Raw genomic sequence first — 138,608 nt, forward strand, 5'->3', positions numbered from 1 at the left:
TTTGGATTTTCAACTGATTTTCATTTTTATTTTTTGCGGTGTGCTTATTTTCTAAACATAAACAGAGCATCTATTTCCAATAGGTATAAGATTCTACCAAGAAAATCTCACTAGTCACTTAGTCACTTACCATAAGTCCACACCCATGCATAACGTATAATCACTACTGGAACTGTATTTTGCCTGGTAAAAAAATAAAAAATAATAATAATACACTCACTCTGTCTCCTACTCTCCTCTTTCAAGGGACAGTCCATCCAATAAACAATCAAAAGTAGCAACTTTTAAAAGCAAAAGCTGCTCTCTCTTTCTCTCTCCCTCCCTCTCTGTTAAATAAAAATGAATATGTACTGTGCGGGTCCCACGTATCTGCTGACGTAACAGGTAATGCCCAACATGATGAAGATCAACGGTCCTGGCCTTACTTACTGGCGAACAGAGTTTACGTGTGCCTGTAATGCACCAAAATCAAAGAGGGGTCCCACAGCTACAGGTATTGCCCATACATGTTGTACATGTAGGTGCACGTGGAATGTAGACCCCATGATGGCGTTGACTTGATGTTCAAACGTTTCCTTGGACCAATTGCCTATTGCTTTCATGATTATCAATCTCAGATTCTATAGTAAAGTTGATCTCATGGTTATCATTTGTATTCGAACATAAAGGTAATTAAGATGGGAATAGCACCTAAATAAAGCAATTTAAAGGGGATTTTTCAAATAATCCCACGCATATTTTTAATTGTGGTGTGTTGATTTCTTTCATATGGAGAGTGCAATTTGAATTTGAGATATTTTTTAATAATGAAGAGAAATACTAGAACATTTTTTGGTTATAAAGGAGGTCAAAGAATAATAGGAAATTCAAACACTGACCTTGACCATAAGAGTAAATATTATCTACCACTAAAGCTACAAGCTCCACACAAATATCATAACATTAATAATTAATTAGTGTGGTACATTGATTTAAAGTTTAAACATTTCATAATTACATTGATCATATGATAAAATTAACACGGCCAACAATGTTAAACTACATCTTCTATTATTATTGTATTTATGGCATGGTTAGGTAACGAATGATCTAATGGTAAAGAGTCTAGACATCTTAGATTTGATTTTTGAAAAATCCAAAAATATATTTGAGTTTATCTATATTGTTTGTTTTTTCAAGTAATTGCCTATATGCAAGATTTTGAAGTGATTGATAAATATTTATGGCGCTAGAATTTCTGTAATGAAAAATGCATATATGCCAATCATGAATGAGGAATGAAGCTGTTTTTTTGTGAAGTATTTAGGATTCCAAACAGGGACTGCAATTGTGTAGTGTGTGGCCCTTTCATGTTCACTGACAGACGCACTTATCTCCCTCGTGATTGGAACACGCAGGCCACTGTGTCAAACTAAGCTTCACTCATGGCTGATGAGAGATACTGATCGATGAGCATTGAGCTCTCTCATCTCCTTGGCCCTTGTACATAAATAAACAGCACCAACTAGAAAGCAAATGGATCAAGAGCCAAGGGACTTGGGAGTAAGTAATTGTGAATATCTATGACCAAAAAAAAAAATTGTGAATATCTTGTCCTTGTTTCACACAACCATTAAGTGCCAGTTCACAGTGCTCAGTTGCTGGAGCCTTGAGTCCTTGACAAAGATATGGTGTTTGTTGGACTGTTCCTGTCAAAGTGTCAACTGTCATCTCGGATCTTCCTTTGGCTCCATATCCAGTTCATTTCATGCCTTTAATCACCTCAATCACTCCCTACCCTTTTCATCTTTTTACTATTCCTTCCCTCATTAGCAGAATTAATGAAATTGAAATTTCCCAGCAAGGTCTTGGAGGCCAAAAGGGAGTCAAACAAGTGGGCTTGAGGGTTTATTAAAGAGAAAGTTGACTGTCCATGTACAATCCTAATCAAGATCATATGCACTATGCCACTATTAGAAGGGCCACATGCTCAAATGAGTAGGAAATTATTGTTCTCTTTTACCACTTGGCTTGGCTTGTTTGAGTGAATAGATCAGTAGTCACTAATACTTTGAACAATTTGTACCAACCCACATGCATGATTTTGTTCTTGGTTCTTTTCCTTAAAAGAAGAGGACATTATAAATTAGCAGACACTCCCTTAACCCCCACCTTGTCCCCTCCCTTCTCTTTAAAACCTAAATACAAGGTTCAGTCTTACTCAATATTTCTGTATGTATTCCCCACCCAGTCACCCACTATAGTTTTGTACTTGATACAGAGGACTCGATCAGTCATGATATCACTGTCCATCTTGTTCCAGTTCCACCACATATATGATTCTCTCACATGGTCACATAGGTATGTACCTTCATTACCCTTGCCTTTACAACAATTCAAAGGGACATGAACCTTCTTCAGCTCACTTATAATGGGTAATTTCACACCTCTGGCCCAACACTGAAACTCAGTTAGGTTCTTACTTATATTGTTCAATTGAGATCTGTAAAACCCAGAACATGAAACACAATATAGCAAATTACACGTACACATTATCAAATTCCTGTTTTAGTTAATTTAGATATAAAAGGGTTTAATTGTCAATTTAAAATTTTTATTAATCCCATCGTTGTGAATCTTGTGATGGCCAACAAAGAATAAATTCCGCTTTCAAATGGTGCCATCTAAAGCTTAGGATACCTCACAAGCAACACTCTTTTCTTTCCTTTTGTAGTGCACACATGACTTTACAATTCTCTCTCATTCCCATTAGCCAAAAAAACAATCTCTGCATTCCTTACACCTCCCAAAAAAAGGAGTGGAAAGTAACTATCCTTCTAACTCTACATTTCTCACAGCTTGTTAGTTTGTGACTGGTGGGTGACCAAAGGTAGAATCTTTCCCCTTAAAATGAAGATTACAAAGTTAAGCCTCTTCCTCTCTTTGTTGACCATTAGAGCTATCTGAGTGTCTGGTTCACACAACCAAAGGTCCAAAGCTAATGCGTAAGACCCGCTTCTTCTCAATAATTTGATTTAACAAGTTCTACAAGAAAACAAAAGAGGGAGCATCTACTATAAGACAAATAATGTCATTAAAGATAAAGTAAGAAAATTAGACAACACCAAAATCAAACCTAACAAAGATTTTTTCCCCTGAGAGATAATCAAAAAGCTAATCACTTTTTGCAAAGGGATAGATGCAACCACCTACCTGGCATCCATACATGATACATCACAGGGCAATATTAACACAGAGGCCTCACAAGCCAAAAGCTCTAAAAGCACAGTACGTCATGATATGACACGTACAACAATATGTAGTAGAGCATGAGGAGCTCAACAAACCAAAATATTTAGAGACTGACACTGACTTATACAACCATATTCATTTTAGGCCAACCCATCTGCTTGTGCTATTGCTATTGCTAAACCTCTTCTGCTATTTACCAATAATTGATGCAAACATCGTAACATATTCACATTCACAGAATTATGCATAACTTATAATATACAAGTTTTTAACAGTCTCCTTTATCTATATGGACTGACCCCATAAGAGAGTTATGAATTATCTCTCCCTCCCTCGGTCCCTTGTGTTTGAATTGCTTTTGAGCAGACAGGTTACTGATTAAAGCCGGTGAAAAATGTTATCAAGGATTTGAAAAGCCATGAAAACAGCTGAACTAGTGCTTTCTTCCATGTCTATATAGAATCATAGATATATGCATAAAGCAGCTGTGTTCCCTAAGCTGCTGGGTCCCCCTCTTTCTGAGGCTCGCGAGCAGATAAAAATACAATGACACATTGTGTTATGTACAAGTATAGTAACCAAGCATTATAATGGGCTTATACTATTGTATTTGATACTAGCAACTTTCATTAGCGAAGTTAGAAAAGGACCCAAGTTGTGTTTGTCTTTCAGAATTGCAGAGAGGGATGCGAGTTCAGAGTTCAGACACATTGGATACTAGTTTCCAACCCTTTTGGTAATGGTGGTTCTAGAAGAACTAAGCAAGATTAAGGTCCAAAAGAAAGCCAATAAGAGTTAACCTTCCAATATGAGTTACATGATTTATTTGTGCACAGAAAAATAGAAATCTTCAATGGTTCAAATAAAATCCAGGCATCAGTTAAGCTAATAGGCCAACTATGATAGTGGATTCTCACATGTATAGAGAAAAAAAAAAAAGGATTAGAACTGATTCCCATCAAAATAAGATTACTAAGGAATAAAGGGGAAGTGTTTAATGTTATTCTTCCATTTCCTTTATGAAGTAATATAATATTAGCATTATGGACCTCAAATAAAGTGATGAACTTCATGGAAGCCCCTCCTTGGTTTCTATTATTGGAGAAATTATTCTATACATCTGATATAGCACGTGGCAATGTGGCATATCGTATATCTGACCAATAAAATTAAGTCATTTAGACTATTTTTTTCTGAGCTGGAAATGATGCATAATTAAGAAGTAATATAAATTTTGTTATATTTTCCTCTGTTCAGTCTTCATCCTCAAAAAACGGCACCACCGCACAATCAACTTGCTACGCCACCGTCTCAAGCCCAGAAAAGTACTCCTTTCTTCTCTTCTCCTTCGTCGACCCCTATGATCTAAATGATGGTAGATTGATAGTTGTTGTGTCTTGATTCTGAATCACCACACCACTCTATCAGCCATCACCCACCCAATAAATCCAACTCATCCTTCCACATCACCGACGAGAGGGGTGAACCGGATAGAGGGGAAGGGTGCTTTCTTGCGCTTGTGACGGTGTCGACATAGATTCATTGTGGATTCATAATGCTTAGTTTGTAATTGAAATCTATAAGACAAGACTAATAGAATTTTACTATAGATCTAAACAAACTGTATTTTTTTTTTTTTTTTAAAAATAAAATAAAATTACAGAAGCTGTATTGGCTTCTAGTCGGCACTTGTCAATGAGAAAATTGCTTGGACTTAAGACCATGGGAAAGTTGCTTTATTAATTGGGTGATGGCTGTAGTCGGCACTTGTCAAATAGTTAGGTTTCTACCACCATTCAGAACATAGGAGTGAAGGGTACTTTCTTGGGTTCGATATGGTGGCGAAATGATAATCGATGGTGGGTGGTGCTGCTAGTTGTTTTTCCATCGTCGAGGATTGTGGCCTTGTGGGTGCTGCAATGGTGCTGACAGTTGAGAAAGAAAACTTAACAGGGGAAGATAAAAAAAATATACAATTTTTTCTTCTTTATTAGTTTATTATATCAATGGCAGCCTTTGTAAAAATATTGTCCAAATGGCTTAATACTATTGGTCCGATATACCACTAGGATATACACGTGGGATATCAGATATTTGGCCAGGTGCCATAATAATATTTTGTCATTTCCTACCAAAAAATAAAACATAAGTTCGAAAGAAGGATTAAAGATAATAATTTCTTCCCATTCTTTTTTTATCTCAAAACAATTTAAGTTTTGGACCTGAAATAGTTCCCTTCTTTTTCTTTTTGGTTGATCTGTCCCTTTCTTCTTCTTGAACAACAAACGTTGGCTACACACGTGAATTTTTTTGCGAGTTAGAAGCGTGAGATTTCCCAAATTTCAGAAGGTAAAGATTGTGTGGTCAATATTAGATTATTAGGTCAAAAGTTAAGGCCGGCTGCTATATATATTGTTTTTAACGCTTTTCCACAGAATGTATATGGACAGTGAACAGCTTCTTTCATCGTGTTCAATTTTGTTAGTCGAAAGTTAGGCAGCTTGTCCCCCTCTTATTCTCAACCATGTTGACTTCTGCTGGCTTGTACACCACGCAAACCCAAGTTTGTTCATTTATCAGGAGAAGATATACATATCTGGCCCAAAAGCCTCAATGAAAAATAATAATATCCATTCCATTCCCTTAGGCCGTAAGCTTATGTACAAAACTCTCAACATCCATATAAAAAGGAGCAAGCAGAGAAACCAAGGAAATTTCAAAATCAAGGATTTCAAAGGGCGTGGAACAGTGACAGCCTGAATTTTCCATTCATACTAGATTTCAAATTAGGCTATCCCCCAAAATCTCAAAGAGACACAAACACCTTCGATTGCATGTACATAAATAAGACACACAGAAACGCAAAGGAACAGATAAATGAAATGTATGCACCATCATAAATTCGTACTCAAAAGAATAAATAGCCAAACAAAGATAATATAACCCAACCATGGATGGAGACTGAAATAATAGGTCTGGATACAAGATCTAAGTACTGAAAGGCAACACAAGGCACCTTGCAGCCAACATAGGCCTGTTGTGAATGTAGCTCAACATGAATAAAAACACTTCATGAAACACTAAAAATAATTGGACAAACAAACGCATTACCATTACCATTACCGAACAACGCCCGGCAGGCAATTATTTATTCATAACCTGAAAATGCCAACTAAAATCAAATTAACCACTGTAATATCCTTCTTCCTCTTCTTCCTCTTTCCAGCAGCCTTTAAGAGTTGATCTGGGAGAACCACAGCCCTCGTTCCTAAGGAACTTATAGTAGACAATGGAGCCACCCATCCCAAGCTCTTCTTGGCTGCTCTCTTCACGACTGTATCCCTTCAAATACACTGAAGTGTTCTGCTGGAGTTGGAGTGACTTGCTTGCAACATCAGCATGCACAGCTATAGAGAACTCACTCGGCTGGAAACAAGCCAATACCCTCTCAACCAACTGGTTGAGATTCACATCTTTCAGATTATATCCCGCTGCTTCAAAACTTGCATAACTGAAACCATCTTCTGGAGTAACATGAATGGTTGAAATTGCAGCTCCTTCAATTGCATTCATGGAATAACCACAGGGATCAAACTCGAAATCGCAAATCTCAGAATCCGGAAGGATCTTGCTGATACCAGAATCAACAGTCATTGCAGCTGCTGAGCTCGATTGGGATTTGTAGAATACAGAAGCCTTTTCCCTGTCCAAACCAGTCATGCACATTTCTAGGGTGTAAACAGGGTCGACCATGCTTGCTGATTCAGCAGACGCAGAATACACGTGCCATTTCTGAGGTCCATCAGACCTGCCCATCACATAAGCCCTGCTGCCTGACCCAAGCTTCCCAAAGTAGCTGTCAAGGACAGAAACTTCTTCTGAGAAGTTGCGATGAGGGTACGACTGTGCACCTGGAAAGATGAAACTCCCACGAGTGTACTTCACAGATTTCACAGCAAGAGAAATGGTTTCAGCCAACTTCAAGAGAGGTGGGATCACAAGGAGCAACTTCGTTGTCCCACAAGTTTTGATGATCATCTTGTAAGGATAAATAAAGAGGCTCGACTCAGAAAGAACATAAGAGTCAACATGGTCGTTCGACAGCGAAGAGACAATAGTGCACTCAGCTTGGTCCAGAATCTCATCTATCTGAGCCTTGGACAGAGATCGAAGACCCTTTCCTTCAGGATCATGAAAAATGCTTGGTTCAAAAAATGATATTTCCAGCCTCTTTTCGAAACCCTCAAATCCAATTGCAGAGACCTCCATTGCCATTTTGGCAAACAGAATCGATTATAGCCGAAAGTAGATCACAGAAGCAGGCAGCTCAATGTTGCAGAGATTACAGTCGCAAAGAGAGAAAGAGAGGAAGATGTTGATTGAAGAAAACAGTGTAGATCGAAGAAAACAAGGGAAAAAAAACAGCAAAAGAAAGCAATAACAGTTAATGAACCACGTCAAGTGGTCAGGTTGGAAACTTGAGAATATCAGGATGGTTTGCGAGCGCACTGCACAAGATCAAAGCAGTAAGTTAGCATTTTTTATGTACAATGATTACATTCAAAATTTAATCAGTTCATAAAAATGGGATGCATAACTTTCTTATTAAACAAACACTTACGTTGGAGTAAGCAGCAGATCTGAACTTCTTGATGCCACCGTTGGGTCGAAGGTCTTCAATGCTGTATCCAAGAGGTGCTTCGTAGAATAAGGATTTACTACTACTAGACTTTTTACCACCTTTAGACTCCATTAGATCATTCAGTCATGCCTGTTCATAACCATACAATAAAATGATCAGTAATCATGAGCGAATAGTTAAAAAGAGAAACCAATGCGAAAAACCCAGTAAAGCATTATCGCAACAGCAAAAACCTGGTGAATCAATACGTTATAGTTCATAATCCAAATTATTCTTGCAATAAATTGAAACAAGTATGACATAATCCACATTTTTAACTCATTTTTATACCAAAAAAAAAAATTTGAAACAAGTTGCATATGACTTAATAGCTGATGCTTTAAAAAATAAAACTCATTAGATAAGGCACAAGAAAGCCCAGAATTTTATTGAAAATCGATTATATGTTGGACTAATCAATCAACCTAGATGGATTTTAATGGCATATATGATCCAAATTTGGATTGAATGTACCGCTAAATTAAAAATTTATAGAAATAAGAATATAACTAAACATTGAGAAACTTTTTTTTTTCCACTAATCATTGAGAAACTTAATCACCCTATTTTGATACAGAAAATTTCTAATACAAATTTGGATCCGAACCCACAAAACCACACCCAATAACCCAACCAGATCCACCCTAATAAACGAAATTCAGACAAAAATGCAAATACCTTCTTTAAAAACAGAAAGATAGCCATCAGATTATCAAAGATTACTCATTTTCCGCTCAAAACACACATACAAAACATCAAATAATAATTTAAAAAAAAAAACATTATGAAAAAAGAACCATAATCATACTTACAAATATGAATAATTGTTCGGTACTCTCTTGAAGCGAAAAGACAACGGCGTTCGATCTCAACAAAAACACCTAAATGAGAATTGATAACAAAATTGAAAAAGAAGCCAGCGGACGGCGAGAAGATTGAGATGTCAATACGACGGCGGATCGATATGAAAACCCTATAAATTTTTAGGAGTTTTGTTGTTTTGGCTTTCTGTTAACGGGAGGGGAATGAGTGTTATTTATAAGGTGACGTGAGAGTGCTTTACCCAATTTACCCCTGCTCCGTTGTTTCCTGGAAGCTGCTGGGCCTTGAATGAGATGGGTAACTTCTTAGTATTCTTCCATTTATGCGGATTAATCTTCCATGGGGTATGCCCCATGGAAGACCCTCTCATTTGTTTCTAATTTTTAACTCTTCCATCTAATTTTCAATAATTTTAATTGTAGTTTAATAGTTTTAGTCTTTTAGAGTTTATTATGTTTGGTAATCAAAGGTGTCCTGAGTTAGTTTTCGCACATTAAACTAATTTTTTGGGCCGATCAAAGGTAAAAATTTATGTTGGGTCTAGAGGATTCACAATATTTTACCTTTCTTACTATCTGGCTCTAAGAGTCGAATTAAAAACTCGAACTCGGGTGCCTCGATTTACAGTTACACCTTCAAACTAACTCCTCCAACACTTTTAAGTTTTTAAATTTTATTATTGACTTTGTTTGGGAAACTCTTTATTTTCTAAATATTGAATAAAGATGACTTGTTATTTTAGCAAACGTTTTAAGTTTGAATTTCTTCTCTTTACATTGAAAAAAAAATAGTTTAGATTTACATATACACTCTTAACTTAAGTAAGCAAATTTTTACTAGGTTGATATATATCACCTTTATATGTAATGTATCCACACCCACTATCCAAAATATATTTTGTTTGTACTTATATTTTTACAAATGAGTGTATACAGTGAGTTTGTATTATCTGTTCATATTTTTGGGATACTGTTGCACTTATGATGTTTTAGACTTTTATTTGAGTAAATTTGAGTATAAATCCTAAAATACTACACAGTTTTAGTCTTTATATAAAAAACACAACCTATACTAAAAAGATAAAGAGCTCATCCTATTTTACATAGAATGGAAAAATTGGACGTGAGATTTTGAAAATTGGAGTATGAATAGAATAGAAAGGACAATCACGGGAGAGAATCAGATTCGCTGTGGACAGCAAAGGCTATCCTAGATTTAGATTTGTGTGGGCACTTTTTGACGATAAGATTGGTGTCTACTGGTGGGGGTTCTTTGTTTTCAGCAGAGCCACAAACCTTCTGACACGTGTTCGACCTATGTGCCTCTATCTTTTTGCCCTTTTTTTTTCTCTGATTTAGTAATTAGTACTTCATCTTCAGCTCTTCGCCACCACACGTTCCACTTCGTACCCTACAGTCTACTGTCCACTCTTGTCGTGCATGCCAACTTGCCGTTCATTGTTTTCCTCATTTATTTATGCTTTCCTCATTTTCCTCCCATAATTACCAGAAAGGAACACCTCATGACTCATGAGTAGTCACTAGTCAGTTATGTCCCAATAATTCAATTCAAAATTGTCATTGTGAATTGTGATCTCAACAACTTTGAAATTGAACTTTCCAAAATTATTTTTTAGGCATAAATTCAATTTAAACATATAATTATATATATGTTATTTCAACGAGGTCTACAAATTTTCAAATATTTTAAATATACACCTGATTTATTATGTAAATTAAAAAATGAAATTCCGTCCATCAATTTATTGAAAGATCAGTTAAACGTCAGCTTGGTTTTTGCTAACGGGGATTAATTGGCGACGTGACACTAACTCAACATACATTTCCCGCCAAATAAGCAACACATGTCCACTTGACACGGGCCCACACACCCATCACCTATTTCTCGCTCTTCGAACGCTCTCCTGACCATTTAGTTTCTAAAAAATATCACGTTTTCCCCCAAATTCGAATATAAATCTCTCACTTATGTTCAACGAGCGAGAAAGAGATAATGAGTTTGTGGACCCGTGTCAGGGGTTAGGTGGACCTGTGTCGCTCATTTGGCGGGAAATGAGCGACACGGGTCCACCTAACCTCTGACACGGGCCCAAAAACTCTCTCTCTCTCTCTATTATTATTATTAAATTGTGGGCCCGTGTCGCTCATTTGGCGGGAAATGTTTGCTGAGATAGCGTCAAGTCGCCAAGTAATCCCGGTCAGCAAAAGCCAAGTTGTCATTTAACTGATCTCTCAACAAATCAATGGACAGAAATTCATTTTTTCAATTTAGATAATAGATCGGGTGTATTTGAAATATTTTAAAGTTCATGGACCCCGTTGAATTAGTTTATATAGTTATGTGTTTAAATTGAATTTATGCCTTATTTTTTTGATTTCTGAAATTCAAAATGATGCCATCGCATTTTTAACAAACCTACCAAATTATACACGCACGTATATTAAATCTGACTTTTTCAAATAATACGTATAATATGTAACTGAATCAATGATAAAAGTATATTTTATGAAATACTATTTCCAGTTTTTTACAACCCAGAGGTAATAAAAGAGAATAAGCGAAATTAGAAAATAAATGAAGGGGAATAAGACAGAAATTACAAGATATGTAGATGCCACGCCAAAATTTCAACAAACTTTGCTTAGATTCTGGAACACACCATATTATATTATAATAATGTAAATTAACGATAAACCCTTTTTTTTTTTTTTGTAAAAACAAAAAGGATGATGTGAAGGGTGGAGGATTAATTAATATAAGGAGAAACTCAGAGGTGAGTCAGATTTAATAAGATTATCTTAATTATCTGGCACGGGAAATGCCCTTTGCCCCATTGAGGATTGAGATGAGTGTAAGTGCTCATATGATCCTTGATTAAGATATTCAATGCCTTGCTAGCTAATAGCTATATATAATTGTTGAAGACCGGCCTACAATATATATAATGCATGTAGATGGAACACTACTGGTATTGGGTGGGGTTAATGGGTTTCATCACCATCACTTTTGGAAATTTAAAAGTGTATTCGATACTATATCACTTTTCTGTATATGAATTATGATGGACGGGTATGGATTTGAAATTCAAATCATTTCTAACAAAGTAATGTGAAATATTATTATATTAATAACTAATTGGTCTAGTTTAGGCCGTCGTCTCAAGCCCCCTAATCACAAGGGCTTTAAAAAAAAAAAAAAAAAATTGGCCAGGACTTTCAAATTTTTTTAGACCCCTTACATAATATGTTACATTTAAATAATGTAAAAAATAATTAAAAACCCAAAAACCTCAAGACCGGCTCTTATGTAATGGACGGATATTTAAATTAATTCATGTGCTACATGGATTCGTTATAAAGTTGAAGGGACAAAAATTAGTGGGTTGGAGAATTGCTTAACGAATGAAATTAAGAATCTGAATATATATTTATATATGATCATGATCATTTGGCTTTTTGAGAGGTTTATATGTGCATGCATGTATCATGTGTGGCTTGGTCGATCTGTCCCTTAGTTGTATCGACGGCTGATTCTGCTGCCCACCCAAGGTATTGAATACGTATTGCTTACAAAAAAACAGCAATAAAGCTAACTAATTAAGGATACCTATCTATCAGTGGCAAAAAAACAAAAAAAAAAGGATGCCTATCTATCTACGTACGCAAAATTATTGTTTTTGTTGTCTATATTTTCCTTCAACTTTTTTTTTTTATTATTCTCATTTTGAAGTGTATTTTTGTAATTGCAACCATTTATTTTTTAGATCATCACTTAAAAATTATTTATATAAAAAATTAATCAAATTAAAAATTATTTAATTATGTAACTATTATCAAATAAATAGACGGTAAATCAATTATTACCAAAATTATTTGTTTATTTGATCACATTTACATAATCAAACAAATTTTCGATTTTATTCAAGTTTTGAGAGTGATCTTTAATGAATGATTTAAAAATAAACGATATCAATCATGATACTAAAATGCAGAATAAGAATAATAAAGTAAAATGTTAGAGAAAAAAATAGAAAATAGAAGATAGATAACATTTCTCTATTTTCTATACTTAGTTTCCAATACTTTTAAAAGGGCACATGGTTTGTCAAAAAGTATTAACACTACTCGTGAGCTAAATTTTAATCTGTTTTGCTGCGTAGCAATCAAATACAAATTTAATATAAATTTAAATTTGTTCAGCAATAATTATTGTAGAGTTATAACTCTACTGAAATCTCATCATGAGTTCATTTAATTAGTCATAAATACAAAATTGATACTCAAATCTATATATAGAAAATAGAAAGTGAATAAAATTCCCCAATAAAATATCATCTGCGTTGTGTTTATAGAACCATGAAGGTGCGTGTTCAAGCTGATTAACACATTTCGGCACAACAATTTGCACTTTTTCATATAAAAAAGATTTATTTTCTTCCCTTTTTTTTTCTTCTATATAAAAGATGTTAATGAGCTGTTAAGCACTTGTATTGGCCCATATCTTAACTTTTTTTTTTTTTCTCTGTAATCTCCCTACCTTTAGACCTTTCTTTATGTAATGTGTCCAATAAAAAATTTAGACTTAAATGAGGTAATTGCAACCAAACCCAATTACCTTTATCTTTATCTTTTGAGTTTAGACTTAAATGAGGTAATGTGTCCAATAAAAAATTTAGCCCAATAAATGTCTTATCTTTAAAGCTTAATGTTAAAGAATAAAGTTTTTAATATCCACACGAAAGAGGAAAAAAAAAAAGCTCATCAAACAATCTAGATTTATATTGAGATTATTGAATTTAGGTAAATGACATAGTTTTTCATTTTAACTACCAAAGTTTTATGTGATTTTAGTTTAGTTGCCAATCATTTTAATTTGCGTATTAAATATCTAGATTTTTATATTATATATAGCATAATGACTCCTATGAGTGACTAACTATGAGGAATTGTTGTATAAGAACTCTTAAATTAATCTAATGACAACATATTTTTATTAATTTAAAACCTCACCCATACCCATTTCATTACACAAAAATCTGTTTTAAATTATTAACTCTTTAAAAAAAAAAAAAATCACTCAAACCCATCTTATTCTTTGTCCCATTTTTTACCTCACCGGGTTCTCTACATACTCTTATATGGTGTAGAATGAGACGTGGAGACTGCATGTTAGGTTTTAACAATGAGATTATAGACATAGTTAAAACTTAATACAAAATCAAGAAACTAGATCTTATTTGATTAATTTAAAGACTCTTATAAAACAGTTTCTCATAAGAATAAAAATCGGACTATTGTTATATATCAAGTTGGAAGGTCTTTTGACCCAAGACTTCAATTAGCTTCAAAGTCCCATATTGGATGCGATAAAAAAAAAAAAAAACAATCTCATATTAGATAATACCAATATAAAAGTTTTAATATTATACACAGACTTTTTTTATTCAAAGTCCCACCTCCACATTGATTGGAAGGAAGAAATCAGATGAGTGGTTTCCGAGTCTTAATTAAGTAAATGTGTCGTCGGAATTATCTAATTTAAGTCCACTGTGCACATCATCTCATTTGGTTTAATTAGAATTTGATTAACTCCACTTTGCACTTGATTCTTTTGTTTTTTTTTTGCAAGAAGACAAACTTTATTCATGGATGATGAACATCCGCCAATAATACATGAGACAGCCACCGAGGCTCAGCTTTAATCCATACATGGAACTGGAAGTCACATAATCAGGCCTTGAATGAACTTATTAAAGGTTTATAAACAGAAGTTAATGTCTTCATTGTTCACGGAATGAATCCAATTAATAATGTGGCTTGTTTTGGGCCTCTCTCTGTCTGATTGTTGTTTGGGCTGTTGCCTTTGTAGATTTTGTGGTCCTATTGTGGGCTTATTGTTCCTTATTGGGCCGAGCCCTTTTCAGCAGTTCGGCCTTAATACAATGTTGCTTAATTACCAAAAAAGACACTAGATGCGTGCAAGGTTGGTTTTAAATTTTAATTAGCTAACGGAGGTTCAGCAGAGCTACCTAGGAATTTTAATAATTTTGAATTTTTTGCTTGGAGTGGCTCAAGCGTTAAAGCCGGCCCCTATCTAGCTAAATACATATTTTAGAGTCGAAGCTGGAAGGAGAATAACTTGCATATTCCTATGACAGAAAGAGAGCAGAAAGAGAGGAGAGAGAGAAAGGGAGAGAGAGAGAAAAGGAGAGAGGAGAGAGAGAAAAGGAGAGAGGGCATACCAGCTGTGGTATCCCCGTTGTTTCAGGTAAGTCATTCTCAGCTGCAAGTCCACTTGGCTTAAAAGTCTTACCTTTCATTTATTATTGATTCGTAATGTGGCCGCCAGCTAAATAGGAAAAAATATTCATTGGGGACTAAAGCGTTTGCAGCGGCATTGTAGGAGTGACTTTGTTAGTTAATTACGAGAGAATTAAATGAGAATACTCTACAAGACTTTCAATCTCTGCTACAATAACATCCAAAATTATATCAAGTGATCGATCATAATCAATCTGCAGCATAATCAAATGAGGCCACCTTTTCTTTCACTCTTTATGTTGTTCGTTTTATTATTCTTGATTACCATAGCTCCTGGTGCCGTTGTATCATCATCTAAACCACCACCAACAGGTTTTTTAGTGATTCATAATCTCAGAAATTATCTTCAACTCGACCTCTCGAATGTGACTGGCCCTGAAAGTATCGAATTTGACTGCTATGGAAGAGGACCTTATGTTGGGGTTTCAGATGGTACAATCCTCAAATGGCATGGATCTCACTTGGGTTGGAAAGAGTTTGCCTTCACCTCCCCGTACAGGCAAGAACAATTATCTTAGTGCACATACATGGATGTGTATATATATATAGCCAGCTTACATTCTTTATAAATGTTTTCAACAGATCAAGACTTAATTTGCATTACTGCTTTATATAATTAAGCACCTATTTTCCAACAATGGCTTCCACTTTGCTATACATATATATATATATGTTACAGCAATATTAATGTCAGTTACTGCTCAATCTATTTGGAGTGTACTTTTTTAATTTCTCAGAGGATTATCATATTTAAAAGTGGCTGTAGCCTGTAGGGTGCCCTTCTTTGCTAATAATGAAAAAAGACTTGATAGCTCGGGTAGAGATCGAGTGTTTATGCCGCGCCCAAACTTTAGCCAAAACTGACTGGGTTGATGTTGAGTAATATGGTCTCTAAATAAATATTGTTATCATTTAGCCTTTTAGGATTCCAAAATAAGCACTTGCACTCCTTAAAGCATCTTCAAATGGTGAAGTTCTATTTGGGATTTCATACTCTTTTTGAAAACTCCTTTGAAACTCATAAATGAGAGAGAAAATGTTAAATTTTTTCAAAGTTGCTCCAGTAAAGTGTTATTTAATGGTATCAAAAAATAGAAATGAAACCCTTAGTTTCATTTTACCATTTGAGATGCTCTCATATCAAATCTTATTTTTCAGTGCAAATAACATTTTCTTTATTTTTTTTATTTTATAATCTAATACTTAAGAAAAAATTAAATTGAATGATTGAATTTTGTAATTGATTAGGTCAAGGTATTTATGTGATGGCTCAACCAACACGACGAATGAACCAATATGTGGAAGGCCACTAGGTCTAAAGTTCCATCCTACAACTTGCGATCTCTATATTGCAGATGCCTATTTTGGACTTCTAAAGACAGGACTTAATGGTGGTATGGCCCAAAAACTTGCCGATTCTGTTGGAGGAGTGCCATTCCGTTTCCTAAATGCTTTGGACATTAATAGCCAAACAGGAATGGTTTATTTCACAGATACTAGCACCATATACCAAAGACGGTAATATTACATGGCTCAATTGGTCATTTCATCATTCATTTTCAATTTTTGTTTGTCTATCACTTATTGTTATGTGACCCTCCTTTTTCCTTTTGTTGTATATCACTTATAGTTAAGTGACCCTCCTTTTTAATTTGTTTAACATTTTTCTTGTCTTTTTTTTTTTTTTTTCTCATCAATGCTTTTAGGGAATGGCCTTTGTCTATCCGCTCTGGTGACAAAACAGGAAGGTTATTGCAATACAATCCTTATACAAAGGAGGTGATTGTGTTGCTTTATGGCTTGGGTTTTGCAAATGGTGTGGCTCTGAGTAAGGACAATTGTTTTGTGTTAGTAGCTGAAAGTGCGACATCAAAAATTCTTAGGTTTTGGCTTAAAGGACCTAAAACTTATACCTTAGAACTTTTTTCAAAACTAGAAAGACCTCCAGATAACATTAAGAGAAACTATAAAGGAGAATTTTGGGTAGCATTGAATAGTGGGAGAGGAATTAAGGACCTGCCACAAACTCCAGTCGTCCCTTGGTTAACAAACGATCCCGTAGCAATAAAGTTTGATGAACATGGAAAAGTTTTGAAGGTATTGGATGGAAATGAGGGTACAAAACTCCAGTCTATTAGCGATGTTGAAGAACACAATGGATGGTTGTGGATAGGATCGGTAGTAAATTCTTATATTGGCGTTCTCAAGTTTTAGATAACAAGAATACTTACAAATCAATCATAATTTGGCATGTGTACGTGTACTCTTTTTGTTGTTTTTTTTCTTAATGAGCATACAAGACACTAGGCAGACAGAATTTTGATTCTCTGCATTTAGAATAGGTGCAGCTCCCCATTCAGATTAATCATTCAATTAAATCTAAATGTCACAGTCCGAGCCTCCATTTCTTTTCAGTATTGTTCTAAGACTTGTAATTGAACAGCTTATAAGCTTGCTAAGTTTTTCGTTATCTATATCTGATACTATAGTTTGGATGGAGATAGCAGAAAATTTTAATTAGGATGATCAAAGGAGGAGGCTTAACGAACCTCTTGAAAATGCCTTGGATCATTAAGGATTGGGACTTGGGAGTTGGCCGGATTAGTCCAACTATTCAACACCACCACATATATATTCAAATTTCAGATAACAAAAATGTTTAATCCTTACATATAATAAGTCATTTGTCTTTACAAATCCATTATAATTTGATATGGATGTATACTTTTCTTTTACTTAATGGACAATTTTCTCTTGTTGGTGTACACATGCTTTAAAGTTCTGCCATAATGATATTGCAATGGATTTGATTAGACTTAAAACATCACAACTTTAATGCAAAGATTATTTACAAGTAGTGAATATGGAAGGAAATTCAACACCGACCTTGAAAACAGCAAAGTGTCCGAGTGATTTTTTTTTTTCAGGAAAATCTAGTTAAAATGATTAAAGAGGATTGGGAATTGGGAGTAGGATTTGTCCAACTGCTCAACACCAACACATAAATGGGTCCAAAAAGAAAAGCAACGCAGGGTGCCCACTTGGGGGGGAATATGTTGAAATTCTACATCTCAAATTTAAAAATAAAGATTAAAGTTCTCTCTTTTTGACCCATCAACCCATTCTTTGGTCACTATCTCTTTGTTTCTTAACTCAAAGGACAAGACTTAAAGAGTTAAGTGTCCAAGAATTAGGGGAAAAGCCAATCTATCAACCATAAAATATAGAGCCGTATAGTTGTTACTCACCCATTTAGTCATTTCCCATCCCACGAACAAGGGATCGAATTATTGATCTTTTATCTATTTACATAAGATTACTGATTTATGCTCATATTTAAATCATAAATACAAAATATTTAACAATAATAATTCGATTATCCTCAAAATCTCTACATGCATTTATTTTTTGGGAATATATATCTATCGAATAACACCAAATAAATATAAAATTTTCAGGTGACTAAAAAAGACCATTTGTTACATGTAGTATTCTAAAGTGGCATGTGATCTGCAACTCTGCATGTGTGCTCTGAGACTTTAAAATAATTAAGTTAATAGAAAGATTATTCAAAATAATTTTATAGGTTGGAAGAAATGTTGACCGAAGTCAAAGTTCATGGAGACACGAGTAAAACCCCACGTGTAGGTAGTCCATTTATTTTTCCAAATGTATTGAATTTTTGTTCCAAATGTCGATGCTGACGAAAATACCCCCACACACCCATCACATTTACACATTTTCAGACACGCACGCACCGCCTTATACACGCATCATCCGACTTCCGACGTCGAATAATAAAAAAAGTCACTTTCCCAAAAAGGAGTCGGCGTATTTTGTGAATGATTCTGCTTCAATCCAGAAAAATTTTCCCTTTTAGTTTTTTATTTTCCTTCCTATTTATAATATAATTATATTATATATATACTCACTTCCTGTCTGTCTTTTTTTTTTTTTTTTTGATCGAACACTTCCTGTCTGTCACTCTCTTCTGCTTTGGCATATAGGCCGGGGACGCGGGAGATTAAATAATAATAATAATAATTAAAGAAAACACTTTTTGTTTTCCCTTACTTTTGGTTTGCCCTATTGCACATTTGCACTTGCAGAACCTCTGTTTCTCTATTCCTCTTGCACGATCTCTACGACTGAAAGAGGTAATAATAATAATTATTTTTTATTTTGCTTCGTTTGTTTTCCATTCACCTAGTTCTTTTCTATGATCTGCTCTGTTTTCCATATAACGGCTGTTTTTATTTATTTATTTTTTGATTTTAGATCCATGCACGATTTCTAGCATCCCATCCACATCCATTTTGGCGAAAGAGAACAAGCTAATTTTTTGGGTACTTGCTCAAAGTTTAAAGCTTTGAAATAGATAAAAAAACATCTAATGGGTTATTATCTTTCGTTCTTTGTGCACTTTTGGCATGACCCAGATGCTTAAACATAGTAAAGCACACAAATTTGCATTCAATTCATGTTCATCCAATCACCATTAGCAAGTTTTCCAGCGTGTATTCAGTGATGGGTTTCATTCAGATGCTTGTATTGAGTTATTTCAGTTCAATTTTACTTGCAGGTTGTACCGAGACTTATTTGGATTTTCTTTGAAACGAAATATCAAATCTTGTATTAGAAGAAATGGGGTATATTGGGGCGCATGGTGTGTCTGCTTTGCATAGATACAAGTATAGTGGTGTGGATCACTCGTACGCTGCCAAATATGTCTTGCAACCCTTTTGGAGTCGCTTCGTTAAAATCTTTCCCCTTTGGATGCCGTAAGTTTCTTAATATTTTTTGTTTTTAATTATGAATGTTATTCTAACATTTACAGTTTTAGCTATATTTTGGGACTTGTTACGTCTGGCTATTATATTTTGTTTATGAATTTTACATTGCCTGTTTAGTGAGATTTTTAATGAGGTTTGCTAACATTGTCTCTTTTTGTGGTCTCTGCACGCTACTGTTCTTCAGGCCCAACATGGTAGATTTTTTACTCCCAACTATTTATGTTGCATCCTATTGAATTTGGTATCGATCAGTCTTGCCTTTTTATTGATGGGTTATGCTTTATTTTTGGCCAGATAACACTAACAGGATTCATGTTCTTACTCACATCTGCACTGCTTGGCTATGTAAGTGGAATTTCCATATCATCTTTTTAATTTTGTATTTGTTAGGTTTTCTTTTTTCTATAATGCTAATTTTTTACTTTGAACATTCACACTTTTTAAAAAAACAAATGTTGTTAAACACATTTACTCTGTTTGTGGCGTGCATGATGTAGAATAGAAATATTATTATTTAGTGAGTTCCCCATGAATTTGTGGTATGATTTTCCCCCCAGATATATTCACCACGGTTGGATTCAGCTCCTCCTAGATGGGTTAATTTTGCTCATGGGTTGCTACTTTTCTTATACCAGGTTTGCCTAAACCCTATTCAAGCTGTGTTTATGGTGTGCATTTTTATTGTATATGCATTGTTATTTTTGTATATTGACATTTTCCCATTTCATTATAACCTGCTTGTTTGATCTTTCAAAAATATGTTAGACCTTTGATGCTGTTGATGGGAAGCAAGCAAGACGGACAAACTCCTCAAGTCCGTTGGGGGAACTTTTTGACCATGGTAATTTACTGTTATCATGTATTTTTCTTCTGTCCTCTTCTTACTTTAAGAGCTGAATATTGATGAATTTCTGGGCATTCTCAATATATTGCAGGATGTGATGCCCTTGCATGTGCGGTATGTGTCTTAATATTTTCTTGTCATCTTTGACCCTGAAAAATGCATATGCTTTTGTTTCATGTTCTGTATGTATATTCATCTGTATATGATGTTGTTTAGTTTGAATCACTGGCTTTTGGGAGCACTGCAATGTGTGGAGGAACTACTTTCTGGTTCTGGGTGATTTCAGCTGTTCCATTTTATGGTGCAACTTGGGAGCAGTAAGTTGGCCAACCAAGATTAATTTATTATTAGTCATTATGTTTGACCTTTGCACTCCCCTTTCCATCCAAAAGAAAAATCCAATAATATGTATAAGGCTGTATATGAAAGTTAGATGTTTTGTTAGCAGTACTAATATATGACTTTGTTGGTCCAGTTACTTTACCAATACCCTAATCCTTCCAGCTGTTAATGGACCTACAGAGGGTCTCATGCTGATATATTTCAGTCATTTTTTCACAGCTATTGTCGGTAAACTCCTACTCTTTGCTTATCTTTACTTGCATATGTATTATTTGGAAGTTTTGTAAACCAATGCACTATAAATTCTTTTTTCCTTTGTTTGGGTCTTTTATTTTTCTCTAATTACATTCAAATTGTGACTCATTCCTTACAATTTCAGGTTCTGAGTGGTGGGCTCAACAGTTTGGAAAGTCTTTGCCTTATCTGAGCTGGGTCCCATTTATTCATGGTAAGGCTCTCACTTATATAGTTGATAACCTACAAATTATGTCAAGATTATATTTGGCATCAAACAAATGTATGGAATCCACATTGTGTGAGGTTTTACTGGATATATGCATTATGATTACCTTGGTTTTAATCAATTCTGGATCATTACTCTTTGGCTTTATGGTACTGACACTGCAATATGTCCGAAATTTAATTCCTTTATTTTTTTTTTTTAATTTCAGAAATTACGACATACAAAGCTGTGTTGTTTCTAATGATAGCTTTTGCTATTATCCCAACAGTCACATTCAAGTATGTAGTTCTTTGTTCCCTTAAATTTTGAATTTTGAGGTGACTTTCTAATGTAAATATTTTCTTAAATATCTATGAACTCTTGATGCATGCATCATGACTCTTTCAACTCAGTTTACCTTTTTTTTTTTTTTTTTTTACTGTTCTATATGGAACCTCTAAATTGTTACCCATATTATCATGGGCACAGTTGCGTCGGCTGAAGTTGATGCAGGGTTTATATTGCTGACCTTACATTTTGGATGTGAACAAGAATTATGACATTAACCACCTTCATCTTATTTCTGTTGTTTTTAGCATGTAGTTCCTGGGATTGGGTTGAATTAATATTACTTTTTTTTTATTATAGACAAAGAAACAACCTGGTGTAAATTTACGCACAATATTTTCTTTTGTATGTACCTTTATATAATTTGAATCATCCACAAACAATTCAGGTGATTTGTTAGAGCTCACTGGTTAGGCCTTATGTTGTGTCATGCTTATGTGCAGTGTGTACAATGTTTATAAGGTTGTTGAGGCAAGGAAATTAAGCATGCTATTGGCACTGGCAATGGTAATGCTATTCTCTTTCAGGTTCTTGAATATTAATTCTCAGTTACTTAATAAGCTTAACGGGTGTTTCATATTGTTTCCTTCCAGCTTTACCCTTTTGCTGTTCTTTTGGGAGGAGTTCTGATATGGTATGTCTCAATCCTTTGTGTTGGCCCCCCATGCCTTCTTTTCATAAAAAATTCAAATAAATGGAGTACTTTATTTTATTTTGTTGAAAGTAATTTTGATGCTGTAATTATTTATATGCAGGGATTATTTGTCACCATCTGACATTATCAGGAACTATCCACATTTAGTCGTAGTGGGAACTGGACTTGCTTTTGGTTACCTTGTGGTAAGATAACCATGCTTCTTTGTAACCCAATCTCTTAAAGTTGATCTTTTTATCCATATTGAATGGAATTGGTTATCATTGCTGATATAACAGTGTCCTAGATTTCTAATTATGCCATATTAAGGGGCCTGGTGGACAACCAAATTGTTCATTATACCATTATTGTTGATGGGGAGCTTGTTTTGGCAGGGAAGAATGATTCTCGCTCACTTGTGTGATGAGCCAAAGGGCCTGAAAACTGGAATGTGCATGGTATGAAACAATCCTACAACTTTAAATTCTATGTTGAGGTTTTACTTTGTTGAAACACTTCCAGTAGCAGCATGACACTTTTCTCCTGGGAAAGATGGCCTCAGTTACTAATTTGTAATTATGTTGGAGAATTGGATTTTAACGTTTTGGCCATTGATTTATTATTGATAACGTTTGTATGATTTCTTTTTATTAAAGATCAGATTAGATTGCTAATTTCAATATCTATTATTTTGTACAGTCACTGTTGTATCTCCCATTTGCCATTGCAAATGCACTCACAGCCAGACTGAATGATGGGTATGTTGTATTTCATATTACTTTCTGAGTCAGTAGAAATGTTCTGTTCTTGATTGTCCTGATCTCATATCTTGCACTTCCTTTGTTCACCTTTTGTTGCAGAGTTCCTTTGGTTGATGAGAGCTTGGTTCTTCTTGGTTACTGTGCATTTACAGGTACGACAACCTTTTTCTCAAGACAGTTCTTAAGTTCCTCTTCCATTTAGCTGCTTCCCCATTCTCAACTTATTTTCCATTTCTTGGGAAGCATTTTTTTTTTTGTAGAACGACATAGTATTTCCAGCTACTCATGTCATGTTTAATCTACTCATTTATTTGGATTTGATATTTTCTTTTCATTTTTAATCTACTCATTTCATGTTATCATGTGTTTTGGCTGATACCCTAACTTTTTCTGGACTCAGTGACACTCTATCTTCACTTTGCAACATCAGTCATTCACGAAATCACAACGGCCTTGGGAATTTATTGCTTTAGGTGAGAATGTGGTATTACATTCAAAGCATGTTAGCCACCAGGTTCAAATAATCTTCAGATTAATAGTCTAAATTCTGAATGAATGTGATATTCTATGCTCTCATTATTTCACCTGGACTACAGTTTTCTTCTCTCCACCTAATTTTCATTCCTTTGCATTGACGATGCCAATTTGCCGTACTTTGGTTCCTAAGTTTCAATTTCTTGTTGAATTGCAGGATAACTAGGAAGGAAGCTTGAACTATGCTGGTGTTTACTTCTTTTTCCAAAGCAAAAGTCGTGCTGGCTGGCAGGTTAAGAATGATGCAGCTAGAGTGAGGTTTTTCATCAATATAAATTTTGTAAAAGAAGAGTAGTGAGAGAATACGGTGACCAGGATCCCATTTAATTCATTCTCACTGTTGTATTGAATTAGATTATTTACTGACTTTCAGAATAGAGTAGACTCTTTAGGTTTGTTCTCTTCCCTTGGGGCACGTTTACTTACCCGTAATTGAAATGGGCATGAATTGGAATCAAAGTAAGGATCATAGTGAGGATTGAGGAGTAATTAGAGTCAGACATATCCATTAACGTGTTTATTAACTATCAGAAATCAGAATAAAAAACATAATTTTCATACACTTGTTTATTTATTTGCAAGAATCGGAATCAAAACCAGTTTGATTATTAAAATGCACTTAACAAAATTAAATATGTTTTATGATATTCACAATTTTTAAAATGCCTAAAAATAAAGTTTACCTCATATTTTGCCAAAAAAAAAAAATTTCATACTTTTATTTATAGTGAAGAAAAAAATTAAAATTATCTTAAATTATTCCCTCAATTTCCTTTTATTTATGGTGAAGAAAAAAAATTAAATTTATCTTAAATTTATTTTTCATATTTTTATTTATGGTGAAGAAAAGAAATAAAATTATTTATGGTTGAGGGCAATTTTGCATTTTTTTTTAAATGGCGAGGATAGTTTTGGCATGAAAAATTCTATTCATATTTCCTCTTTTCAATTCCTCCAAGATAAGGAATCCAATTCCTTATTTCATTTGGACTTCACACTCTTTCTTATTCTAATATATGTAAGTAAACAAGAAAATCGAAATGGAAATGATTCTCAAAAGTAAGTAAACACATAAATAAGAATCACTCTCATTCTTCTTATTCTGATTATAGATAAATAAACATGCCCTTATATTTACAAAAAATAGATGTTTGAGTTGAGCATAATATTATGTTAATGGTAACATGTGAAGTTTTTTTTTTTTTTTTAACACCTCCATATGTATACTATTCTTCTGGACTTGTGGATTAAAGAGACCCCACTGAGAGGGTGAGAAAAGATTCAACGATGGCCTCTTGGCTGCTTGATGTAGGTGAAGCAGAGGGAGGCCGTTTTGTGAGAGGTTGCAAGATCGAGCACAACATCTTACCTTTTTTTGTTGTTTTTTGTTTTTTTCTCTCTATGATATCCAAAAGAATATTAAAGTACTAGACAAATGGAAATCAATAACCGGCTATATTCAAATGTTGATTAAGTTATACATGGCAATAATGCAGTCATGAACGATTATGATGACTGATGATACATGGGATTAAGTTTGTTACAGAATCTTAGCCCAACACCCCTCACCCGAAATATGAGTCCACTGTTAAACTCCTTTGGACGTATAGCATATGGTATTGTATATTATTAATTATTCAATCCCTCGAATGCAATGCCCAAGAAAATCCCTCAAATGCCATTATATTGCTTTCTCCAGCCATCTTGGCATTCTTAATGATGATTTCATTCCAAGCCTTGTGAGGAACACGGAATACAATAGGTGCAGCAAGAACATGAAGGATCCACAATTAATCAAAACCTGTTAAATACAGGCAAAAAAATAAGACCTGTTAAATGTACAAAACTTCAATGCTTCCAATATGTGATACAGAGAGACAGAGAGTAGTTAGAGATACCAGGGTACCAAATATGGCATATATCACATCCATCGATGGGACCGTATTGATGCCAGATGCAGTGAACAAGAATGTTAGAGAAGCGTGAATGTTTATGGTGATCTGCAAACCCAAAAAAAATGTAACTCAAATCTTGGTACTGCAGCAAAAACAAATATCAAATAAAGGATGGTGAATTACCAAAGCAAGTATGTTTTCTCTTATCAAGAATGAAGATATCAGAACATATCCTACAGCACCCAATGCTCGAACCTGCATATACAATAGATGTTACCTTTAACCAAACTAAATAAACTAACTAGAGACAACAATTGTTTCAATCATATTTAATGAATTCAAGGCAGAAGGGAGAAAACACTACAATTGTGCACAAGAAAATGGAAAGACCCCAATTCACTCCTGACCTGAGAAGATGCAGAAACCAAAATCAGAACCAACAAGCAGCATGATGTAGACTCATCATAAAATATAGACGTCAAAAAAGGTAATCCAATCCTGAACTGTACCAGGTGTATAAGGATAAATCAATATGTTTCATTTACCTAAAAATAATAATTAAACTATTAGATATAAATTAAGTAGACATACAGATAAAGAATGAGTATGAATTAATGTTTCCACTTTGCCTAAAGAAGAATCTATTCATAAACATTGTGCCTCACATACCTCCATAAAGCACCCATTGTGAAACCAGCTAAACCATGCTTAAGCTGCACAAGAGAAATATCTACTAAGCAAGTCAGCAAGTCAATAATTCAAAAAGAAAAAGAAAAATTTACTGAACAAAATTTAGAAAGGAAGAAAAATTCTGGCAAAAGTAACACTGGTTAGTTTTATAATGAACCGGCCAGTTCACTTTAATTATTGTTTTCCGGTGAAAGCAGGCCGGCCTGGCTAGCCAGTTCTTGGTCAGCTGGAATGGACTAACCAGTCCGGTATGGTTTCAGAACTATGATAATATCTCAACTATATCTATGAGAGTAAAGTTTTTGAATAACTAAGAAACAACTGGTTTCAACATGAAGAATCAAAGAATTGCCATACATACCAATTCACAATAACAAGCAAAACAACAGGATAGATAGCACACTCACCAGATAGGTTAAAGCTTTCACTGGTCCAGACAAGACAAGTAATAGCATGGTTGTTGCCACCTATCAAGATGAAAGATCATTGCAATAACTAAAAACAAATAATGCAAACGTTCTAGCAATCTCTAAGTTCTAACATGGTGGGTCATGGATGGTTACTAACCATAGTTTTTCTTCCGGCTGGGATGCCCCATCTCATTGAGGTGATCACTATTGGCAGAGAGAAGAAGCAGCCAAAATAGTTCTGCACAAAACCAAATCCCATTGAAATTGTATACTCATACATAACATACATAAATAACCATAACAAAAGTTCCCGTATAATGAAACGAGTGCCAAAAGAACTTAGAACCCTTTGTTTTGGTTTATCTCAGAAACAAAGCAAAGTACCCTAACAGCAATTGGAGGGTCTAAAATGTCAACAAAAAAAAAAAAAATCATAAGTTCATATAAAGCCTTCTGCTTTCTTAGCATGAAACAGTAACAAAAGCACCATAGACTACAATAATAGCACATTTAAAACAGTTAATTTGAGTTGTTTGTTTAAATTGAAAAAAAACGCATATTTCAATAAACCCAACGAACCTCAATTGCGAGAGAATTGCTGAGGAAATACACCAGGCCAGTAAGAGCTGCAAACATGGAGCACTCCACCAATGCTAATGTTTTCTGATAAACGGCGCCGTTTGGTGACAAGTCATTGAGGTCCGGTGAAATTTCAGTGCTTTCTTCTTCATTTCCAAAAAATGATGTTTGAGTTACTGAGACCCTAGAAAATTTGAAGGTGGTGTTGGAAAGGAAAATTGGGGAAAACGAGAAGGGGTTGTTGGGTTTGGGGGGAAGTTTGATTCTTTGAGAGGTTGAGGAGAGGAGGTGAGGAAGAGAGAGAGAAGAGGGGAGAGGGGTAGTTTGGGAAATGAAGAAAGGTGGAGTGAGGTGGTAAATTTGCAGGGGAACCATGGAGCTCTCAGAGTGAGAGGTCCGAGAAGGTGGAATGAGAGAATTTGAGAGCGGGAGAAGATTATTAGATTGGGCTAATGGGCTGAGAAAATGTTGGGCTTGGTTTGTTCTGAGCTTGGGTTGAGCTTGTGTTTCTGTATTGGGCTGAATGTTTACTCTTTCATAGGGATTCTAAAGAAACCCCACTGTTTTCTTTCCCCCCCCTACATAAATTTTTTGTTTTTTCCCTAAGTACCCAGACTGCCCCCCAGGCCCCACCCTACTCTTGTTTTTCCTTCCTCCTGTTTTTTTCTCTTTCTCTCCGGCCTGGAGCAAAGAGAGGCCGACAACCTTACTCAAATAAATACTTACTTTTTTCGAATAGGTAAAAAAAATTCGAATGTAAAATATTCAACAAAGTAAAGAAAAATATCACAAGTTCACATACCAATACTGAAGAAATGCTTATACTTTCTTTATGCTTATACATTTCACTATTAGAAAAGCTTGGGCAAAAGCACATGGCAATGACATCCCAAAGAAAGTGCATGTCAGACAGCAAGCATGTTTATAAGTCTGCAGGTAAATTGTACTCAATCATGAGCACATATTAAAAACAAAAGCAACCATATTTTTTTGTCGATCACTTATTAATAATGTGATACAGCCATATAATTAAAGTAGTAACATAACCTTGCAATCCCCAAAACATTTTAAACTCATGAATTTGGTTGCAAGACAACAAAATAATTAGTGACGCAGGACTAGTGGAACATCATGATTACCACACTTCCAAATTCTTTTATTAAACTAAACAACCCAAAACAAAACATTCCTCAATAAATAATTGCTCGTGTCCCTACAATACACGGAGATTTGCATGCGTTGGGCGTGCGACCTTGCTATTATGCCAACCCTACTCCAACCACAAGAATCGTTTTTGCTTCCACCTATTTGCCATTTGCCGATTCATTGTTTATGGTTCGCAATAGACCACCGTGAAACCATGCCACTTTTAATTTTGATCTATTATTTATCGACTAAACTCCATAAGTTTAACATATAATTTGATCAGGCTCAATAAACATATGATAACTTAATTTCACGTAACATTTTTTATGCGAGTCAGATTGGGTCTTTATTTTCAGGCTTATATAATTTATATAGTAGTCAAAAATCCAAAATTTCAAAAAAAAGACACAATCTGACTCAAACAAAGAAAACAAGTTGCTTGTCTCTTTGCCTTTTTCTTTTTCTTGTGTGCTTGTAGTTAGGCGCACTAAAAGGGATTTGTTCCTAACCCATGTCCATTTCAAATAATTTTCTAACAGTTGATCACATGGAGAGTGAAACTTAACCAACTTTGTTGCAACTTGGTGTTTACACATAAACCCAACCTCCATCACTCAATGCTTACAATCTATGGTGTGTTAATTGCATTTAGGGTTAAAAAATTTGGTAAATTTGAAAGATGGACCAGTCGATCAAGAAGCACCACACCTTATGATCGCATGGCGTGATGCCACCTGTAAAACTTGTGATGATCGATATGTATCTACGTGTGTATGTTTTGACACACAAAGTCGACGGTCCCACGATTTTGCATGTTGTGACATATGAATGGACATGAAGGAGAATCGCTACTACTCCAAAGTCTCCACGGCACGTCAAAGGCGATCGGATTTGCTTGCTTTGGTTCGATAAATACAATGTCAATGGGACACGACATGACACGACAGATAGCAGCCATCATCATCGTCATCATCGTCATCATCCTAGTTTTGCGACTTTGAGGCCGTGATTGGCAGCCTTGGAGGTTTTTGAAATTTACGATGCCTGTGATCAGCATGCATGTTGATGCCGACTGAGATATCAGGACCGTCGATCCCCAGCTCAAGTCTCAAAAAGAGAAGCTACGTCGGGTCAACATTAATACAGAATTGTCGCTGGGACACGTGGTTAATATCCATGAGAAAACGACATCGTATGGGATTGTGTCTCGATGAATGATTCTCGAATGTCAAAAGCAAATATACAAATGCATATGCCTGCTTACTCTCATAGGTGTTGTTTAAGAATAATTGGCCCCAATTAAATTGAACATTGAATTTAGCATAGGTATCCACACACCGAAAGGCATATAAATAGTTTATAAATTTTACTCTAATATGAAAAACTAAATCCGATAAAAGTCAATAGTTAAAAAGATTTTTATATGTCATATATATTCACAACATATTCTATCTTGTAATTTCGACAAGATAATTTTGGAAGCATTTTAGGTTGTAAAGATTTTCGTTTTATATAAAATGTAGTATTTGAATTTGGTGTGAAGATAATCAGGCCCTAGTCTTCAGACTCTTCACATTGAAGATTAGAAGGTAAGAATATCTTTTGTTCACACAGCTTAACATGTATAATTTGCTTTATTGGGAGTAGTTTTCAGAAAACTTTGTTGGTAACTTTATACTGAAGTATCACTATCATTATAACTTAATACAGAATTGCGATTATATCTAACATTAATGTGATTTTGTATTAAAAGTCAAGGACAAGAGGAAAATGGAAAAGAGACAGACGATGAAAGATTAATGGATCCAAGACCAGCTGATCTAATGACTTTTCTAGTAGTGGGAAGTAAGACATAGTCTATGGCTTGGTGGGTCTGGTTATGCATTGATATTGATGGTACAAATGCACGCAATGCAAGTATTAGAATTTTACGGAGTGAGGCCTCTCTCTCTCTTCTCTGTTCATTGATTTTACTCAAGTTGCTGTAACATTCACTCTCCTTCCCTACACAATAATGCCTGCAGGTATTAGTGCTTTTCTTGCATCACTCCTTTTCTTCCTTCCACTGTTTGCTGCAAAAGCAAACGTAAAGTTGACGCCATCTGTCCTGCATCTATCAATTCAATTCCATCACTCTAAATCACTCTAAATCTCATACATTCTTGAATTCCCCAAAAACCCTCTTTCCTTTACTCCTTCATCTAATCTGTTCTTTCAAATTCAAACCCACATTGCATTTGCTTTTCATTTATAGCTCACAAGGCTTTTTGGAGCTACCCATTTGATCTTCTCAATAAAGCTCAAAACTTTGATTTCTCTGACGGACCCTTTATTCATTTGAAGCTTTATCTTCAAGATTGAAGCTGAAGAGAGGCAATGAAAGAGAGAGGCAAAGCTGTGGAAGCACACAACATTGACATGGATTTCTACTACTCTTCATCAGAAATGTCATGCAGTAAACACCCCAATTCGTCTTCGGTTGGGATATGTGCGTATTGTCTTAAGGATCGTCTTGTCAAGCTGGTCTGCTCAGACTGTGGTGAGCAGCGTCTATCTTCTTGCTCTTGCTCTGAGATTTCATCCAATTCCAACCGCAACTCATGCACTGTGGAGGTAGGCAGTGTTGGTAGAGTCTCATTTCTGATTGAGAATGAAAAGAGTGAGGCTTTACAGTCAAATTCCAAGCCCAAGACCCAAGAGAAAGAGGATGGTGTGGTACTCAGGAGAAGTAGCAGTAGCTGTGTTGAAATCAAAAGAAGTGGGTTTTGGAGATTTGGGAGGTTGTTTAGGAAGAAAAGAGACAAAGATTGTGGGAATAAAAGTGTAGGTGGGTTTGATGAGAAAAGTGAGATGTGGCTGGTTGATCATATGGGTGTATCAAGGTCCAGGTCTCTCTGCAGTTTCAGAGGGGGTGGCTTGTTGGAGTCTGAGGATGGGGGGGAACATTTAATGGTTTCTGGGGCCAGGAGTTCTATTTCAGCTGCAAGGAGTTCTAGTGTCACTGCTGGTATGGTTCTAGATTCTGGAAGGAAAAGTGGGTTCAGTGAAGGAAGGAAAAGTGGGTTCAGTGAAGGAAGAAAAAGTGGGTTCAGTGAAGGAAGAAGAAGTGGGTTCAGTGAAGGAAGAAGAAGTGGGTTCAGTGAAGCAGAGCCAAGAAAGAGTGGTTTTGATGGTGAAAAGAAAGATGATGTTTTGGGTTCTGAATTGGGTGCTGATTTTAAGGGTGTCAAGAAGGGAGGCCTTATGGAGGTTGATAAGGGGTTTAGTGGAGCAACCAGACGTGTCTTCTCACTCAAGGAGAGTGATTTTAGTGGTATGGATGAATCAGGGTTCATTGACTTGAAGCTTGATTACTCGGAACAATCCAAGCCAGAGTTCTCTGCTATGAAGATGGGAAATAAGTTAGATACAAACTCTGTTTTTGGAAGCATGAGAGGTAGTGATTTTGAGGCACATGAATGTGGTGGTGGTCCATTTGGGGGTCTAATGGGGGATGGTATTTACAGTCATGGTGGTTCTTGTAGGATAACAGTCAATGACAGAGGAATCAAGAGGGGCAGGAAAAGTTTGAAGGGTTGGAAATGGATTTTCAGGCATCATCCAAGCTGGGGAAGTAGTACTAGGAAGAAAGATGAAGCTCTTATGTTCAAAACCTGAGATACCATGTACCATAAATGACAAAGATTTGTGTTTTCTGTATCTTACAAAAATCTTTTGTCTGTGTTTTTCTGTCTTCCCATTTGTAGTTAGTCACTAGTCACATTCACAACCTGCTAATTAATCTCTCCCTCTTTGTATTTATGTTGATGCTAATAAATGTCAAAAGAAAGTAGCTCATACTTACTCTGGGATATTGTCATAACACTAAAGGAAAGGATAGGATTGAGTTAATTTAGAATTTTGATTCTTATAAATTTCACTAATTGCATAAATATTGTTTGAAATGCATACCGGGAAACTCACGAGGAAATTTACAAATGTCTCTTGATGTAAGGGCCAAAGAGACAATGTGTACATACATATGTCTGGATCGTAAACTTGGAAATTTCAAGAAAAGCCCAAAAAGAGTGTGTTCCCTTTTCTTTTTCTCCAATATCAATAAAGGGTACTGGCCCAAGATCAGATCTATAAACAGGTATAGAGTTATTTGTGAACTTTTTCATTGAAGGTCAGGAACTTGCTACTAGGAGCCTAGAAGAGGAGAGTGTTTTAAAGTGAGGCACTAGCTCCTTTTTCTTTTTGCTTAAACTAACATATTAACTTAGGCTATACTTCTATTGAACCAATCCCTCCATACAATTTGAGTCAGAATTCAATTACGAGACCTAGTTCATGGATCGACTTGGGTCTCGGGACATACATGTTCCATAAGATCCATTGTTTTGCTTTGGAAGCAAAAGTGATCGAGTCTTGTAGACGTTCAACTTTTATTGAAGGCCTTGAAACATAGTTCTATTGTTTTGTCACTGATATGCTCAACAAGTTTTGGCCTTATCCTCTTCCTGGACCCTAGCCATTACTTAGTCAAGAATTCCTCAAGTAGGAAGAACAAGTGAACAACCCACTAGAGCCCTTGGCCACTAGCTAGTGCACACGTCCTCAGTTTGCAACCACATATTGCCAAATCTTATCAAGAATGGCAGATGTATTATTGTTTAATAAAAATCAACACGTCAAAATAGTCAACTAGAGTAGCTATTGACTACTCTTCTCCCTGTAAAATATGACCATATGAGCAAGTGGCCAAAAAAAAAAAAAAAAATATTGACTATATGAGCACATGAAAGTTTGAGATCCTCAAAGCTTACAAATTAAACAAGAAAAAGCAGAGCTTCAAGAATCTGTGGCAGAATGTATGTGACAAGGCCTCTGTCGATGTACAAAGAGTCTCCTGCTGATCTCTCATTGCCTCCACCTGAGGGTCCAAATTCTGGCATTCTTGTCATCCAAGATGAAGAACCCAAATGCTGTTTCGGATTGTTCAAGAGTGAGATTATTAAAAACCTGCCTCTCCCTCAGGACAAGAAACTAGAGCTTTACTATGCACAAGGGTTTTATCCAAACAGAGATCTTCATTTTCACAAAGTTTTCTTCATCCCAGTTCTTAATCAGCCCTTGTCTTCCAATCGCTACTATGCAATATACCCTTATGGGAAGGATAGAGGGTACGTACGAATATAATCATAATAATTGATCCTGATGTTCAAAATTTACTATGAGGGTTACAATTGATTAAGCATGAGCATTTTTTTTCTTGTTTCGTTTTGCAGGGAAGCGTACACAAGCTCAAAAGAGGAGGCCGCGGACATGAACACGTGCTGCTTCACCAGCTGTGCTAACGATGTACTTCCCCAACATTTTGATCCCCAGGACATGTATCAGCAATTCGAGATTCATCTTCAAAGAAGAGTTATTAATGTTTCAGGTGGTTTTGTGGCTAAGTCTATGGCTCAAGATGGGTTTCCTCCAGAAGCTTTGTGGAGGAGAGGTTGGAAACTCAAAAGCGAAATGTCACCTGAATTCAAAATAGGTGAAGCACAAGGCCTAGACACTGCCCTCCGTGCCCATCTTCCAGATTTCAATTTCCCATTGAAGCCTGTGGTTGTAGGGAAGTGGTATTGTCCATTCATGTTTGTTAAGGAAGGGACACCAAAATCTTTGAGAAACGAGAGGAATAGATCAATGTATTATGAGATGACACTTGAGCAGAGATGGGAACAAATATTTGTGAAGGATCATAGTGACCCACATGGCCAAGGCAATGCTGTGGTTGTGGATGTTGTTGTTCAAAGTGAAGTGGTTATGGTTGCAGGGAGAGAAGCTGTGTGTGATGAGAGAGATGTGAGCTATGGGGTGATGTGGTATAGGAGTTTCAACCATGTTGGAGAAGAGACAAGTGTGGGGGTGAGCTTAGCAATTGTTGAGAGAATGAAGTGGGAGCAAGGAAGGGTTGGTTGGGTTGGAGGGGATGGAGGGAAAGTGAGAGTGGAGAGAGTAGAGGAATATGGAGGGAAGGTTGAGTGGAAGAAGTTTGGTTGGTTTGTATTAAGTGAGAGGTTTGCTTTGAAAAGTTTGGATGGGAGCTTGCTAGTTACCTTTGATTTCAAGCACACTCATCAGATTAGGAGTAAATGGGAATGAAAAAGCTCTGCAGTTTGTCATTTGGGACACCCCCCTATTGTGAAAGTTTGACCTGGTTTTGTGCATATGCTGTTTGTATAGAATTTACACCCAGACAAAATTTGACTCGGTATGCCTTTTGACGTTTGAGCAACTATTTGATTTATGGAAGTGTAAACTCTAGAATCACAGACCCTTTATAGTTATTACTAGTAAACCCATTCAAGACACTTAAGCACCCATTTGGGAATATTCTCATAATTTTGACCAATGATCTTTAAAAGTAATTGAAAAGTAAGGATTTGACCTTTCAACTAGATTGAATTTTCAAGTATGACTTGAAGTATAAAAAAATTGGACTCATTCTCAGTTCACACATTCTTATGCAATCATTGGTCTTGCACTTGGCAACAGAAAACAGACTGTTGGCGATCCCCGTCCTAACGAAAGCAGGAAGAAAGCTCATGTAACATGTCATTATTGTCAGCAGATACATCCATCTTTTCCTTGCCAAATTCTTCACATTCTTATGTTGGAAAATTGACCAATTACAAATTCATAATTGATATATGATTTTATGGGATTATGATTTGATCAGAGGATATGATTAGAATATAATTTTGTTATTAGGAGTGGTTTAAGGAATACGTTTACTTCCCCTCAGAACAAGGACCTAGAGCTTCGCTATTACAGAGTCATGGGAGATGACAGACATGTTGATCGCTCTACACTGCTTTCATTCCAGTTCTTAACCAGTCATTGGCTTCCAATCGGTACTATGCTATAAAGTCGCGCGGGAGCCATAAAGGGTATGCATGCGATCCCAAATTGAATTAGTCCTAGTGTTATTAATCAATCCATTGTTATTAAGCTGACCCTTTTTTTTAGATGAGCGAACCTAACAAATTATATTCAAATTGGCCTTGCAGGCAAGCATGCACTAGTTCATCAACACAGGAGGACTTTGAAACCTGCTGCTTTTGAACTCATGTCCGGGAGGTACCACGACAACCTTTCAATCCCAATAACATATATCAACAATTTGAATCCAGCTCAGAGGAAGACTCAATCAAAATGGTAGTTTTGTTGCCAAAGCCATAGCCTCAGACGGTGTCCCTTCAAAATTTCTTAGAAGAAAAGGGTGGAAAATCCATAACTCAAAAAAGAGTCAATGTTTCAGGTGGTTACTACTAAAGAAACTTTAGGGTATGACTTTGGAAGCTTCAAGACATGAGTTGTGATATTACTTGGTACAATTTGAAATGCATCAAGGGTATAAACAATTAAAATGCCTAGAGAAATGAATTGAAATTCTCAAGAAAACAACTTAGGATGCCCTATGAAACGACTTCAGATGTCCTAAGGCATGACTTGAGAAACTCTAGAGTATGACTTTGGAAGTGTCAAAACATGACTTGGAATGTCACTAGGTACAATTTGAAATGCATCAAGGGTATAAACATTTAAAATACATTGAGCTACGAACTAAAATTCTTAAAGAACGACTTTGAATGCCCTAAGGAACGAGTTGAGATTCTCTAAGAAACGACTTGAAATTCCCTAAGGAACGACTTGAGAAACTCTAGGGTATGACTTTGAAAGCGTCAAAACATGACTTGGATGTCACTAGGTACAATTTGGAATAGATTAAGGGTATAAACATTTAAAATACCTCGAGCTACAAAATTAAATTCTCAAGAAACGACTTGAGATGTCTTTTTGGAACGACTTGAGAAACTCTAGGATATGACTTTGTAAGCGTCAAAACATGACTTGGAATGTCACTAAGTATAATTTCAAATGCATCAAAAGGTATAAAAATTTAAAATGCCTTAAGTTATGAACTGAAATTTTCAATGAACGACTTGAGATGCTCTAAGGAACGATTTGAGATACTTTAAGGAACGACTTGAGAAATTTTGTATATGACTTTGGAAGCGTAAAACATGATTTGGGATGTCAATAGCTGCAATTTGAAATGCATCAAAAGTATAAACATTTAAAATGCCTTGAGCTACAAACTAAAATTCTCAATGAACGACTTAGGATGCCCTAAGGAACGACTTGAGAGTCCCTAATAAACGACTTGAGATTCCCTTAGAAACGACTTAAGAAACTCTAGTGTTTGACTATGGAAGCGTCAAAACATGACTTGAGGATGTCACTAAGTACAATTTGAAATGCATTAATGGTATAAACAATTAAAATGCATAGCAATGAATTGAAATTATAAAGAAAATAACTTAAGATGCTCTAAGGAACAACTTCAGATGTCCTAAGACATGACTTGAAAACTCTAGAGTATGACTTTGAAAGCGTCAAAACATAACTTGGGATATCACTAGGTATAATTTGAAGTACATCAAGGGTATAAACATTTAAAATACCTCGAGCTACGAACGAAAATTTTTAAAGAACAACTTGTGATGCCCTAAGGAACGGCTTAAGATTCCCTAAGGAACGAGTTGAAATTCTCTAAGGAACGACTTAAAAAACCCTAAAGTATGACTTTAGAAGCGTCAAAACATGACTTGAGATGTCATTAAGTATCATTTGAAATGCATCAAAGGTATAAACATTTAGAATGTCTCAAGCTATGAATTGAAATTCTCAATGAATGACTTGAGATGCTCTATTTAAGGAACGACTTAAGAAATTCTTGTATATGACTTTGGAAGCGTCAAAACATGACTTGAGATATTAATAGCTATAATTTGAAATACATCAAGGATATAAACATTTAAAATGTCTTGAGCTACGAACTAAAATTCTCAATGAACAACTTGGAATGCCCTAAGGAACGACTTGAGATTCCCTAAGAAAAGACTTGAGAAACTCTAAGGTATGACTTTGAAAACGTTAAAACATGACTTGAGATGTCACTAAGTACAATTTGAAATGCATCAAGGGTACAAACAATTAAAATGCCTAGAGGTATGAATTGAAATTTTCAAGGAAATAACTCATGATGCTCTAAGGAACGACTTCAAATGTCTTAAGATATGATTTGAGAAACTCTAGGGTATGACTTTGGAAGCGTCAAAACATGACTTGAGATGTCAATAGGTACAATTTGAATTGCATCAAGGGTATAAACATTTAAATACCTCAAGTTATGAACTAAAATTCTCAAAAAATAACTTGGGATGCTCTAAGGAACGACTTAAGATGCCCTAAGGAACGACTTGAGATTCTCTAAGGAACTACTTGAGAAACCCTAGGGTATGATTTTGGAAGCGTCAAAACATGACTTGGGATGACACTTGGTATAATTTGGAATGGATCAAGGATATAAACATTTATAATACCTCGAGCTACAAAATTAAATTATCAAGAAACGACTTGAGATGCCTTTAGGAACGACTTGAGATGCCTTTAGGAACGACTTAAGATGCATTTAGGAACGACTTGAGATTCTCTCATGAACTACTTGAGAAACTCTAGAATATGACTTTGTAAGCGTCAAAACATGACTTGTGATGTCACTAAGTATAATTTGAAATGCATCAATGGTATAAACATTTAAAATGTCTCAAGCTATGAATTGAAATTCTCAATGAACGATTTGAGATGCTCTAAGGAACGACTTGAGAAATTTTTGTATCCGACTTTGGAAGCGTCAAAACATAACTTGGGTTGTCAATAGCTACAATTTGAAATGGACCAAGAGTATACACATTTAAAATGCTTTGAGCTACAAACTAAAATTCTCAATGAACGACTTAGGTTGCCCTAAGGAGCGACTTAAGAAACTCTAGGGTATGACTTTGGAAACATCAAAACATGACTTAATATATCACTAAGTACAATTTGAAATGCATTAAGGATATAAACAATTAAAATTCCTAGAGTTATGAATTGAAATTCTTAAGGAAACAACTTAGGATGCCCTAAGGAACGACTTCAGATGTCCTAAGGCATGACTTTGAAAGCGTCAAAACATGTCTTGGGATGTCACTAGGTACAATTTGAAATGCATCAATGGTATAAACATTAAAATACATTGAGCTACGAACTAAAATTCTCAAAGAACGACTTGAGATACCCTAAGGAACGACTTGAGATTCATTAAGGAATGAGTTGAAATTCCCCAAGGAACGACTTGAGAAACCCTAAGGTATGACTTTGGAAGCGTCAAACCATGACTTGGGATGTCACTAGTTTCAATTTGAAATGGATCAAGGATATAAACATTTAAAATACCTCGAGCTACGAAATTAAATTCTCAAGGAACGACTTGAGATGCTTTAGGAACGACTTGAGATTCCCTCATGAACGACTTCAGAAACTCTAGGATATGACTTTGTAAGCGTCAAAACATGACTTGAAATGTTACTAGGTAAAATTTGAAATGTTACTAGGTAAAATTTGAAATGTATCAAATGTATAAACATTTAAAATGACTCAAGCTATGAACTAAAATTCTCAATGAACGACTTGAGATGCTTTAAAGAACAACTTGAGAAATTATTGTATATGACTTTGGAAGCGTCAAAACATGACTTGAGATGTCAATAGCTACAATTTGAAATGCATGAAGGGTATAAACATTTAAAATACTTTGAGATACTAACTAAAAGTCTCAATTAACGACTTGGAATGCCCTAAGGAATGACTTGATATTTTCTAAGGAACGACTTGAGAAACTCTAGAGTATTGGAAGCTTCAAAACATGACTTGAGATGTCACTAAGTAAAATTTTAAATATATCAAAGGTATAAACAATTAAAATTTCTAAAGCTATGAATTGAAATTTTTAAGGAAACAACTTAGGATGCACTAAGGCATGACTTGAAAAATTCTAGGGTATAACTTTGGAAGCGTCAAAACATGACTTGAGATGTCACTAGGTACAATTTGAAATGCATCAAGAATATAAACACTTAAATACCTTGATTTACGAATTAAAATTCTCAAAGAACGACTTTGGATGCCCTAAGGAACGACTTGAGATTCCCTATAGAACGACTTGAGAAACTCTAGTGTATGACTTTGGAAGCGTTAAAACATGACTTGAGATGTCACTAGGTACATTTGAAATGCATCAATGGTATAAACATATATAATGTCTCGAGTTACGAACTAAAATTCTTAAGGAATGACTTGGCCATGATGCCCGAATGAACGACTTGAGATGTCTTAAACAACGACTTGGGAAACTCTAGGTATGACTTTGGGAGAATGAGAGGAAAGTAAGAGTGAAGAAAGTAGAGGAGTGACGCAGTGTAGGTGATGAATCACAACACACACACACACACACAAACTCTAGACTTCTTGATCCTCTAGATTGAGAATACCAAGAACATGGGGTCTATAACCTTATTGATCCGTAAGGATTCCAAGTTGATAGAAGGGTTGAGAAAAGTCTCATTTTCATTAATCTCTAAAAAACTCCATTACAACTACCAATATGGTGTTTAAATACCACCAAACCCTTGTTGACTCCCTAAAGGTCTTAAAAGGTAAATTCAACGGCCAAATTAAATACTGAAAGCAATAAAAGACAACTACAAAATTGCCCAAAAATTCGGAAAAACTTTAAATGCTAATTTGGCCTAGTAAACGGCCTTATTTGCCCAAAATTTGTCTTCGCTCGCTGCCTCGTCATTCCTCTTTCCGAAAAGGTATTGTGTGCAAAAATCAAACACCGAGAGCCTAATGGCCAGATTTACACCGATCAAGTTGAAAAAGGAAATTATGTGCAATGCGGGCCGCATCAAGGAGTTTGGAGGGATGGAAAGGTGGAGGAAATTTGGTTGCTAAACTTGCTATGCATTGGTTGAGAGGTTTGTATTGGAAAAGAATGGATGGAAGCTTGGTACTAACTTATTCTTTCAAACACACTCAACATATTAGGAGGAAATGAGAGTTAGATCTTTGCTATTCTTAATTTGGTTTGGGATAGTAAAATCCAGTTTTTCCTGTTTTTAGGAATAGCATAGCTGTAGTTCATGGATTGTAGTATTCTTTTTTTTTTTTTTTTTTTGAGGGGCAGAAAATCATGAGGACTGTATAATCACTACTAGGAAATACCCCAATAGATATCACTAAAAATATATCGATTTTTAAAAAATCGATATTGTCAAATTTTTTTATATCAGTTGGATTTTTAGTTTTCTAAAAATGATGTTTAAACACATTTATATATCGCTAAGTTTGCAAATTCGATATCTAAATTTTTGGGTAGAAATTAAAATTGTATAATAATCGATATCTATATCATGAACTGATATTAATTATTTCAGCTAAAAATCAAATATACAAATTTTTGTGACAACTTAAATGTTTTGACTTAAGTTAGACCCGATACTCCCCCTCTCAAACACTCCCTCTCTCTCTCTCTCTCTCTCTCTCTCTCTCTCTCACACACACACACCCACAGCCCTCGTCGTTGCTGTGATTTTGCTTCAAATTCCCCCAGACCAGAATCCATGAGGTCTCTACCTCATCGATCCTGCTTCTCAAAAATTCCTAAAGGCTTGACAACTCTTCACTCGCAGACACATTCACTCAGACTCCATCAGACCAAACTCAGCTCCTTCTCTCTCACCCTCGCTCACTGAGACCAAACTCAGATCGACCAAACTCTCCTTCGATCTCTCTATCTCTATGTCTCTCTCTTTTCTCTTCCTCCTAAACACGATTCACTCATCCAAAATTGTAAAACCCCCAAATTCTAGGGTTTCACTTTCTCTCTCCGATGGAAGGCAACGACGAGACCTCGGGACCAATGATCGACGATGAGATCTATCACCCATCGTCCAACACCCACCGCCTAGTATCCATCGTCTAGCTTTTTGTGTAACACCCATCCAATTCCGACTCTCTTCTCCGAGAGCTCTCTCAGGTACTCTCTCTCGCTCTTTCTTTTTGTGTTTTTTATTCACCTTGTTTGCTTGCTCTCTTCCTTCGGAAGCCTGGTTTTCTCTATTATTTTTGGGAATTTTGGTTAAATTTAGACAAATTTTCTCTACTATTAGTTTCTGAAAAATTTTATTTATTTTTTGGTTGCAGGTGGTTTCGGCTCTCTCTTTCTCTGCTATCTTTCCCTTTCTGAGCTCTCACATGCTTTCTGTATTTCTCTCTCTCTCTCTCTGTCTGTGAATTTGAGTTTTCATAATTTACCATGATGAATTTCGATTTGGCTTAAAGACTCTATTTGGTCGGGGTTTTGATTAGTTTGATTTGGTGTGAGTTTTATTGTGAAATGTTTGGGTAATTTGTATGTTTCAATTTGGAGTTTTATATTTGCTTGCAAGGTAACATCTGTCTCTTTCTGCTAGGATTTTATTAATTTTGTTTTCTGTTTTGGTTAATTTAATTTAATTTTCTGTTTTGAGGAAGTTCACATGTGGTTTACTGGAAAATGATTCAGACTTATCCAGGGCATAGGTTGGATGGAAGTTCCTTCATGCTATAATGATAGTTTGTGGCATCTATTTTGGCATACAAGAGTACAACTGCCTCTATATTTATATCTATTTGTATCTATTTAGGTTTTTTTTTTTTTTTTTGTATTGAATATCTTATTTCTTTCTCTCGCACTTCCCTCTAATTTTATTCTTTGGTTCCTTAGGTGAGCAGATGTCTGGTGTCTTATGTGGTCCTAGGCTAAGAGATCAATTACAAGGATTCATTCTAAAGGATGGCTTAACAAGGTACAGGCCTATATATATATATATCACTGTATGTGTGTGTGTGTGTGTACTTCAAGGTCGGCGATGATCCAATTTCCTTGTGCATTCACACCGTGTATATTTGAATATTCTAATAAAAGTTATTTATTTCTTTGGTTGGATTAATATTGTTTTGTATTTGGGATTTTTTTTCTTAAAAAGGAATAGATTTGGCATCCAATATATCAATTATTATTCTAAATTCACATATTTTAAAATCAACTTCATAGCTTAACATTGTTTTGGGAGCATTTAGGATAATATTTATTTAACAAAAGTTCTAGACATTTAGCCAATGTTGAAAAAGGAGAAAAAAAAAAAAAAACAGGTGGCAGGGTGGGATGTGGTGAGGATGAGGGCATAACCATATTCTTCACAGGGCAGGGACAGGAAATGCGATTCACGATCCTGATTAACTCTTTGCTGATCCCTAAGAATTGTTTCCATTAGATCTATTTTACTTCCTTGAACCATGATTTGCTTAATGCTTTCGTGTTAGAGGTATGCTTATCTTTTTTAATGGCTTTGTGCAGGCAACAATAATGATAAGTGGTTTATTCCACTGTCTTGGGAGACTGTGTATGGACCACTCCCAGATATGTCTCTCTTTTAGGCAGGATTCCTCTGATCTGAGGTATGATCTGCAAGGATGGAGTACCTCCTATTTCAGCTTCTTACCTTGACCTTTTTGTTTTCTTCAAGCTCCTTCTAATGATCTTTTTTTTTTTTGGCATTGAGTTCCTTCAAAAGTTTAGTTTGGAAAGGGAATATGTATCAGCAGAATTGATTAGGATGAGAAATTGAATATGTACATTCTTCAGATACATATGAAAACAGAAAATATTCTATCCGGCTGTGGCTTTCCCATCCTTTTCAGCATTGTCAATATCATTTACTTCTTGTGTTGAATACTTTCTCTATCTCTTTTATTGGTAGATTCTTTATAGGCAGGCTAAACAGGAGATGATGGCTTTGCTTCTCTGTAACACTGATTTGCTGATCTGCAATTAAGAAAATGCTTGAATAAGATTGGTTTTTTTGTGGCGTTTAGCGTAATTTTGTCATTTTAAAACACTAGGGTAGCTGACTGTCAGCTATTAGCTTTTACAGTTTGGTTGAGAGTAGGATTTCTTATGAGACCAAAGCTATTTCTGCTATTAGTTTCAATATAATCTTTTAACCCATGAATTAATACTAATTATAAGGAAAGTTACTTTCTTTAAAGTACTTAACTTATTTCTATATAATCTTTTAACCCATGAATTAATACTAATTATAAGGAAAGTTACTTTCTTTAAAGTACGTTGCTCATTGTTTTCCCTGCTTGTTTGTGCTATTTTTGTGAATGGATTTTAGCTATTTTGTATATAAATAACAAATGCTCTTCAAGAACATACTATTTAATTTCAAGACTATGTCTAGGCTTCAATTTAGAGTATCCAATACTTGAAACCGAGACATCCATATAGAAGAGAAATAGTTTGTTGCTTCTTTGAGCTTTATTAGCTATTTCTTTTTTTGGATTTATTTAAGTTTTTAGACGTTTACTACTTTTCTGCAACTTTTATAAAAACTAGTAATAGACAACTGATTCACTTGGTCTTATTGGTTTAGTGGTTGAGTTTGCTAAGATGGGGTTTTGTTTAGGCTAGCTTTTGAATATGATATTGCAGTAAACTATTGCTATAACAAGTTTGATAATTGTCTCTATTTCTTTTGGGGGGAGGGGGGGAACTTTATGAGTACTAGGTTTTTGTTGGTTCTTTTTAGTATTTACGTTGGAGAACTATTCTGCTATAACATGTACCTATGGATGGGGATTGACTGAAATTAGCCATTGTGCTTAATTTGTTTTTATTGGTAAAGAGTTTCTTATACTTGAACTAAGTAGTTACTATTGTTTATTTGGATGGGATAAACAACAGTAGTTACTGTAAACTAAAGTTGTTTACTGTAGTTACTGAAATTTACACTTGTTCAAATTCGTTATAATGTTAGTACTTTGTGTGATTGGAGATGTTTCTTTCCTTCATTAAGTAGTTAAATATAGCTGATTTTCCTTCATAAGGTATTTAATTCGGATGCTTGCAGTAATTGTTAGTTAAGAACTTCATTTTTTTTATCATTGTATGGATGCTTGCAGTCATTGTCAGTTGATGCTTCTTTCTTTTTTCCTATTCTCCTTTCTTAATAATCTATACAAATTTACAATGGTTCAAATTTGTTATAATGTTAGTACTTTGTGTGATTGGAGATGTTTCTTTCCTTCATTAGGAGTTAAATATAGCTAATTTTCCTTCATAAGGTATTTAATTCGGATTCTTGCAGTAATTGTTAGTTAAATATACATTTTAATTTAATATTGATTTTAGGTTTTGTAAGATGTTAAAGGGAAATAGGTGGATAATTTAATATTGATTTTAGGTTAGTTAAATATACATTTTAATTTAATATTGATATATATCAGACCCGTTGCTGCAAGGTATTGAATGACTCCCCCCAATCCCATTCATCAGTGTCACCATTTTCAATTTAAAATAACAATCTTGATTCTTGTAGGCATTACTTGGTTATTCCTGTGGATCACATCCCAACTGTGAAGGATCTTCAAAGAACACCTCAAGACTACTCTTTGGGTAATCTAAATGTTGCTCAAGCTTAAATGATTCATGGTTCAACCAATGTGGGACTTTTTTCTTTGTTTTTTCATCAATATATGTATTAATCTTACACCCCATTGTTTTTCATTGTTTTTCAGTATGTCACATGTTAGAAGTGGGGAAAACTCTATTACAACGAGATGCACCTCAATGCCATCAGTACAGGTATTGCCCTGTTCTCGAAAGCTTTTATCTTTGTATTATTTTCTGATATGCAATTATGCACAATTAGATTGATTTTTGGGTGTGCAATTGTGCACAGTTAGATTGATTTCCAGAAGCTGTTCTCTTAGGTTGTTTCCTCTAGCGTTGCCGCTGCTGGAAATTATGTAAATTTGTATTACAACTTGATTCAGTTATTATGCTACTATTCTTGAATTCTTGTGGCACCGATTGCACAAACATTTGCTTCATAGCCCGCCCCTCTTGTTTCTTTAAGCCATTTGAATGCTTATTATGTACCATGGAAACGATGGATGTGAAATTGTGCCTTGGTGGTGAACACTGGATTGTTGACTGTCAAAGAATAAAAAACACTAGATTAGTTTCAATATTTATATTCTGTCTGTCCTACTAACATGTCACCCATATTGCTTAATGCAAAGATGGGCTGGTTAAGAATGTGAATGTTCATAATTTCTGTAATTTGGGCTATACATTGACCAATTTGTCCTTTACATCTTCTTTGGAAGATGTCTTTCTGTAATGATTTGAAGAGACCTAGGAAGTAGAAGATCAATACATGAGGTATTCAGCAGATTTTGATTCCTATATATCCACTTATACTTGTGAACCTAAAATGATTACACACAAAAAATTGAATAAATGAACTTGAATTAGAGTAGGCATGCATGCAGTATTCATCTGAAAAACAATTAGGTCAAAATAATCATTACTTGGTTTTTACTAACTTTGAACTAAGGTTCTGCAGATGAATTTGGTTATGAAAGAGTTTTGAGTGTGATGTTATTATGTCCTTTTGACAGATTTGGCTTTCATCAGCCTCCATTTAATTATGTTAACCATTTGCACCTTCCTTGTTTGGCACTACCCTACATACTCAGGTAAGCTATTTTGGGGTTTACGATATGCCTGAGGTTTCTCTTACCTCAACTTGTTCATTGAAGTGACATACCTAATTACACTTGAACAGATGGAAATATAAAAAATATGTCTGTGGGATCATTTGGATTTCTTGAAGCTGAAAAGTTGCTGGAGAAGATAAAGCCTCTCTCACCAATTACTTCAAAAGTGTGATTTGCGTTATAAATTAGTAGTGAAACATGATACATTGGCTTTCCCTAGTTAGTGGGTAAACTATGTAAAACAGAAAAAAGCATATGTCATGTTAATCGTTATGGTGAATCATATATCTTGGTTTGCTTACCCTTAGAATATGTATTGCTTCAAATTCTAATACAAGTATAAATATTTTTATTCTCTATTGATGCTTCTGTTTCAGTTTTGTGGTGCTTTATATTAAATTACTGTAAGTGTAAGTGATGCACATGAGAAATGCTAAGATTCCCTCTCTACAAATTCTCTGGAAATTGGATGTTGGAAATGTATGAGAATGTTGGATGAAATTTATGGAAGCATTTAAATTGCACAAATTGGATGTTGCATGTTGGAACTTTTATATCAAATATTTGGCAGGAAAAATTGATATCTAACGACCCATTTTATTTTACTTTTTTAATTAAAAAACATTTACAATATCAGTTAAACACTGATATCTAATGTCTATTAAATTTGATATTTATACAGGTATATACATTGAAATAACAAATAATACCGATATCTAATGTTATTTTTATATCACATTGTAACTCAAACTTGATGTTTAAGAGACTTATAATATCTAAAACAACGAACAAACAGATATCTAATGTGTACATATATATCGGTTTTAGTTACAAATTCGATGTGTTAAAAATATTATATATCGCTTTGATAAAAAAAGTGATGTAACAACCTACCAAATATAGCTTTTGATGAGTTTATAATATCAAAAAATAGAACCAAATAGATATTTAATATACCTTTTAATGTCAGTTCTTGAAAAAATAATGATATTGAAAGTATATTACATATCGGAATCCGTTCATTTAGATAGCGGAAACTTGAAAAATCGATATATATTATTTATTAACAATATCGGATATTTAACAAATAGGATGTCTAATTTGATATAGACATCGGCCCAAAACTGATATTGAAAATAGGGTACATTAGATATCACGTCTGCCCTTATCGGTCGCAAACTTAATAGACATCGGTGTTCCACTGATATCTAATGGGGTATTTCCTAGTAGTGAATCTGCCCTTTTAATTTCAAGGATGTATTTGTCTGACTTGATTGGAATTTTCATTATTAGCTGCCCACAAGAAGTTAAAGGTGAATTGATTAATATTCAAAGTATACTTAAATATATCATTGTAAAGAACTAGGATGTGATGTAAAAGTGTCCTCATTATAATGTCTTCATCGATCTTCAGTTCCTGACAGTTAATGATGATACCAGACACTATATTACAGACAATGGAACTTGAAGACTTAATTTGAGCCTTCCAAAGCAGGTGCTACAAGCACAAAACTCTTGGATATGCTTGAAAAAAATTTCCAGCTCAGGGTGATTGCGAAATTTGAACTTCCTGGCATTTGCTACAAATTTATTTTGACTTGGCTTGCTTGTATGGCTGTAAAAGATGAATAGAATTTGAATTGATTAATTATCTAGAGTACAACAAGGACATTTGAAACTTTTTTAGCCAGACAATAGTTGGCCCTTGTTATCTACAACACCAAAGGACAAACAAACAACGCACGTACGACCAGTCAAGTCAACATGTTCTTCAATTTCGACCAAGTAAAACACTAAAACATATGTATTATGATAAACCTTGAAGTTAACTCATGTTCTTAGGAGTTTGAGCTCATGAATTCTATCATCACAAGGATATCCTATAAATAAACTCTTGGTAATCAAGTGTGAGGTGAGTACTCTTCCTTTTCAAGTTAACGCCAATAAACAAGATGTATGTGACAAGGCCTCTGTCTAAGTATAGAAGGTCCCCTGAGTCACTGTCTTTAGTCTTTACCACCTCCAGAGGGGCCAAATTCCGGTTACCTTGTACTCCATGACCAAGAATCGTACTAGACTACATGTTGTGGAATGTGCAAGGATACCTCAGTTAAAGACCTGCCTTTCCTTCAGAACAAGGATCTAACAGTTGGATATGGATCAGATGATGATGATGTTGTATTTATTCCAGTGCTTAATCAGCCCTTATCTTCCAATACATATCAATGGTATAAACATATATAATGTCTCGAGTTACGAACTAAAATTCTTAAGGAATGACTTGGCCATGATGCCCGAATGAACGACTTGAGATGTCTTAAACAACGACTTGAGAAACTCTAGGTATGACTTTGGGAGAATGAGAGGAAAGTAAGAGTGAAGAAAGTAGAGGAGTGACGCAGCGTAGGTGATGAATCACAACACACACACACACACAAACTCTAGACTTCTTGATCCTCTAGATTGAGAATACCAAGAACATGGGGTCTATAACCTTATTGATCCGTAAGGATTCCAAGTTGATAGAAGGGTTGAGAAAAGTCTCATTTTCATTAATCTCTAAAAAACTCCATTACAACTACCAATATGGTGTTTAAATACCACCAAACCCTTGTTGACTCCCTAAAGGTCTTAAAAGGTAAATTCAACGGCCAAATTAAATACTGAAAGCAATAAAAGACAACTACAAAATTGCCCAAAAATTCGGAAAAACTTTAAATGCTAATTTGGCCTAGCATTTGACCCAGCTATGTAGAGATTTTTTTAACTTTTGGACTAAATTTTGCCTTTTTTTTTTTTTTTGGTCTGATGCTAAATCTTGCCTATAGACAAGCATTTAGCATAGTAATGCACATGCTCTTAAGGAATTGATGAGTTCATGAATTCTATCATAAGAAACTCCTATAAATAAGTACTCCTCTTTTCTATTCAGTACTATCTTATCTTCTTCCTTTGTTAACAAATACACCCCCAGAAAATGTATGTGACAAGGCCTCTGTCTGCGTATAGAAGGTCCCCCGAGTCACTGTCTTTACCACCCCCAGAAGGCCCAAATTCTGGTTACCTTGTACTCCATGACCAAGAATCGTACGAGACTACATGCTGTGGAATGTGCGAGGATACCTCAGTTAAAGACCTGCCTTTCCCTCAGAACAAGGATCTAACAGTTGAATATGGATCAGATAAATATAGATCAGTTGAATATGTTGCATTCATTCCTGTGCTTAATCAGCCCTTATCTTCCAATACATACCATGTGATACAGCGGACTGGGAGGCGTAGAGGGTACGTATGCACTTATTCATATTGGTTTCCTCATTACTCAATTCATATAAATATTTGATTTATGAACAAATCTGCAGGGAAGTATTCACAAATTCAAGGGAAGAGGATATGGGCAGTGGCTGTTGCGGCACTTATGTTCAAGATGTTAAACCAAAACCATTGGACCCTTCAGACATATATCAGCAAATTGAGATAATTCCTAGGAAGCATAACCGGGGTTGTTTTACTGCCAAGGCTGTTGCTGCAGATGGGTTTCCTCCTGACTTCTTGAGGAGAAAAGGGTGGACTGTGAGGATGCACACACCCTATCATTACCAATTAGGTGAAGCTCCAGGACTCAACTCTGCTCTACGAGCACGCCTTCCTGGGTTCAACTTTCCAATACAGAATGACTGTTCTGAAGCTGTGGTTGTTGGTCAGTGGTATTGTCCTTTTATGTTTCTGAAGGAAGGAGAACTGAAGTTGAAGGACCAAATGAAAAGATGTATGTTCTATGAAATGAGACTTGAGCAAAGATGGGAAAAATTTTTTGGATGCGATCATAATGTTAATAATGTTGGCAATGTGTTTGTGGACGCCTTTGTTCAAAGAGAGGTGGTTTTTGTTGCTGGAAGTGAAGCTGTTTGGGATGATAGAAATGTGGGTGATGGGTTCATGTGGTTTAAGAGTTTTGGAGGAGAAACAAGTGTGGGATTGAGCATGAAAATTGTTGAGAGAATGAAATGGGAGCAAGAGAGAGTTGGGTGGGTTTGTGGGGATGAGAGACAAGTAAGAATGGAGAGAGTAGAAGAGTTTGGAGGGACAGGTACTGCTAAAGCTGGGTGGAAGAAATTTGCTTGTTATGTTTTGGTGGAGAGGTTTGTACTGAAGAGAATGGGTGAAAGCTTAGCAGTATTGTTGACATATGACTTCAAGCACACCCACCAGATTAGGAGCAAATGGGAATGAGAGAGCCATGAAACTTTGCCATTGCCATTCTATTGTCACACTGATGATCTACTGCTACATGCATTTTAGTATGGGAAAAATTAGTACGTATTCCACCATTTCATCTACAGGCCAGCTAGATGGACATGGGACGTCATCATTGTATCTAGATTATTTTCATGGTTCAAATATTGCATATCTGTATTCAATACTGTATTTCATGCTTACATTTTCATCTCTTTAGTTCTAAATTCAAAACCCACAATTCAGCGAGAGAGGTCAGTGAGAAAGTACTAAAAGAGGGTGAGAGAACTGAAAGCATTTCAAACATTTTTCCAAAAGCTACTCCCTAAGAGACAATATAAGGGAACAAATGGAGACAACTTAATTTGTCCTCCAAAATTAAATGAAAGAAGACATTAATTTGCCCTTCTCATTTCCACACTCCTTGCAACTTTTGATCGTCTCAACAAAAGCAAGGAAGCGAGCTCTTTCCTCAATAAGCAGTTCCCGCTGGTGCTTGATCTTCTTGCTACGCATACAAAGCTCATCAATATCTTTGTTCACTTCAAATTGGTCTTCTTTCAACTGCTTCTTCTTCTTGGCAAGCTCTTCCCTTTCCTTTACAATTCTATGCCTTTCAGATCTTAATTCTTCCCTTTGCTTACCTACAACTCCCTTAGAGTAATTGATATCAGTATGTTCTCTATTCTTCTCCTCGTCAAATGCTCTCTGCATTTCCTGTAAGTGTTTCTCCATTTCCTCTTGCCTGCTCTTCATATCAGCCTCAAGATCTCTTCTCCGTGACTCAAAATCTTGAACCATTTGACTATGCTCAAATTGGGCCTTTCCAGATAAGGCTAACTGCTCATTCCTCATCTGGGCTGAAACTGATTCTTTCTCTAGCTTGAGGTTTTCCCACTCCCTCTCAAGTTCCTTATTTGTCTTCTTCAGCCTCTCAGATTCCTCATGCAATGTTTGTTCTCGCTTTAAAAGGAAAAGAGATGCATCAGTTCTTATTTTATGTTCCTCTCCTTTTGATGTGATAATTTCTTGTCTATTAATGGTTCAAAAAAACCTGATTGTAATATTTCCAATCCATTGGTGCTTGTTATGCACAAACTTTTAGTAAACAAATGCTATAATTTACCATTGCCCCTCGAGAAAATACAATAGTATACCATTCAAACCAACAGTGACTATAAATGTAAAAACCAGCAGTAATTCCATATATGAATCAGAGAATTGATGCATCAAAGTGATCCATAAATACTATATTCAAATTGGAAAACAAGCTAAGTGGCTAGAAAGTGCATCTTGATGCAACAGAGTCAAAAAGGTATCATACCTTGGCTACACACTGCTTCTCTATTTCAGATATTGCAATTAAATCAGTAGACTGTACCCGTTTAAGATTCTCTTGAGTTTCAGCCAAAGCTTGCCTCAATTCTTCATGCTTTGAAGTCCACTCCTTCTTCTCAGTCAGAAGCAGCCCCATATCATACTGGTATTCAAAGACCTGTCCACCAACAAACATGTTATAAGATATTAGGTAGGCGAAAATTTTGCTCAAATGCAAGAAGTTATTCTTGTTTGAAACAGATTCTAAACCCTAAATCTTCATATAGTGCCCACAAATTCTTAACAAGGGTACCCAAAAATAGCAATATGGAAATAACCCAGTGATCAGAATTCAGAACCAAACTTAATCAAACAAAACGTTAAAACCTAGTGGCTAACCTCAGTTTGAAGCCTGGAGACCTTCTCTTCGAGAGCTTGGCGGGCCTTCTGCTCCATAGCCGCCAGCTGGTGGAGCAATCCAGCCTCCTCCATATCCCGCGTGTCCGAGTCCGGAATTGTCCAAATTCTCGCAGAATGACTATTCATAAAACGAAAATTGGACACAGAATTGGAAACCCTAACTCCAGATGCAAGGAAGTTATGTAATTACGATTGTACCCTGCGATGGGCCTTCCCTTGCTTTCCGAACTCGGCCCAAGGACACATAGCATTGAATTTGGGCTTTTGGCCCAAAACCATGTGATTTTTCGAACCCTATCCCTGCGCTGCGCAGCACCAACTAAATTTCGGTTGTGCCACTAGTGTCGGATTCTCTGCCTATATAAGCCAGCCGCCTACCAACTTCAAAAACCACTACCCACCTGCTCTCTCTGTCTCCGATTCACTTCGAGGCGGGAAAAAAAAGCAGCGCGGGCTGAAACCTAAAAAATTTAAAAAAAGAAAAAGAAAACCAAAAGCATATTTACTTGAACAGCTGTTTGAATAAGGTTAGGGTTTTTCGTTTTTGGAGTTGCGATGGCGAATTTCAACATTGTCGTTGACGAAGATCAGCAATGGCTGCTCAATTGCTTGTCTGCCACTCTCGACCCTAACCACGAGGTCCGCTCTTTCGCCGAAGCTTCGCTTAATCAGGCTTCTCTGCAACCAGGTCCCGCACTTAAAACCCTCGCGTTAATTTCAATTTTCTCATTCTCTAATGCTGTATTTTTTCTTAATATGATCGATAATGTGGAATAAACCTTTACTGCTGGACTTTTTATTTTTATTTTTTGAATTTGATTGATAATTTGAAATTCTAGCTGAAATGAGGCAAAATGAAAAAGAAATGATAGTTTTGATTTTTTTGAGAATTTATGCGTGGCATGAATTGGAGTCTGAAGGTAACCCTGTAATGAGTTTGATGATTTGGTCCCAAAATCTAGTGGGTGGAGTGAAATATTTGTTTGCATTCCTTATTGATTTCCCTGTTCTATATGGATCACAGAATTACATAGAAACTAAAATTGTTTTACTTGTTTCTAATTGTCTGAAGGTTTTGGGAGTGCATTATCCAAGGTTGCAGCAAACAGGGAGCTCCCATTAGGGTTGCGCCAGATATCCTTTTGTTATCATGGTTCTTTATTTAGCATCATGAGCTTTCTTGTTTTTTTTTTTGTTTTTGAAATTTTAAAATTCTTGAAAAACTTTATTCCGTGACTTCTGCTTGAATATTTTCTCTTTTGTGTTTCATCTTTGATTAAAGAACAGGATGCTGATTAAAGGTTTCATTTGTTGCATACGGCAGGATTTTCTTGTTTCTTTTCATCTCTTGTGCAACTTAACTTGCTTTTACCTAGCTGCTGTCCTTCTTAAGCAGTTTATTAAGAAACACTGGCATGAGGGTGAGGAAGCATTCGAACATCCTGCTGTTTCATACGATGAGAAGGTATTTTCAGCCGTTGACATTGCCAAGAACTTTTGTATTTGTACTTCTCTTTACCTTAAAATTTATCTTTACCCTGTTCACACGTAAAATTGTTATATCATAGATTTAAAAGAGCATTGAACGTATTTACTGGTAATAAAGTGGTGAAATTCAGTATTTTGTAATTGGTAGTTGATCTATATTCTATATAATACATTTAACCTATAGTCAAGCGTAATGTTTATGATACAGTAATTTAACGCATTAAGTAATTTTATCTTTAATATACCTTAATGTCCTTCCATATCTAATTAGGTCATGGTTACATTTTCAGGCAGTTGTACGCAGACTCCTTTTGGTGTCATTGGATGATTCTCATAGGAAAATCTGTACAGCTATTAGTATGGCTGTTGCATCTATAGCAGTTTATGATTGGCCGGAGGATTGGCCTGACTTATTACCGTACCTTTTGAAGTTGATTAGTGATCAAACTAATATGAATGGAAGTAAGCCTTTATTTTTCTTGATCTGCTCAACCGTCTCTTTGTGTGGCTGGCTGGCTGTCTGCTTCTCTCTCTCTCTCTCTCTGTGTTTTCTTTCTACTGAGATTTTCTATTTAAAGGTGTTTTTAGATTAGTGTTGCAAGTAGCCCAAATTAACTAGTTAGTGTATTTTGGGAAGGATATATGAATTTTTTAGGTGATTCCAAAAATTTGATTGACTGCAATAACTGGCCTAAGGTGCAAAACATCCCTAGTTGCATGTTTCGAGTAGAACATATTTTCCAGGTACATATGGTACGTTGGATTTCATTCTCGATTTGTAATAAAATTTCTATCAAATTATACATATGCATATGGAATTGCTCCTTTGTAGAGCCATTAATATGTGAATTGTGGCCTTTCACACATCCTCTTAAGATTGTTGGAGTTTTGGGTCAAGGCCACAAAAATGAGGGAGTATTGATTTTGTTCGAAATAGAAGTTTGTTGACATGTTTCTGCTTTTTTGAATTTGATATTTCCGTTATATATGTGTATCATACCAGAAAATGGGGGGAACGACTCAAGTACATGGGAACTATACAAAGGACCCTCTTACAAAGTACTGCCTGAAATTGAAGAGATCTAAAGTCCAAAAATGAGGAAATGCGATGCTGTGAAAACAGCCTCTCACTCAAATAATGATATCAATAAGATAGCAACTCTGTCAAAAGTTTGATTGTTTCCCTACCAAATAATTACACGAGGTTTTCCAACATGAAAGCAATTTAAAAATGAATTAGGAATTGTGTGGTGGCACTAAAAACAGAGAATACTAGCAACCAAAAATGCCTTGCAAGTGTACAAGAGATGATTAACTGTCTCACCAGTCAACACCAATCTGCGATTTCTTTCTTTCTCATAAAATTCTCAAGTAACTGGGTATTGCCTAGGGCAGCTGTTGAAAATAAGTCTATCAGAAACATCTAGTTGCTTGAAATTGTTTGTTGTGGCTGTTTTATATTTGGTAGTTTAACTAGTTTGCTGCTGAGGATTCACATTTGTTCTTGAATTTTGTAGTACATGGAGCTCTAAGGTGCTTGGCTCTTCTCTCTGTGGATTTGGATGATAAAGTGGTTCCAACACTAGTACCTGCTTTGTTCCCATGCTTGCTTACAATTGTAGCATCTCCTCAGGTTAGCTTTCTTTTATTTTATTTTCCATTTAATTGTCATTTATTCGAGCTCTTCTTAGCATGTGATCCAATTTTTTAGTGGTTGCTTTTCAAAAGGTAAGGGAAATAAAACTCTTACTCGAATTTGGAGTGGAGTAAACATTTTCATGACATTTGAGGCACTTTTCAGTAAATAAGTTATTGAAAATTTGAGATGCTTTGGAAAGATTTATATTTCATGTCCTTTCATACATTTCTGTCATAGATTTTTAGGTGTTTCATATATGTCATCTTATGAATGGACCTGAGCCATCTTATGGTTTTGGGGTTTGCACATCTTCTGTCCATTCAATATTAAAATTTTCTATACTTCAAAAGGGGGGAAGCTGTCCCCTGACCTAAAACACTCACCTCAAGTTGTATCATCAGGGGAAGATACTGCTTTGTATTTATAAATAAAATACCTTTCTGACATGTCATGTCAAATTTGTGGAATTTTGGTTTCTTGCATGGAATAAGAAGTATTCTTCAATTTACTGTGTGATCTGTTGTTGGATTTGTTTGTGCAGTTGTATGACAAATATTTACGCACAAAATCCCTTTCAATTGTTTATTCTTGCATCTCCATGTTGGGGGTGATGAGTGGTGTGTATAAGGTATCTTCTCATCTATTCTAATTAACTAACCAGGATCTGAAGTGTGGTAATTTAAGCTTGTTCTATTATGAATTAACAGATTAAGATGTTTATGTTCAGACGGAAACCAGTGCATTAATAGTTCCTATGCTTAAACCGTGGATGGATCAATTCTCTACAATCCTGAATAATCCAGTGCAATCTGAAGATCCTGATGATTGGAGCATAAGAATGGAGGTCGGTTTGGTGGTTTGGTATAAAAATCTGTCATTGATGTGTATACTCTTTGTGAATAGAATGAGAATTTGATTTATGGTTTATTTCTCCCTTCATTATTAGGTATTGAAGTGCTTGAATCAGTTTGTTCAGAATTTTCCTAGCCTTATTGAAAGTGAATTTATGAGTAAGTCATTCTTATTACTCAGTGGATGAGACATATACCATTTATTTTCTTGTTCTTCCCATTGATAAATTTAGTTTTCAAATCTTGTGCTGAACTCCCCCGGTTTGTTGCAGTTATTGTAGGACCGTTGTGGCAAACTTTTATGAGTTCTCTTGGAGTATACGTGCGATCATCTATTGAAGGTACAGAAGATCCATATGATGGAAGATATGACTCTGATGGTGCTGAGAAAAGCCTTGATTCTTTTGTCATTCAGGTAATTATAACAATGGCATTTGCTGCTATGGCTTTATGTGCTTGTAGTACATTGCAAGAGAATTATATTTTTAAAAACTTCTTGATGTTTTCATGGATCAAAAGTCTGATTTCATTGCTTTAATCTAACACATGTGGTGCATTTATTTCCTTTACATTTATTTTTGGGGGATTTATTGTCAGTTTGGAGTATGCTTTATATCAAAATATTATCTATAGCTATACAATATAGGGTGTCTTTGGACTCTCTGGATAATTTGATGTTAGCTCATTTCAGTTGTGTTCTTTATTATGTTTAGATGGACATGATTCAGATTATATTTTATTTTGGGGAATTATAGTTGGGTTCACTGAATTTTGATATGGACAGGCCCCTTTATGAGTTGTTTCAAAACTCAGGTTGGAAATTTTTTTCTGGATGTGGAAAAAAATGAGGAACAATTTAAAACAAATAGGCCATTTTAAATTCATTTTGATATCCCAATAAAATTGCACATAACTGAATGAAATATTTTCTATGGATTGTTACAACAAGAAATTCAAGAATTTAGCAAATAGGTTGCGACTTGCAAGCCAAGGTAAAATGAATCCAATAACCCTTACAGGCGTATATGTGGTCGCCCACACTGTAATAAGAGATTTTCAGTTGTCTGTACATAATTCGTTTACATATTTTGTCACCGTATTTATTTCTAACATATGTATTTTGCATATACAGTTGTTTGAGTTTCTGTTGACCATTGTGGGTAGTGCAAAACTGGTAAAGGTATGCTTTAAAGATTTTGAAACCTATCTCTACTGTTGCCTTTTGTTCCTTATTACCTTTTTTTGTTGTACTCCTTTTTCTTGTAGGTCATTATGAATAATGTCAAAGAGCTGGCGTATTACACCATCGCCTTTCTGCAAATAACAGAACAACAGGTAGGTTTGTGCTTGTTATTCTTTTTGTTTGTGGTTCAGCATAAGAGTATTAGATTTGTTCAGATTCAGACCTTAATATTCATAAACTTCTAAGTTTATTGCTTGCAACTTGAACACCTTCATGGTTCTAAATTCTCTATGCACAGATTACTTGAACATCAAATTGTCTTACCCGTTTTTCCTAATATTTTTAACCTGGATATGTTGGCCTTCTCGTCCATCTTGCTTGTATTTTTCTCCCTTTTAATAAATCTGTTTCTATGGAAAAAAAATGCTTCTCTTACCTTACATATTCTAAATCTTCTTTTCTGTCTTGTTCAACTTGTGATTACCATTGCATTGGTTTCCTATCTTCCAACTTCCACTTTCCAACCATCATATCCTCTGAGTCCAAACTTTATCACGTCCTCAGGCACCTTAACGTGATATTGGCATTTGACCCCAATCACGTTCATCAAGATGACTCTGTATTTGACTCTACCAAGTAATCCACTTCATCATGATGGTGCCCCTAGGTTGTCATCTGATCTAATGCCTTTTTCTTAATATATCTCTGTTTGGGGATGTAATTCTTCCTCTTATTTACAACTTATGTTGGAAATTTCATGTCTTTTTGTTCTATTTAAATTTTCAGTTGAAAGCTCCTTCTTCTATTGTCATTTTTTGTTTCTCAATTGCCATTGTTCTTTAGGTTCATGCTTGGTCAATGGATGCCAACCAATTTGTAGCTGATGAGGATGATGTTACCTATAGCTGTCGTGTTTCTGGTACGTTTAGGCATCTCACATGGTAGTTAACGCATCTAATGGCAACCATAAATTTGTGGACTGAAGATTGGATTTTACAGCATGGGTCTAATTGTTAGCATCAGCTAATGGTTTAGTTACATAAAAATTGATAGCCATCATTGATAGGCATTATCATAATTCTGTTCTACCGATGTACTTCAATGTTGCAAAATTGGGTTCTCCATTTAAAGTTCAATTTCTTTCTCTCCATTTAAACTTGAGCTTTAATAGCATTTTTTCTTTCCAGGTGCTCTTTTGCTTGAAGAAGTGGTGAATTCATGTGGTACGGAAGGAATCAGTGCCATCATTGATGCTGCAAAAAAACGTTTTAGTGAGTCTCAAAGAGAAAAGGGTGCTGGGTCTGCAAATTGGTGGAGAGTAAGTAGAAAACATTTTGCCTATGTATGTTCATTTAATTCTTCTCTGTCAACTATTTGTTTTTTCATTTTTTTTAATGGCATGGCCTGTGCTATCAGATAAGGGAGGCTACTCTATTTGCTTTGGCTTCTCTTTCAGAACAATTGCTTGAAGCAGAGGTTTGTGCTTTTTTGTTTTTAGATGTCATTTATATTTACCGTGTAATTTTTTGTGCTTTGGTAAGGCTCTGATAAGCTTGGTGTTGCTTCTTTTCTTTGTGAATGATACACAATTCCTTTTTTGAGTGGATTCACCTTGCTATAGTATGATTAATTTAGTTTACAGGATTCAGGATCAATGAGAGTTGGCTTAGGAAACCTTCTGGAGCAAATAATCACTGAAGATGTTGGCTTTGGTATTTTTTTTTCCCCTGCAATCCCCCCTCCGAATTAAAAGATGTGTTCATTTCGCTCATCAGTGAACAGTTTCTGTTTTTGTGTTGCAGATGTACATGAATATCCCTTTCTTTATTCTCGTATCTTTTCATCAGTTGCTAAATTCTCCTCTGTGGTAACTATTACAACAGTTCCTTATCTATTTTAAATTTAAATCAATTGGAAATATTTTAAAACATTACAAATATATTACAGATCAGCCATGGAATTCTTGAGAACTTTCTCTATGCTGCTGTTAAAGCAATTGGCATGGATGTGTAGGTTTCTCCCTCTCTCTCTCTCTCTTTTTCTCTCTCATGCATGTATGTCCATGAGTAACTTTTATCTAATCAAGGATGGGATACATCTTTTGCCAACATTGTTCTGTCTTCAGGCCCCCGCCTGTCAAAGTAGGTGCCTGCAGGGCACTTTCCCAGCTCCTACCTGAAACAAACAAAGGAATAATTCAACCACTTATGATGAGTTTGTTTTCATCACTTTCAGATCTTCTTAATCAGGCAATTATCAGATCTTCTTAATCAAGTAATTTATGGCTAGGATAAAGTATAAACTTTAGTGATATTGTTGTATTTGCATTAAGAATTTACTATAATTCTGGTTTCAGGCATCTGATGAAACCTTGCACCTGGTTCTCGAAACACTGCAAGCGGCAATTGAGGCAGGTGGGTTGTGAAGGTAGTATGATTAAAGTATAATTTCTCTTTATATTGTTAGAACTGGATGAATTTTTAGCCTGCTATCTATTTTTGTGGTAATTTCTTGTATTGTTTTTTTTACTTTTAATGGGTTGCCTGTCTCCTTGCTTGGTTTTACTCCAATTGTAGGTTATGAATTATCGGCATCAATAGAGCCTATCATCTCTCCCGTAGTCCTTAACATGTGGGCATCACATATTTCTGATCCTTTTATCAGTATTGATGCAATTGAGGTTCTGGAGGTATGTGGAGTGTTGTTGATAGATGTAATAACATATTTAAATGCCTATTTACATCAGACCTCTTCAATGAGGGGATCCCCTAAATCCGAACCGTCCATTTATTGGGTACCCATTCAAGGATCATCCTTAAAAAAAGTTAGCCAAATCAGAACCCGTTGAATTATCTAATTATGATCAAACAAATAGATGAACACAATGTTTCCAATAAATACTGAAGTGATCATGATGATAACCAAATAGCTAGATGAATCCGATTTGATTGATTTTTTGGAAGAATGGTTCTTAAATGAAAACCTAAAAAGTGGATAGTTCGGATTATTGGACCAAATTGTAGGGTGGGCCCCAACAATGGGATCCCCATAAATGTGTTATAATCAATCATGCAGATTTGGGTGGTTGACCATTTAAATTATTTTCTGATCTATTTGTTCAATTAACCATGCTTTTACTTGTTCTTAATTAATTTATCCCAGGCACTCAAGAATGCTCCTGGTTGTATTCATCCACTGGTTTCCCGAGTGTTACCGTATGTTTGGCCGGTCTTCAATAAAGTAGGGCTTGTAAGAGTGTTTGTAATATAAATTCCATTCACATTGTACTATAGTTTAATGGATATGGGGGTAAAAAGTTTTTGTTGCTGATGCATATTGATGGTAATTGCCAGCCCCAACAACAGCCTGATGGATTAGTTGCTGGATCACTGGATCTGGTGACAATGTTATTGAAAGTAAGATACTTCAGTGGATATTCATCTCTTATTTTCCTCCCCTCTTGGCTTTCCAGTTTTATCTTTAGACAGCATCTTGCTGGTATTACAAGATTTGTTAATTAAACTTTGTGATAGCGTTGGTGCAGAATGCTCCTAGTGATGTGGTGAAAGCAGTGTATGATGCTTGTTTTGATGCTGTAATACAAATAGTCCTTCAAAGTGACGATCATAGTGAAATGCAGGTAATCTTTAATGCTCTCTCTCTCTCTCTCTCTCTCTCTCTAATGACTAATTCTAATTTTATGTGCTATTACGTTTGTAAGGTTTATAAATGACTTTAAGTTTGTTGTGACAACTTTGACCAGAATGCAACGGAATGTTTAGCTGCTTTTATATCTGGTGGAAGGCAAGATGTGCTTGCTTGGGGTGGTGATTCTGGAAATACAATGAGAAGGTTGCTTGATGTAGCTTCAAGGTGATTTTTTTTTCTTTAATTTTATTTTGGAACTGCATTTTGTCTTCCATAAGTTCTTGCAAACTCTTGTTTAGGTTTTTGGTTGAAATTTTGGCACGTACTATTGGCCTCAACCGAAAATGAACTACTAATGGGTACTTATTTGCTTCTTCCTTTAGAAATCTATGTTTGTGGGGGGTTTGCAAAGGGGTTTGTTTTGTTTTATCTTTAAAGATTTGGTCAGCTTGCTTGAATGTTTATTCCATTGGACCACATCACCTCTGCTCTTGGCTTACAATGTGCATGAGCTTTAGGTCAGCTCTGTAATCTAAGATCTATACTCTCATATGACTAATTCTTCACATTCTAATTTTCATAGTATAGAACTCATTAACTTGGTGCTGCCAGTTTATTTCATATTTAAATTATGAAGAAAGCTTTGTTTGTTATGATCCTTGAATTTTGTAGTAAATATTCCTCATCAATCTCCGAAAATTCATGTCTACACTCTTATTTGGAAGGTGAAGTCAACATTTTCTTCTTGTTCATCATTTGATGGATTCAAGTGATACTCTGCTTCTTTTTATGCTTTATATGAAAATTACATGTTGTCTTGCATGCTGAAAGTATGTGTCAGGTTCTGATGTTATGCCATTTATACTTTTTCATTCCATTTGGGCATGGATTAAATTTTTATTGTTTGTAAATGAGTGAGCATCAAAATAGTATTCGTAGGATTTTTGTGGATCCTAGTTGCTAAAAGCTGAATGTTTAACAACTGACTGCAGGCTTTTAGACCCTGATTTGGAAAGCTCTGGTTCTCTTTTTGTTGGGAGCTACATTCTGCAACTTATTTTGCATCTGCCGTCACAAATGGCACCCCATATTCGAGATCTGGTTGCTGCTCTTCTTAGGCGCATGCAATCTGCTCAAATAGCAGGATTGAGAAGCTCGCTGCTACTCATTTTTGCTCGATTGGTATGTGCCTCAACTTTTCATCTTTGTGAGTTCCTCTGGTTAATTTTTGCAACTTCTACCTAATTAATATATTTATCATCAAATTGCCCTGGCATTCTTTTACCTTGAATTTTATGTTTAATTTTAGCCGGTCTGTTATGGATCAGGCATTGGCTATTGATATCTTATATAAATTATTTTTTGAATGTTGTATTTCATAGGTACACTTGAGTGCTCCAAATGTTGAACAATTTATTGATCTGCTGGTCTCTATCCCAGCTGAAGGCTATGATAATTCTTTTGTCTACTTAATGTCAGAATGGACTAAACAGCAAGGTCAGTTTTTCATATTCAGTTAGCAGAAGGGGATTTGAGCATACACCACAAATGAGCAACCATTTAATCTGCATTTGTATACTGTTTAGATAATTGTTACCTGCCTCTTTAATGTTACTAAAGAGGCCAAGACTTGTTAGAGGGATTATAAGATATTTTTGCATATGTTAATCAAGTGCAGGTGAGATCCAGGGTGCCTACCAAATTAAAGTCACTACTGCGGCTTTGGCCTTATTGCTATCATCTAGGCATGCTGAATTAGCAAGAATTAATGTGCAAGGATACTTAATTCAGGTTCTACTGAAACTTGTAACTTTGTGCAGTTATTTATATTCTTAAATGTGCTTGCTGATTCAAGAACTTGCTCTTCTTCCCCTTCTTAAGTCTGCTGCTGGGATAACCACTCGCTCAAAAGCTAAATTAACCCCAGATCAGTGGGCCATGGTGCCACTTCGCGCAAAGGTACTTCTTCGTGTTTTTTTTTCATCAAGCAGGAGACTTATTTGAACTTTGGTATGGTAGAGTTGTCATACTTGGTGAACAACTTCCACATGGCCAAAGGACTATGACGGGTATAACCAGATGACTGGCCCCCTAGGGAAAGCTTTAAAGGCAGACTTTCTTTAGTCTCTCTCACATTTTGTTTCAGTGTATCATTATATTGGTCAGTTCACGATTGTGATTGGCTTGATGATTTTAGCCATTGTAGATGGAAGTTAGTCATTAATGCTAGTGCTTTGCGCCACCTTATTATTATTGAAAATACCAGTTTTAGAAGCCTTTTTTCATTTCCCCTGGTTTTTGCAGATTATGGCATTATTGGCAGATGCATTGGTTGAAATCCAAGAACAGGTTTTAGCTGGTGATCATGAGGTAGTTAATCATTTTAGCTTCTTTATTTGTCGAGATTACTTGTTAATAATGAACTTTAAGCTTTGAACCCCAATTCCATTTGCAGGATAGTGACTGGGAAGAAGTTGAGGCAGAGGATTTGGAAGCTGATAAGGACTTGATGTATTCAGCTGGTGTTACATCATTTGGCAGACCCACACATGAACATCTTGAAGCAATGGCAAAAGTATTTAATAAGGTATTTTGTTGTTGCTTATGTATTTTATGGAATTTTCTTGGAATTACTCACCAAACTTTCCATTTTCTGAAAGGATGAAGAGGATGGTTATGAAGATGATCAACTAAGTGCGGCCGATCCCCTTAACCAGGTATCTTATGGACTTAATTTTATATCTGCTAAACATTATCACTCATGTTTTGTGTTTTATACTTTGATTGCATCTTGCAGATTAATCTGGCAAATTATCTTGCGGAGTTTTTTGTAAATTTTTCTCAGTGTGAAAGGCAACTGTTTGATCACCTTTGCCAGGTGGACTTTAATAACTCAATTCATTCAGATTGAAGCACTTGAAAGCATTTACTAGAAGTGAATTTGTTTTTGCTTTAATCTTTTTGACTAAACTATGTGATTTCATGTATTTTTATGAACTGCAGAGTCTCACGCAGGATCAACGGAATGCTATTCAAATGGTCCAAACTGTATGAGGATTTGATTGCATGTGATAAGCTTGGATTATTCGCTGCCAATCCATCGTTCAATTGTTCAGAGGAAAAGATATTAATCCCCAAAAAAAGGGAACAAAAAAAAACTTGCATTTCTCGCCAAAGTTGCTCCTGAGGGTGTCGCACCGACTTGCATTTCTATTTTGTTGTGGACAATCAGTGAATTTTTTTTTGGGCAGTTGATTAATAGCCAAAATGCAGAAAATCGAGCCATGTATTTTGTTAATTTGTTGTGAATATTGTTGTCTAGTTATTTTATTATTTGTTGATGAAAATAATTAATTGAAATCTAGAGCAGGAATGTTCCTTTAGTCGTGGATTTCTAAGAAAGTTTGCAAGAGATATTCAGATGTTTCAAATTCATTTTTCAGAAGTTTCAAAAGTATAGTTTTTTTTTGTTTGGTCAAACAAAAGTATAGTGTCTTAAATCAATAATTATAGTAGAGAAACAAGAATCTCTCCATAGTTCATATCATGCAACATGTCAACGCGAATGCACCATGAATGGAATCAATATTCAGTCAGCCTATTACGTTTGACAATTAAGGTACGTAAGATCAATATGCCAATTGCCAAGAGTGATCGAAGAGAAAGCACAACTTCAACCCCTAAGAATGCCTTCAGTGAGTTATAAAAGCATTAAAGAGTTTACTTTGCGTGGAGATTGTAGCTCTAGTGGGAAAATATTTATTCTTACGTCTAAGGTTACAGTTTTGATCATCTTTATAAAAAATTAGATAAAATAAAAATTAATAAGACATTTAAATGTGATTGAATAAATAGACGAATAGTTCTGATTTGTTTCATTTTTGTAAGGCTAATTCTTGAATTAATTCGATCATCGAACTATAATAGAGAGTGAATCTCATAAACTATACTTTTTTACGCCGAAAATGAGTTATACCTCAATGAAAGGCCTCCCAAATATAGACACTCATCAAGTTTTTGTGATCAAGGAAAACTTGCCAACAATGCAATAATATAAAACATCAACATCAGTTTGGAAAGAGGGCTGCTATTTGCACACCCTCTTTTTTCTTTTTGCACACCCCTATTAAGAAAAAAACAAAACAAAAAAAAAAGACTATATAGCCCCCTTCTTTCCCTCTCTTTTTTCTCTCGTTCACACCCCTTTTCCCCTGTTTTTTTTTTTTCCTTCTTCTTCTTCTCTAACCCTCCCCCAACCCACCTAGCCCCTCAACCCCCTCACCCGACCCACCCCTCCCTCCCTCCCCCTCCGGCCTCCCCCCTCCACCCAACCCACCTAGCCCCTCAGCCCCTGCACCGACCCCCCCAGTCCCTGCACCACCAAAACAGCCACCACCACAGCACCACCAAAACAGCCACCACCACCACCTTCTTCTTCCCCCTACCTAAGCCAAAACAGCCACCACCACTACCACATTCTTCTCTCTCTCTCTCTCTCTCTCTCTCTCTCTCTCTCTTCTCGCCCAAGCAAATAGTAAAAAAAAAAAAAAAAGTGGCAGGTGGTTCGGCAGACCAGTGCCGAACCCGTCGGTTTCGTTCGACAGGTAACCGCCGAACAAACATGGTTCGTTCGGCGGGTACCTGCCGAACGAAACCGACGGGTTCAGCATTGGTCTGCCGAACCTGCAATTTTTTTTTTTTTTTTTTAAGTTGGTGTTGCGGGGGAGGAGGAGGTGCTGCGAGGAGGAGAGAGAGAGAGAGAGAGATGGAGGTGGTCGGGTGAGGGAAGGAGAGTGGGAGGGAGGTGGTCGATGAGGGAGGGAAACGGAAAGAGGTTGTCGGGGTAGGTGAGAGAGGGGGAGGGACTGGGATGGCAAAGGTTAAGGGAGGGGCTGGGCTGGTTTCAACATTTTTTTTTTTGTTCTTTGTTTTTTTTTTTTAATTTAAAAATTCATATTTGGGGTGGGGTGTGTAGTGTTTGGATTAGGTGGGTGTGTAGTAAGAAATTTTGATGAGATTAATGAAGTTGGGGTATTTTGGTAATGGGAGGGGTGTGTAAAAGATAAATTTTAAATTTTAGAAAATGGTAGAAGGTGTGTAAGATAAAAATGTGTGCAAAAAAAAAAAAAAAAAAAAAGTGTGCAAATAGCAACTCTCTTTGGAAATGAGGAAATAGCCGAGATAGCCACCCTCCAGTCATATAACAGTGTCCTCACAAGATAAACCATGCCTAGCTTCCTGGTGAACAACAGTATTACATCTTCTAGATTGATAAGAAAAAGAAACATAAAGGAGACGAGAAAGCAGCAAACCCACCTCCTCCACAAATCCCCCCTTCCGCACTCCAACTCTCAACCAAGTTGACTGAAATTTTAATTTTTAGAGGGGAATTTATCGAGATTTCTATCAAGCAATCCTATTAATTCCAATAATACTGGACATTTAAATTGAAAAAAGAAAAGTTCAACACCTGTCTAAATTTGGACGACCTTTCTCCACACATCAAATTCATGCATCTTAGATATATAATAGGGATATTTGAATATATGGGTTTTCATTTATTATATTATTAGCGGCAAAACACCTATCTAAAACCCATTTGGCATGCATGAGATGAGACTCTCTCTGTCTCTATTTTGGGGTTTTACCGCAGCCACCATGTATCGCGATGATCACCATCCGACCCGAAAGAACAGAACCTAAATACCAGCACTTGGAATCCAAACTCTGGTTCTGTCATTGGGGGAGCTAGACAATTTCGACAAAGGGGACACGTGGCACGCTTTCGTACTCTGGCCCATCTGTCCAAGCATACTCTATGAAAGAGATGAGCACACCTCAGCTCTGTGATCTCTTCTCCTTCCTCAATCTTGCATAGGCACACAGCACATTCTACAATGGAACTAGTCGTGGGCTGGGTTTTGTAGTACTGGGCTATGCTAAGGGATTCTGTGGTCTCTGCAGGCAAGTCAAGCTCATGATCATAATATTTGGAGAAGGAGAAGGAATGGTGAAGCAAGAAGTTGAACAACCAGCTTAAGTGTGTAGCAACTAGAACCATGTACTTCCACATGCTTTGATTAATTGAAGAAGAATGAGGTTCAGAAATTATAGTAGGAAAAAGTGGGTGTTGTTGGGTTGGGTGATATATATTAGGAGGGAGGGCCTAATACAAGGTATTTATAGAGCAGGCCGGCATATATGCATGGAGCAAATAATTAAAGGTAGAGGAAGCAGAACAAAGCAATTGAATTGCTTTACGCCAATGTCACTTGTCAGCACTGAAATTAAAGACTGATGAATGGTACTTATGTTATGGGCTTGAGACCACTCAAATTGCGCGCATATGGTCATCTCAGGATGAGAAAATACATACAACTTATTTTGTCAATAAATTGTGCATTTGGACATGAAACTCAGAATATTTCTCAGTTTTTGCCAGCATGTCAGTAAATTGTGTATTTCAACACAAACTGATCGACATACACATGCAACTGGTTGTGATTGTACAAAGGGGTGTGATTTGGATTGGAAAATCCGAATCCGACCGATTCTAATCTGAAAATTTCTAATTTTGGAACGTCCGAATCAAATCTTAATTTCGAAAATTCTGAAAAAAGTTGGATTGGAATTGAAATGTATCTGTAAATTCCGATCCAATCCGAATTCCGATCCGAAATTTTCCAAAGGCATTTCAATTCGATATTTTTTAAATTATGTCAATTCATTCCGTATTTATATTAATATTATATCATTTATTTAGTTTTTTACTATATGTTTCATTAATTTGTTATTTGTTTCAAACATACACATACATATATATTAAAAAAAAATAACTAATACTATTAATATAAACATATGTATATTATAAATATATGTGTATCATAATAACATAAATGCTAACAAAAGCACCCACATTTTTTGTACGTGTAATTACTAATTTTTTTTGTTTGTTTTTACTAATAACAAAAAGTAACGTGAAGATTTCGATTTGTTATCTGAAAATTTTGAATTTTTATCCGAAAGTTCCGAAAATGTGATATTTAAAAAAAAAATCCGAAAATTTCAAATTAGAATGAGATGTTGAAATTCCGATTTTTTGGAATATAAATTTCATTTCGAAATTTTTTGAATTGGAATTGAAACACCCTATTTCTAATCCGATCTGTCCGAAACACACCCTTAATTGTACATACACGCGATCTAGCTAGAAAAACGTGGTTCACAAAAAATGAATGTAAAAGTTGTGACTTTTGAGAAGCTAAAAATAATGTGTTGGAAAGAAAAATCCAAATGCAAAACATTTTGGTACGTCGACTGTACCATCGAGGAGGCTATTTAAACCGACAATGGATGTCAAATTGTCAATTCTCATAAATGGGTTTTAATATATAGTCACGATCTTATTGACTCTCAATTCTCCTTCTCCTTGTCCTTTTTTTTTTATTTTCTTCTTAAAGTCTCACTTCAAATGGTGGATGATATTGTTAAAAAGTGAATCCATCATATCCAATTGTGAAAAAAATAATGGTATGCGAATTCTTGCTATAGAATTTTCCTTTAATTATATTTAAGGATATAATAAGTTTTATAAAACTGTTGGTGATCAACTGTGACTGTATGTTTCATAGCCTTATCATATATAAGATTGTGGAAATAACAAGTACAGAAGCATTCAATAATATCCTCAGTTTTGATCTCAGAATCCCTAAGATATGTATACAAATTAATTAAAGACCAACGATGCATAACTAGAATCTGGAGCCACGGAAGTGATTTGTAAGGGACCAAATCATGTGTAATAAATGTGTTAGGCCCACAATATATAGAAAAATACAACATCTTGGACTAGTTTCTGATTGGAAATTAGTCGTCTAATCTATTAATCATAGTCCATGTGGAACATCATAGGCATAAAAGAATTCATATCACAAACTACGTAAAATTGATGAATTATTGTCTGAATATATGAATGGAGGGCAAATGGCCGCAATTAAGTAATTAAGATCGAATTGGCCTGTTCATCCCCTTCGTACGATTAAATTGTTTTCATGAAAAAGAAAGAGTTTTTTTTTTTTCTTGGGGTCAAGTGGAAGTTCAATAGAAAATTCAATTGTTATTGTCACAACCGAACAAACCCACAACCATTTACCTACGTACGTTGAAGGGGAAATAATGCATTTGAGTGATTGAGATGGTCAATTATTATTATTTTTTTGGGTTCAACATTAAAGTCCACGAATTCCACGTAAAAGACCAAGATCTTGTTTTACACGTTGTCCAAATGGCACCACATGGCAGCATAGGAAAGTTCAAACCAAATCAATTTTGAGAATCTAGGAAAGGCTTAATTATGTTTTTGCCCGTACATAATTTCACTTGATTTTTACTTTATCATCTAAATATATATTTGTCCTATTTTATCACTTACAACTATTTTTATGTTCAACTTTATAATTTTTTGTTTATTTTGTCATCCAAATCGTAAAAAATGCTGATGTGATAGAGATATTTTTGTCCCCAAAATTAATAGATTAGTTGACAGAATGCACTAAAAAATGTAAAGTGAGATACATAGAATAGTTGTAGATGATACAGTAAAACAAATAAATATTTAAATAATAAAATAAATAAATATTTAAATAGTAAAATGAGAATTAACTAAATGGTAAAAACGTACACAATTAAGCCATCTATGAAATGAGATATTTCTCAGTCCGGCAGAGATGCCACGTGTATGGTGCAACTGGATGGTCATAAACATGGCACGGCTGCCTCATTCAAAACTTTTTCCTATGAAGCTGATTAATGGTCAAATCATAATTTGTTGAAGGCCAAAACAGAAGTAAACACACATCCCTAAGCCTAGCCCATGCAGTTTGCACTAAATGAGAGAAAATTAATAGGAAAATTATAAAAGGACCTTGTTTGCTTTCAAAACTCCAGAATATTGTTTTTTTTTTTTTTCTATATTTTACCAACTTTAACCTTAAGGCCTTAACTGCCAAAAAAAAAAAAAACCCAACCCCCCACCTAACAACACCCTCCCTCTCGTACCCAACCACCTACTTTTCTGATGTTGCGGCCTCACCACCGGTGTGCACACCTCTCCTGCCCCTCATCCTTATGTAGTTATGTTTCTCTCTTGCCTACAAGAAGGGGAGGTTGTCAAGGGTCGGGAAAAGTGAGAGAGTCTTCCATTTGGCATACCCTAATCAAGAATTAGTCGAAGAGAGGGATAATGTCTAACATTGGGTATTCCAATTCAAGAATTAGTTGGAGAGAGTGAGAGAGTCTTCAATAGGGCATGCCCCATTCAAGAATTAGTCAAAAATAAAGGAAAAGTCCTCCATTGGGCATGCCCATAAAAAGATAGGGAGATAGTCTTCCTATGGGCATGCCTCATTTAAGAATTAGTTTAAAAGAGGGAGATAAAGTCTTTAATAAGGCATGCCTATTCAAGAATTAGCAGGAGAAATGGAGCAAGACTTCCATTTGGTGTGCTTCGTTCAAGAATTTGTCAAAGAGCAAGAAAAGAAAGTGTCTTTAATGGAGCATGCCCATTCAAAAATTAGTCGGAAAAAGGGATAGAGTCTTTCATTGGGCATGCCCATTCAAGACTAAGTTGGAGAGAAAGAGAGAGTCATCCATTGGGCATGCCCCATTGAATAATTAGTCGAAAAGAGGGAGAGAGTCTTCAATGTGCATGCCCCATTCTATAATTATTATGAAAAAGGGAGAGAGTCTTCATTTAGCCATGCCTAATTGAAGAATTAGTCGCATATAGTCTTTAATTGGGCATGCCTATTCAAGAATTAGTCGAAAAGGGGGAGGGAATCTTCCGTTGGGCATGACCATTCAAGAATTAGTCGAAGAGAATGAGAGAGTCTTCAATAAGGTATGCCACATTTAAGGATTTTTTTTTTTAAAAAAAAGAGTTTTCAATTGGACATGCCTTATTCAAGAATTAATTGGAAAAAAGAAGATAATCTGCTATTCAACAATTAATTGAGGGAATGAAGTAATTACACTTATACCCTCTAAGGTTTATCGTCTTTTCACATACATCCTCTGGGGTTTCAATAATTACACATACACCTCCTGAGGTTTTAAAACTGTTACATATAACCCCCTATAGTGAGACGAAAATGATGAGAAATTATGCAAAAAAGCATGCTAAGAGATTAAATAACCTAATAAGATTATTCAAGGTGTAAGGTCCAACCTGAATACAAATATTTTCTTTTTTATTATTATTTTTTTTCTTGTAGGGGGTTATATGCAGCAGTTTTAAAACCTCAGGAAGTGTATGTGTAATTATTAAAACTCCAGGAAGTATATGTGAAAATACGATAAACCTCAAATGTGTAAGTGTAATTAACTCGATAATCTTCTATGCCACATTTAAGTTCCCAAATTGATGTTCGCAAAGCAAACAAACTTTTTTGACCAAAAGAACAAAATAATTCTTTTTTTTGTTAGAACCAAAATAAACAAAAGAAGCTGAGAAAGCTTCTTGTTGGTATCAATCTCGACAATTATGGCAGTTAATTCACCGACTGGCTGTGCGACTCAGCTGAGCCGCTCTGTTCCTTCTCGTTCGCCTCTCGCCTCCTTCAATCGGACCTTCTCCAGACCCGGATTTTGCACCGCATACCCGACCGCCAGGCTCGTCTCCGTTCGATGCCAGACGCCCTCTCCGGACGGCTTGGGATCCAAGCGGCCGCCGAGTTTGGACGACTCCAAAGCTTCGATCGGGTCGTCGGGCTCGTCCTCTGCCATCGATTTTCTCACATTGTGTCATCGTCTCAAGGTATGCAGTAATTATGTTTCTATTTTATGTGTCTGGTTACCGAGAAAATTAAGTAATAGAAAATAAAAGGAAAATTTGTAGAACTGTTTGTTTAAGATTGAAAATTTTTGTGGCAAACTGAGATAAATATCCACTATCGATATTAGGTGGGAGCTAACCAATGAGAAGAAATCATAGATGTTTATTTCGTTTTGAATTTTTTGAGTTACCAACCAAAGCTTAAGTGGATGCTGGAATTGAACTGCAGTTGTTGGGTATTTAGTTTATGAATATCATTCATGAAGCAGTTTGTTTTCACTGCTTCTCACCTTGCTGGGAAAATCAATTGTAGTTATAGTAATGCTTAGGTAATGATTTCCATAACCAAGTTGGATGCCCTAATTTTTTAAAATAATTATTGAATCAAATTGGAGGAATTGAATTGGATTGTGAAGGATATGACTTGTTGGGAAAGGGTCTAGTTTTAAAACTATGATATGTATTCATAATAAAGAACAAAATGCTTTATACGAGGTAATAATAGTGGTCTATAATATGTCTTTGTGATATGGGTTTGAGAGATCCACGATGTTCATCTCTCTCTTGTAGACCACAAAAAGGAAGGGTTGGGTCAATCATGGAATAAAGGGTCCTGAGTCAATCGCTGATCATATGTACCGCATGGCTTTGATGGCTTTGATTGCTGGCGACTTTCCTGGCTTGAATAGAGAAAGGTTGGACTTTGTAATGCTATATATGGCTTGTGCTCTTTATCATTTTCTAATTGATCTTGCTGGATTGCACTGGTAATTAATATGTCACTTGGACCTTTTTCTGTAGTATCTAATTGTCGTTTCCACCTCTTTCTTGCGTGCCCTTATTTGAACAGGTGTATTAAGATAGCAATCGTGCATGACATTGCAGAAGGTATCTTTTGTTTCCTTGTTCTTTCACAATATTTCAATATTACATATTCAAATTTGAAGTTCAAGGTTAGTCTACATAAGAAACAGATTTGAAATAAATAGGCATAAAAATTTCCATGCTTTTAAGTTCATTGTAATGAAATGATGCTACTTTATGATGATACTAAGACTATTAGTTTGAAAATGGAAAAACTGTGCTTTAGCATTATAAGGAATATACTGTTTAGGAAAAAGATAATAATGAATGAAGTGGTATGTGTCAATGTTTGTCTCGCTGGTCTGAAATGAAGTTTCCAGAAAAAGCTCATGGTTCTTGATTCATATGCTAATACAGTTGGGGTGGTATTGGGGTAGATTGTGTACTTCATAGGTTTCTAGCGTTATCAACCAACTTAAGCTCTCTCAACCCCATCAATAAATGAATCAATTCGTACTCATAATTACCTGAGAAAATTCCGGAGATTCCAGCAAACCCTGGAACCGAACGAAGGGATGAGCTCCAGAGGTTGAAGAAATGCAACCTTTTTACGGAATATGGATTGTTGGTTATCATTTTACTAATTTTTATTTTGTTATTACTTTAGAGTGTGTTTGGTTGTAAAAATTGTCATTGCAGTGTTCATGCGCAGGTGTGCATCGGTCTGTCTACATAATACCTATGCACTTACATCCACACACACATATTTATATATGTATATATATTATGGGGTTTTGATATTTGATTGGTGTTTGGACTATTCTTAGCTATTGTTGGGGATATAACACCATCTGATGGTGTACCCAAAGCAGAAAAGAGCAGAATGGAGCAAGAAGCTTTGAATGAAATGTGCACAGTTCTTGGTGGAGGGATGAGGGGTGATCACTAATTCTTATTTTCATGGAATTCTTTGAATATCTAAAAATATTCTCTGTTTTCATTGTATTAACTGTAAACATTCTTATCTGCAGCTGAAGAGATCCAAGAACTATGGGCGGAGTATGAAAATAATTCTTCCATAGAGGCTAATCTTGTGAAAGATTTTGACAAAGTATGTATATAGTAACGCTCACATAAATGTTGTATTAACATGTTTCAATATAAAAGGCATCTAAATGAAATATGAACTACAGTTATCTATGTAATTTATGGTGTTTTCTAATGGTTACTTTTATTTCTCATAATCTTACTAAATATGTGCTACGTGCTTGCATGCAGATGTGAGTTATTCATTAAGGTACCCCTTCTTTTAATATGGTTATGTAACTCTGTTCAGGTTGAAATGATTCTGCAAGCATTGGAATACGAAATGGGTAAGTGTTTCAATTCTATTGCTGTAACTTTTTTGGCTTTCTGATCATCCATTTTGATATTCTTAATCCCATAACAGAACATGGAAAAGTGCTGGATGAGTTTTTCATTTCAACAGCAGGTAGATTCAACTATTTGATGTTACCGTAGGAAATTTCTGATTTCTGCTATTTGTACTTCTTAACCATCATTTTTTGTTTACAATTTTTTTTTTCTCAGGAAAATTTCAGACTGAACTAGGAAAGAGTTGGGCAGCTGAGATCATTTCTAGAAGAAAGTCATGGTTGGCCAAGACTCGTAACTGATTTACGTCTCTCTTTGTGGCTGCCCAGATGCATTTTCCTTGTTCACCATTTTTTTCGTCCTCTCAGATAGTAGGAAAACAAGGATACTGTATGCCAGAGTAACCAATTGGATCTGCAGTTGGCAGCTATGCAACCAAAGGTGATACATCTGTGAGATCCAGATGTAAGAAAAGGTATGACAATTTCAAATAGGTGAAGCTGCTGCCTGAATTGGACACTCAACAAGGTAGTTGGCGTATCAATGGTAGCTGTGGGAATTGCCCTTTGTACTTCCAAGTTATTTCTGTATTTCACATTTTGAATTTCCGAATAGTCAGTTTCTCTTTTTTCATAAATTAGAGATGTCCTGAAAAATTGAAAAATCAACTTCTCCCACAACAAACTTGCATAGTTGGATTGTGCATCTCGAGCTTAATCTAGTTCTCAGAGAACCACAAGGTTATCTTGTTCGGTTATTCCCCAATCCAAACAGAGGAATTGAAATATTCTAGCATTTTAATAAAAATACTCGATGAAGCATAAAGGCACCGGTCAGTTTAGCATAACGCCATTACGCAGTGCACTTTCGTCTGAATCTCTAATTTTTGGTAACATAACCACTTCCATGACAAGAATTTAATTCTTGCTTTTTCCTTCTCCTGAATAAAGTGAGGAAAGAAAATGAATGGGATAATGTTAATTATTGCAAGGAATAAGAATATTCTGCAACATAACCCTGATTTGGAAGTAGCAAAAGCTTAAGATTTGGTAACTGGGATGGGCTGACCAATCCAACCCAACTCATTAACTCAACCCCATCCCTCCAGACTCTGTCTACAAGTTTCTATCACACGTGGTATCCTACAATTATGTAGTAGAAGAATCTGCGATGTGAGCCTTAAATTTGCTACAATGCGCGTGGAGTGGACTAGGGAGGTTCACGTTCACTCGTTCAGTGTACATGTGCTTTTCACACTCATTGGCCTAAGCCTTCCTCATCCATTTGCTCCACATTAATGCAAACGTGTGCTTCAAATCTTTGGTCGCCTTTACTTTTCTTGCCACCACGCCTCTCGACTAGTTCCCCTTTCCCTTTATCATATCTTACTGTTAGCAACAAAGAAAGATATTCCCATTAGACTTTAGATATTGATGCGATCAAAACTAATAATATAACAACATAAGATTGTAACATGTTAAACAATTTAATTAAATAAATTTTTATTATATACATATTGGCAAACATAATATTTTGTATTATAAAAACGTATTTTAATTAAATAGTTTAACATGTTATGTTTTTAAATTATAAATTTAATGTGTCAAATATGTAACAAAAAGGAGAAGAAAAGTGCATAGTTTTAGGTGTAACGATGTCATATGATATGATGGTAGCTTTAAAATAGAGTAAACTCACGATTAATCCAGAACAGCAACTGGTGGGGGAGGCTCTGCTTCACGGGGCACCAAACAAAACTGCAGAAAAAAGATACGAGAATAATTAGATTAGAGAGAGGCAGAGAGTACATGATGACCCACCACCAACTTCAAATTTTCTTGCCATTTCAGCCAGACATCCTCCACGAAACCCACTTTATTGTCTGGATGCTTACTATGGTGACACCACACAGGTGGCATCCCAGGGATAGGTAAGTTTTGTTCTTACTAATAAATCACTTTTCTTTAACAAGCAAACAAACAAACAGATCTCTTACTCCATGCTGACCCCACCAGATTAAACCCACTAATACCCAATACTGTGTGCTAATTAAGCAAAGCACCCCATGTAAGTAAATTCCATAATCTCTCAAAACAAATATTGATTAATTGGTAGTAAATTCTCTGTAGTAAAGAACAAAGAAAATGTTGTCCTCTGAGCTCTTCTTATGAAGGACATATATACAGTGCTCTGTTAACGAAATTCTCAATAAACATATTAAAATAAGATAAATAGAAACTATAATTAAGCTGGATTTCTTGGCATTAAAGAATGCAGTCAAACTCGGGGATCCAAAAGAAAAGTCCAAAAGTACAGGTATATTAAGTAAAATGACTGATTGTTCTATTTGTTTATTACACGGCCAAACTGTGTTTAAGGACAAAATCAACATTTAAGGGAGGTGGGATTCTTATTAATTTAATCATATTATGAATGGTACAATGCTAAAGTTACATGGAGTTTTATGAAATTTAGATATTTTACAAACAAGTGTATATGACTGCTTACATAAACCCCAATATGATTTTGTTTTTTTCAATCAATGTATTTTATAAATCTTATATAGTAGATCATACCTGACAAATTTCTTCAAATTTTTTATATTTTAATGTATAATTTAGCTTATTGGGACGAGTAAGAAACTGATAGATTTTATATTCAAATTTTATTATTTGTAAAGAATCTTAAGTTTTACTAGAATTCAGTGAGATAAAACTTAAAAGTTATAACATAAATTTATTAGGTAGGAAATAAACTTTATAATACTGATTTATTTATAATTATGAAGACAAACAAGTGGAAAAGGTTGAAAAAACTAAAAAAGAAAAAGTGGAAAAGGTCCAAAATTCCAAATTCCAAAGATTTAAAGAGCGCTGACTAGGGGTGGGCATAATAACCGACGCACCGAAAAACCGAACCAAACCCACCGTAAAAAAACCGAAAAAAAACCGAGTTGACCGAAAAGTCAACACCGTAAGAGAAAATCGAACCAAACCGTATATGGACGGTTTCGGTTTTGGTTTTATGCTCATTTAACCCGAACCAAACCGAACCAAACCGAGTAATTTTTAAAAAATATAAGTATATATTTTTATGCACATTTTATACATTTTTGTTCACATTTTATACATTTTTATACCCATTTTATACATTTTTATTTTAGACCCTAAAATATATTTTATATAACCCTATGAGTTTAATATTATATATAATAATGTTTTAGTATATAATTTTAGTTATATCTTATATAATCAAATTAGTGTATTCTATTTCTATATACTCTATAGTCTATAGTCTATATAATAATGTTTTATGCATATAGAGTTATATATAAACTTAGTATATAACTATATAGTTAGTAACTTAGGATATAGTTGTATACATACTACAATAGTTATATATAACTATATAAGTAATCTATAATTATAGTAGTATACTAGTATATACTATAGTAGAATATAGTTATATATATACTATACTCATTACTCTATAGTAGTTATATACTTATATATAATCTTATATATAGTTATAACTTATAACCCAAATTTGCCCAAACCCCAAACGAAATCTCAATTTTCCCAAACCCCAAACGAAACCTCAAATAAAATAAATTAAAAAAACCAAACAAATAGACCAACAAATAGATTATATAATATATATAGTTACAAATTATAATCTTATATTAGATAGAACTTATAACCCCAATTTGCCAAAACTCCAAATGAAACCCCTACTACCCAAACCCCAAACGAAACCCCAATCTCCCCAAACCCCAAACGAAATGCCAAATAAAATAAATTAAAAAAACCAAACAAATAGACTAACAAATAGATTATATAATATATATAGTTACATATTATAATCTTATATTAGATATAACCCCAATTTGCCAAAACTCCAAATGAAACCCCAATCTACCCAAACGAAACCCCAAATAACTAAAATAGAAAAAATAAAAAAAAAACCAAACAAATAGAGTAATACATAAATACTGTAATAGACCAAAAACAAAAAGAACAAATTAAAAATCACAAAATCACTTAGAAATCACTCATCACTCATCAGACAGTGGCATACCTAAATTAAACTAATTAAATAATTAATAGTGTAAAGTCTGTAATATTAGAATAGAGTCAATAGACTCAATACTCAATAAGTCAATAGACCAAAAACAAAAATAAAAAATGACAAAATCAGTAAATCACATATTCATTCAGACATTCACTCTCCAACCAAAAAAAAAGAAGACATTCACTCAACAAGTGATTCAAGTCATCAGACAAATCTAAAGAAATTAAGAAAGCAGGTTCTTAACTTTGTTTGGTTGGCTTGTAATGCCTAAAGAAATTAAGAAAGCAGATTCTTAACTTTGTTTGGTTGTAGACTTGTAGTTATTTTTGTTGTTGTAGTAAACTAGTAACTTTTAAGTGTTTAGCAGGTTGTATTTGTTTTAACTTTTAAGTAGGTTCTTAACTTTGTTTTAAGTAGGTTGTATTTATTTTAAAACCGTGCATGCACCGAACCAAACCGTCTTTGCAATGGTTTGGTTTGGTTTGGTTTTTCTCTAATTTGTTCGGTTTACAACACCGAACCACACCGAGAAAACATTTATGGCGCGGTGCATGGTTCTCAGAGTGAAGTGAGCCGAACCACACCGTACCCACCCCTAGCGCTGACCAATTTGAACAGTAGAAGTGCGTTTACGTTGCGTAGTACTGAATTGGACGTTACAAAAAGCCAAACATATGGTCCATATGGATGTCCATATTTATATTTGATATTTATGATTAATTGATTATGATTCTTCTTTGAATTTTATGATAATGAATTTTTTTTAAGCAAAACAATTATAAGACAGAGAAAGAAAAACCAAATAAACTGCTTGACAGTAATTATTCTTTGGGGGTCGTTTTCACATACATCTCTTAGCATTTGTGACCCCACAATCCGTGTCCCTGTGTTGAGCTTCCAATGCCCAGTTGAGACACCCACAAGGAAGTTTCAAGAATCAAGACTGGCCGCAACTTGGAAAGAGTAATAGAGTATGGTTTCGTTTGGCTTTGTTAGTCGTTGAAGAAGTAAAAGGGTTGGTGGAAAGAAAGGTAAGGCTTTTTAGGATTTTAGCATTTGGGTTTTGCTTTTTGTCACCATTTTTTATGCTATAGCTGTTGTTGCTGCATTTGCTCTCTCAAGTCTCAAGATTTTGGGTTTCTGAACTGTTCACATTAGAGAAAGATCAATAATTGAACTTTGCATAAATATCTTCCACTTGGAATTTAGTGATCTGCGTTTTGCTTGAAAACTTGCTTAGAGTCATCTCTGTTGTGTTGAAAACCTGTTAGATGACTTGGGTTTTGCTCCGAAAGAGTTCAGTGATCTGGGTTTTGCTCCAGAAGAAAATTGTGGTTTGATGATGGATGGGAAGTGTTTGGTTGGCGAAGTTTGGTCATAGGGAATTTCGGTTTTTAAAGTTTGGAACTTTTGGTTTGATAAAGACTTGAAATTGTTCACTGGGTTTTGCTCAAAGTTTTGGCTTTTGTAAGTGTTTGGTTGGTGAAGTTTGGTGATAGGGAATTTCAGTCTTTGAAGTTTGGAACTTTTGGTTTGATAAAGACTTGAAATTGTTCACTGGGTTTTGCTCAAAGTTTTGGCTTCTGTATGGAAGCTGTGGATTTTGTGAAAAATTGAAAATTCCATGATGGCTTGAAGGTTGTGATATACGAGTTATATGATCCATCACTGGATTTGGTTCCAAATAGATGGCCACCACATCGCCATCTCCGTCGGCGGTGCCAGCAGCTTCTAATACTACTTCCACACCATCACCCTCCTCCACCTCTACACCACCACCACAATCATCCTCAACTAGCACACCACCACAGCCCTCCTCTCCTCCTCCTCCAACCAATCCTACATCTTCCCCATCTTCTCAGCCCAATGTGGATTCACCAGATTCCTCTAACAACGCAACTCAATCTCCTCCACCTCAGTCTCCTCCCCCTGTTGTTCCATCATCTCCTCCTCCAACCACATCATCACCCCCTCCTAATTCACCCCCACCGGTACCTACACAATCACCTCCTCCAAACCCACAATCTGATCCACCAACCTCACCACCACCACCTTCATCCAATGTACCTCCACCAACATCTGATTCTCCACCCCCACCATCATCAAATCCACCAAAAAGCCCACCTCCCCCACCACCACCAACATCTGATCCACCTGCAAGTTCACCCCCGCCACCACCATCCAGCCCACCCGTGAGTTCACCTCCACCACCATCGGCAAAACCACCTGAGAGTTCACCTCCACCTCCATCATCAAGGCCACCTGAAACTTCACCGCCCCCACCATCATCAAAGCCACCTGAGAAGTCTCCTCCACCTCCATCCTCAAGACCCCCTGAAACTTCACCACCACCACCACCATCATCAAAGCCACCTGAGAAGTCACCTCCACCTCCATCATCAAGGCCCCCTGAAACTTCAACCCCACCACCACCATCATCAGACCCACCAGAGAGTTCACCCCCACCTCCAGCATCTGTGCCACCCAAAAGTTCACCTCCTCCACCAGCATCAGTACCTCCCAGAAAAGCACCCCCACCTCCTCCCTCACATGCTTCTCCACCACCACAAAGTTCAAATGCCACAGGTAATGGGGGCATTGGTACTGGAGGTGCAGTGGCAATTGGTGTAGTGGTAGGGGTAATAGTGCTTAGCCTCATTGGATTGCTTGTATGGTGCATGAGGAAGCAAAAGAAAAAGGTTCCTGGGCTTGGAGGTTATGTTGTGTCATCCCCTCTGGGTTCTTACCCCAGTTCAGGTAACTTCTATCATACACAACATCATTGTTTCTTTATTATTTTATTCATTTAATTTCTTTCCCCTTTTCTGGCATCTCAGTAATTTTAGCATGTCACCTTACCAAGGATATGGATGCTTCAAGTATGAGTACTTGAATCTTTGAGCTTCCTTCTTACACATGCTTTCCTTCATCTGGCATAGGCTATAGCCATACAGTGCCATGAATTTAAAGACTTCATTTGAATGTGGATTAGTATCTAGGTATCATAATGTCTTACCTCTCCAACTGATGTATTTGCTGCAATGTTATAAAGATTATATATCTCTTTGGATATGATTGGAAGTTCCTTTGAACCTCTTCTGTTTAATGTTTCTAAATTACAATAAATTCAATGTACTGTTTTATGTATTTATTTAGTCATTACAACTCAGGAATAGGTTAAATTGATTGGATCATATAAACCATTGTATATGTTGTTTTTATCCACATTGTTAGCAGGCTTTCGGAAAATGTAAAATGAAATACAAGGTTGAGGCCAAACCAATGAATAATGAAGGGCTTTGTAACTTGTTTCCAGATTCATCCTTCCTGAAGATGCATTCTTCAGCTCCCCTTGTTGGAAGTCGTTCTGGCAGCGATTTCGTGAATTCTCCTGCAGAACCAGCTGGACTAGGCAATTCAAGACCATGGTTTACCTTTGAAGAACTAGCTAAGGCCACAAATGGTTTTTCATCTCAGCATCTTTTGGGTGAAGGTGGATTTGGTCTTGTTTATAAGGGATGCCTGCCAGATGGGAAAGAGGTGGCAGTAAAACAACTAAAAATTGGTGGGGGTCAAGGTGAGCGAGAATTCAAAGCCGAAGTTGAGACTATCAGTCGCATACACCACCGTCATTTGGTTTCTATGGTGGGCTACTGCATTTCTGAGGACCGAAGGCTGCTTGTCTATGACTATGTCCCTAACAATACCCTTTATTTCCATCTCCATGGTAAATCTATAAGGGAGCTTTTAAGAATCAGTTAATGATAATGGTTGTATAAATCTCATGTTTTTCCCATTGCAATTTTCAGGGGAAGGTAGGTCAGTTCTGGACTGGGCAACACGTGTTAAGGTTGCTGCTGGTGCAGCCCGTGGGATCGCTTATCTTCATGAAGACTGTAATTATCTACCCTTAGTTTCTGGATATTAATAGCTTTAGTTTATGGATTCTAATAGCCGAGTGTACTTCCATTTCCATAGAATATCAAAGATAGTTTCACCTGTTTTATATAAGGACAGTATTTAGGTCACCCCTTGGGGGTACCCCAAGGTCACCCCCCCCCAATTCCGATTTCGGCAATGCCATTCGATTTCAGCAATGCCAGTGCATGATCGAACTGTTCACTTTTTAGATAACCTATTAAAGATCATCTCTGCAAAAAATCAAATCAATCGGAAATCGTTTAGTTATATAACTGTTGTCAATTAAGTAGAAAAAATCGATGGTTTCCGATTAAAGAGTGATTTTTTGACCAAACCATTGATTTTTTCTATTTAATCGACAACAATTATATAACCAAACAATTTTCGATTGAGTTGATTTTTTGTAGAGATGATCTAAAAAGTGAACGGTTCTGATCATGCACCGACATTACCGAAATTGCGATTTTGGGGGGTGGGGTGACCTTGGGGTACCCCCAAGGGGTGACCCAAGTACTGTCCTTTATATAATTTATCTATTAAAATATAATAATTTTAGCTTTTCCCACCCTATTGAAAGTTTGAGTTATGACATCCTCATACAATAGGTTGTTGGGTTACATAATTTTATCTGGAAACTTTTTATTGACGAAATTTGTTTTATTTTCTATAATATCAGGCCATCCTCGAATTATTCACAGGGATATAAAGTCATCGAACATTCTTTTAGATAACAACTTTGAAGCTCGGGTATACATAATGCTTTCTGAGTACGTTTCAGTACTTCTTTCAGTTAGATTGTAGCTCATGCTTTCCTCCTTTTACTTTCCAGGTTTCAGATTTTGGACTTGCCAAATTAGCTCTTGATGCAAATACACATATAACCACACGTGTCATGGGAACTTTTGGGTATGTCAGCAATCTAGTATCAGTCCATTTCATTTCCACCTTTATCAGACCTATTCTTGAGGAATCTTCTATATTTTAAAGTATACTGTCATCACAAATAACATACTTTTCATGCGAGATGATATATTGATTCCGGTTGATTTTCAGATATATGGCCCCTGAATATGCATCAAGTGGTAAACTGACTGACAAATCTGATGTGTACTCTTTTGGAGTTGTGCTTCTGGAGTTGATTACTGGACGGAAGCCTGTGGATTCATCCCAACCCTTGGGAGATGAGAGTCTAGTTGAATGGGTAAACTTAATGCATTAATCTTGTCATATGTTCTATTCTCTACTGAACATAGCATATGCCAACATTTATATTGATTTTACTTCTTTTTACTTATAAAATTTTGATATTTCGTATCTCATTTTATGGAAGTCTAAATTTATTAAATTAGATCCTCACAGCTGTATAGTCAACCAATTGAATGTTCTAAGGTCAAGCTTTCCTGACAAGAGGGTCCATTTTGCTTTCCAGGCTCGGCCGCAATTGAGTTATGCTCTTGATAATGAGGAATTTGAAGGTTTGGTAGATCCAAGGCTTGAAAAGAACTATGTTGAAAGCGAATTGTTCAGAATGATTGAGGTTGCTGCTGCTTGTGTGAGACATTCATCTGCTAAGAGACCACGAATGGGACAGGTAATAAGAAGCTGAAAATATTTTCTTATTTAATTTGATCCTCACACTTGGGTATGGTGAAATCATCATTCTTACCATTCTTACACTCCTCAGGTTGTTAGAGCTTTCGATAGTTGGGCTACTTCCGATTTAACCAATGGAATGAGAGTGGGGGAAAGTGAGGCATTTGACTCGGCACAACAATCGGCTGAAATTAGATTGTTCCGGAGAATGGCATTTGGTAGTCAAAATTACAGTACAGATTTTTTTAGCGAAGGTAGCGGGAATAGGTGAGAGGCATAGTAAATATTGGGATACATATATTCATACTGAACTATAGGGGTTTGCCAAATTGAGCTAGATATGGAGTTGGCCCAGCTGGGACCCTGATCTGTCTGCAACTGGAATTGACTGCATCAGATATAGAGACTGAAACCCATACCCTTCTTCCTGTAAAGGTCCACTTTTAGATTCCAAGTATAGTATACAAGTTTCTGCAGGGCTATTTTTCTGCCCTTGTAATTGTTCAGCCTATGATCTTTTTGCATCGGCCAATATTTATAGTGGTGTTATAAAAGTAATAATTCAATTTTGTCAACTGCTGATGCTATTCTTCGCTCTTTTGTTTTCACTGTTTCAATATAATTTACATTATATGCTACAATCTCAAACAAAAATACGTAAAGTCATCTTTCAATTGCAAACAGGATAAGCGACAATTTAATCGGAATACCTTCCTAGGATGAATCAGATGTTTTACAAAACTTTCACATGTTAAAGATGTTGAAAAGATTACCAAGAAAACCATAGAGCAGATTAGCAGAAAGGAGAAGCTCTACAGGGTATATGTGAAGAAAGCTATGGCAGCCGATGGATTTGCAAATAATATTTAATTGCTTGCAAGTCTTCTCAGAAAGGGAGAGAGGACTATCTTTGAAAGACAAGTAGAAGCCAAGTAATAACAGCATATGTATTCCTTTCACATCCTATATTCTATTATATTGGATAGCCCCTGCTAGAGGCTACAGTTTCATTCAGATAAGACAATGATTGAAGGCATGACTCATGTGTACAGCCTTTTAAGCTCTCTGCCTGTCTGCCACATACCATCTATTCTAATTGGCAATTGCTTCACCCTTCCTATTACCTCCCAGGAGGAAAAGGAACTGATTCCCTTAACAGGGTCATCAGGGTATGATTTCTTTAAACTCTTTTCTTCACCACCACCACCCCTTTTCTCCTGACTTTCACAACCATGGAAGATTGCAACATGCTTGCGGCAGATTGTGTTGTCATTTCCTGTTGCTGCCAGTGCCTAATCCTCCAAATCACCATCTTCATCTTGTTCAAGCTTCCTTGCAAGTTGATCAGAAAGACAAGAGAGTACACCATGAAGAAGCTTCAACAAAGAAAGAGAAGACAGATTATTGTGGGAAGAGAAATGCTAGATACTCAGTGTCAAAATGACTTTGTAAGTATTCTTGGAGAGTCAATAAGATCCATAGACACAGTCCATAGTTGCAGATGTTGTTTGGAGGAGGTTGACAAGGTGCTGGAGGAGTTGTCCCAGAAAGGAGAGTTTGCATTTGGAAGCTTTTGGGGTAGAGGAGAATTGGGTTTTTCGCCAACTCATCATTTAGCCAATGTACAGGAATTGGATACTAGCTTTTTACAGTATCATTTGATTGAAATGATTGGCCCTGTCAGCTATTAATCATAACACAGAGTAGCTTTTCTCAAATGGCCATTGAATATATTATTCTGGCTATTCATTTAATTATAGAATAACAATTTCTACAACTCAGGTAGCCATTGATGAACATATTCTGGAAGGTGCTGGTTAAATTGAGTTTAATTTCAGCCTGCCAATGATGTTACATCCTATATGACATCATCTACGTATCAAAGACTTAGATGCTTAAATGATATCTCTGTTATCATTCAAATCTACATGTTTATTTTTATTTATTTATAAGAAAACGAATGTCATTTTCACAGAAATTCCATGGTTTTTCAAAAATGTCATTGGTTTCATTGAAAAATTGTTGGGTGTATCTGATACACTATTATATGATGTATTAATCTAAAGTGTAAAAGTATTATTGGATGATATATTTATATTAGTACGGTATAAATATTTATTTATATTATGACACATTAGATTGATTATACTACGTAACGGTGTATCGGTTATACAAAATAATTTCTCGATTTGAGCAACAGAATTGTAACCCACCAAATATGTTCTACGTGGAAACAATATGAAGTTAATTAATTAACTTATTACTTAATCCTCCTTAATTATGGGGTCTATGTTGACTTGGGGGCCGGGGCTAACGCGGTGGATTTAGTTGAAAACCTTTGACTTGTATGCCAAACCAAAATTGACCCAAATAAATTCTCCATACCAAAATAGTACAACAAAGGTTTTAAGTCCTAAATATGGTTATTAATACCGTGGAGTTAATTACCAAAGTGCCCCTAGTAAGTAGCATGCAGTTATGCACATTGATTCATATGACTTATAACGCGCATGAAAAATTGAGTGCAACGCGGTTTCAGATGAACAGAAACTAAGCGGAACATTTCTCACAGAAAAATCAAAGACAATTGATTAAAAAAGTTTTTAGAGCAACACACCAAAAGAAATAAAAAAGCAAATTAAGCAACCAAAAAATAACTCCCACAGGCCACAACCCCATTCTGTTTCTTCTTCTTCTCCCTCTCTAGATCTCTTGAATTGTGTCAGTTTCTTCTTCTTATTGGGCTTAGCCATTGGCCCATTAAGATGAACATGATGGCTACTACGCTCCACGGCGATCAGCTGAAGCAGCTGAACGACATCTTTAAGCGGTTCGACATGGACTCCGACGGCAGCCTGACCCACCTGGAGCTGGCCGCCCTCCTCCGGTCCCTGGGCCTGAAGCCCAGCGGCGACCAGCTCCACGCCCTCCTCGCCAACATGGACGCCAACGCCAACGGCGCCATCGAGTTCGACGAGCTGGTCACCGCCATCCTCCCCGACATCAACGAGGAGGTCCTCATAAACCAGGAGCAGCTCATGGAGGTCTTCCGCTCCTTCGACCGCGACGGCAACGGCTACATCACCGCCGCCGAGCTCGCCGGCTCCATGGCCAAAATGGGTCACCCGTTGACGTACCGGGAATTATCGGATATGATGAGGGAGGCCGATACCAATGGCGACGGCGTTATTAGCTTCAATGAATTCGCCACGATCATGGCTAGGTCGGCTTCTGATTTTCTTGGCCTCAACTGAATCACCCTCACTTTTCTTCGGATTTGACTTTTATATTTTATTTTATTTTTTGTTTTATGTGTGTGGTTTTGAGGGCATGTGTCTTGACCTCAATCCCTTTTGTTAAGATCGATCAGGACTAATTGATTATGCAACACAACTTGTAAATATTGTGTATGATAATAATTTATGAATTCTTACTTAATTAGGGTTTGTTATTTTGACATGGGGATTTTTGGGGCATTTGAGTACTTAATGGTGTTCAGACAAAGCTGTGGGAAATTCTTATGATCAATTTGGTCCCATGCATGGACATCAATGTAAGGTTTTTTTTTTTGAACAAGAGTAGAATGCACAACTGGGGGATCAACTACATAATGGCATTAGAAAGTGATCCTGGGTTTGATGATTTTGCTTGTATACACATTGAAATGGATCTGATGATCCAGTTCCAGTTCCGATGGGTCATCAGGAACTTGCATCCAAGCATCCATTAAAACAAGTGAGCAACACAGAAGCCTTGATGGTGATCAGGATTCACAAACTGTTTATCATACAAATATGAAAAATGCTTAATGCTCCAACTATTTTTTTTAGTTTTTGTTTTTTAACTTATGTATCATCCCTTTTCTTGACTGGATTTATCTTTTTTCTTTCTTAAATTTTTATTATTATTATTTTTTTTCAAAATCCAATATATGAATATCATGTAAGTTTAAGTATTTTTACAAATCTTCCTAAAAATATTTGACCTAGTTTTTTTTGACTGTTGATCCAATGTCCTCCGGAACTTAAATTTTTGCTAAAACCAAATGCAATGAAATCATCATTGGATGTTTGGATAGTGTATTAATTTGATATATCTGTAGGCATCCTTATCTGTTACATTAGATTCATTTAATATATAAATAAACATAAAGCTCATACTACAAAAGAAGAAAAGAAATTGGCCCCATTGGTGTGGTTCCTCAATTGCAGTACTGCAATTGTAACTGAAGTCCTCAAAAACAAAAGCAAAAATGAGAAAAGAAAAATCATGAGAACAGATTGAAATAAAAAATTATGTGATTAACTAACAAGAAATTTTCTCACTTGTATTACATTTTGCATGGATCAAAATTTACATTCTCTAAAGCTCCTACCCATCTAACATATCTTACAGCTGAATAATGCTTCTGTACAGAGTCATCTAGCTACTGTATCTCAACGGCCCACTCCTAGAACAAGTAGAACCAACAAATATGTTTGTTATATGCAACCCAATCCTATACAAGAAGCAGATTTCCAAAAATTGGTAGAGATTCAAGAAGTGCATTCTTTAAACTTCGCAAAAATCATGTACGACTATGATGGCTATCTTGTTGTGCACTACCACTATTGGTCCTTGCTGCTATGCGTGCCGTAAAACCCACAGTCGTAGACCGCAAAGATCTCTGCCGAACCATTTCACAGTATTCAGAATCATTTGACTGGCCCTCATACCTTATCCACTGTATCATTCTATGGTACGTAGGAAAGAAGCGCATCCGAATTGATGCGTATGAGAAGTATGGGATTAGAGCTGAGATTGGCACAAAGAATGTAATGAGCCAAAATGAAGGAGCGGGTGCAAGGGCTTCAATGAAGACTTTGTAAGCAGTGGTAGAGATTGTGGGTGGCATGGCTCCATATGCCAAGAGAAAAAGATACCATAATGCAATTGAACCCCAGATGAAGAGATGTTGTATCAAGGTGAAGTAACTGATGGCCAGTGCCATCTGCAAGTTCACAACCCAAACAGTGCATGTATACATTGTTGCTCCTAGAATATCCCTCCCAACAGTTTTCCCATCATTATTGAAGGCCTGGTGTTCTAGTGCTTTTGTGCAGAGGAAGAAAATAATCACGGAGCTTGTTAACCCATTAAGCATCCATCCAAATATTCTACGCCAGCTGAAAAGAACATTTTGCACCCCTTCTTGGTATAATAGAGGAAACTGCCACACCGAACAGGATAACAATTAAAAGACGTTAACATGAGGTTTAAAATTAATGTTAATCTGTGACAAAACCATCACAGGGACCACAACTTCACATATAAGTATATAACCCAGTGAGCTAATTACCTTGAGACAAAACCGTGCAGATACATCCTGGTCAAGAACTCCCATAGCAACCACCGGAAGTGATGAGAATAATACATTATAAAGTGACAAAAACCAATCATTGTATGCAGGCTGTGCAGAGAAGGATGTGTGTGCCTCATATAAGAAGAGAGTAAAGCCAAATGCGATGTTCTTGTAGAAGAAGTAGCAAATCTGCCAGGAAAAATTTGAACAGGTCAATTGATCAGCTATTGATATATTTAAATTTGTTGTTGCATTGTCACTATTTTAAAGTCTTAAGTTTGTTTCATTATATATGAATGCATTACCATTGATGAGATCCTTCTGTAACACCAATGCCCATGCACAAGCAGCAGACGCTCCAAATATACAAATTGTGCAATCGCAATATCACTTGACATGACCGCCTGAATTGAAAAATAAGAATGAAAAGTTCATAAGAATAAAAGTTTAGAGAAAATACAGAACCTATTTGACAAAACATGTAGAAGAATCTTTGGAGCACCTGCATTCCTTCGACACCACTGATTCCCACCCCAATATCTGCTTCTTGGAGCATTCCTACATCATTGGCACCATCACCAATCGCTAGTGTTGTTTTCCCAGTTCCAGATTTGACCAGTCTAGTGACCTTTTTTCCATTTCACCATTTAAAACAAATTAACTCTTAAACTCTGAGAATCATAAAAGAAGGACCATGCAAGAATGATCCTCGTGAAGGTATTGAAAAGAAAAAGAAAAACCCATAAGATTGTAATTTGTATACACACCAGTGCCTTCTGTTTTGGTGATGAGCGGCAGCAAATAACAGATGCACAGCCAATCGCAAGATCTAGAAACATTTTCTTTATATCATCCTCGAGAGCATAAGCAAGTGATTTTCCATCAATGATCAATGCAAATGCCTCACAACTCCCTCTTTCTGTAAGCTGAGCCTTTCCTCTAGTTATCTGATGGAGAACACTTCCTTTTGATGCCTAAAAGATGAGTCATCAATATCCTATCAGCATCATATGCACTCTGACTTCACATAGTTTATAATAGTTATAGATGAATGTGTATAGTCAAGCCATAGTCCAATCATAAAAGTATTTTATTAGGCTACATATCCATTTCCAATAAATAAACTAACTCAACAGAACATTAAAATATGAACAATTATATATATATATATATATAAATAAGTATGTGTAGTTTTACCTTGGTAATGGCTTCCTTTTCTCCTGCCTTTTCCAGTGCTTGAATTTCTGGAGACTCTAAATTGATTATAATCTGCTTCATTCCTTGTCTAAGCAAGCTACAGGAAAACCTGCAGGTTAATAATATGAGTCAGAGATCTTCCTAGTAGAGAAAATAAGCCGCACCTCAGAATCAAATAATTGATACCTAGAAATCATACCCAATATTGATGGCAGTCTCCATCTTGTCTCCAGTCAAAACCCAAATCTTAATTCCTGCCTGGGCAAGCTTGTCAATGCAATCAGGAACCTAACAAAAACAAAACGGAAAACATCAGTTCTGAATCCACAACCCTGTCTATAAAAACACTCACTCCATGTTATCCCTCAGTATTTGACTACACACCCCATTTTGGAGTTTGTCCTCAATAGCAGTTGCACCAAGAAGAATTAGATCTCTCTCAATCGTATCTGTTACCGCATCTATCAATGTTTCACGATCTGCACTGATTGAATTCTTGGCCATGACAAATCTTTTATTGAACTCATTGAATTCTTCTTCCTCAAGTTCACGATAGGCAAGTATCAAGGTTCTCAACCCTGCATAAGCATACTCGTTTAAATGATCCATGGTATCTTCTTCAAACTCCCTACCATTATTGGTAAGCCTTTCAAACATGACACTGCACAGAAAATGATGCTGGTTATAGAAGTGCTTCTAACTTAGAAATAGATACATAGAGACAGATTCAAGTTTTGAGGCAGTTAAGACATACTTGTCAGCACCTTTACTAAGTAATAGTATTTTTCCCTCCTCATTTCTTACAATCACAGACATCCGCTTCCTTGAGCTGTTAAACTCTAAAACATTCAGAAGTCTATACGACCTGCAAAATAGAAATTGCTTCATGAATATACTCTTTCACATTATTTATGAAGCACTCTCTAAAGTTAAGAATTACTTATTAAGAGTAACCCCATATAGGGATGGGAATCCACACACATAGTTAAACGGGGAAGTATTCACACCCTTAGATTTTGTGGATATGCTTGGTATAAAGTGGATGTGAAATCATGCAGAGAGCTTGGGAATCAGGTATCCCAATAAACCCACATCAACCTATGCAACTAAAGAAGAGTTTGGCAAACATATTTGAAAATTTTACTTTTCATAAAACAATGAAACATACTAACCTCTCAACTTGCATGCCAGACACTGGATCCAACTCTCGCAGTGATATGCTTGTTTGCGTCCTTTTGTAGAATTCGAAACCAAGTTCTCTTGCTGCAATCACAAATGCTGCTTCATCAGGAGATTCAGCCTCATACGAGACCTTCCCAGTACCTTCATCCACTTCTGGAATGGCTGTATGACAAATTGCTAATAAACTGAAAAATTTCCGGATGAGATCTGCATGAGGCTCATTTACCCAGTTTCCATTCATGATCCTTTCATCTTTAAAATTAAAGCCTTTAATGGGTGCCTTCGTATCAGCAGAATCCTTGACATGTGCCCTTCCATTAACATTTTCATGAACCAATGGTGGACCATTTCGCCTACCCATAGCCCTCTCAACCTCTGTAACACCACGGCCGTAAGCTGTCCCAGCCACAGAACACTTGATGAACTCCATTGAATTACAGGTCAAAGTTCCAGTCTTATCTGAAAGTATTGTGTCAACTTGGCCAAGTTCCTCATTCAAATTTGAGGTACGGGCATGTGCTGGTTTGTCAGTTTCCTCATAGTACATGCAAATATCCTGATTGATGAAGACGCTCTGAACAACTTTGACAACTTCTATTGACACATACAAGGAGATAGGGATAAAGTAGCTATATAACATTAGGGCACTCAGAAAGTGGTAAATTGCAGCAGCAGGAACTCGTTTGGCATCAAAGAAAATTGTAGAATTATCTGGCCTGAGATACCACCTTTTCATGATCCCATTGTTTATGTCATCTTTGGTTGCAATGCCAAAGAAAATAGATCCAAGTGATGCCATAGTAAATAAAACAAAGAACAAAAAGTAGATAATTTTATCCATCTTCTTCTCAATTCTGCTTCTTTTTGAAGGGGGGCCTGTAGAATTTTGAATAACCTTTGTGTCGGAACCAGTGAAGATAACGACTCCATATATGTATTCTGTATTTCGGAGTTTAGAGTCTCTGAGGAGAAGCTGTTGAGGAGAGAGGGAAAACTGTTGCTTTTCAAACTCCATAGTTCCAACAAATGAGTACAAATTTGCATTTGGGTCTTCACATTTAACAATAGCATTGAAATCGCAGAAGTTAGAGTTCTCCCGTAAGAATGAAGTTACCTCCAATCCTTGTTTTAACTTCAAATTTGTTTCACCATCAAGGTTCATGGTCTCAACATAGCAGATTGCATCTTCATAACTGGATGAAAGCAAGAGGAGGTCTGTTGGAAAGAATTCATCTTTTTCTACTCTCACTACATCTCCCACTCTCAGATTCTTCCATTCAGTATAATCAAAAACGCCATTACGTTTATGTACTTTAACCTTTCTATTGTTCACCTCCATATCCTGGAAAAGACAAAAAGGCCTGGTGAGCAAATATGGAGACGCTTTGATCCTTTTCTTTTATGACAGAGAAACTTTGATCGTGGCTATCGGTTTCCTAAACTGTCATTTTTTAGATTTCCTCATTAATACCCAATTAGAAATAGTAAAATTCAAAAGTATAAAGTGAAAAAATCGTCAAATATCTTATAGTCACTGAAAACTATATCCTAATGATGATTTCCCATATTCAATGAGGATTTCTGAAGGGAAAAATAATTAAAGAGAAAACAATTAAAACATAGAGCCAAAGTGAGGAAGTAAAATAGAGTTACCTGCTGTTTTCGACGCCAATCTTCGATACCCTCTTTCACCATGGTCGCCCCGATGATAAAAATTAGAGGGATAATGGCACTGACAGCCGTATATGGAGCCAGAGGAGTGAAAGCCAAAATGCCAGCGACTAAGAAGTAGAAGTTGGCCACCCTCCTGAACTGTTCAAACAAAGATTTTGGCAAGAAAGTAGCAAGTGTATACTTTGTAGTTCTAACATAATTGCCTCCATAATTCCGGATCGCAGCCTCAAAACAATCCGGGTCATTGCAGTGAACCACTCTGGAAAATCCTGGTCCCCCAATCTGTGAATGTTCAGCCTTCAAAGAAGCTCTACCACAAGTGAAAGAATAGATCTTGCTGAAACGCAGCTTTCTTCCTCTGCCACCACCCCTCATTTTCTCTCTCTTCCTCCCTTCTCACACTCTCTTAAGCTCTAAGCCTCTAACTATAAGACCAAATTAGCTGGACACAAACGCACCAGCTCTTAAATGCCAACCTCACTAATTAATGCAACTTCTTCAAGAAATATAATCTAAAAGAAATACTCAGAACCACAACCCACAAAATTTTTGAAGACAAACCTAGTGAAACGACTGGTAATTACTACCGCAGCACCTTGAAAAGCAATTCTTCGCTGATAAATACCAGCTTCGTTCTTCAAGGACGACCACCCACAACAAAAACCCAGTTCCACAACCCCCCAAAAATTCACAAATATTAAACACAGACACCCAAAAGAGGGGGAAAATCCCAGTTTATAAAGAGCAGAACCCCAGGGAAAGGAGAAAAGAAATGTACACAGCCAGAAGCACAAGACCCCAGTAAATTAAATATGAATAAATTTGAATACTAGACAGGGGATAAAAAAGAAAAAAGAAAATAATGAATTGTGAAAGAAAAATGCTTGAAAGGTAATAAACAAGAAAGACTAACTCTGTTGGTAAGAGGAGCACACAGGTTTAGACAATATAAGCAACACCTACAACACAGCAATCCCAGTTTGTAATCTTTGTCCCAGACAACCAAAACCAAGAATATAATGAAAAACGGGTTCAGAGAAGCCCATAAAATAGAGTAAAGGTTCCTATGAATATTCGGGTATTTGAAATTTTCTCTAAACACAAACGCTTTGAACGAAGTCTTGGACTGGATCTCGCATTTTGACTTTTGTTAAGGACGCGCATTTCCTTTTGGGTTTGTTATAAGTTTCCGAAATTGAGCTTCTTTCCCAGAATATAAAGAAGGGAAGGGAATGTGTGAAATCTCAGAAAAAGGGCTGGAAGGGAGAGTGTAGAAGATTGATTTGATTACTGGGGTTTTCCGGGAAATTTCAATTTCGCGGGAAAGCTATGGAAGGTCATCAACGGTGGTGACTGGTATGCTCTCTCGGTCCGTGTAATAGTCTTCCTTTCCTTCTTGTCCTTCTCTCAGAAACTTCATTAGAAAAGTCCCAAAAACAAAATACATTAATTTACGACGTAATGAATAATCAGCAGATTAATCAATTGATAAAAATAATTAGAACACGAAAGAGAGAGGGAAAAAAATTGGGATTTTTTTTATAAAAAAAAAAAAAACCAATTTGGAAACTGGAAAGTAAATTGATTCGAAGCAAATTACTGAAAAACTGTGGATTTTTTTTCAAGTAAATTTGCTTCGTTTTATGGTTTTGGAAAGTAAAATCAAAAAGGGGGAAAAAGAAGGAAACTTTATTTTAAGTGAAGGGATTTTAAGAAAGAAATTAGGGATAAATGTGCGAAGTGATGACGTGGCATGGGTCGCAGGTTGCGCACTGTCGCAAGACACGCAACGTGTTAGGACGGGTCAAACTTTCTTACAGCCAACCAACCGCCAATGCTCTCCTTCTTCTCACACATCACATGCACTTTTTGCTTGTCTTTTTATTTTGTCTCGTATTTTTTAACTCTTTGTCGTATTTTTTTTTTTTTTTTTAAATCTTTGTCTAGTTCAAAGACCAAAATAAAAATTGTAAAAAAAAAAATATTTTTGTCGGATGATCCAAAATAAAGCTTTTTGTTCAATTAAAGAATTTCTTTCCCTGGCCAAAAATAAAGTTGATTTGAAACAAATATTTAAATGAATGATTAATTTTTACAATAAGCTCACCAAATAATATGGGTTTTTTGCACTATTCAAGCATAAAACGGTGCCGCAATCATATATGTAAATTTAATAAGGGATTAGGACAAATTTGTGATAATTAATGCAAATACTGTAAATGGGGTTGTGATGGAGAAAATATATCTAAAAGTTATAGGATCCAATTTATTTTAAATTAATTGATTTTGTTGAATGTATATACAATTTTCTTTGCTTTCCACTTTACCATATTTTGCTTACTTGGAGACAAAGTAATGGGGTAGGTATACTTTAATTTTTTATAATTACCGTATTTGGAAAATAATTTGCAAAGAGGATCGTTTCTTCACTTGCATTTTACTATCCATTTATGTATATTCAATTCATGTTTTTAATAATTAATTCGACATAAAAATTAGTGAGATGACTCCTTTCGTTTTGTCAAAATCAATCAAAGTTTATAAAGCACCACCTGTATTGTACATTAATCCCACGCTCAAAATGCTTAATGAACATCCAACCCAAAATTGCTAAAATTTTGTAAACTCGTGATAAGAGCTTGACTCATTACATAAATGAATTATAGCTTATTTTAATTAGGCCAATTTAAACGCGTTTTACCTCTTCCTTTTTGTTTTTTTGTTTATATTCTAGTAGCAATTTCATTGGTTGGTATTGCATATATAGTTAAAAGTAAGGATCCAAATCCTCTATTTGTATATATTAATTTAAAATCAATCGTTTGAAATATTATATATTATGGTGTGAGGCTTAAAATACGGACTTATAAATTTGTTTATATTATTAATATGTCAAATTAAGATTGAGTTAAAAATGGCCGGTATGATACAATGTTGTAAAGATGAAACATTGCCTACTAAATGGCAGCGGAGGCAGGTGTCATACTGTACGTGAATAGCATGGTATCATGGATGGGGAAAAGGGCAAAGAAGCCGTCGAGCCCGTGAAAGAAACAAAGGGACTATTTGTTTCTTTGATCAGAGTTCAGGTTCTTTTCGACCAATCAGTGTATGACATTTCATAAGAAAAATGTAGTTGTGTTGTCGTGTTTCATTGGAATTCTCATTGATTTGTCATACGTACATGTGGGGGCATATAAATTATGATCATTAATTGTTGCTCAATTGAGGAAAGGGAATTAAATTAGTGGGAAAGTTTTTCATTAGCTAGAATTGTCACCCATGTGGTAGCTTGTGATCATTGTTTGTTTGTCTGTTTAATTAGTAATTACAATGTTTGAGCTTACTTAAGGAAAATGTAATTAGTATGGTGGAGTTTAGTACTTCTATCATACCAATATTTCCCAATCAATCCAAATACAACATACAAAGGGACCTTCCCCTCTACGCCTTATTTGTATCTTATGATGACAAAGATACAAGTATAAATGCACTTTTTTAACAAATTTATAAGTATGATATTCTTTGGTTATGTTACCAGTATTATATTCTAGTATCACACTTACTTGTTTTCTTTATTGTGCACCAATTTAATTACCAAAAAATTTGGTTGTTCTTGACATTAATCTAAAATGATGAAAAATACGAAAGAATTGAATGAGATAAAATTAAAATAAATGTTCATTGACTTTAGATACCAAATTACAATATTTTTTCATTTTAACTACTAAAACGTTTATGTCATTTCACTTTAGATACTAAATTTCAATTTAGATACAAACTTTAAAAAACATGGTTATACCGAACTGTGACTGTCTAACAGTCATAACTTTTTTATTGATTTGTTGTTTTTTCAATATTTGTAAGGTTTAAACTTTAATTTTTAGTCTCTGTGTTATTGGACTTCATCTTTCAAGTTTAAATAAAAAGCATTAAATCCTTATAAATTTTGAATTTTTATGAATTTGAAACAGTCACACTGTGACTGTTCGAGAGTCATAACTGTATAGCAAACTAATAAATGACTTAATTCAAAATATATTGTTCTAGGTTAGTACATAATCTAAAAAAAATTAGTATCTTACTGCTTTGTTGAAAAAATATTGATATTTGGTATTTAATTCAAATTGTCTATTAAAATAAATTAAGAGTTCAATCTGTTTAAATGTAACAAAAAAGTAAAATTAATCAAGCTTCATTGACCATACCACGGTGGAAATACATTAATAATCTCTTAGTTATGTAGTTATTGGGATAGATTATCAAAATCTATAATTAGTAGAATTATTTTATTTTATTTTATTTAAGCTTGACGTTTAGCTTAATTAACAAAATTTTATTTTATTTTAGTAGCAAAATTTGATGTCAAGATTTATTCCATGTTACTGAGAAATTAACATCATGGGTTCTATAATGTGAAATATGTGAATTTGGGGAATTTGTACACAATCAAATTAGTACCTATTTAAGAGCATATTAGAAAATTTGGACATAATCACAATAATAGGACAAAAATTATTCATATCCATCCATTTCTTTGGCCCCTCATGCATAGCAATATTATATATACAAGAGAAGGTAAAAAGTAATGAACACGTACGTAGCAGTGGTGGTGACCTGCGATCCCTCTCTTCATGACGTTTATATATATATCTGTGAATGAAGATGAGTATTGCTAACGATTTGGATGCACATAAAATCATTTGCGTGGTTTTAATAAAATCATACATCAACATAAATAAATTAAAATACACCTCAATAATAGAATAATAGTAATAAAAATAGTCTATATATATATATAAAAAAGTGGTCAAATCATGCAAATTGCATTATCTGAAAGGGTCATGTTTCTATCAGCTACTGTCTGAACCCTCTGAACCCGATTGGAATTTGGAAGAATATGTATATTAATTTAAGGGTATAATAAGAGCTAATCATCTCCTTTGACTAATCAAGATGTTATTGTACATCGTGGGTGACATGTAAAGTCAAAAAACTCTTCAATGGTATCATTGCTTACATGACCCGACCCAAATACGTGACACGATTTTGGCATGACTTGGGCAACACCGTCTACAATTTACAATTAGAAACAGCCGAACTTATTTAAAGAAGAAAATTAAGAGAGATTGGAGAAGAAAAACCCTGTACTCAAAGTGACAACCATTTAACAGGCAAAGACAAATGCATACTATTCAATGTTACTTATTCTCTTTATTCGTCCATATAATATTCTTAGAATATCCCACGCAATTGCTACATGTAGCATTGTAGCCCCACAATCCAAAAATTATACTTATTTTCATTTTTAAGTGTAACGACTTAAAATTGGGATCGAACACAACATAGATTCATTAGATTGGAATTGATAACTAGGATTGAACGACGACCCATATACTTGATTTTATAGCATCAATTTTCTATACATGTTTAACTAATTAATACAATTGTTTATGCCACATTTTTTAATCACATCATTTACTCAATTAGATGAAATATACTTATATATATATATATGAGTGAGTTTCACTTATAATGAGCAATATATATGCTGAGTAAATATTGACATCTAGTATCACTTAAAATGACATGCTTCATGTACATGTCAATCCAAATTAATTTCAAAACCCATAATGATGTGTTGCCTAAAGAGTTTATGGAACTAGCTAGCTAATGTAGCAAAGGGTCGTAGTCCATGCACGCTTTTGGCTGCTGGATCGATCATGATGCCGAGTGGATGATAATTTAGCTCCAAGAAATGTTGTAACGTGCAGGATCGAGGACTTGAATAATTCAATCTCCTTAATTTGTCCTTAGTCCGTCTTTGGTGGGTTGGCTACTAATCAATTTATATATTGGTGATTTGGTGATATAAGCCACTACGTAAGCTATGTCTTGTACGAACATGGTCTTTCAATAGCATACCAATTTTTATAGATATATATATATATATGAATGCAATATTTTAAATATATATAGCTTTGAATATTCAATCATACAAATTAATTATATATATAATTCTTGTCTATAGTAGTATTGACATCTGGGCATGTGTTACAATGTCGCAATTAACGTACAGGTGGTTGGCTCCAGATTATGCAGATTAGTAGTTGTACTTGTACTTTGAAAAATTGGTGTGGGTTATAGCCGGCCAGTCCCAATTGATTTTGTTCTCTGTACGTAGTGGATTAACTGTGGAAGAGAAATTTGCATGCAGCTGCTGAATTAATGTGCAATGCAATAATATTTGTGCGCACTAAATCACCAAGCCTGTGGCTGGTGTTGTTAATTAATTATGTGTGGTTGGGCATATCAATGGCATATATGGTTCTAGCTAGTCTTCTAGAAGAGAGAGACTTTTGAGAAGGTCTTGGAAAAGTTCGATTACGATTAAGGAGGCAGGGGCCCCATAAAAACCTATTATTCAACTCCATCTTGTCCTAATTAATTAAATCAAAATCGTTGAACACACGCTCACATACTAAACAACAAGAAAATAGGAAACTTGTAAAATTTAGGCTTTTTTTTACCCGAATGGATAGTTGGATACAAATTATTACAAACTAGCTTTTATGTCCACTTTACCCCAAACATATATCCGAAAGGTGTTATCAACAATCAACATGCACATCACTCTTCAAGGACTACCAACCACTCCTATAACAATGGGTATCGGTACAAGACTAAAAGGAACCTATACACTATAACTTTCCAATAAAGTAGAACGATTAATACACAGGAGATTAAAGAGGAAAAGATAAATTCGATCTTTGACATTTGACGTAAGTAAATATTCACCATCACTGAAGTTACAAACCCCTACATAAAACAATGAAATAAGAAAAAGTTATTTTTGAGATGTCAGATTTTGGTTTGATCAACTTTTCTACATAGGATTTAGGATTTGAGTTAGGGAGGGTGTACATTGAGATAGAAGAGCTGATGTATATACATAGGTAAAGAGATAGAGAGAGTGAGTGTAATCAGTTTTGCTCTCGTTGTAAATGAAATATTAAAATTTTCATTAAATCATGAATTAACTGAGTAAAACTTTCTAATACAATCACCCCGTCCAATTTTGAAGGACCAAGAGATGGCCAAAAACAAAAAAGTGGTTCAACTTTTCAACCCATGCATTGTCAATTATCATGAGTCATCACACACCAAAGGAAAACTTGAAACATATCAAATGTGAAAGTAGCAATCTTGTTGAAATGGACTTGCAATATTAAGGTGACGTAACAAGTAACAACAACAACAAAGGTCCAAGGTACAAGGTCCTTGTGGATAAAATTTGCGTTACACATCCACCAACTATAGAAAAAATTAATTTCCGTACATGGTACCATGCCATGGGATTTGAACAAGTGGAGCAAGACCGACGGCAGATTTAATTTTATATTTTCTTAATTTTATGTTATCTCATCTGACCAAACATGATTTTACACATCATATAGTATAAAATTGTTATGTCAAGGGCAGTTGACAATGCATGAAAAATAATATATTGAGAAACTGATTAATTATGCACTTGCTTATTTGAAATATTTCTCTTTGCAAACAAATTTATGGGTCAATACATTATACAAACAAATGTGGGATAAGTTGAAAGTTACGTTCATATATATATGTATATATATAGGCTATTTCTGTTAAGGTATACCTCAATTTATTTATGTTGAGATATATTCTATTGGGGGTCCACACGAGTTGTTTTGTGTCGATCCGAATCGTTCAATTTTTACATCTTCATTGATAGATCATTCTTGCAAAAAATTAGCCAAATCGGAAATCATTTGTCTATCTAACTTTGATCAAATACATAGACGAACCAAATATTTTCGATGAAACCGTTTATTTGTTTGATCAAAGTTAGATAGGCAAATGATTTTCGATTTGATTAATTTTTTACAAAGATGATCTATCAATGAAGATAATCTTTGCAAACGGTTCAGATCGACACAAAACGACTCGTGTGGGCGCCAACAAGGTCATACATCAACATAAATAAGTTGAGATATACCTCAATAGAAAGAGTCTATATATATATTTCATCCTTTCTTTTATGATCGATGGTAACGGATGATGATGACGCATTGTCATCATAGCTTATCCTCTTGTGATATTGATTTGTAATTTTGTATAATTGTGATGGGCAAAATTATTATGTTTGACTGTGCTTGGCTCTATAAATATCATCATATAATACTAAAATAAGGTAGCAAAAAGTTCGAATTATTCTATAATAAGGTCCTCAAGTAAAATGTTTAAATAAGGACTTCTTTTTCTCAACCGTTAGATCGACTGAGATATATTGAAATGTATTTCGCTCACTTTATATTTCAGTAGTTCATATCTAATCGAACGGCTGATAAACAAGTCTATTAGAGAATAATTCATTGTTTACTAACAATGTCATGCAAACTCTATTCGATATATTAAGGTCATAAAACTCATAATAAGTAGCCCACTCACGCAAGAGATTGGGCTAATTGGTTGAGAAATTATTGTGTCCAAAAGGCATTCAGCCCACCCAAGCCCACATTGGCTCCGATGGAGCCCACATGTCCAAAATTCACTGAGCCCAGCCCAAATGAATGTTCGAGCCCAAATATCGACCGAGGTTGTACCGAGTGAGTCAACTCAACTCAACTCTGAAGCGCTCAATCGGTCGATGACTTGATTGATTGATTCTGTTCTGCTCTATGAGAATGTATTAAGTTATTAACAAACCCACACAAAAAAAAAAAAAAAAAAAAAATGAAAGGGAGAGGAAGACCGAAAGATTCTCATCTTTATAGCAATCTGATCTACAGAAAGCCACATCGTTTTCTTGGCTCAGAGCTTCACTTCCAAGAAGCCTCCAAAATCCACTTCTCAATTCGAAGGTAAGCCTCTTCCTCTTCTGTCTCTCTCGCGTTCTCCCTCTTTGTAGATAGAAATGCAGAACGCATATATTAGCTCAACTGTATATTCTCTTAGAACCAAAGGGTCTCTTTCCTATTCCTTCAATGACTATTCCTACTTGTTGAATGAAAGATTTGACAGAAAACCAATTCACTCATCAACATCAACATCAGCATCATGTTGTTGTGCTTGTTGTTGTGCATTTTCAACTCATAGAGTTCCCATAAACCCTTGCTACTTATATGGGTTGAGGCAATCCACCCTGCTTCAATGGTCAGCTTCTAGAAGGTTGGTCTTGGGTGGCCGGGATCGGTATTACCGGCTCCCGGAATACAGTCCCGACTGGTGTTCTTATGAGCTCTCTTGCTCCCCTAAGGAGAGGCGTGTTTATAATAGACTTGGGAGAAGAAGAAAGGGAAGATGTTGTTGTTGTATGGTTGATGGGGAGGGGGAGAGTGAACTTTATGATTCGAGCGATCTCAGTGATGCTGAGGCTGTGCTCAGCTTGTTGAGTGTGGAAGTGGGGGAGGAGTGTTTTCGTAGAGTGAGAAATGGGGTTTCATTTAAGAGAGTAGAACTGGAGGGTAGGAGGAGTTTGAGTGGTAGAGAGAGAAATGTGAGTTCATCCAAGAGAGTAGAAGAGGAGCGTAGGAGTGGTAGAGAGAGAAATGTGGGTTCGTCCAAGAGAGTAGAAGAGGAGAGCAGGAGGAGTTTGAGTGGTAGAGAGAGAAATGTGAGTTCAACTAAGAGAGTAGAAGTGGAGAGGAGGAGTTCTGGTGGTAGAGAGAAAAATGGGAGTTCATCTAAGGGAGTGCAAGTGGAGATAGAAGCAAATAATAGTAGTGGGTGTAGCAGTGGGAAGAAGAATAGTAATGGTAGGTTGAGTTCTGTGGAGAGTAATTTGAAGCGCCAATTGGAAACAGCCGCAATTGAGTTGGGTGAAGGGGAGTATAGACAGAAAGAAGAGAAGGGAATGTTCTTGAGAGGTGAGAATCGTAGGGGAAGGAAAGAGGGTTCTAGTTGTTCATCTTATTACTCTTTTTCATCTTCAGGGGATTTTGGAAATGAGACAGACGTTCAGGATAAACATGGCATTTTTGAGGAACCAGCTTCAAGTGTGTATAAGGATTCAAAAGGTGATAGGGGAGGTAGATTTGATGGACAGGTCAGTGAAGAGTACAGGAAGTATAGAGATGATGCCGAAGGCTATGGGGAAATATCAAAGCAGAGAAATACTGCAGTTGGGGGTGATGCTACGTGGGACTGGAGGAAGAAGTCGGAAAAGAAGCTTACAGAAGTAGTGGTTGAAGAAACACAGGCTGGTGGGAAATCCTCAGAAGTGCATTCAAGAGTGTTGAAGACCAATGAAAGTAAGTTGGGAAAGGCATCTGGATCCCACAAGCAATTTGACAACGAGGAAGATAATTCATATTTGACTAAGGGAACAAAAGAACAATATAGTCAAACTGGGAACCAAGTTGTTGGTGTGACTGAATCTAGAAGAAAATTCCAAGAACAAAAAGAAATACCAGAAATTCATGGAAATGATGTTGAAACAACTCCGTGGTCTCAAAAGAGACTCAGTGGCAGGGAAGAAAACCTAGCAATAGCTACAGAACTACTACATGAAACAAAAGATGAACATTACAAGACAGCTTGCTACATTACTCAAAAAGAAGATTTAAACAGAGACATCCAAAAGCTTTCAAGAATTACTGAAATTCAAGTTGTTGATACTGAAAGAACTTCCAATTGGCAGAGGCAGTCTGATACAAGAAGGATTAACCAGGAAGCAAACACAAGTATGGTGCTGAGTTCAGCTGAGGAGATAGAAGAGCAATGCCACCAAATGGGCCAGCAGATCAGCAGACAAGTTAACTCAGGAAGAATGTCCCAACAAGTCAGTGAAATATCAGAAATTTGTGGCAGTGGTATTGAAAGTGCCAACATTTTTCAGTCTGAAATTAGAAGTAAGAACCAGGTAGGGCATTCAAACTTGGTTCCTGCTTCAAGTCAAGAATCAACAGAGCCACGCCTCGAAATAGATCAAAAATCTTTTCAGAGAATTCAATCCAGAAAAGGAACCAATGCCGTTACTGAAATGTCCGTGGTCCATGCTAGTGATACAGAGAGAAATACCAATTCTCAAAGAACCTTTAAAAAAAGAACTATCAATCAAGAAAGTGATACATTATCAGCTGTTACATCAGTTGAGGAAACAAGACAGAGAAATAATGAAACTGATGAAAAGCTCATGGAAGTTAAACTAAGAAAAGAGGCCCATGGTTCCACAAGACTATCCAATTTTCATGAAAAAGGCTTGGGAGAAGCCTCTAGTTTTCAAGCACCTTTGAGTATGGTTTCCCAAGCTAGAATGCAACAGCATGATGTTGAGGAGCATAAGAGAAACCCACAGGCAATGCTGATGCCTCCTCCTTCTCAATTGATAGCTAGAGGATCGCCGCACGTTGAGTTGTCGAGTGGGACTACAACTCAGGATATTTCTGGAGAAATTTCAGCTTTGCACCAAGAATCATGCAGTGGAAATGGAAATGACGAGATTCAAGGGGATATTTTATACCTTATTAATCCTGAAGATGCTTTGGGTTCTGCTCATCGTTTGGAGGAATCATCGTCACAGGTTGTTGGGGAATTCATTGAGAAAGTAAGGCATGAAGTCTCAACTTCTGGAAACCAGAACACAAAGACAGTTCCTGAAGCAAAATTAGTGTATGGGGGTGAGAAGTATGGGCAAAGGAATTCGGCTTTGCAACAAGAATCATGCGGTGGAGATGGAAACACTGAGACTCAAGGGGAGATTCTATACCTCATTAATCCTGAAGATGCTTTGGGTTCAGCTCATCGGTTGGAGAAATCATCTTCACAATTTGTTGGGGAGTTCTCTGAGAAAGTAAGGCATGAAGTCTCAACTTCTGAAAACCAGAAAGCAAAGACAGTTTCTGAACTGAAATTGGTGCACGGAGGTGAGAAGTATGGGCAAAGCACTTCGAGTCAACATGGGTCCGAAGGTTTTCAGCTAAAGGAGAATGACTCAAGGCCATCTGGAGGTTCTGGAACCAAGGGGCCTTCAATTGAAATGTGGGATGTAACAGACGCATCCATTCTTAAAACCCCCAAGGCAGAAAAACCAGAGGCCACTACAACAAGTGGGGATGCCATTGTCAAGAGAACTGGCAGGTCCATATGGAATATTGTTGCAGATATAGTTAAGCTGAGGTGGAGTTCGCATTCTGAGACCCCTCATTCTGCTGCGAGGACAGGTGGAAGGATTTCATCGAATGAATCTGCAAGTAGTGAGTCATGGTTTTCTGGCCGTGAGCCTGAGGAAAACAATGAAAATGCGAAAAGGGATAGAGGCATGCAACCAGAAACCGCATCTGATCAGCTGCAACTAGGGAAATCAATTTCTCATAGTGAAGGAGAAGTGTCTGGCCTAATGAGATCAAAGGACAAAGCAAGATATCTTGAAGCAGGTACATCATCTTCTCCAAATAAAGAGGAAACTGGACTGATATCAAAAGCCGTTTCCTTGTCTTCTAGTGAGGGAACTTTGGGTTCGAAAGAGAATCAAAAGAGTTTGCGAGGCTCTTCTTCTGACATTGAAATAGTGGAGTCATCACAACCACTAATTGCTAGTGGCATAAGGCCTGTTGTTGTAGAAGAATTTTCAAATACTGGTAGCACTGTTTCTGGAAGTGGTTCGATGGAGCACATGGACCAAAGTGGTCATCAGAAGTTAAATGAAGTATCAGAGAATGTGCAAAAGGGTGGGGAATTGAAACAAAGGAGGCTTCAACGCAATACGCAAGTCCTGAGAGACAGATTTGATGAATGGGAAGAAGCATATAATCTTGAAAATGAGCAGAGAAAAATTGATGAAATGTTTATGAGAGAAGCACTGCTCGAAGCTAAGAAGGCTGGTGATACTTGGGAGGTGCCTGTTGGGGCTGTGCTGGTACAACAGGGAAAGATTATTGCACGTGGATACAACCTGTGAGTTTTATAAGCTTATATGTATGTTTTAAGAATTAAATGCTTTATCCTGGATGTTTACATTGTGTGTATATTAGAGTGGAAGAATTACGGGATTCAACAGCCCATGCAGAAATGATATGCATACGGGAGGCTTCAAATCTTCTTCGGTCATGGAGGCTTGCGGTAATTTTTCTATTATCTAGTAATTATTTGGTAAATGAAGATAGAATCATGGTTATGGAACACTACCATCATGGCAATACTATTTCATTACTTAGATGCACCATTTGTCATGCAGTTTATATAATGATGATGGCATTTATAGAAACTGTGGAAGTGATTTTGTTGAAATTAATTTATCTGAAACACTCTACTTACTGATGTAACACTTTATGTAAATCTATTTCATATGTGTGCTGGATACTAATTTATCGTACCTTGGTTTGACTTAAATTTAGGATACTACACTTTATGTAACACTTGAACCATGTCCTATGTGTGCTGGAGCAATACTGCAAGCAAGAATCGACACTCTTGTATGGGGAGCTCCCAATAAGCTTCTTGGAGCTGATGGCAGCTGGATAAGGTATGTGAATTATGTTCTTCCTCATAGGCCATAGCCTGTTCTTTGTACTAGATCTGATATTGGTGTTATTCATCTTTAAGCTTTAGCGAAAGCCAGCTTTTATTCTTTAAATGTTCCATCTAAACCACTGTTACATGCCACATTTTAAAATGAAATAGTGCCTTATTTGGTCCATCTCTACTCGTGGTATAACTGGTCAGACCCTGGATTTCTTAATCTCGTACAGTAGAGAAATTTAATTATGGATGATGTATGAGTTGTAGTCTTAATACGTTGACTTAAATAGAAGTTTTGAGATTAAAGGCATCTGAAAGTTCAACATGTAAACAACATTTGCAGGATTTTCCCTGATGGGGGAGGAGGAAATAGCTCGGAACAGTCAGACAAGCCAGCTGCTCCGGTCCACCCATTCCACCCAAATTTGACCATCCGACGAGGTGTGTTGGCATCAGACTGTGCAGATGTAATGCAGCAATTCTTCCAGCTAAGAAGAAAAAAGAAAGCAAGGCAAGCGGCAGACCCACCAGCACCAGCACCTCCTTCACGTCATCCTGTTTCTCACCATCCATCCAAGTTGTTAACAAAGATGCATGATATCTTCCACTTGATGTTTTGTTTGTGAGGGATGGTACAAAGTCCACAATTTCTTAAATTATATGTTCAAATTTTGTTTGTCACGTAGATAAAATTTAGTTGCATCTCTCTCTCTCTCTCTCTCTCTCTCTCTCTCTCTCACACACACACACACACACACACACAAAGATAGTTGCTAATCTTTATTGCGAGAGGGCGTCCAAAAGTGAAAATGTTCATGATATCAGAATTAATGAACTAAAATAGTCATAGTGGTAAATAGCGATTGGTGCTTCAATACCATAACTTGTATCTGGTGGTGCAGTTGCACCAGCCAGTGGTTCCAATTTCATGGGCCGTTTAAAATCAATATGACACCACCAGTGAGATAAGATTGAGAGATCATTAAATGAATCAAACATAAATAAATAAATGCCTTGCGAAAAGGAGAGGAATCAGGACCTTGCTTTCGAAAAGGAGTGATGGGTACAGCCTAACAGAGTTCGGGTTTGCTGTTAGAATCAACAAGCAACATAGGGTAGGTATCAACTATTTTCAATTGCTGTATGCATCATACATCCTTTACACTGTATGTTTTGTACATTTTTTTTGTGCCACGAGAATTTTGTTTAGCAATTTTAAGAGCACCTTTTAAACAGGACCATCTAGGTGAGTCCGGGCTATCTTTATCATTAACAAACTGGCTCGCCAAATGGTTAGAAGAGAAGTACCCATCAGTGCATCAAATGAAAATTACATCTCTCCTTTCAACGCTACACCAAACGTTTCTTTAATGCTGCATTTCGCTCTTCTGAAAATCCATATATAACCTCGATTTCTTCTTATTAGCATCCATCTTTCAAAAATGGCTTCAATTTTGTTAGCTTTCGTTTTAATTTGTCTCAGCTTTCAACTACTAGTCCTTACCAATGCACAAACAACCGCAGCGGCACCCTCTGCTTTGCCAACTACTACGCCGCCACCTACCACACCAACTGCACCGGCTACTTTACCGACTACAACGCCACCACCTTCGACTGCACCAACTGTAGCAACACAACCACCAGTAAATGCAGCAGCAACCCCACCCACAACCGCGCCTACATCATCGCCACCATCTCCTAAAGTTGCACCGTCCACAAGCCCCACGGTCCCACCTCCACAAACTCCACCACCACAACCACCGAAAAGTCCACCTGTCTCAACTCCATCGCAGCCACCTCCACTGCCACCATCACCAGCTGTTTCACCGCCACCACCTGTTTCACCACCCCCATTGCCACCTCCTCTGCCAGCACCTATTCAAGCACCACCAGCACCAGCTCCTGTTAAAGAGACACCAGCACCAGCACCAGCTAAGGAAGCACCGGTGCCCTCGCCATCAAAAGCAACACCAGTACCGGCGCCAGCACCTGTTATTGTGCCACCAGCTCCAGCACCTGTGCTAGTGCCATCACCTGCACCTGCTCCAACCAAACACAAGAAGAGGAGGCACAAGCACAAGAGGCATCATCATGCACCAGCACCAGCACCAGCACCAACCGTCCGAAGCCCCCCGGCACCTCCCACAGTGACAGATACAGAGGATACAGCACCAGCACCATCACCAAGTTTGAATTTGGTAAAGAATTTAACCAGTTTTATTAATGTTGCTTTGACAGCATTCAAATTTGTTAGATGACCCTTCTTTTTTGTTTCATAGAATGGAGGAAATGCACTGCACCAGCAAGGAGGGAAGTCTGGAATGTGGGCCACAACTGGATTAGCTATTGCTATACTACTGGCGCTGACAAGCTAAAGCTTTTAGCAATCTTAGGTGATGAACTATGGATTTATTTTTATATTGCAAGAAGGTGATTTTTTCATATCTACAACCATAGATGTACGAATGAATAATGCAAAAGAGATGAATCAACAACATTATCATTTTTGTATTTACTACATGTTCAATATTCAAGGGAGATGAATTTTGGATTCCAAGAACCGGCAAGGATCTTATCAAAGAAGACAACTCAAAATAACATAATGAATTCAATGTCGACTTAAACTCCATCTGTATTTGTGTCTGCATCGGTATCCTCCCTTAAGTCATACTCAACCACAAGGCCAAGATTATCAACTAATTTGTGATGCAGGAGGCACCCTGCACACTGATGAGAAGCACAGAAAATTGGTCAGACGAACCCCCTAAATTTTTTTTCTTACTTTTCAATTAAGAGAACTAGGAGCAACTTTAAATGACCAATAAACATAATCCTAAAATTTATAGATGCAAAGGTTTGTCTTCATCAAGAACATACCACTACAAATGTTATATCAATCAACAAGAATACATACCTGTACATAAATAAGTCCCCGTTCATAGGCCAATCGATTCACGAGCCTATCTGTTCTTTCACCACACAAATTACAAGTAAATTTTACAAGCAAGCTTCTTCTTGGGAGTTTTAAGTCAATAGTAGCATCCTGCGTAGAGGGTATGCAGGAAACAGAACCAAGTTAAAGAAGAAGGTAAACATTCAAGCAACAGCTAAATACACACACTGAGATGATACATGTCATATTGGTCTCGAACTTTCAGAAAATTTTATTAATGATCTAATCAAGTCGCATATAAAAATCTTCAAATTAGACCAAAAGCAACAACATTTTTTTTTTGGGCAAATGACCAAAAGCAATATCAATATGAAAAAGACAATGGTTCTATGAAATTCAACTAGCATTTCATCATTATTGTACCGTATTAGGGTCCCGTTCCAATTCTGCGTCTGTTTCAGAATTGCCATTCATCAACCCAGAAACAGCCAGTACCTGGTAGGCACGCTTTGGTGCTACAGCTCTCGCATGGGAGATTCTTGAGCTGAAAACAAAGTTTTAAGGAGTTAAAAGGCACAAAAAAGATATATAGTTCAAGAAAAAAAAAACAGTTGAAAGAAACCCAGATAAGGAAAAACCCCAGAGAGGGTTTTGTCTTTGGGTTAAGTACCTGGAGAGGCTGATGATAGGGTTTGCCTTGGAAGCAGAAAAGGGTCTGAAAATGTTGGGAGACAAAAGGGATTTAATGGGTTTATGAGGGTTAGTTGTGGGATACGATACAGAAATAAGGGCGGGAGAGAAACGGCAGGCAGTTGGTGTTGCTGCCATGGCTGTGACTCTGTAGAGTGTAGACTATCAAGTAAGAATGAATTGATCCTATTTAGGTCTGCTTATTTTCCTTTTTTATTTGCCTTTTGAGTTTTTTCTTGGTTTAACTGGCCTCAAAGGCCCAAAAGCAGTAGACTACCACTGGCCCACGGAACTGGGCCTTGCAAACCCAACTATATCATAAAGAATTCAAGAGTGGAACTGCAGGGGATCCTCAAGAACTGTGCAACCCAGATCAAAATTGAAGTTAGTCTGCGCAAGTTGATCAGCAACAAAGTTCTTTTCTCAGTGAACATGCACAGCTCAATAACCAAGACTAGATTTCCATGATAAATTGGAGTACTGGTAATTTTGTTCAGTCATTATTGGTAACATGTACATTTTTCCTTCTCTTCTTTCTCTTGGTTATGTTATATAATTCAGTTGTTATTGAACTTAATGATTTTCTAGGCCTTCTCTTGTTTGTTGGCCTTCTCAACATTTTGTGGCTCCAAGGAAACATGCATGGATAGAAGGTGAGTATCACAGTATACTAATGTATTTGCATCATTTTCTTTCCATTTCATTGATGAAGAAATTTTTTGTATACAAGTTTGAACAAATGTTCCCAACAATCTATGCCCCGAACAAAAAGAGATACGTTGATGTGTTGTTACATCAACTTGAATGAGCTCAACAAGGTTCCTCTTGGAAACATTTGTTCCGAAAACACCCCGCATCGAATTCTATATCCAACTGTTGCCAATGGGGCATCAGTCTTGTTCATCCACTTCATGAAAAGGCAGTGGTACTGTTTTAACTGCTCTAAACTTGCCTGCATTATTTAGATGCTCATTCTCCAACCTGGACCATTGCAACAAATTGTTCATTAGAGCTACAGAATAGGGTATAATTCAGTTTCATGTTAGTTGTCTGCATATGGCTGCACATGTGGACTGATAAGAATAAGAATCACTTAGATTTGGGGGATTTGAGATTTTACCTGAAAAAGTTCCACAGCCCTCTTCTAATGACTTCAAGGGCTGCTAAAAATAGCGTAGTTACTCCGTGGTCCACATGTCCAAAACTTGAGTGAAGAACAGTTTGCAACCAAGCTAGCCTGAGAATAAGGTTCAGTCCCTGCATATAACATCCAAAATAGTGCTCAACACCGGATTCGGAAACTGTCAAACTGAGAAGACCTAAACTGTAACCTAGAAAGAAAACACAGATATTGTTTCTATGATGTATGCGTACATAGTCTCAGACAACATCTACTTCTTTGTTGACATATTGTCTTCTGTGAATTAGACTGGGAGAATATTCTTCTATAATGGCATGCATTATCAGTATTTTGTTTTAAGAATATGTTCATTATCCAATTTATGACTTTTTATCTTGATCATTTGCAAGATGCTAATATCTAGTAGTTGGATAATCATGGTTCAGTAAGTTTGTCAGAGACTAACTTGGGTACCAAATGTATGCCAATGGCCCATAGACTCTTAAACTTTCATGAACTAACAAAGAGAGAGAGGACCATGACATATACCATGGAGAAGTAGTAAATGATCTTTCGGCGAAGCATTAATTCATTCCTAAGCAATGGATTCTTGGAATTCATTTGTAGCAAACCCCAATCCTTTACAAAGTCCCAATACAATTGGTACACTGTTGCAAAAGTTGACATGACCACAACAAGACAGAGCCATCCAACACTCTTTTCTTTCTCATAAGCCACTTTAACTCCTGCTGCTAACATGGCTGATACATACTTGCCTAGATTGACAAGGTGGCTTGTCTGTCCCTCATCAAACCACCGCCGAGCACACTAGAAATCAAATTAGGCAAAAATCTTTGTCAGATTATGTTTGAGTCCATTGAAGAAAAAAGACAATAAAGATCAAAGCAAAGAGCAACAGAGTCGAGCAGTATACCTGCATTGCTCTCCAGTAATAGGGTAGAAATGACACGGCATTAGCAAGATCTCGGTAGTGCCCTGCCTTCCTGCAATGATTATAGTCCTGAGTTTTGAAGCTCCCAGTTATGTAGTAACATGCCACATACTCAAGATTCCTAAGCATTGGAACCTATTGAATATAATAAAGCTATTGTTATGATAAATTAGAAAAGTTAATGACTTGAGGAACTCCAATAGGTTTCAGTGCTCAACAATACCTGACTACAAAGTTGATCTGCCATGAAGAAGTCCAGCATGACAACCTGCACACAGAAAACACAAATCAATTAGGCACATAATATGAATGGTATATAACATGCTTTCAGATATTGAGCAAGGTGTCTGTTTTGATCATGATTGCTTTTAAGTTGGAGATATGCAGTACCTTGTACAGAGGTGACAAAATGATATTTCTTATCACACGAAGAAGGCGGCAACGGCTTGACCTGTAGATGATGTTGAAGGGGCACACAAGTAATAATAGAAACATCTGCACATTTAGAAGAAAGTTAAAACAACTGATGACTAATATTTGCCTTCCATTTCTACTTTATTATGTCATGAGTTGAAGAATTTACCAATAAAAGAAGGCCAGGGATTGCTTGAACTTGGGTGTATGAATAGCCTTTTGTTAGCAATGACAAATGAACAAACATGACCCCCACTACAACAGTCATGGATGTGGTACAGATCAAGAACACATCTCTGTACTTAAGCTCCAACATTGGGGACAGTTCAAAGATGAAGCTGTAATTTATCCGAGTCTTTCTCCATGCAAAAATGTTGCAACCATACAGGAAGAAGTGTAGAAACAGTAGGCTGAACATGCTGCAAAACAATAAGTCTGTTTCTTTAGCTTCCTTGTTTACACTTTACATCCAATTTCTACATTCTTAATTAAGCCTTGAAGAAAAATGGTGCTAAAGAAATTTATTGCAGCACTAGTACTTGCCTGAGTACAGGGTAGGCAGTTTCCATGTAGACTGAATGTGGCTGCCGTCTGTACAGCCCCGTGATATGAGCCATAATGACATATCCGGCAAAGAGTGCGATAAAACACCCGGCAAATAGACCTGATAACAACTAAAGAAGATAAGTCATCACTTGTTATGCAATCCCAAGTATTACATATTACAGAATTTCGTTCAGATGAAGAAAATTCGTCAAATTAGGATATGGGTTCATGGTTATGTACCTAGTTATTGCAGTTCAATGTGTAACAAATTAGTGTAAAGCTAAACATACTAATGAGTTAATTTCACAATGTCATGTATGAGGAAGAGGGGTTTACAATGTTATGTTTCAAATTTTTTATGTTCCACTTCCTTTTCTGCTAGACAAGAATGGAAGACCCCACCTGCAGATTATAATGAAATGTGACAAAGTTCCAAAAGATGGAGGTGGTGTGTGTCTATCGCACAAGTCCAGCATAGGTACGTCACTCATTTAGGAAGTGTCCATGCCTGCTAGTTTGGCACCGCACTGAGGAAACAAAATAGTGCTACCCTCTAGGTGTTGATGGGCCTTTTAAGGTTCAACCTTTGTACAATAAAAAAATTGTCCCAAAGAAAACAATGGGAAAGCATGAGACCTGTGCTTTAATGCCCACCCAAAAAAGCCTAGTGGCCTAATGGGTCCATGCTTATATTTCTTAAATCTTATTATATGGCCACAAAATGAACAAACTTTAAGCTTAAAGTTGATAAAGAAAAATCACTTGGGTATTTTATAATTTATGATTTTCATATTATTGTTCATCATAATTTGTAATTAAACTGGCGTGGACTTACCAATGAAGAATGTTACAGTGTGTGATTCTTTACGCTGATGTGGTTTAAGGTATTTCATGGCCTTCCTTCGGTCTTCTTCAGCAAAGTGTTTGATAAATAGCTCCTCAACTTCATCTGCTAGATTCATCACCTGTCATTTCTGAAACTAGTAAGCAAATCTACTGGTTGACAAAGTTGTTTTTTTTTGGGGATTTATGTGTCAGACAAGCATATCTAAGTTCGATTTATGTATGAGTTAATGGCATCCATTGTGCAGTCATGAAGTATAGGATCAATGGCCACTAGACATTGTCGGCAAATATTTGGATGAAATGTTAAGTGGTGGCCAACATCTGAACATGATCCAACCATAATATCATGCAAAAATGTTCACAGAAATTAGATATTTACTTAGCAGTCTAAAACTTGGCTTAGTCAAGTACCTTATCTGAGCTGTTGAAATAGGAACTCTCAACCACTTTTAGATAAATGGGAAGAACTTGTTTTTCAGTGACCTAAAAAAAACCCAAATAAGAAAAACCCTTTTTATTACATAATCAAATCAAATTGCAATGCTTGAAAAGAAGTTAAAGTCATGCATTTACTTACTTTGTCAAACTTCTTTAAAATCTTTATAAAAGCAAGCATGTTCAAGTTCCTGAAAATGATTAGTATTGTGGACAACACGTAAGCTTCTCTGCCTCATCAAATTAAATTCAAACACGTAATAACAACAAGATCGTTTACTTTTTGAAGCTTGAAAATTTATACATCTAAGAGGTTTGAGAATTAAGAATGATGTATACCTGTAAGTTTTGAGATATCCTAACCCTTTATAGAGCTCAATGAAAGCTCCTCTGATCATCTTATCGGCGTGATGCAACTTCGTTTTGTTGATGTGGAGCTTACTGCCTTCTGAACTGCATTTCTTTGACGACTGATTGACCAGATCTTCCCGCACTAAATAACTGATTGCTGAGAAGGTGCGTGAAGGGGTTGTCAGAGGAATGTTTATCTTCAAGTTCTTGCCTTGGCAATTGAAAGAGCGACTTGAGACAGTCCTCAGTTTCCCAATATCCTCACTTTTCATCCTCATTGGTTTGCCCAATTCACCTGATATTGAGTCTTCTGTGTATGCCACTTCATTTTTCTCCAAGTCATCTGTGCACTCTTGCAGCTGTTCTTGCTCTGTTTTTTCCTTTACAGAGTCCTCCTCTGTATGCAAGAAAACAACCATCAGAAACTAATCACGGACCATCAATTTTTGGTTTCAATGGTATGACACTAAATTAGAAACATTTAGTGAGTCTGTATTGGCATAAATTCAAGAGATTGTGGGACCCTGAAGTGAAGCTTTTGGTACTGGGACTCAGACATTTTGTTAAGTACTGAATTGAAGCAAACTAGAAAAAATATACATGGGAAGTATGCCAAAAAGCATAATATAAAGATGTGGGTTAGTCTGTATATATGCATGCATGTCAAAAATGTTGTATCTTATACACTACATAGAAAAATTATTACTTAACTATGTGTAAGAATGAATCATGACTCTCCTTAAGTTGGCCAAAACAGGTCAATTTAAAGTTGGTGTGCATTTTGTTGCTCATTTGATTGCAAATTAAGAAAACTTGAAATATATATACATACCAGATGAGAAGGTGCATGATATAGAGGCATCTTCCTTGGAGTCCTGTGCAGATGCTCCTTTGCCGCGCTGTTGCTTGAAAGCAGTTTTGAGCTCAATGAGTATACCCATCTGTTTCCTCAAGGACTCCCCTCTATCCATGAACTCTTTCTCCTTTGTTTTGTAGAACTGATTAACCTTGTTGAGTTGAAGGTCCAAGCAAGCAAAAAACTCTATTGCAGCATCAATATCAGAAAATTGCTCCAACAGTTCAGTCTCATACATGTCTCCCTTACTTGCTGATGAGGCAAGCTTCTTATGAACCTGGTATATACATATGAAATTACAATTAGTATCAGAAAAATGAACATAACAATATGAAAGAATAGAGAGCGAGAGAGAGAGAGAGAGAGAGAGAGAGAGAGAGAGAGAGAGATGAAGAGAGAATGAGTGAGTACATGTATGAGTTCATGTTCTCTATGTTGATGGCCAAACAAAGAGAAATTCCTTATAGAAGTGAAGAGAGTGTTGGATAAAGAGCCATTTTGGTGCTTAGTAGGTGTTTTGTTGTTGTTAGTGTTAAGGAGATGGATTTTTTTGAGGTCCTTCTTGAGTTGCCAGTAATCCACAAATGCATCTTTCCATTCAGGGACTAGTTGTCCCTCAAACTGCTTAGAGAACTTCACCATCTTCTCCTCTCTTTGTTGAGCTTTAAGTTGAGCTGAGAGAGAAGTAGGAAGAAGAGCTACCTCTTCTACTTGTATATGATTTGTGTAGCCTTGTGAGTGTTCAATGGAAGCCCATGAAGACATTATTTATGGGGTTGGGAAAAAGGAATTTTGATTGATGTGCTCGTACCGATGCTCATCAGCACATTCTAAAATATCCTTTTTGCACTTATACCATCCTATGCTTCCTCCACTTGGAAGTTGAAGGGTATAGTGGCCAGCTTCGCCGGAAAGTTACCAAACCACCACCGGATGCTGCTATGACTTCTCACCCAATATGTGCTCATGAACATTTGATGGCTTTGGATTTTAAAGTGGTAGAGAGTGGGACCAACTTACCAAATTCAATTCAAAAAATATATATATATATATATATGAGAAGAAGGGCTCTTAGAGTGAAGAAATTTAGTTATCCAATCAAAACTAATTGGTAATAGGTGAGTAGCCTAAGAACTTATAAACTCTTATGCAAAACTCTTAATTATAAGACAATACTCCACATTCTCATAAGGAGGACATCATTTGTCATTTAAGAGATTTTTGCTTTTTAATTTAAGAAATAGGAAAATCGAACTTGAAACCTCTCCAACATTATGGAGAGAAATACTACTAAATCAACCATAGGCTAGTTGGTGTTATTTAAGAAAACTAGCAAAGTTGTTTCTTTGTGAAAAATATAGTATATTTGCCTTCGAAATTACTACCAAAGGTCCAAAACCCCTCTGTTTTACAACTAGTGTGCATATGATCAAAGGGTACTTTAGACACTTGGTAAGCAGTGCCCCATAAGTAAGTCAAGGGCTGCTTAATTATTTGTGAAAGTGAAGCTTATTGGCTAAAGTATTTATAAGCACACAAAGATCACCTCTAATTAGACCAGCCTGATTTCCACTAATTTGAAGATAACTCAGAGTTTCAATTATCTTTCATGCCTTTCATTAAGCAGCCAATACTTTTGTTTGCAGTATAAAGTAGGGACTAGATCGTGTTATGATATTAATATATGCTACATTAGGCTCAAAAACGATCACCAGGATCATAAAAAATTATTTCATTAATGGGTAACAGTAAAACTTCGAAATGCAGAGTAGGCTTTTGGGTGGTATATATACGCCAAAATTAAACCAACCTACAGATGCTTATAATGCTTATTGGACTATTCCAAGTCGAAAAGGTACTTTAGATATCATTTCCATGAAATGCATGTAAAAGAAAAAAAAAGTAACACAAGTTATACAACACAATATTGCCACGTACATCATAACAGTGGAACTATCTTTTTTAGACATTTTATAAATACTTTTTACCACCACTTTTTTTTTAAAATAATTGAATTGAACATGAGAAAATGGATAGTGGGACCAATTAATCATCGATTAAGTAAATTTTTATTTAGAATATAGTTCAAATTGATAACGTAATATACCACATATCTAATATTTCAATATTACTCATGTGTGTTAATACCAGTAAGATTAGTTAAGCTAAGTAGCTATATAGTACTAGTGGTTCTAGTAGGCAATGGTGGTGGGTTGTAAGGGAATTAAGAGGTTCCATGCATATATGAATATGATATAATGTTCTATTCGTTTGTTCTAAATCCACTCATCCATTGGCAACTTGTCAACATGATCGACCAGATCGACCTTCCACCAACAAAACCAAAAAATAAGCTGCCCTGTTCCCGGCCCTAGCTGCTATTATCTTTTTTTATCGTTTGTTCTTCTTAGACATTGATTGCAGCCATCAACATTTTGGTTGTGGAAAATTGACAGCGTGACTATGAAAAGATACCCCTATTATTTTTTCTCACATCCGTACTCTCTCTCTCTCTCTCTCATATATTTTGTTGCATGCATAGTGCCCTTGTGTAGGAAACCAATATAGTTCATTTACTGTTCCTCATCTGGAAAATAATAATAATAAAGAATATGTAGTCAATTGTCATTACAATCGATATTCTTTCTTAGAAAAACATAAGAATATTTCTTGGTATAAACATGTTTTTGTCCCTTTACAAATGTTATAATTTCATATTGTTAATTTAGAACATTGATCGTCTGAAATTTTTATTAAAAAATGTGTAATTTAGATTAATAATATAACAATATAATATATTCAACTATCTGATAAGAAAATATTACTTATTACTTGTATACAATTTCATTTATTTATTTATTATTATTTTTTTTTTGCCATTGAAACTTCATTAAAAGAAGGGAAACCCAAGTATACAATTTCATTAATTTAAAAAGTTGGAAGCTGGTTAATTACATTGTTTAAAATTGAGAGACAAAAATTTAAAGATGGAATTTCAGTTAAAGGGAGGGGAATAAAAGGCTACCAGGAAATCAAAGGTTTTAGGCATATATATGGAGAGAGCCAATTAGAAGCCATGAAAATGATGATCTGATTCGGATGGCATATTTGGGTGCTCCCATGCAGACAGACCCAACTCATCTCTCTGTCCTTTCCCTCCCTCCCTTCATTTAATTACATTATCATCATTATTATCAAATATATCTTCTACTCTGCCTGGTTAATTTAATTACCAAAAGTAGAAAAATTAAAAAAATTGACCCACATAACCTATGAGGCTATGATCTATATATTTACTATAATTAATAGGGTAGAAGTGTAGAACACACTAGTACACTTTTCATCAATGAAATATGGTCAATGCAATTAGGATTAATTACTTTTGACCTTTTTATGAGAGTGCTGTTAATTTTAGTTAATCAACTAAAGCATTTGAGCATTTAGTTAATTTGACACCTTTATTCATCCCACGGACATGTGTTGTTAATCCTCATCAGCCTATGGAGCATTTCTGACCATTATGCAAAAAGGCATTATCTTTAGAAGATCCATCATATCAATTCAGAGAGAAAAATTCTCAAACAAAAATTTAAAAAGAAAAAAGAAAAACAGAGTGAGCATTGATGGGTTTGATGAATCTATTCATTATTTTCAATTTTTCATGTCTGAATGCTTGCACAAGCTTGAGCTGCTGAGCTCATCAATCTATATATGTCGTAGATAAAATGTTCCCACATTCGAGAATGAGATGCCACTCTTCAATTATACACACCTGGCCTCCAATCGTACTAATATATTTGTCCTATACCTAATAATACAATCAATATTATGCATGCAATTAATAAAGAAATTTCTGACCTTCAAAGTATATATGATGAGTAAGATGATCGATTCTAGGCATACGATTCTTGGTTATGGTTCTGAAAAATGCCCTGAAAATCAATCATGTTAAATAAGAATATCCCCCCAAATTTAGAGAAAAAAAAATTCCCATGTTGTCTCCTTTAATATAGCTTGAAAACTCATTGATGATGATTCAATGAAGGCATATACTTTAATGCTTACTAATAATGGTTCTATCCTCTGTGAGGGGTGGCCATAATTGAACTAGATTAAACCATATCCACCATGGATTTTCTGCTAGTATATGCTCTACTTTGCATCTTGCATGCATGCCTTATCATCCCTTGGTTTTGGAATGGCAGGTAACGGATTTTGATTCTCCCAAACGTGCTGAGAACCATCTAAATTTTCTAGCTAGCTAGCCAGTCTTTGGGAGGTTGTTTGGAGGGTAAGAAAGTGGGGATCATGGAAAGTTTGATGTGGATATATGTGAAATGTAACTAAATGAATTGGTACCATGTGTCGGGGCATTGAGTATATTCGTACTAAAATTTCTTTTATACAGTTTAATAACATAAAATTATTGTCAGATTATCTGATAATAGAACATTATTCTTAATATATATATATAGTCGGCCAAATAATACTTTTGGTCCTTATACTTTTATGAAATTTTCATTTTGGTCATGTTCTTTTAATTTTGGTAATTTCAATTATGTACTTCCAATACTGTAGCAATTAAGTTCAAATCGTTAACCTCGTTTAAATTATTGATAAAAAATCCAACGTGCAAATTATGTGAGTGACATTTCGGATATCTTACTTTACCTAGATGCTTATGTAAGACCATACCCGACATTGAACGCAATCAGTTTGGAAACATAAGAAGTTTTAACATCGAACTGAATATTTTAAATGGCAGGTAAGGACGTAAAATAAACATCTAGGTAGAAATGTCTAAAGTGTCACTCGTGTACGAAGTACGTGCTTCTACATTAAATTTTCTGTCAATAATTTAAATGATATTAACTATTTGAATTTAATTGCTATCATATAAAAAATATAAGACTAAAATTGCCAAAAATAAAAATATAGGACCAAAGTGAAAGACCAAAAATGTCATTCGGCCTATATAGCCTTATACATAAAGAAATTCATTGTTAGGTAGACACGCAGTCCTACGACTTAATCAGGATCATTGCTTGGCTGACTTGGATTATATTCTTCATATTTGATCAATCAGGATCATTATCTTCCAGAGTGTTGGAAAGGAAGATAATGGAAATATGGTCAATCTGATTCTTTCACTAGCAATTAATCCAATGAATTAGTACCATATGTCGCCCTAAGTTTTAAACTGGGTTCTGCAGTATATTACTAGATTATACTTGTATTTAAAGTTTATTATCCCAAGAATATTATTAAACAAAGAAAGCCATATGCTAATACAAAGTACTTAATTGGTTTTGTATAATAGTTGCTTTTCTTTGTTTTTTGGTATAATAGTTGCTTTTTTTTGTATAATAGTTGCTTTAATTAATCCAATGAAAAGACAAAGATATCGATTTTGCTTTTCTTTTTTTGGTCCTGGAATAATCGTGTACTGTAGCTTCCCAGTTGGTCTGTTTATTACCTAATGCAAATTAAAGTAAAATATTAGGGAATAGAGAGACAGAAAACGTACAAATCGATATCAAAATCATCAGTCACGTACTCACGTGTACTAGGATTTTAAAACATTATGGTTCTCAGAAAGAATCAGAAATTCAGAATAACCTTTTTGACATTTTTGAAGATTTTTTTTTATGAAAAGATTTTGAAGATTAAGATTAAGATCGATTATTAGCTAGCATCATAATTTTAATTTTAATCCACTTTTTTCATTCCGATTGGGAAGCTAAACAGTAAAGTTTAGAATTTGAAACAGTGAAAATAATTAAAAAGCAATCCAAAATGCATATTGCATACATAGCTTTGGGTTTGTTCTTTGGTTCATTTTTTTTCAAAATTAAAATAACTTTATATTCTGCCTTACTAGAGAGTACTTTTATTTCATTTCCGTTCAATCGGTATTCGTTAATTGCTTAAATTTTAGAATTTAAACTCAATAAGTTAAAAGCAAAAAACGCAAAAGCCCTATGTCCATGCATGGAAAACATAGATAGCATCAAGTGTAGAGTGAGCATTTGGACTAAACACCACTTGTGTGTCAGGACTTTAGTAAAAGGGCAGTCACATCTAGATTTTATTAATGTAGAATGTATTAAGTTTAAATTGACAACTCATATATATTAAGAAAAATTAGAGTTTAGTATTTTTAATATTTCTTATTTTAAAAAAAATTTATGATTTTTTTTTCTTCTAAATAAAGCCCTTAGGGTACGGGTTCACTTCATACATTCTTAGGATATAGAATGAGGTTTGTGAAAGTTGCATGTTAAGTTTTAACTCTGAGATTTTGGGTAGAGCCAACAAAGCAGGGCTTGAAAAAAAATAAAAATACACTGTCGAACATTAAAAAATGACCGTCAAGAACTTGGCACCTGATATGTGTGAAAAAATTGTAACTAATGAACCAATATTATGTAATATGAAATGATTACAATATTATTGAACTTTAATTAGAATTTTAAAAGTCATAAAATTTTAGTCAATACATTATTAAATTAGAGAATCTAAATAAAAATTTTCCTATATATTATCCTCCCTTTATAACTCATACACAGCCACGGAGCCACCATACTGAATATTAATAAGGAATAAAGCTATCATTGTGGATAGTGGCTGAGGGTTAGTCATTATAACACCCAAAAGAAACCGACACCGACACATATAAGAGTCTCAAATGACAAAATGAAAGTGGCTGAGCTATATCAGTTGTAGTTCTATGGTATTCTAGTAGCTAGTAGCTAGTGATGGATCTTGATCTCAAATTCTCACAAAATGTTACATTAATATCATCGATTGGTTTGGATCTAGATGTTCTAGCGCTATATATTAATATATTTGTAAATTAATTTGTTTCTCCCCTGGCGCGCCATGATCATATTTATGTTGAAAAGAGGAAATTAATTAATAATGCATATGCATGCATTATATTTCCATATATCATAGCTAGCTAGTAGAAGCAGTTTATACTTGATACCTAGTATAATTCGATCACATGTAAAAATTATGGGCAAGTGCAGGCATAGATTGTGCATGTACTAGATAAGAGATGGCTTGGATATCTAAGGGAATATTACCATGCTTCTTTTTTCCCAGACGATCAATACATGAGCTTGAGTACTATTAAATATGGTCCCAAGGGCCAAAACCCAAAGTAAAAAGCACCCCTAAAATATAAAAAGCTGAAGAACCTTACAGGCTACCTGCATGATTTGAATAAGATCCAAATATGGAATATTGTTTGAATTGAGTGTACATGCAGTTTAAGGATTTGAATCCATATAATACAATAATATGGGGAAAAAATAATTTTGATCCTTGTATTTTATTTAAAAAACAAATTTGGTACTTGTGATTTTAAAATTCTGCATTTGGTTATTGTGTTTTATGTCGTTTGCAATATTAGGACAATTTTAACAATACTCAAAATTTCAATTTTGAGATAAATTATCCATTTGTTTTCAAGAAAATTTTTGTTAGGGATTGAAATACCATCTTATGGGTTTTCTAAAACTAATTGCAATTTTCAATTTTTTATTTATTTGCTAAAGAGATTGAGGCTCACAACATTTTTATAGTTTGAACTTTAAGTTTGTAATTTCTTTATATTTTTGTTTTAAATCAAATTTAATGTTATATACATTATCGAGTAAAACTCACGCGTTTAAACAAATTATTAGTTTCGATTTGAATTTTTTTTTTTATGTTGGATGCAAAATGTTTTAAAATTGTGCCCAATTTCCGTTTGGATATATATGTCTTACTCACATAATTAAATCACTATAAAGTCTATAATATATGCATATGTAAAGTTTGGTCAAAGAACTTATTTAAAACTCATGGTACATAGCTTTTAATAGAATTGCTATTATCAGGAGATTTAGAATTGCTATAATTATGAGAACTATTTTATAAGAGTTCTTCGATTAATCTAATGACACATATTTTTATTAACTTAAATACTTATCTATATTCATTTTAGGGAGATTTAGAGTTCAGTCCATTTTATAAGTCTTTCTTAGATTAAAACTAGTAGTGATTTAAAATTTTTAATTAAGTCCTTTTATTTTTCTTCTTTTATGGCTTTATGTTAAGTTTTAACTCCAAGCCAAAATCTCATATTTAAAACCTAACATGCAGCTTCTGCAAAGCCCACTCTACACCCTAAGAGGGGAAATACCCTTCAAATCGGGAAAAGACTTTATTATGAATTAAAAGGATTTTCTTATAAATTAAAAGGACTTTTATTATGAATTAAAATGATTTTCTTATAAATTATTATGAATTAAAAAGATTTTTTTATAAATTTTAAAATACCTCAAATCTATATCTAAAAACTGTTTTTATAAAAAACCTTAGTCTAATTATCTCTTCATTTTATTATCCAATAAGCCATTTTAAATTACCAATTCTTTAAAAAAAATAAAAAATCTCATCCAAACTCATTTTATTTCTCGTCCCGTTTTTACCACATATGTCGATGAGTTCATTTCATACCCTTCTAGAGTGTAAAATGGAACTTGTAAAAATTGCATGTTAAGTTTTAACTCTTTAATTTTGAGTGAAGCCTAAAATTTCATAATTAAAATATAATATAAAGCCAACAAACTAATTGGTCATGAGACTCCAATTAATTTATAAACTAAATACTATTTGATTATAATATAAAGCCAATAAACTAATTAAGTACTATTTGATTATTTTAAATTTTTTTATAATACAGTCCATCACAGTCTCTAATAGGAGTCGGACGTACTCCAGCTTTTAAATAATTAACTTTATATATAGTTTGGTCATTTCCCATAATTTGTAGTTGAATACAAAAGTCTCTTCGCAATTGATATATCCAGAGTTGTAAAATACAAACAAAAATGGACTAATCCATCCCACTTATAATTTGACTGGCTGATCTGAAATCTATCTGAGTCATAAATGAAAAGATGACAAGTACGTGTTCTTGTGGATATATATTTGCATGCACCAGTACACCTTTACATGTTTTGTACGTGCACGGTTCATCAGACACAATCACAAACTTGTTTTCACACAATTGGCGGTACCTTATATTTGTATACCTGCAATTTGAGTTTGGCACATTCCATCATCTAGCTTAATTATTCTTGTTTTTTTTTTTTTCTCAATTTTATAAATCTGAGATAGTTAATATAATATTATTAGTGTTTATGATCACATGCATTAATTAATATATCTATATTTTTGTGGTGGTAGAGAATCCCACTACGTACCCAGCTGGCATAAGCAGTGTCTTGGCTAGCTAATCGATCAAATTCGGCATGCCAATTGATTCAAAGAGGGCCATTAATTAACTAGATTAATACCATATATGCATGAATCTTAAGCTAGACAAAAGTAGACCATATATATAATTATATGTTATGTACCAAGTAACTTAATGGTATACAGACTAAGCATCCATTAGAATTAGTATCTATTTATCATCATTGTTATTTGCGTTAACCTCTAGCTTGTTCTCACTTATCCTACTATTTTCCCATAACATTTGCTTTTCTCTCTTTGGAAATATTTAATTAACATGATCAGGATTTAATGGATGAGGATGATTATAACATTTTCAAATATATCAAAGAAATTAACCTCGCTCATTCTTATTAGAGATGAAAATAGTATGTTCAACTAAAACTCCCTATATATAATTATCTATAGGCAATTTGAACGTTCGGTGATATCTAATAATTACTGATTAGGCATGAGATTAGTTGGGGAGTTGAGGTTAGAATGAGTAGTACGTACATTATAATGTGTGTTTGGCAACAAAAAAGATTTGAAAATGAAAGGAAAAAAGCTTTGAAAATGAAAAGGAAAAAGTGAAAGACCTTATATAGAAAGTAGAACTCTAGATTGTCTTGGTTTGTGGTTAAAGCACTTAATTAATTAAGCTCAAAAGGCCAAAAATTTCCACTCATGGACTCTGGGTTAATATATTTGGCTAGAGGATCGCCATACAATTGATCAATAATATCACTCACTCATTTTCTGAGTCACTTTAATTTAAAGGTCATCGATCTTGAATATACATGCAGCAACTCCATGTATAAGTTTGCACAATTAATCAGCTAGCGCGCGCTTGTTTGTTTGTTCAGAATATCATCATCTATATATAAAAGAAAGAAACCATGCAAACTTTATGAAAAAGAAGATCGAAAAGTTGAGATCGATTTCTTGACAAAGGCAACTCACGACTCCTTTAATGGACTGCATATATGCGTTTCCCTACATAATCTATAAATTAAGTTAATATGCATGCGCTAATTAAGGTGGAAAACAAAGTTAGCTGGATATATATAGGTTAAACTAAATATTAGACTTCACTTTTTCATATATTGTAACAGTACATACCATTTTTTTCAAAAAAAGAAAAGAAAAAAGAAAAAAGTTTTGCACATTTCTTGATCGAATTTTATGTTCTGGCCGGAGCTAATATACTTGATATCCCATGAATTGATTTTAGTAAGAAAAGAAGGCAAAACGTAGATATATATTAAAACCAGTCCTCCTTAATTAGGAACTCTTCAATTTGATCATCAAGTTCAAGTCTAGCTAACTTACAAAAGAACGTTCAACATTTTAAAGTTAAATGTATGAAAAACAAGTCTTTAATTATATATCAACATATATCAACCCATCAAATCCCATTGAATCTTTCCCTTCCCTAAAAGTGGAGGCAAATCTTAGCCTATAAGGATTCAAAACAGTACTACTTGGGCTAACCAAACACACTGACGTCACTCCAATCATTCTTATTAATTACAATATAGTACTCGCTGCCCATACGTAGGGAAACCACACCTTTTTAGAGATTAATTAATTCCATGGTTTCACTGAGCCCTAGCTAATTATAAGGTCTGGAGTCTGGACTACAAATTATATATCTATAAATTTATATATAATAGGACTCAATCCTATGTGCATTATAAGCTATCACCACATAATTAATTATGTGTGTGTCGAAGTACTAGTGCTAGCAAATGGGGAGATGCATTATTATTATTATTATTATTAATTTTTTTTTTTGGTGAAAGGGGAGATGCATTATTGGAATGTACTTTTCCTTAGAAAAGTGAAACCATTGAAAAACCCATATCATCTAAGCAATAATTATTCATCTTTTGGTTGATTTAACATAATTCTTGCGTTTGAGGACCCCGTATGCTTTGCTCATCACTCAGTCACTAGCTTAATTCTTTTGGATTCTTTACGGGCAAAAGAAAAAGAAAAATATTAATGTGTTTGTTTAACAAATCGAACCGCTGCAATTTGCAACATATGCGCGCTTTTCGCAAAAGAGTAATGGATTTGACCAGTTGGCTTTTTTGGCTAGCTAGCTTCAACGCAATTACAGTGAATGCATAATCATTTCCATGTTTGTTAAGAGAAGAGAATTCCTATTATTATGTTTTTGTTTGGCTCTTTCATATTAAGGTCTTCAAACAAGCTGCTGGGGTGCAATTTTTGACTTCTGAAATACTGAAGCCCATGGGTATGAAGAGTAAATTGGAGAAAGCCCATCTGTCACAAGTTTGAGGGACTGATCTTCCTCCACTGTTTGGTTCCTACACTCCCATTCACTTGGAACTTGGAAGTTAGGACAATCCAAAATAGCTGGGAAGCCCAATTAAAGTAGCTTACCTAATATGGAACTGAAAGCCCAATATTATGCTTCTTACGCTGCATAATTGACATGCATTATTATATTTGGGTTGATTACACTTTGGCAGTTGCATCCTCCAAGTTCGGATCATTTTGTACTTTGTATTGTAACTTTCAAAAATTACAATGTTGCCCTAAAGTTAAATTTGTTTTTCAATTTTTGTCAAACGTTAGTTTGACCGTGTTTGACCATCATTTGAACTATTATTTGTTCTACGTGGAAGTTATTGACTCATGCGTTTTCTTACGAGGGATGTGATGCAAGGTGATCACTTTGGTTTTTATTAAGGTCATTTTCATAAAATCAAATACCCTTTCCTAGCCTAAATTATTCATGCATGTCATCTCAAATGGCATATGCTCTACAAAAACTAGAGTGAATCTTGCCACATAAAAAAGATTGAGTCTCATAACTTCCACATAAGTAAATAAATTATAAAAAACAAAAAAAGGTCAAACACAGTGAAATTAACGGATGACATAAATTAAAAGACATACCTAATGTTAGGGTGTACATTACAGAGTTTTGAAAATTAGGGTGCAAAATGAAAAATGATCCAAAGTTAATGGGTGTAAAATGTGATTAACCATTAGATCATAAGGATTTCCTTTCTAAAATTTTCAAAAGATCCGCACATAATTTCTGACCCTGCTACTGAGAACATGACAAGAAAAGCTGAGTCATGGACAACATTGTTCCAATCAGGGCAGTTGTGTAGTAATCCAAACAGGTGGTAAAACGTAAGACATGTTTGGTTACTATGTCCGAACTAGTTTTATTTCAGTTTTCGCTGAACAAAAATGATGTAATTTCGAAATGGCATCCAAACAACCCCCTATTGCGTCATGAACTCAGAGCCGTTAAACAAAGCAAGACAATAAGGAACCAACGGCAAGACGGACACATACGACGACCAATTCCAACTTCTCCAAAAACAAAGTTTACTCAACCTATGACAACTCGCCACGTGGCAAAACACAACTGGCCTCCACACCCTCCACTTCCTCTCTCCTTCTCTCTGGTCTGGCCTCTCCTCTGCAAAACCAAATGTTCAACATTGTTTCACTGATTTCTTGCACCTGCTCCTCTCAATGATCTCGAATCTGCGAATTGCCAGATTCGCACTATCCAAAGCCCGCCAAGTCCAACATCCCAAAAAGCTCAAATCTGCCTTTCAAAATCTGCTTTCAATTTTCAAAATGCCATCCCAACAAATTTTACCCATAACGTACCACCCACCTCCAGCTGCTGCCACAGAGAAATTGCTACCCAAAGCTGGAGACGACGACCCAACAGCTAGGCTCATCAATTTTTCACGTTTTGATGATGAAGAAAAGTGCATGCCCATTGTTAAGCCCCTTCTCCCAAGGGTCTCAAGCTTCTCGAGCACCACCACTGCCAGCAACAACAACAACAACAACAACAACAACAACAACAACAACAACAACAACAACAACAGCAACAACAACAACCACCAGCAGCGGCGGCGCCGGGTCAACAGTGACATCTCCCTTTGTCCGTACTCCGATGACGGCCCCGGCCAGTCTTTAGGCAGCGATGTGAGCCACGCTGCCGAGCAGACCTACTTGGTCACCCGTTTAAGTTTGAAGCTTTTGAAATATCTGGGGTACACAAAATTTCTATTGTTTATTTGAGAATTGCTCTGTTTTGGTGTGTTAATGATTTTTTTTTACTACCCATTTGGTCATTTGGTTGTTTGTGAATTTGTGTATAACTAAATTGTATGTTATGATTTGAATCAAGGATTTAACTTTCAGAATGAGAGCTATTTGGTTATCATTTGAGACTGGTAATATTGAACACTGAGTCAGAATCGTTTCCAAAATGATATCTTTTGAAGTGACATGTCCCAAGTAAACCAAGTTAAAGATTTTAAGTATTGTAGTTGGATCTGGTATGCTGTTGGAAGCAAGATTTTGGGTTAAGAAGACAATCTTCATTAGATAACTTTTAAAAAGGAATAGATTTTGGGATAACTTAGATGGAAACTTGTGCAATTAATATTGATCTTATTGCATTTGAAGAAATCAGATAACCCTTTTACATGTTGCTAAAGAAAATCTGACCTCGAAGATGTATGAAGTAGACTATGGTTCATATAAGGAACAAAATAACATTGAGAAAGTTGTAATGTATAAAACTAATCAACCGGGTGCTGTCACATTAGAAAGAGAGATGATATTATTTTCAGATGGTACAATTCTGTTTATATTCTTCATATTTACGAGGATTTTGGAATTTCAACTAAGTATCTTGTAATGTTTCTTTAAGATTCTTCAAGTCTATCTCTACAATTAGATGCTTCCTGATCATACGTCTTTATTCAGGGTAGGCTACAGATGGATTATAAGATTTCTTTCCCTCGGCTTTTATTCATTTCTACTTATGCCAGGTTTTATTCAAGGTGTGTAACATTTATGTATCCATCTTAAAATTTTCATGCATTTATGGTTTAGTTCTTGCATACCTTTTAGACATTATAGTTTTTTCTTTTTTTCCTTGTCCACTTCAGACATTAAACCTTGCCATTTGTAGACATTGTCATGCTCATAACAAAGGATTCAGAAATTACCATCCAGGGGAGCATAACTAGTCTGCCTTTCTTTTTGCAGTTGGCTATTATTATTTCTTCTCCAGTCAGGTCCGCAGAAGTATAGTCTACGGCGATCAACCAAGAAATAGGTAGGATATCTGAAATCCCCCAATGCCTGAACCAACCACATCTGTGCATGAATTAATGCCCTGCATCAATTGGTTTTGCAGCATTAATAGGTGAATTTTTTTGTTCTGCAGGCTAGATTTGTATCTACCCAAAAATACTGAAGGGTCAAAGCCAGTCGTTGCATTTGTAACTGGTGGAGCCTGGATCATTGGGTGAGTGATGTTGCTCTATTCTAGAGGTTTTTGCAATGTAAATCTTAGGCCGTGGATGGTGGAACCTGTTTGGTTGTATAATTCAACTGAAGGTATTTATTTATTTTAAATAAAAAGTAAAGGGCTGGTGGAGCTGAGACTGAAGTCACTTTTCTGGGTAGCATGATTTCTTATGTTCGAGCTGTAGATCAGTGTCATAGTTTTGCTATGTTTTGTTCAAATATGATCAATTAGTTGCCTTTTTCTTGTAACTGATGCCTGCTTAATTATCTTTTCTAATCTGTTTTAGTTTTTTCTTGATACAGTTACAAAGCATGGGGTTCTCTTTTAGGACAACAGTTATCAGAGAGAGACATCATAGTGGCATGCATAGATTACAGGTGACCTTTTACCTCAAGCAAGCACGTACTATAAATAATAATATGCTATATAGCCTAATGAAACTCATTTCTGTTGAAGTTCCTTGAAGAATATGTGGAGATTTGAGTCTCTGAAATACAACCTCTGTAGAATATGTATGAAAAAAATTAAAAACAACCTAATTCTTGATAGTGTCAGAAATTGTCCTTAGAAGAATTTCTAAGATTACTTGTGGAATCTTTAACTGTATTTCATAGCTACTGGGGATGTGTTCCTCACTGAGATTAATTGAGGAGTTCAAAAGCCACCTGTCCATGGTTAGCCACTAACACCCTTTAGCTATTTTGTTAATGAACTATAGACGGATCTTTTTCTTTTTCAAGTATATGAGGCTACTTGTAAATTGTTTTTATTGATTAGTTAATCTAGTAACAGATATAGTCCCATTAAATTTTTTCATATTTCATATCGACAAGAAATGTCTTTTGATGAACATGCTAAAATTGTGAAGTTGGCAGAAGTCCAAAAGAACTACATGTATAAAACTGTAATGTTGGCCTCTTATTAGCCGATTACTGTGTGAATTGTGAAGTAATAAACATAGATGTTGCATCCGAAAAGAAAACCAGATTTAGTATATACCAGTTTGATGCATTTAGGTCAGTAATTTCAGAATAAAGTGCATTGCTTAAAGTGTTCACAGATACCCACCTCTAATCATTGTCTTGTTATGACAACTTCATGCAGAAATTTTCCTCAGGGTACTATCAGTGATATGGTACAGGATGCTTCTCAAGGGATCTCATTTGTGTGCAATCATATTGCTGAATATGGAGGGGATCCTAATAGGTCACAGAATCTGTATTTTTTTTTTGTAATCATGGAGGTGATCCTATTGCTAAAGTAGGTGTTTTGCATGCTATGTTTGTGCAGGATTTATTTGATGGGACAATCAGCTGGTGCACATATTGCTGCATGCACACTCGTTGAGCAGGCAATCAAAGAGGCTGGTGAAGGAGAGAGCTCTTCGTGGAGTGTCTCCCAGATAAAGGCTTACTTTGGTCTATCTGGAGGGTAAATGTTAATGTTCTTCATGTGAAATCCGTCGCAGTCTTCCTCGTTTTAATGAACCTTATTAGATTTACCAATTAACAGGACAATGCATTCTAGTGGAACTGACCCACAGCTGTAGGATGATAAACTAGATAGTTAGGAAGCATCTTTAATATAAATATGTTAGTGGGAATTGCAGACTTTAGTATTCATGTAGCATAATTGGATCACATATTCTTGACCAAATTCTTGGATCACCTTTTCCTTCTAAAGTGATAAATATCTGAATTGTAACTTCTTAATCTAACTTTAATATGGGGGCTTAGTGATAAATCAACTCGGCTTATATTGTATAATTGTATTTGTTTCAGTGTAGCTTCCGGACTTGATTGTGCAACTATGGTCTAATGACAGCTTAGAGTTCTTATGATTATTAAATTATAGGTGATGAATGTTTTGATTAACATGAATGAATATATGAATTTAATTGGTCACTAAAGAGGGATTTATTTATATATTTTTTAATGTTGAAGTTACGAGTTCTGCAATAAATTATACTTGTTTGTTTTTTTCTTCTTCCACTATCCTATTCTTTCTGATTTCATCTGCTGCTCTATTTCATGTATTCTTCTAGTATGATTCTTTTGTTTGCATGTAAATGTTTGAACTTATGGTTTTCATTCTGACATGCTCAAACAGGTACAATTTGTTTAACCTAGTAGATCACTTCCACAGTCGAGGTCTATACCGTTCAATCTTTTTAGGGTATGGACCTTCTTGGTCTCCTTGAGAGTTGATTACACATATACTCTTATAATGCCATAATTTCTGCTAGAATTGCATTTAATTTTGATGACTCCAAAACTTCTTACAGCATAATGGAAGGGGAACAATCGTTGCACCGTTTTTCTCCCGAAGTCATGATTCAGGACCAGAATGTTAGAAATGCAGCTTCTCTCCTACCTCCTATTATTTTATTCCATGGTACTGCAGACTATTCCATACCATCAGATGCCAGGTATAAGTCTTCCCTGAAATAAATGATTTGATTGCCTATAGTTATTTCTAAATTTAAATGGTGTGAATGCCTACAGTTGGCTCTTTAGAGATTAATTCTTATAACTGAATGTTTCATTCTTGTATCACTTAATATATACTAAACTAGAGTCAAATATTCTATTAAGACATATGGTTCTCCTTCAGATCATATAAAGTAGAAGTATAAAACCACAGGCTTTGAATAACATGTTGTCTTGTGCAGCAAGAATTTTGCAGAAACTCTTCGGAGACTTGGAGTGGAAGCTGATGCATTTCTGTATGAAGGGAAGACTCACACAGATTTATTCCTTCAGGTAAGGGAGCGCTAAAGATGGTTCCTATTTGGTTTACATTGTCAGAATTACTCTTGCGTAGGAAAACCATTGGGGTTGTGCAGTTTCCTGCAAATAAGCTATTAGTTGCTTCCTTGATATCATTTTTCAATCTAGCATCACTCAATGGCATAACCATTTATTTCATTCCATTTGAAACTGGAATTGCCCTAATGCTTGGATTTTTATCAGGATCCAATGCGGGGCGGTAGAGACGACATGTTTGAAGATTTAGTAGCTATCATTCATGAAGGTGACCCAGAGGCCCTCGCCAAAGATGCAGTGGCTCCGCCAAGAAGACGGCTTGTACCTGAATTTATGTTGAAGTTGGCTCGCAAAGTTAGCCCATTCTAACCATTTTTGACTCTCATTTATCAGCCCTAAAATCCATGGGGATCTTGTTGATATAATGTACTCATTTTGTACTTATCATAATGACAAGTGAAGCTTTTACCCCTTATTTCTGTTGAACTTTCAGAATTTTTCCTCTATTCTCTTTTCTCATATAACAAAGATTTTCTTTCCCTCTTTATCACGTTGAGAGATTCAAGGGGGAAAACCTGTATAATCATAATAGAACAATTATTACATGTATTTGTGGCTTTGCGCTGTATTTGGGTTTGATTCCAAGCAATTATTACAAAAAACAGTGGTGTTGTTCATACTAATTAGCCCATAGCTAAACACGTATTTTTATTTCATTGAGATGACTTACATGGATGACACCAAACCTCCCACGCTTGCACTCATTGATTACAAAGTCCAAATTAAGTTACAATATTAGGAGAGACGATACGAATTGAAATCATTTCCTATAAGCTTTTATCTTGTAATGGGCTCTCATCGGCTAGTTTGGTTACTGCTTTGCTGCAGCTTTGCCACCTTTACCCTGTATGCAATTACCAATAATTAACATGAGCATAGCTCAAGAAGAAAACCCAAATGTGAATATGAAGCCATGGGGTCTATATACATATATATGATTTTATGCAGGGCGTACCTTCTTCTTGGGTGGCTGAGGCTTTGTTGCAGCCTTCTTTGGGGCTGCCTTAGATGCCGGAGCTTTGGCTGCGCCATCCCCGGCCTTGGCAATGGCAGGTTCCTTCTTGGCCTGCCCAAACAGTTGAGTTCCAACTACCCTTTCAGCTTTCATTGATGCCATACTAGTACTTCTCGAAACTCTTTCACGAAGATTTGAAAATTTAAAGTTTATCAAACTCAGATGACCTCACTTATAGAGTACTTGTGAAACTACCCTTTTTATAGCGGCAGTTCACTACTGCGAAAAAAAGAATTGGAATCATGATAAAAGATGAGAGAGGGAGGGATAGTGGTGTTTAGGAGAATGGAATAATTGAAAATATTGGCAGAGCTACACTTGCAGGCTATCTATAGCATCAGATGCCTTGGCTTACTGCTCAGTGATATATACTGAAACTGTATGAAATCAAATCTCAGCATATATGGTTATGGTCGTGGGTGTGAATGACGTTTTAAAGGAACAATTTGTGGTCATTATTCCTTCCAGACATAATTGTATGAGTCTTGGACTTTGGGGTCTTGTAGAATTTGATTATATGTAGCGAGTGGATATGGCAATGGAAATACACTGAATTTGGTATCAAATGATCAAATGACAAAATCCATCCCCAATGTCCAACCCCGTAGACTTGGCTTTTACAATGGCCAACCAACCATGGCCATGGCTAGAGCCAAAACACCTCTTACTATTATATTGCATTGGTAACTTAATGGTGACGTTGTAGACTTTTCCATGAGAAATTCTGTACAGTCTTCTTCCTTCTCCTTTTGATTTTGTAGGGATCAATAGCATGGGAAGTGCCTTACCGCAACGCTGAGTTGTATGATTACAGTCTTTTGCAAGAGCATGCCATTCCTTACAAACGGCAGCAAAATGAATATGGTCAATGGGTTCCAACAATTTAGCCAGAACCATACTGAGAATGTGTAGGGAAAGACTTGCTCATTTTGCACATAGTGATTTCTATCAAATGCTCAGCCCATGCCAGATTGTTCAGCATTTGCTGTGAGAATGTTGCGTGTTTTGTCCGGTGCTTCTAAGGGTCTTGAACCTCTCCTCCCTTTGTTAATTGGTTTTGGATTGGATGCTCCAATTTCCTTTATTTCCAACCATGCAGATCATACTACAATATTACTTCTCAAAAACATAGTTTTGATTACTTCGAACTTGTGCTACAGTTTCTAAATTCAATATGTCCAATATCTGGTAGCAATGGTCTTAATTGCACAGTTGTACCACAAAATTTCAGCAAAAGACATAGCCTTTGGCCAGAATTAATGGTACCTCCCCTGACAACTGTAGCAGTATCATCAGTGCATTGACAGATGAATTGAGGGATGAGCAACTTACATATTGGCCAAATGTCTGTGTTTAATTTTCAGTCTCTCTTATTGTCTGATCATATGATCATGCATCAAGTTCTCAAATTTAATGCCCCATAATTTATAAACCTGCTTTATTATATCTCATTCTCACTTGTATCAATTCTCTTTACCCTTGTTTCACAACAGACAAAATTTACCAAGTTTTACTTTCAATATGATGACTTCAGTTTCTGAGCATTTTTCTAATGAATTATTCATCCTTTTTATAATAAAATAAACCCTCTGCACCAACAAAGTTCAGTTTATGATATGTTTTCACATCCTTAATTCAAGCCTCATTACCCTGCTCCAACTTAATTTCATGATCACGTTGTTCAAATTTACCTAAAACTCTCCAAATTTGTCTAGAAAGGAAATGAAGATGCTCTGTGGAGGTTTTCTGCTGGTGAAAATGGACTGCACAAATATAGAATCTGCCTATTTTGTCATATTTTAAACACTTTAACTTTCTAAACTATACTCACAAATATAGAATCTGCACGAATTCAGTTTTATGAACACCTCTCTGTAGGCTTGATGTGTGCAAATAGGCAATATTTGCCTGCAGAGATGATCAAGGAATTGAAAATGCAATTTTCTTTCAACCGTTTGTGCGATTAGATTGCTTGATTGAGTGATTCCCATATTTATTTCTGCTTGTCCTTTGTCTTTATCACTTCTAATGGTTACTCAACTTTCCACATATATATAAATCAAACCAAAGGATTCTGTATGCAATTTAAGCAGATGTCAAGCTCATCCTTTAAATTACAGGTATCTTTTATTTATTAGGCCAAGCCTGAAAAGAGAGACATGGATCTAAATCACAACCAAGTATTTTGGTTATATTATTAAACATTAGGGAGGAGACCACGATGATTAAGCATCCTCATGTACTCCACACCTCACACTGTTGCTTTCGTCCTCATTCTCTTTAGTTCTTGGATGCTGGCTTGCTCCCCGTTGTCTAACCAAGCAATCACAAAGGGTTGTAAGCACATATTCAATCCCCCATTTATATTAAAATGCTTATAATTCAATGATCATAATTAATAGTATATAGGCTTACCCTCTTCTTAGGCTCCCTAGGCTTTGGCTCAGCCTTCTTAGGGGCCGGTTTGGAGGCCGGAGCTTTGGGAGTGGTACCACTAGCTTTGGGAGCGGGCTCTTTCTTGGCCTGCCCTGCAGAGGGTTGAGTGCCAGCTGGTTTCTCAACCTTGAGTGATGCCATTAATTTCTTAATGTTAATCTTCCACACAAAAGTGTTTGCTTCCTGTCTGGCCTCAAGTATTAGCTCTGCTATAATAAGACCATTTTATAGCTGCGGTTCAAAACTGTGACCTGGAATCAGAATCCCTAGTTGTAGCATTACAACTAGCATTCAAATGGTGAATAGAGATGTGATGGCACATGAGAGAATGGAATAAAATGGATTGGTGACCTGTTGGGAGATGTTGTTGAATCAGATGCTTAAACCAGACATATCTATCTAAATGACATCATTTGATGCGTATTCCAATGCACACATTGGTAGATATTTGATTTCAATGCATAAACCTACAGAAGTATTTAGGCATGCACCAATCGATGTGAACAAATCTTATTAATAAGGTTTTCCCTAAAACCTCCGAATGTGGTATTTTGCATCCTAACATGCATTGAAATTTTGGTTAAAGTTGCAATTCATTTGTATTAAGGGTAGGTGTATACATTTGTAGGAGTAAGGAAAATTGAAGAACTACAAATTCAAGGTGTACAAGGAAAAAAACAAATCACGAATTGCAATATTTAACCAAAACACCATATTGCAGCACTGCAGAACTTACTGTATTAAGTAACAACTTTTGAAATTTGATTAATTGTTAAGACATGAGTGTTTGGTTATTTCATATAAAAGCCCATGCAGTTCAGGCAGAAGTCATGTTGCCCCAAGTACAACAATTGGCATGGATTTGTGCTCAAACACAACTGGTGTATAGCCTGCATGTTGGATCCTTTGACACCTTTGCACCAGCTTCACTTCAGGATCTAATTCTTAGTAGACATTTTAGTCCCTTTAGTAAATCTCTTTGAAACTAAGAAATAAACCAACTGAAGAAATGGAAACAAAGAGTTCATTCCTTCATGAAGTTGCTGTGACATAATAATACCAAAAGTGAGAACATAATTAATTTGGGGTTATCTCAAGTTTTCCTTACAAGACATCTCTGTTTGTCATGATAGATTGGTGGGACATGGGACTTGGGAGGGATTGACAAAAATTATAGATAGACTTGGATAAAAATTTTCCCTATTTATTTTACAGTCTTGTTCACTTGTTAATGGAATAAGAGGTGCCATCAGCAAATTGATTGCAGTTTATTTACAGACCTAGAATTAATAATATATATCATATCACTTTCCATGTAAAGGAGTACAATTTATAATTCTCCAGCCAGCAATCAGCATGAAATCTTGATTCATAATATCTGTTGAAAACCATGATTATTTGATAAAATTGGAGAAGGGTCATTAAATTCTTTAGCTTCAGTGGTGCAATCATGTCAGTTTCTGATCTACCTTCGTCAACAAGTCAGTGAGGTTGCCCCATCCTTAATGCCACATATGCCAAAACCCTATATCCCACCAACATCACAGCCAGAGCAGCCACATCTGACCACATGCTATCAAGACCCAGATACTTAATAGCAGGGAAGTCAATTACTCTACAACGCATCCCTACTTCACATTCATAAACCTCATTCACTGAGTATTGCACTCCCACAAGAAGCTTGTAACAGTAATGACTAAAAGAAATGTACTTCAACCAAGCTATGAAACCTGGAATGTGCTGAATGTAATATCCACCTGCTAGTAAAAACACCAGCATGGTCACAGAAGCAAGAGTTGTTCCCTGCTTTACATCCATTAGAATGGCCCCTAGTGCTAGTCCCAGGCCTTGGGAGACCAACACATTATAAAGAACAATCAAGAGGGTTAGTACAAAGGTGACTAGTGAAGGCTTGAGACCCCCCATCCAATAAGCGACTGTTACAAACGCTGTTGGGAGCACAAGCTCCATTGGCAAATCCCCGGCTGTTCGGGCAAAATAATAGGAAGAGAGGCGGTACATGCCTGAGGAACGTTCTTTTACTAGCATTGGTCTTTCCATAGGGAATGCAAATATGGCATTGAATAGGGGGAAGTAACCCCAAAAGATTGAGAAGAAGAAAAGAAGTCCCACCTGTTGAAAGTGTTAATTTGATAATAAGTACTGCTACTTGATCATTGCTAATAATCATTATATATGACCAAAAAGCTAGCAGATCATGGGAAATTACAATACCTGATCTTGTATATGGTTAGTGTCAGAGTGCCACCACAAAAGACCTGAAAGAATTGCAACTGACATGACTTGGAAAATCCTTAAACCTGAGTAAGATTCATGCTTC

The 138,608-nt window shown here is 35.8% G+C and overlaps 20 protein-coding genes and 1 pseudogene across 27 annotated transcripts in view; 14 read left to right on the plus strand and 7 right to left on the minus strand.

The window, feature by feature from the left end:
• Positions 1-6,148: 6,148 nt before the first annotated feature.
• LOC147295351 (Adenosylmethionine decarboxylase family protein) lies at positions 6,149-7,722 on the minus strand. The gene has a single exon (XM_086232206.1). The coding sequence runs from the start codon at positions 7,504-7,506 to the stop codon at positions 6,415-6,417; it is 1,092 nt and encodes a 363-aa protein (XP_086088332.1). The 5' UTR covers positions 7,507-7,722; the 3' UTR covers positions 6,149-6,414.
• A 7,382-nt stretch (positions 7,723-15,104) lies between these two features.
• Positions 15,105-17,641, plus strand: LOC147295352 (protein STRICTOSIDINE SYNTHASE-LIKE 10-like). The gene is made up of 3 exons (XM_086234050.1): positions 15,105-15,574; positions 16,324-16,593; positions 16,782-17,641. Exons 1-3 carry the CDS (start codon positions 15,285-15,287, stop codon positions 17,287-17,289), a joined length of 1,068 nt encoding a protein of 355 aa, XP_086090176.1. The 5' UTR covers positions 15,105-15,284; the 3' UTR covers positions 17,290-17,641.
• A 1,467-nt stretch (positions 17,642-19,108) lies between these two features.
• Positions 19,109-24,262, plus strand: AAPT2 (aminoalcoholphosphotransferase). 2 transcript variants are annotated; one of them, XM_086230562.1, is made up of 19 exons: positions 19,109-19,232; positions 19,658-19,856; positions 20,053-20,062; positions 20,163-20,213; positions 20,426-20,503; positions 20,634-20,709; positions 20,804-20,826; positions 20,929-21,029; positions 21,188-21,282; positions 21,434-21,502; positions 21,726-21,795; positions 22,288-22,351; positions 22,438-22,478; positions 22,600-22,684; positions 22,874-22,936; positions 23,178-23,236; positions 23,339-23,391; positions 23,640-23,712; positions 23,931-24,262. In XM_086230562.1, the coding sequence occupies exons 2-19, from the start codon at positions 19,720-19,722 to the stop codon at positions 23,950-23,952; spliced, it is 1,170 nt and encodes a 389-aa protein (XP_086086688.1). In that variant the 5' UTR covers positions 19,109-19,232; positions 19,658-19,719; the 3' UTR covers positions 23,953-24,262. The 2 variants fall into 2 exon arrangements, with proteins under 2 accessions (XP_086086688.1, XP_086086687.1); XM_086230561.1 differs by lacking the exons at positions 19,109-19,232; positions 19,658-19,856 and having other exon boundaries at positions 19,982-20,062.
• A 947-nt stretch (positions 24,263-25,209) lies between these two features.
• On the minus strand, positions 25,210-27,759 carry LOC147295354 (uncharacterized). Its single transcript, XM_086232951.1, has 8 exons — positions 27,348-27,759; positions 26,926-27,006; positions 26,766-26,825; positions 26,338-26,381; positions 26,033-26,075; positions 25,852-25,923; positions 25,672-25,773; positions 25,210-25,574 (listed from the first exon to the last, which is right to left on the minus strand). The coding sequence occupies exons 1-8, from the start codon at positions 27,720-27,722 to the stop codon at positions 25,455-25,457; spliced, it is 897 nt and encodes a 298-aa protein (XP_086089077.1). The 5' UTR covers positions 27,723-27,759; the 3' UTR covers positions 25,210-25,454.
• A 2,609-nt stretch (positions 27,760-30,368) lies between these two features.
• On the plus strand, positions 30,369-32,192 carry LOC147295355 (micronuclear linker histone polyprotein-like protein). Its single transcript, XM_086233471.1, has 2 exons — positions 30,369-30,517; positions 30,837-32,192. The coding sequence occupies exon 2, from the start codon at positions 30,870-30,872 to the stop codon at positions 32,148-32,150; it is 1,281 nt and encodes a 426-aa protein (XP_086089597.1). The 5' UTR covers positions 30,369-30,517; positions 30,837-30,869; the 3' UTR covers positions 32,151-32,192.
• A 1,083-nt stretch (positions 32,193-33,275) lies between these two features.
• Positions 33,276-34,927, plus strand: LOC147295356 (uncharacterized). The gene is made up of 2 exons (XM_086234326.1): positions 33,276-33,658; positions 33,764-34,927. The coding sequence occupies exons 1-2, from the start codon at positions 33,345-33,347 to the stop codon at positions 34,632-34,634; spliced, it is 1,185 nt and encodes a 394-aa protein (XP_086090452.1). The 5' UTR covers positions 33,276-33,344; the 3' UTR covers positions 34,635-34,927.
• A 9,901-nt stretch (positions 34,928-44,828) lies between these two features.
• LOC147295357 (bifunctional adenosine 5'-phosphosulfate phosphorylase/adenylylsulfatase HINT4-like) lies at positions 44,829-46,386 on the plus strand (annotated as a pseudogene). Its single transcript, XR_015120249.1, has 4 exons — positions 44,829-44,925; positions 45,048-45,114; positions 45,936-46,013; positions 46,103-46,386. The product of XR_015120249.1 is annotated as a bifunctional adenosine 5'-phosphosulfate phosphorylase/adenylylsulfatase HINT4-like (transcript).
• A 1,455-nt stretch (positions 46,387-47,841) lies between these two features.
• Positions 47,842-50,471, plus strand: LOC147295358 (uncharacterized). 3 transcript variants are annotated; one of them, XM_086231856.1, is made up of 3 exons: positions 47,842-48,224; positions 49,255-49,319; positions 49,397-50,471. In XM_086231856.1, exons 1-3 carry the CDS (start codon positions 48,126-48,128, stop codon positions 50,265-50,267), a joined length of 1,035 nt encoding a protein of 344 aa, XP_086087982.1. In that variant the 5' UTR covers positions 47,842-48,125; the 3' UTR covers positions 50,268-50,471. The 3 variants fall into 3 exon arrangements, with proteins under 3 accessions (XP_086087982.1, XP_086087981.1, XP_086087980.1); XM_086231855.1 differs by having other exon boundaries at positions 47,843-48,207; positions 49,238-49,319; XM_086231854.1 differs by lacking the exon at positions 47,842-48,224 and having other exon boundaries at positions 48,810-49,319.
• Positions 50,472-50,589: 118 nt separating this feature from the next.
• On the minus strand, positions 50,590-52,101 carry LOC147295359 (nuclear matrix constituent protein 1-like). Of its 2 annotated transcripts, none has more exons than XM_086231858.1 (3): positions 51,987-52,101; positions 51,652-51,765; positions 50,590-51,233 (listed from the first exon to the last, which is right to left on the minus strand). In XM_086231858.1, the coding sequence occupies exons 1-3, from the start codon at positions 52,077-52,079 to the stop codon at positions 50,649-50,651; spliced, it is 792 nt and encodes a 263-aa protein (XP_086087984.1). In that variant the 5' UTR covers positions 52,080-52,101; the 3' UTR covers positions 50,590-50,648. The 2 variants fall into 2 exon arrangements, with proteins under 2 accessions (XP_086087984.1, XP_086087983.1); XM_086231857.1 differs by having other exon boundaries at positions 51,595-51,765.
• A 293-nt stretch (positions 52,102-52,394) lies between these two features.
• Positions 52,395-64,251, plus strand: LOC147295360 (ARM repeat superfamily protein). Its single transcript, XM_086233451.1, has 33 exons — positions 52,395-52,695; positions 53,080-53,141; positions 53,380-53,472; positions 53,786-53,957; positions 55,013-55,128; positions 55,676-55,762; positions 55,862-55,978; positions 56,081-56,144; positions 56,258-56,400; positions 57,118-57,165; positions 57,252-57,320; positions 58,012-58,087; positions 58,356-58,486; positions 58,585-58,644; positions 58,811-58,880; positions 58,971-59,035; positions 59,116-59,177; positions 59,294-59,417; positions 59,525-59,582; positions 59,745-59,857; positions 60,331-60,408; positions 60,522-60,584; positions 60,713-60,808; positions 60,932-61,041; positions 61,809-61,998; positions 62,199-62,313; positions 62,495-62,607; positions 62,698-62,775; positions 63,121-63,186; positions 63,272-63,403; positions 63,477-63,533; positions 63,614-63,694; positions 63,820-64,251. Exons 1-33 carry the CDS (start codon positions 52,563-52,565, stop codon positions 63,868-63,870), a joined length of 3,093 nt encoding a protein of 1,030 aa, XP_086089577.1. The 5' UTR covers positions 52,395-52,562; the 3' UTR covers positions 63,871-64,251.
• Positions 64,252-71,242: 6,991 nt separating this feature from the next.
• LOC147295361 (Metal-dependent phosphohydrolase) lies at positions 71,243-74,655 on the plus strand. The gene is made up of 8 exons (XM_086232226.1): positions 71,243-71,629; positions 72,218-72,342; positions 72,498-72,535; positions 73,279-73,389; positions 73,483-73,562; positions 73,788-73,824; positions 73,902-73,943; positions 74,042-74,655. Exons 1-8 carry the CDS (start codon positions 71,357-71,359, stop codon positions 74,125-74,127), a joined length of 792 nt encoding a protein of 263 aa, XP_086088352.1. The 5' UTR covers positions 71,243-71,356; the 3' UTR covers positions 74,128-74,655.
• A 4,008-nt stretch (positions 74,656-78,663) lies between these two features.
• LOC147295362 (proline-rich receptor-like protein kinase PERK9) lies at positions 78,664-83,985 on the plus strand. Its single transcript, XM_086231388.1, has 8 exons — positions 78,664-80,653; positions 81,213-81,623; positions 81,706-81,792; positions 82,494-82,564; positions 82,647-82,723; positions 82,871-83,018; positions 83,247-83,408; positions 83,502-83,985. The coding sequence occupies exons 1-8, from the start codon at positions 79,585-79,587 to the stop codon at positions 83,679-83,681; spliced, it is 2,205 nt and encodes a 734-aa protein (XP_086087514.1). The 5' UTR covers positions 78,664-79,584; the 3' UTR covers positions 83,682-83,985.
• A 136-nt stretch (positions 83,986-84,121) lies between these two features.
• On the plus strand, positions 84,122-85,221 carry LOC147295363 (uncharacterized). Its single transcript, XM_086231389.1, has one exon. The coding sequence runs from the start codon at positions 84,643-84,645 to the stop codon at positions 85,099-85,101; it is 459 nt and encodes a 152-aa protein (XP_086087515.1). The 5' UTR covers positions 84,122-84,642; the 3' UTR covers positions 85,102-85,221.
• A 715-nt stretch (positions 85,222-85,936) lies between these two features.
• On the plus strand, positions 85,937-86,867 carry LOC147295364 (Calcium-binding EF-hand family protein). Its single transcript, XM_086233119.1, has one exon. The coding sequence runs from the start codon at positions 86,176-86,178 to the stop codon at positions 86,662-86,664; it is 489 nt and encodes a 162-aa protein (XP_086089245.1). The 5' UTR covers positions 85,937-86,175; the 3' UTR covers positions 86,665-86,867.
• An 823-nt stretch (positions 86,868-87,690) lies between these two features.
• Positions 87,691-94,066, minus strand: LOC147295365 (putative phospholipid-transporting ATPase 9). 2 transcript variants are annotated; one of them, XM_086230460.1, is made up of 11 exons: positions 92,784-94,066; positions 91,121-92,472; positions 90,703-90,813; positions 90,333-90,609; positions 90,148-90,236; positions 89,949-90,057; positions 89,519-89,725; positions 89,254-89,379; positions 89,057-89,155; positions 88,749-88,940; positions 87,691-88,619 (listed from the first exon to the last, which is right to left on the minus strand). In XM_086230460.1, the coding sequence occupies exons 1-11, from the start codon at positions 93,177-93,179 to the stop codon at positions 87,978-87,980; spliced, it is 3,600 nt and encodes a 1,199-aa protein (XP_086086586.1). In that variant the 5' UTR covers positions 93,180-94,066; the 3' UTR covers positions 87,691-87,977. The 2 variants fall into 2 exon arrangements, with proteins under 2 accessions (XP_086086586.1, XP_086086587.1); XM_086230461.1 differs by having other exon boundaries at positions 91,121-92,571; positions 92,784-92,898.
• Positions 94,067-101,564: 7,498 nt separating this feature from the next.
• TADA (tRNA arginine adenosine deaminase) lies at positions 101,565-106,966 on the plus strand. The gene is made up of 4 exons (XM_086231476.1): positions 101,565-105,725; positions 105,803-105,890; positions 106,166-106,293; positions 106,633-106,966. Exons 1-4 carry the CDS (start codon positions 101,746-101,748, stop codon positions 106,913-106,915), a joined length of 4,479 nt encoding a protein of 1,492 aa, XP_086087602.1. The 5' UTR covers positions 101,565-101,745; the 3' UTR covers positions 106,916-106,966.
• A 142-nt stretch (positions 106,967-107,108) lies between these two features.
• AGP19 (arabinogalactan protein 19) lies at positions 107,109-108,708 on the plus strand. The gene is made up of 2 exons (XM_086231477.1): positions 107,109-108,487; positions 108,569-108,708. Exons 1-2 carry the CDS (start codon positions 107,732-107,734, stop codon positions 108,662-108,664), a joined length of 852 nt encoding a protein of 283 aa, XP_086087603.1. The 5' UTR covers positions 107,109-107,731; the 3' UTR covers positions 108,665-108,708.
• A 61-nt stretch (positions 108,709-108,769) lies between these two features.
• Positions 108,770-110,051, minus strand: LOC147295368 (Zim17-type zinc finger protein). Its single transcript, XM_086231478.1, has 4 exons — positions 109,853-110,051; positions 109,606-109,726; positions 109,204-109,332; positions 108,770-109,016 (listed from the first exon to the last, which is right to left on the minus strand). Exons 1-4 carry the CDS (start codon positions 110,008-110,010, stop codon positions 108,909-108,911), a joined length of 516 nt encoding a protein of 171 aa, XP_086087604.1. The 5' UTR covers positions 110,011-110,051; the 3' UTR covers positions 108,770-108,908.
• A 479-nt stretch (positions 110,052-110,530) lies between these two features.
• On the minus strand, positions 110,531-116,132 carry PHO1;H1 (EXS (ERD1/XPR1/SYG1) family protein). Its single transcript, XM_086231312.1, has 14 exons — positions 115,804-116,132; positions 115,369-115,669; positions 114,525-114,933; positions 114,328-114,376; positions 114,162-114,233; positions 113,740-113,869; positions 112,902-113,022; positions 112,528-112,777; positions 112,335-112,439; positions 112,168-112,212; positions 111,927-112,079; positions 111,542-111,820; positions 110,993-111,129; positions 110,531-110,853 (listed from the first exon to the last, which is right to left on the minus strand). Exons 1-14 carry the CDS (start codon positions 116,032-116,034, stop codon positions 110,763-110,765), a joined length of 2,373 nt encoding a protein of 790 aa, XP_086087438.1. The 5' UTR covers positions 116,035-116,132; the 3' UTR covers positions 110,531-110,762.
• An 11,926-nt stretch (positions 116,133-128,058) lies between these two features.
• On the plus strand, positions 128,059-133,231 carry ICME-LIKE1 (alpha/beta-Hydrolases superfamily protein). Of its 2 annotated transcripts, none has more exons than XM_086232324.1 (11): positions 128,059-128,720; positions 129,442-129,518; positions 129,727-129,796; positions 129,908-129,988; positions 130,294-130,368; positions 131,096-131,197; positions 131,282-131,422; positions 132,101-132,166; positions 132,276-132,419; positions 132,663-132,753; positions 132,964-133,231. In XM_086232324.1, exons 1-11 carry the CDS (start codon positions 128,185-128,187, stop codon positions 133,123-133,125), a joined length of 1,545 nt encoding a protein of 514 aa, XP_086088450.1. In that variant the 5' UTR covers positions 128,059-128,184; the 3' UTR covers positions 133,126-133,231. The 2 variants fall into 2 exon arrangements, with proteins under 2 accessions (XP_086088450.1, XP_086088451.1); XM_086232325.1 differs by having other exon boundaries at positions 128,582-128,720; positions 129,447-129,518.
• Positions 133,232-137,372: 4,141 nt separating this feature from the next.
• ABCG21 (ABC-2 type transporter family protein) overlaps positions 137,373-138,608 on the minus strand; it is a 4,253-nt gene continuing 3,017 nt past the window's right edge. The window contains exons 4-5 of the mRNA XM_086231972.1: positions 138,503-138,608; positions 137,373-138,400 (exon numbers count right to left, since the gene is read on the minus strand). The exon at positions 138,503-138,608 is cut by the window's right edge and continues 76 nt beyond it. Coding sequence (XP_086088098.1) covers positions 137,750-138,400; positions 138,503-138,608 — 757 coding nt within the window. The 3' untranslated portion in view covers positions 137,373-137,749. The remainder of the gene's footprint in view (positions 138,401-138,502) is intronic.

The sequence above is a fragment of the Dryas octopetala genome, chromosome 2 (genome assembly GCF_963921425.1).
Source record: "Dryas octopetala chromosome 2, drDryOcto1.1, whole genome shotgun sequence".
NCBI lineage: Eukaryota > Viridiplantae > Streptophyta > Magnoliopsida > Rosales > Rosaceae > Dryas > Dryas octopetala.

Coding starts and splice junctions, on each gene's coding strand:
- AAPT2 (XM_086230562.1), top strand. CDS start 19,720: ATGGGGTATATTGGGGCGCATGGTGTGTCTGCTTTGCATAGATACAAG. Junction 20,214..20,425: donor CATCTGCACTGCTTGGCTAT/GTAAGTGGAATT, acceptor TTTTCCCCCCAG/ATATATTCACCACGGTTGGA. Junction 21,030..21,187: donor TATGGTGCAACTTGGGAGCA/GTAAGTTGGCCA, acceptor TTGTTGGTCCAG/TTACTTTACCAATACCCTAA.
- LOC147295358 (XM_086231854.1), top strand. CDS start 49,012: ATGTATGTGACAAGGCCTCTGTCTGCGTATAGAAGGTCCCCCGAGTCA. Junction 49,320..49,396: donor CGGACTGGGAGGCGTAGAGG/GTACGTATGCAC, acceptor ACAAATCTGCAG/GGAAGTATTCACAAATTCAA.
- LOC147295368 (XM_086231478.1), bottom strand. CDS start 110,010: ATGGCAGCAACACCAACTGCCTGCCGTTTCTCTCCCGCCCTTATTTCT. Junction 109,727..109,852: donor CCTATCATCAGCCTCTCCAG/GTACTTAACCCA, acceptor CTTTGTTTTCAG/CTCAAGAATCTCCCATGCGA. Junction 109,017..109,203: donor GGGGACTTATTTATGTACAG/GTATGTATTCTT, acceptor GCTTCTCATCAG/TGTGCAGGGTGCCTCCTGCA.
- LOC147295356 (XM_086234326.1), top strand. CDS start 33,345: ATGTATGTGACAAGGCCTCTGTCGATGTACAAAGAGTCTCCTGCTGAT. Junction 33,659..33,763: donor CCTTATGGGAAGGATAGAGG/GTACGTACGAAT, acceptor TTCGTTTTGCAG/GGAAGCGTACACAAGCTCAA.
- ICME-LIKE1 (XM_086232324.1), top strand. CDS start 128,185: ATGATCTCGAATCTGCGAATTGCCAGATTCGCACTATCCAAAGCCCGC. Junction 132,167..132,275: donor TACCGTTCAATCTTTTTAGG/GTATGGACCTTC, acceptor AACTTCTTACAG/CATAATGGAAGGGGAACAAT. Junction 132,420..132,662: donor TCCATACCATCAGATGCCAG/GTATAAGTCTTC, acceptor TGTCTTGTGCAG/CAAGAATTTTGCAGAAACTC.
- AGP19 (XM_086231477.1), top strand. CDS start 107,732: ATGGCTTCAATTTTGTTAGCTTTCGTTTTAATTTGTCTCAGCTTTCAA. Junction 108,488..108,568: donor CATCACCAAGTTTGAATTTG/GTAAAGAATTTA, acceptor TTTGTTTCATAG/AATGGAGGAAATGCACTGCA.
- LOC147295365 (XM_086230460.1), bottom strand. CDS start 93,179: ATGAGGGGTGGTGGCAGAGGAAGAAAGCTGCGTTTCAGCAAGATCTAT. Junction 90,058..90,147: donor GAGACTGCCATCAATATTGG/GTATGATTTCTA, acceptor ATTAACCTGCAG/GTTTTCCTGTAGCTTGCTTA. Junction 89,156..89,253: donor GTGGTGTCGAAGGAATGCAG/GTGCTCCAAAGA, acceptor TTTTCAATTCAG/GCGGTCATGTCAAGTGATAT.
- LOC147295355 (XM_086233471.1), top strand. CDS start 30,870: ATGAAAGAGAGAGGCAAAGCTGTGGAAGCACACAACATTGACATGGAT.
- LOC147295354 (XM_086232951.1), bottom strand. CDS start 27,722: ATGGTTCCCCTGCAAATTTACCACCTCACTCCACCTTTCTTCATTTCC. Junction 27,007..27,347: donor GCAATTCTCTCGCAATTGAG/GTTCGTTGGGTT, acceptor GGTTTTGTGCAG/AACTATTTTGGCTGCTTCTT. Junction 26,382..26,765: donor TGAAAGCTTTAACCTATCTG/GTGAGTGTGCTA, acceptor TCTCTTGTGCAG/CTTAAGCATGGTTTAGCTGG.
- LOC147295359 (XM_086231857.1), bottom strand. CDS start 52,079: ATGGAGGAGGCTGGATTGCTCCACCAGCTGGCGGCTATGGAGCAGAAG. Junction 51,766..51,986: donor TCTCCAGGCTTCAAACTGAG/GTTAGCCACTAG, acceptor GTTGGTGGACAG/GTCTTTGAATACCAGTATGA. Junction 51,234..51,594: donor AGAAGCAGTGTGTAGCCAAG/GTATGATACCTT, acceptor TTCCTTTTAAAG/CGAGAACAAACATTGCATGA.
- LOC147295363 (XM_086231389.1), top strand. CDS start 84,643: ATGGAAGATTGCAACATGCTTGCGGCAGATTGTGTTGTCATTTCCTGT.
- LOC147295352 (XM_086234050.1), top strand. CDS start 15,285: ATGAGGCCACCTTTTCTTTCACTCTTTATGTTGTTCGTTTTATTATTC. Junction 15,575..16,323: donor GCCTTCACCTCCCCGTACAG/GCAAGAACAATT, acceptor GTAATTGATTAG/GTCAAGGTATTTATGTGATG. Junction 16,594..16,781: donor AGCACCATATACCAAAGACG/GTAATATTACAT, acceptor CAATGCTTTTAG/GGAATGGCCTTTGTCTATCC.
- LOC147295362 (XM_086231388.1), top strand. CDS start 79,585: ATGGCCACCACATCGCCATCTCCGTCGGCGGTGCCAGCAGCTTCTAAT. Junction 81,624..81,705: donor CCTTTATTTCCATCTCCATG/GTAAATCTATAA, acceptor TGCAATTTTCAG/GGGAAGGTAGGTCAGTTCTG. Junction 83,409..83,501: donor AGAGACCACGAATGGGACAG/GTAATAAGAAGC, acceptor TACACTCCTCAG/GTTGTTAGAGCTTTCGATAG.
- LOC147295361 (XM_086232226.1), top strand. CDS start 71,357: ATGGCAGTTAATTCACCGACTGGCTGTGCGACTCAGCTGAGCCGCTCT. Junction 71,630..72,217: donor CATTGTGTCATCGTCTCAAG/GTATGCAGTAAT, acceptor TCTCTCTTGTAG/ACCACAAAAAGGAAGGGTTG. Junction 73,825..73,901: donor AGCATTGGAATACGAAATGG/GTAAGTGTTTCA, acceptor ATCCCATAACAG/AACATGGAAAAGTGCTGGAT.
- LOC147295364 (XM_086233119.1), top strand. CDS start 86,176: ATGAACATGATGGCTACTACGCTCCACGGCGATCAGCTGAAGCAGCTG.
- LOC147295351 (XM_086232206.1), bottom strand. CDS start 7,506: ATGGCAATGGAGGTCTCTGCAATTGGATTTGAGGGTTTCGAAAAGAGG.
- LOC147295360 (XM_086233451.1), top strand. CDS start 52,563: ATGGCGAATTTCAACATTGTCGTTGACGAAGATCAGCAATGGCTGCTC. Junction 53,142..53,379: donor TCCCATTAGGGTTGCGCCAG/ATATCCTTTTGT, acceptor ACTTGCTTTTAC/CTAGCTGCTGTCCTTCTTAA. Junction 57,321..58,011: donor TGCAAATAACAGAACAACAG/GTAGGTTTGTGC, acceptor ATTGTTCTTTAG/GTTCATGCTTGGTCAATGGA.
- TADA (XM_086231476.1), top strand. CDS start 101,746: ATGCAGAACGCATATATTAGCTCAACTGTATATTCTCTTAGAACCAAA. Junction 105,726..105,802: donor ATTGCACGTGGATACAACCT/GTGAGTTTTATA, acceptor TGTGTATATTAG/AGTGGAAGAATTACGGGATT. Junction 105,891..106,165: donor TTCGGTCATGGAGGCTTGCG/GTAATTTTTCTA, acceptor ACTTAAATTTAG/GATACTACACTTTATGTAAC.